The sequence below is a fragment of the Tetrao urogallus genome, assembly GCF_951394365.1.
Source record: "Tetrao urogallus genome assembly, chromosome: 1".
NCBI lineage: Eukaryota > Metazoa > Chordata > Aves > Galliformes > Phasianidae > Tetrao > Tetrao urogallus.
This window is the reverse complement of record NC_136813.1, coordinates 192,509,757-192,639,598: the sequence shown is the minus strand read 5'-3', so window position 1 is coordinate 192,639,598 and position 129,842 is coordinate 192,509,757. Positions and strand designations below refer to the sequence as shown.

Below are 129,842 nucleotides of genomic sequence, written 5' to 3'. Positions count from 1 at the left end.
TCCCAGCCTGGCACAAGTTCAAAGGAAGATAGAACTTTTCATGAGAAAGACAATTGGCCCCAAGGGTTTTTCTCCTCTCCTGGATATGGGAAAGAAGCGTGGCTACGTGTCAGTGGGGAGGAACTGATATGTTGCCCCCAGTACCTGCAGCCAAGCTATAGGCACCATGTTGAGTAATCACCAACAGCATGAAGTTCAATGCCAGGTGCTGCGGCTGGCATAGAGCAATGCCAGACATGGAGAGGAGTGGGTGGAGAGCAGTTCAGAAGGAAGGAACCTGAATTTGGGATGCATGGCTATCTGGCCAAAAGTGGGGAGATTTCTTTACCATGAGGGTGACCAAACACTGAAACAGCCTCCTAGTGAGGTGATTGATGCCTCATGCCCATCAGCGTTCAAGAGACATTTGGCTAATGCCCTCAGTGGTATGCTTTAGATTTTGATCAGTTCTGAAATGGTCAGGCAGTTGAACTCAGTGATCTTTGTAGATCTTTTCTAACTGAACTACTCTACTCCTATGCCTATTCTGTTCCGTTCCGTTCCATTCCGTTCCATTCCATTCCATTCCATTCCATTCCATTCCATTCCATTCCATTCTATTTCTATTCCCATTCCTATTCCTATTCCCATTCCCATTCCACTCCCATTCCATTCCATTCCATTCCATTTCTATTCCCATTCCCATTCCCATTCCCATTCCCATTCCCATTCCATTCCTATTCCATTCCCATTCCGTTCCATTGCATTGCATTGCATTGCATTGCATTGCATTGCATTGCATTCCATTCCATTCCATTCCATTCCATTCCATTTCTATCCCCATTCTATTCCATTCATATTCCATTCCATTTCTATTCCCATTCCCATTCCACTCCATTCCATTCCATTTCTATTCCCATTCTATTCTATTCCATTCCATTTCTATTCCCATTCCCATTCCTATTCCTATTCCCATTCCCATTCCACTCCCATTCCATTCCATTCCATTTCTATTCCCATTCCCATTCCGTTCCTATTCCACTCCCATTCCGTTCCATTGCATTCCATTCCGTTCCATTCCATTCCATTCCATTTCTATCCCCATTCCATTCCATTCCATTCCTATTCCATTCCATTTCTATTCCCATTCCCATTCCTATTCCTATTCCCATTCCCATTCCACTCCCATTCCATTCCATTCCATTTCTATTCCCATTCCCATTCCCATTCCGTTCCTATTCCACTCCCATTCCGTTCCATTGCATTCCATTCCGTTCCATTCCATTCCATTCCATTTCTATCCCCATTCCATTCCATTCCTATTCCATTCCATTTCTATTCCCATTCCCATTCCATTCCCATTCCCATTCCCATTCCCATTCCCATTCCCATTCCGTTCCTATTCCACTCCCATTCCGTTCCATTGCATTCCATTCCGTTCCATTCCATTCCATTTCTATCCCCATTCCATTCCATTCCTATTCCATTCCATTTCTATTCCCATTCCCATTCCATTCCATTCCCATTCCGTTCCATTCCCATTCTATTCCATTCCATTCCTTTTCCACTCCCGTTCCATTCCATTCCATTCCATTCCATTCCATTCCATTCCATTCCATTCCTATCCCACTCCCATTCCATTTCATTCCATTCCTATTCCACTCCCATTCTGTTCCGTTCCATTCCTATTCCATTCCATTCCATTTCTATTCCCATTCCTATTCCATTCCGTTCCTATTCCCATTCCATTCCTGTTCCATTCCATTCCTATTCCTATTCCTACTCCCATTCTATTCCATTGCATTCCTATTCCATTCCTATTCAATTCCCATTCCAATCCTATTCCATCCCTACTTCATTTCATCCCTATTCCATCCCTGTTTTTATTCCCATTCCATTCCTATTCATATTTCTTTTTCATTCCTATTCCACTCCTTTTCATATTCCATTCCTGTTCCTACTTTATTCCTATTTCCATTCCATTCCTATCCCATTCCTTTTCTGTTCCACCACCACTGCCACTACAGAGGCTATGTCCAGGGCCGTGCAGTAACCACAGAGCAAACAACGTCTCTGTGTCACCTGTCACAGCTCCAGTGCTGGGGCTTCTGCCCACAGCATTAATTAAGGTGGGTAAATATGGAGCATTATCAATAACGTGCCATCATTTGGCATCTATAGCAAATGCAGATGAGGCCTGTGGGTGGCTGCTGATTGCAGGGCAGAATTAATCTTCCTGAACGTTGGGTGCCTTACAATAAGGCATCTTGTCTGAGCTTCATTTATAGTGGAAAGGAGAATATAGCTTCATGGGGCAATTGATGTATGCGTGACAAATAAATGGTTGTAATCGTTGTGCCAGACCTCATGTTGAATGACACGCATCTACAGCACACATGAGGAGCACTCCCATTTCTCAGCTCATACTTAAAAGAAATTCACATTCGGAAGATGTTCAGATGAAAACAGTCCTTTATTCATTTATTTTCATTTTTCCAAGGCTGCGATTCAGCAATTGTTAACTCAGAGCTAGGCACTGCTCCATTAACAGCACTACTTCCTAACTACTTCCAACCTTCTCCCCTTTCTTTTGCCATCACTACCACCAGCAGCTTCTCTGCCGTGAAAAGAAATGAATTTTCACCCAACTTTACCACTTCTGTGTTCAGATTTTTCTTCTTCTTGCCTTTCTCCATAGCCACCATCACTCCTTTTCTTGAGTTGACTGCCCATGGTGGGGGGGATGGAATTAGATGATCTTTAAGGACCCTTCCAACCCAACCATTCTATTGTTCTATGATCTTTAAGGACCCTTCCAACCCAACCATTCTATTGTTCTATGACCTTTAAGGACCCTTCCAACCCAACCATTCTATTGTTCTATAATCTTTAAGGACCCTTCCAACCCAACCATTCTATTGTTCTATGATCTTTAAGGACCCTTCCAACCCAACCATTCTATTGTTCTATGATCTTTAAGGACCCTTCCAACCCAACCATTCTACTGTTCTATGATCTTTAAGGACCCTCCCAACCCAACCATTCTATGACTATGAAATCTTCCCAACCCCATGACTAAACTCTCTTTTAGACCTTTCCACTGTTCTCCTTTGACCACTGCACCATCTCAGCCCCCCAGGAGCAGATCTCCTGTCCTCCAATGTGCTGCAGTTCCCTTCCACCACCTTAATGATCTTTCTATACGCTCTTACATCAAAAACACTTTTCTCATTGTTTGTGGCTCCCTGTATTTCTTTTTTTTTAGAGTGCTGCTCTAAAGAGCAAGCAGAAACAGGGGGAAGAAAATGGTTTCTGAACTTCTCCATCAGAGGTGTTCCTTCCAACACAGTGTCATAGTGACATGTGGAGTCAACTGGGACGCAGCCAGAAGAGCTAAGCATAATGCACTACAGCTGCCCTAATTAGCACAGCGGGACCACAGAGCTTAATTTCGTAATCCTATGACCCAATTAACCAGCTGGAGGGAGAACATCTGTGAATCTGTTTGAAAAGGACCAGCTTGAGCTGTTAGCCTTCAGCTGGGGCTGTTGGAGCTGTGTCACGTATGTGTTTATCTGGATGGATATCCCAGAAAATGCCATGTATCAATTCTGAAGTGCTGTGTTGCTTCTGATTCCTTGGGATGAGGTCCCTTCCAACCCAAGCCATTCTATGAGTCTATGATCCACAAGAAACACGATGACCTGATTTTTGGAAACATGTCTGCCTGTCTGGATTATTTTCTCAGTTTTTCCTTCTGTCTGAGCATTCAGAGTTGCTAACCTCTCATTCCCTTGAGTCTGCATCATCCGGATAATATGATGATGGGTTAGGGTTAGGGTTATGTGCCATCACATTTTGCTTTTCAGTCACGTAATGAATGCAGAGAGAATACACTTAGAATACTTCTGATTCTACTTTTGCACACAGCCCAGCAAAGGCAAATCAAGAACCAGATGCGTTCCTTCAGCAGAAAGTTTGAATTGTTGCTTCCATATGATATACTTATACAAAACCCTGGAGCTGCAGTTATTTTCATGTGGCTGTATATCTGTTGGGGGAAATCAAATGGTGGTTGCACAGACCAAATGTGTCACAATAGTACTTCTCAGCAGCGTGAACAGGCAGAACAAGAAGGAATCTTTGTTCTTTGGGGCCACTTCAGCCTTCTGCTTTTTCTTTGTGAATGAGCTGTAAAGGAAGTTGGACTTGATTCTTCCAACTTGGGACATTCCATAAAGCAATTTTTGCTGGGTATGGCTAAATTCGAAGAAGGAATGTTGAAGCATTCAATGTTGTGCATGGAATTAATCCCAAAAGAAATGATAGAAACACAGAATCACTGAGGATGGAAAAGACCGCTAAGATCACCAAGTCCATCCCCGACCCATCCCAATAAACTGTGTCCCTCAGTGCCACATCTCCAAGTGCAGGTCCACAAAAAAAATGAGTCTAGACTGGGACTTATCTGCTATCTTCAGGAATTGTCATTTGTTTTCTGAAACCCTGAACTTCAAATCTGAACTTAATTAATACGATTTTGCTGTCTCAAGGCAAAGTCCATCCTCCAAATACTTTGTTCCTGTGGAGCAGGAGGGTGATTTCAGTTCATCTTCTTCAGTTAAATCTTGGGACAGCATTCCTCTGTTAAAGGTACTAAAAAAGACACGGTCAGTGCAATCTGTCTTCTTATTAAATCCCTTTTTACCCTTAGTTCTGCACTAGCTCACATAGCAATACTTGTATATCACTGAAGTGTTACACACAGAACACAACCCATGAGGTTGTGGCTGCTCACTAGTTTTGAGGAGCGCTGACATTTGCTTAATCCTGGATGGCATGGTGCAGAAAGACTAAAAATACACCCGAGAAATGAAATGTAATAGTTGGATTAAAGTCTGAGCTCCAAAAATAGGGTGCTGAGTAACCATGTCTAAATAGCAAAATCGGAGTGTTTCACAAGCTCCAGCTCTGTAAGGAGCTCTTTCTTTTGACAGCTTATGGAGCTTGTGCAAGCCTCCAGCTGAAGTGTTACAGCCTTATCTTTCACCATAGAGTCATAAAAGCTGGAAAGACCAATCAGGTCATCCAGACTCAGACAATTCAGTGGGATTGTGGTTGGTTGTTCCATTGTAAATCGTGAATTCCTCCCAGGATTGTGGTGTGGCAGCACAAACTCAACTCTTGTGACCAAAATGTGTTTTCTTTGAGAAGAGGTTGTGACACTTATAATAACCTCAGAAACAGAGAATTCCAGGAATCCCAGAGGATAAAACCCAAAGCACTCTGAGATACGAACACCGTTTGTGGTCTCACTGGTACTTTCCCAGTCTAAGTTGGGAAATTGGAAACAAAAGTGAATTTCCAAAAAATCACAGCGGAGATCCCCACTGAGCCATGCAGCCCCAGGTCTTCCTCACCTCCTGGATTCCTCGATGGTAAAGTCATGCTGAACTCCAACACAGAGCAATTCCTCTCATCCAGCTCAGGAGCAGCCTTGGGAAAGGTAGGATGCTTTCCTGCAATGTAACAGGTTCACACCCTTCTGCTTGGCTCTGTTGGGGTATTCCTCTGGGCAGTGAAAGCCTTTTATGCGAATTCTGCCAACATTCAGCCAGAAATGTCAAGTTGTTAAGAGGAATCAACATAAATGCATAAATCCTGTAACAAATGACTGTGGGTTTCATGCGGTGTATTTTAGTTCCTAGCAGAAAACGGTCTTTCTCTGGTGCTAAACACTGTGTTGTCATCATTGTTGGCTTCTTCTTTCTCCTTTTCCTCCTTTCTCCTCCTCCTCAACGTGCTTCTATGATTCCACCATTCTCCTCTTCCTCCTCATCTCTGTCACCATCATCACCATCCTTCAGCTCCTCCTCATCAGCTCCATTTTTCTTTTGCTCTTTCTGCTCCTCTTACTCCCCCACATCACCATCATAACCATCACCTTCCTCTTCCTCCTCCTCATCACCACCACAGTCCTCCTCCTCTTCCTCTCTATCCTCCTTTATCATCACAGTCACAACCACTCTCCTCCTTCTCTTCCCTTCCTTCATACTCATCATCTTCATCATCACTACCATCACCATCCTCTTTTTTTTCTCCATCATCTTCATCACCATTAACGCCACCCCCCCTTCTCCTCTTCATCGTCATCATCTTCATCATCACCCTCTTCCTCCTTTTCTTCTTTTTTTCTTCGTCTTCTTCATCATCATCATCAGCAGCAGCAGCAGCACAACCACCCTCCTTCCCTTCTTCTCCATCATCATCAAATTTAGCTCATTAACTCACTTGTAGCACCCATAGCATAAGGTATTTTGCATTTATACACACCTGGGTGGAAGGGCCGTCAGGTCAACTCCATTTAGCACCATCTCACAGCTGTGGGTCACACTGACTTCTGCCCCTCCAAACCCCACACTTGCATTAAACATTTGCAGCCTTAATTGGGTGTAACCACAGCGTGACTAATTGTCATCGTGGCACCAGAAAATCAGCTCCTTCTTCCATTAGAAGAGAGGCTCAGTAGTACTGTCGTGCCATATGGCAAAATTATAAACGTTGTAATTACTTCCTTGATAAGGAAATAATTTAATATATATATTTGAAATGGCTTACTGTAATTTCTTTCCAGGTGTCACTGCTTTGGGAGAGAGAGGCCATATGCTGCAATGAGACAAGATAAAATTTAATCAGTTTGATGGGAAATGAGCCCGGTGTGCCAATCTGATCTGTACAAATGGTTTCTAGAAATCTTTGGTACTTAGTACTACTGGATAAGCCATCCTCCCAGCTATTGCCCATTAATGACCTCAAATATTCCTCAGAGGTAGTAATGCTTAAAGATGATCTCACATCCCCACTGGTGATATGCACTTAGTGCAGGAACACGCAGTTCAGAATTCTTAGGAAATGAAATAGTTCCTGGATGAACACCCCAAAAACAGCAAAAACAGATTTGTTGTCCCTTCGTAAACAACAATTTGGGTTGATTTTAGCTGGGAAATACACCAATGGAATATTTTTACCCAAACAAAAGTCTGCTGCTCTGCATGTTGGAACAAACATTGTGCTTCCAAAGACATGGAATCATGGATGCAACACAAGTCCTGTTCTGAATCCAGCTTTTCTTACTCCAAAATCTTCAGCGTAAGAGTCGTAGTCAACAGTACAATCTTCCTCCATCCAAGGAGGAACAAACAAACATCAGCTGCAAAATACAATAGAGTCATTGGACGAGGCAAAAGCTATTTATATCCATCCTCCCCCAAAGGCAAGAAAGCCTGAAAATTATTTTTCAGATACTACGAAAGACAGCCCTTATGTTTGTAGGGGTGGTGAAAGCCTTTGAAAATACAAAATTCGAGCTCAGCCCCTGGTTATCTCCATATGCCATGGTTAGGGATGCTCTAGATCACATTATTGTCCTGGTGGGTAGGGCAAAATGAGAAGGATCCTTTGATGCCATGCATTGAACTCAGCACACAAAGAGCTTCCTTATGGAAGGTTTTAATGGGTTGATGCCCAAAATTGTGGCCTACTGATAGCTCTGATTTTTGTAGAAAATCCTCCTATGGGAAATAAGGCATTCCCAAGAAACACATTTTTCCAGCTTTGCTAACATAAACTTACGTGTTGTTTACATTATCCAATAAAATTTTCGTAGCTACAAGGTTTATTTTTACAGGGATTGCCAAAAAATCCCTTTGGGATCAGTAGTGAAAAAACATTGTGTTTTTGAGGGTTTTTTTTTGAATGAGTGCTTTAAGAAGAAGAGTGGAAACTTCTCAAACCCCAGGGACCTCCCATACCAAATCCTGGTGTTGTTGCCCTCAACTGTTTATTGCTGGTGAACTCTAACCCACTGATTGTTCCTTGTAACACTCATGAAAAATCCTCACCTGTCCAGAGTTCACAGACCGAAGACTGTGTTCAATCCACAGTGGAGTGCCTTTAAATATGGAGCTTTAGGAATGTGAGATCTCAATTTGCATGCAATTGGTGCAGCGCTTTGATCTGCAGGATCCTGAATATTTCTGCTAACAAATCTTGGCTACATACAAACAATTCTCAACGTTTCCAGTCTTGCTCTTTGTGAAATATGTTTGGAAGGGTTTAATGACTGATCAAACGGTTACCAACGCAGTACTGTTCCACCATAGAGGTCGTCGAATGGTAATAATTTAACTGCTTCCCATGAAGGATTTCTGGTTGGATATGGAAAGCTATATCCTTCAAATTGCCCTTCCCTTTGGCTGTAGTAAAGCTATTCACCAGTATTCACCCATCAAGACAGAATGAGTTGTGGTCAATGGAAAAGGACCTGGAGGCACACAGAGCATGGAGCCACGAGGTTGTCTGGGGAGGATTTATTGGACAGGCATCTTCCAGGGCCTTGGATCATGGCTTCATTTCCAGTTTGGCATCAGCAAACTCCAGCACTGAAGGCCTCTGATATCTGCATCCATGAGGTCTTCCACCCAACCCAACCCAACCCAACCCAACCCAATCCAGCCCAGCCCAATGCAACCCAATGAAATCCACCCCCCTGACCCAACACAACCCAACAAAAGAGAGTTTTTTGTTGAGAGTTTGGTGTGAAAGTTACACAACCAGAGCACAAAGAAGCTTTTAGCATTGGATCCAACCAGGGGCACCTGGGGGGGAGGGGTGCCTGCATTGCCCCATAGTACCACATTTCCATTGGGCAGCCCGTCCCCAGGCTAAAGACTTCATTGTTCCCTACTAAGAACTGCATCCCCTCCAGATGCTGCATCACAGTGATACTGCATCCTACTCCAAGTTCTGCGTCCCACCCCAGGTACTGCATTCCACCCCAACCACCACATTCCATCCTGGGTACCACATCTTCTCCTCCTTGGGTATCCCATCCATCCCAGTATTACATTTCCTCTGAGGTAATGCATCTCCTGATGCCTCGATCCACTTGCCTGGTCTAGATTTTAGATTTAGGCAAGACATTCACTTTTTGTGCTAGAGGTCTTCATGTTGTCGTTTGTCCCAGGTGAATGTGAAACTCTTCCCTCTTCCAAACGACATTCCTGATGACTTGGGTTATAATGAATTTCCCATCAGAATGACATCCCTTCTCTCACTTTTTCTATTATATCCCCGCTTAGGATATCACATCCTCCTCACGTAACACACTATTGCATCCTCTGGGAGTAATGCATCTCCCTCCAGTGTTGCATCCCTCTTTGGATACTGTATCTTTCTCCACTTTGGGTACTGTGTCCCTCCTCGAGTACTGCATCCCCCTTCTGGGTATCACATCCTCTTTTTGGGTACTGCATCCTTTGAGTTTGGCATCCTCCCCACTTTGGATACAGCATCTCCACTTTGAGTATTGCATTCCCTCTTTGGGTATTGCATTGCCTGAGTTTTACATCCTCCCCCTTTTGGGACCCTCTTTGGGTCCTTCTTTGGGTACTTGGCTACCGCACCTCTTTCGAGTCCCGCATCCCGTTCGCATCCCTCACACCCCCACCATCCTCCTCCTTCCCCTCCTCCCCCAGCCCCATCCCTCTCCATTCCCTATTGGACGACGTGTCCCCACCGATCACCCCGTGCTGAAACCGAAAGCGAAAGAGGGAAGAAAGAGCGAGGCCATGGCCGGCGGCGGCGGCGGCGGCGGATCGCGGAGGGGCGTCGGCGTGGAACCGCTCGGGGAGCGCTGAGCCCCCCGTCCGGCCCGAGACCTCCGCCCATGGATCGGCTGCTGCTGCTCTGCGCTGCTCTCGCCCTGTTTCTGCCCTATAGCGCCTCGGACAGCGGTAAGCAGAGCGGTGCGAGGGCTCTCGGCTTGCTGCTGGGAGTGCGCGCGTCTCACTCGTGCTCCCACGGGTGTCCGCGATTTACTCGTGCGTATTGGAGTGGGAACACACGTTGCGCGCTGGGGTGGATCACAGGGCTCTCCGCGTGGCTGTGCTGCACATAGATACTCCAGGTTTCCCTCTTGGTGCCCACGCAGCACCCACTCATGACCAGGATCCCCTCGTGGTGTCCATGGGGTGCCCACAGCGTACCTCAATTGTCCACCCACTGGGTGCCTGTAACACTCCCCCAGCAGCATCCGTGGAAGCTGGGGGTGATTTTAGGATCTCAGTGCTGCACCACGGACCCATAAGAACACATAGGATCTGAGTGCTGCACACACAAAGCCATAAGGACCCATAGGGTCTGGATGCTGCACACACAGACCCATAAGGACCCATAGGATCTGGATGCTGCACACACAGACCCATAAGGACCCATAGGATCTGGATGCTGCACACACAAAGCCATAAGGACCCATAGGGTCTGGATGCTGCACACACAAAGCCATAAGGACCCATAGGGTCTGGATGCTGCACCATGAATCCATAAGGACACACAGGATCCAGGTGCTGCACCACGATCCCATAAGGACCCATAGGATCTGGATGCTGCACTGTTGACCCACATGATGGACCCATAAGGACCCTCAGGAGATGCATCTCAATGGGATTTCCCCATAGAGACATCCAGGAAAGACATCTGAATGGGATTTTGTGCTGCATGTTTATCATATGGACTGCCAGGAGATTCATCTCAGTGGTATTTCCTCATATGGATCCCCAGGACATGTATCTCAATGGGATTTTGCACTGTGTGTTTCCTACACAGACGCCCCGGATATTTCAATGAGGCTTGGTAAACTTTCGTGGAAGTGCAGGAAATAGAGCTGCCCGCCAAAAAATCTCTGTGATAGCTTAATGCTCCTTCTTTTTTGCTGCCAAATCTGCAATGTGACAGAAGATGAGCATTTTTTGTAGTGAATCAAGCACAGAAGAGCATTCCCTGAAGGCACTGTGCTCCTGCCCTGCCCTTTAAACAACATTCCCAGCAGTGGTGATTCAATCAGGATCATGATTTGGGGCAGAAAGCACCTTTGTGGGCTAATTGTGGCTATGCATCCCCAGAGAGGGGATTCTTCAGTGTCTAATGGTTGTGAGTTTCCACTGATGGGATTCTCCAATGTTTAACAGCCATTGTGCATTCCCACATCTGGGATTCTCTGGTGTCTAGTGGTGGTTGTGCATCAGTTCCCAGAGAGGGGATTCTGCATTGTCTAACTGTGGTTTTATCTCATGCATTCTGGGATTTCCTGCCTTTGGGAAGGGTGTGGGATACTCATATGGCAGCAGCTGGCCTTATCCTTTGGTTTCTCCCATCTCCTGGCTCAATGTCTGCTCCTTGGCACCATTGCCAGCCCATGTCATAGCTTTGTGGTGCTGCTGTCGGTGGGATGCTGTATACTGGTGGGTTGGAGAATGTCTGGGAGCAGGTGGGAATGCCCAAAAGTGTCTCCAGCCCCCGCCATGCTTCCATCCCTGTCCCTATTGCTATCATGTTCCTTTCCTCATTGCCATCATGCTTTCATCCCTACTGAGCTTCTATCCCCATTGCCAGCATGCTCCTCCCCCTATCATTCCCCTCTCCATGGGATGGCCACAACTGCAGCCTCAACTCCTGCTCCTCGAGAGCCCACACATCATAGAACCAAAGAATCATAGAACCAGTAGGGACCCACGAGGAGTCCAACTCCTGGCTCCACGTAGGACCACTCAAAATCCAGGCAGCTCTGACATTCCCGTTGTCATCTCCCTTTCCATTTGCCCCATCCGCAGCGGTGCGATGCGGCCGTCCCAAGGAAGTGGCCAATGCGATCATCGACGCGGGCGACACGGAGCTGCTCCACACCAGCCTGCGTTACACCTGCAAGCTGGGCTACAAACGCAAAGCTGGCACCTCCACCCTCATCCAGTGCGTCCTCCATCATGGCAAGCCTGTCTGGACGTCCACTGAGCTGCAGTGCATTCGTAAGTGGTCGTGCCTCTGGAGATGGGATGCATTGGGATGGGGTGAAGGAGGACTAAGGGTGGTATTGCTGCTGCTGATGGTGTCTTTGTTGTGTTTACCCAAAGGGGATCCAGCTCTACCTCTGCAAACCCCAAGCCCTGAGCTCCCAACAGTGAGGACAAGCCAAAGAGGTGAGGAAGAGATGAATGTGGCAAAAACTCAACTACTGTGGTATGGGAAGCAAAATAGAATCAGAGAGTCATAGAACTGTAGAATCACTAAGGTTGGAAAACACCTCTAAAATCATCCAGACCATCAACCCATCACCACCATGCCCATTAAGCCATGCCCCTGAATAGAATCACAGTCATTAAGGTTAGAAAAGACCTGCAGTATCATCGAGTCCAATCACCAACCCAACCCCACCATGACCACTAAGCTGTCCCTAAATAGAATCACAGAATCATTGCGCTTGGAAAAGAGCTCCAACATCATCAGGCCCAACAACCAACCCAACCCCACCGTGCCCACTAAACCATGTCCCTAACTGCCACATCTGCCCTCTTCTGGACTACAGGGAATTATCCCATTTCAAAGTGATTGAGATGTACCAACCCTTGCCACGTCCAAATTAAAACACTGCATAGCGACCAGAGCGCGCTGCCCTAAATTAAATGGTTTTACAACATTTCCCCCTGCAGGAACCAACACCACTTCAGCAGCACTGCCTGTGCCATCACCAGAGACATCTGTGCCACCAGCAGTGCCCGAACCACCAGAGATGCCTACACCAGGAGAGGGGACAGCACTGGGGACAACCCCAATGCCCACCATCCCCATAGACCATGCTACAGGTGAGGAGATAACCCACTGTGTTTCCATAGCCAAGGGCCCTTTCTCTTTTTCAATACAATTTTTCCCTTCTCATCAATCTTTTAAATAAGATCCTCCCTGATAGTTCTCCTCATTTCCCAGGCTTCTCTAGCTCTGCAGCTAAAATCTCTACTTTTTCTTTTTTTTTTTTTTTTTGCCAGTTTCCACCCAGACTGTGGCCTCTTCCATTGGTAAGCATTGCTGGGTTGATGGTAAGAATGAGCTGCTTTGGCTTTTTTTTACCCTAAAAAAAAACAAGGGCTGTGTGAGGTTTATGCCATAATTGAGGGCAATGTTTCCAAGAGGGGCAGCATGCAGCACCCTGATTTCTTCCCTTGGCAAAGAGGATACCTTGAAAATGCACTATAAGAGTTGTGTGTAGTGTAGTTTTGACTGTTTGTGGAGCTGTTCCCTTGGCCAACCATTGGAAGATGCTCATCATCTGCTTTGTTTCTCCTTTAGGGGTCTCAATTCTGCTTGTTGTTGGTGTTGTGGGATTCTGCTACTGGAGGACGAAAATGTAGGTTTGTTGAGCACTGTGTGGCCCGTCCACAAGACCCATTGCTTTCCTGAAAGCTATGAAAGACCCTGTGGGCACTGCTGACACTTCTCTCCCATCCCTAGGCACGCGCAGCAGAGCTACGTGGTGGCGGTGACGGCCATCCCCATGGTGGCTCCCAATACCACAGCAGAGAACGATGAGATGTTGCCACCTGGTGACATCCCCATGGGCTGAGCACCCAGCACAGAGCACGTTGGTGTACCTACCAGCCCGGCTAGCCAGGAGGATGCTCGAAGCTCGGTGCTCCCCCAAGTGGCAGTGGCATGAGGCATGTCCCCACGTCCCCAGCTGGCCTTCGAACGGAGCATCTTCACTCCAGGGACATGTAGCTGCTCTTCTCAGCCTGAACAAGTGGATGGGATCACTCCAGTGCCAAGAGGTGAGTGGTTATCCTATCGTTTGGCTCAACGAGCAACTCACGTTGGCGTGAACTCAATGGAAATCCTAAATGGGAGCCAAAATTAGGCTAAGCACCCAAGCAGGGCTGGAAAAGTTACCAGTATGGGATGCAAGGGACAGAGCAAGGCCATTAATACGGCACCCATGGGTGGCCTGAGCCCATAGATGGTGCCCATCCTCTTGCAGACTGGGAGGCCATGATCAACGTGGTCCAGGCTGCTTGCCCTAGTAAAGGACATTTGTGGGACGGAGGATGGAGTTTGGGTGCTGGGGCTGAAGGCAGGCTGTGTAAGTAAAACCATTCCCTGGCTAGGAGCAAGGCCTGCTGGACACCAGCCCCATCCTTAGAGGTGCTTTAACCCCAAATTGCCCCCCAGACACAGAAAGCAGCACTGCTTAGGGTCAACAGAGACCCGGGTGAGTATCCCCTCATTGTACCTTGACTCCCTCCCTGCTCTCTTCCAGCCATTCGGTCATGAACCGACAACCACTGCAAAGGGCTTCAGCTCTATCACCACTTCAGAGGTCATCCCCTCGTCCACACTCAGGGATCTTCGGGGGCAATTTCAGCACCGATGCCAGCTGCTCGCAGGGGACTGCATGTGGGAGTGATTTGCTACAAACACTACCAAAGCCTGAAGACAAGGACATGGCAATGATACCTGTTGTTATCCACTAATTTCCCTCCCCCCTTGCTACAAACTGGAGGTTTTGTACTGATGTTTTATACATAAAGGGTATATATTATAATGTAAAAATACGCACAGAGTGGCTGATTCTTTAGTTGGGTGTCTTGCCAGCCACAATGATGGGGAGGATAGTGGGAATGCTGGGACAGACAGGAGCTGGTTTGGAGTGAAATGCATCCCTGTAACAGCCAGGGCTTGCTGGTGGTCTTCCAGGTAGGACTGAACCAGAGGAAAGGAGACATTCCATGACTGCAGCTCCTCACTGATGGGTATAGTGAACACCAAAACTCTGCATGGGTAGAAGTTGGCTTTGAACAACGAGGATGGGTGGCTCATGGTTGAATACAGAGCTGCAGCTGCAGCAACCCACTGCAAACTCTAAATGAGCACTGCCATCCTCTACAGGCAAAGGGTGAAGGCAAAGTGGGGGATCATCACCCATCTGGCTCAGGTGGAAGGCAAAAAGGGCTTCATCAGCCAGCTGGAAAGCCAACCCAATGTGCTCTTTCCTCACTTGTCCTCGTGTTTGTTTCACTGCTTTGGACTGTCACTTTTCTGTGAAGACACATGATAAACCAAGGTTTCCTACAAGCCCCAAATGCCACGGGATGGTTGGACAAGAGATGGAAGGGAATGCTGGAGGTCTATGGTCCTGTATCTGCAAGAGCTTTGCAGTTGTATTCAAACTTTCAAGTTTTGAGCAAAGTTACCTGCAGTTTTGATAAGCAGAAAGTCTTCCCGGAGTCACTGCTTCAAAAGCAAAAGGAGAGCCAACAAAATAGCTGCCATGCCACAAATAACAGTGGAAGTCAACAGGATGTGGGAGTCTTCAACAAACATTGCTTATGGCTCCAGGCTGAAGGCCAAGATCACGCCTCTACCTAAACTGGTTTCAGTTTTGATCTGTGTATGATGTGGCCTCCGGGACAACAAGCCAAGATGTTATCTTCAGGCAGGCAGCATAAGCCACCCTCTGATTGACAGGGTCACCATCCTGCTGGTACCATTGCTATTGTGATGGCTGAAAAACAAATATAACCCAGGAAGACTTCTTAATGGGTGAGGAAAAAACAAATCATTAAAGCAGTTGGGTTTTTTTTGCCACAAACTTTATCTCTGTATTAAAAATGTTCTCTGTCTTCTTTCTGATCAGCTGTGTTAGACTGGAATTAAATTGAAGCAGTTCTTCAAATGCTGCCTCTCTTCCCTCAGTGCTTTGCTACAAAGAGAAATTAAGCCTGAAGAAACTTCTTGGCTGCAAGTAAGGCAAATGACTTAAATTCAGCTGGGAGAGATTATGACTTCCTTCTTCCCCAGTGATCCAGAACTGACAGTGAAAATGTCCCAGTTGAAACAGGCTCTGGGAAAAAGTTCATTTTCTGGGAACAAGTTTTTCTGGGTACTTCCCAGCATCAAGCTCCTCTTTTGTTGGATGAGGATTTCCCTGAGGCACAAAGTGGTAGAAAAGGCAGGGAAACCCCAGCAGCTTTGTCACTGAAAGTATTTTCCTGGAGATGGAGAGGATGGATGAGTAGTGCTCAAAAAAAATAAAATAAAAGTCCAATAGACTGTGCTGTGCATATTCTCCTGTGCAGTGATGCAGGTCATGCTGACCAGCTCCTGCAGGGCTTGAGAAAAGGTCTCACCACTCCGTATAGACAACCTGGATGGTTCCTCTCGGAGCTGGTCCCAAGAATCCAACCTGATTTTGGAGCATGGATGTGACAGCAGTTGTCATCCTGCACTCAGTACAGCTCTGGGATGAGGCAATGGCTCTGGGACTTGCAAGGCTTCGTTAGAGCATGATGGGCTCTTCATAAAGTGCTGGGAGGAAGGCCAGGGGTGTCATAGTGCCAAAAAGCTTCTGCACACAGGAATAGCAAAGGTAGCCACCCATATTCCTGCTGCCGTTGCTCTGTGGGGGAAAAAGATTTGAGAAAAAAGTGAGGCTGGAGGAATGCAGCCTCCTGCTCCCAGCCCTGGGCTCAACCTACTGGATCAGATAAGAGTGCAATGTTGTGCCCAAAGTATCTCCTACCACCTCCCATGCAAAGGAATCCACTGTGGGACAGTTTGCTTAATAGCTGCAAGCAAATGTCTCCACGCAGGTTTTCTCTGGGGAGGAAGAGGATGCATGGCCAGGCAGTTGATATTTCCTCTCATACATCTGCATGGCCCTTTGCAATGATAGGGAGTGAATCCTGCTCTTATCGCTGCCTATATTCCCTGCTGATGGATCAGAGCCATCTCTTATCTCCTGTCCCAGACATGGAGACCCACTGGATTTACCATGTGCTACGTGACTGCACTTTCTGGGTGAAGATCAACCCCAAAGCCATAAGGTGGAACTCAAGCCAAAACTGGACCCAAAAATCAGATTGTCAGCCTCTTGCTAGTTCACACACAGCTCCTGGCAGGGACAAAGCACGCTCTGTTCATCCCTAGGTGGATGTTTGATGGCCTCTGCAGAGTGAGGCAGATGCCCCAAGACAAACTGGGGTATGACACAAGAAAAAACCCCAAAATGCCTCCACTTGAGACCACAGTCTCATGAGAGAGGTCAAGACCAGAGTGACTCTGTAGGAACTGCACCACTATCCCAAAATCATGTATTCAAGAGGTCAGAAATTAAGGGCTGAGCCACAGGACACTCCTTGCTCACTTCCACAGAAACTTAGCACTGAAGTTGTCCCTTCCCCAAGAGATAGCTCAGAATGATGCCAGCCATCCCATGGCTAGAGCACCCTGTGAAGTCTCGTGATTGAAAACCATGATCTTATAGGTCTTGGTGGCTTGCTTGCTCAAGAAAAAGAAGCAGTGTTTGGAGGGGACATACATGAATCAGAGGCAGCTTCTTCACAACCAGCCTGGTGCCAGATTGCAACGTCTGCGTACACTGTTGTGCAGAACAAGCAACCCCGGTCTTCACAGCCTCACCCATCAGCTCCACTCGAAGGAAGTGCTCCTAGAAGACAAGAAAAGCAGAACAACAATAAAATAACACTCACAGGGAGCTGAGAAATGGGAACAGTTGATTTTTTGGAGTTAATTTCGTTGGGGTTTTTTTTTGAGTGCCCTGGGAAATGACTTGCAACAGGGCGTGCTTATAAAAATACTGCCAAAAAGTGCCTAGTGACCAAGCAGAACTCAGTGGCAGCTGGTAAGGAAGGAAGCAAAGTAAGGGCACTGCAACAGAAAAGGGAACCTTGCTCTGAGATAAGGAGGGAGGCTATGAAGGCAATGTCCAAAAAGGATTGGGGAAAAACACTGCACCACTTGGACTGTTTGTCTTGCTACTGAAAGCACAGTGCAGAGCAGTGGGAATTGTGCACAGTGTTCTCAGCTGTTGAGGAGGTCGTAGTCCACCCTCAGCACGAATCTTAGGGTAATTTCACTATAATCTTATTTTAAGTTCCTCCATCACAAAAAAGACCCTCCAAATGTCCTTGGAGACACTCAAGGTCAAGTTGGAGCAGGCTCTGAGCAACCTGATTGAGGAGCCCCTGTTTTCTGCAGGGAGGATGGATGAGATGCCTGCTCTGTTACACATCAGGCAGTGCTGCTCAGCCAAATGGATGGGTTTGCTTTGGAGCAACGTGCCACAAAGTGCAGCTATCAGAACCCCACGTTGCCCTGCTCCAGGTTTCGTACACTTTGGAAGAATTTCACTTACCCCTGCCAATGCCAAAAGGTGCTCCAAGGACTGTGACATTAACAAGCATTTCTTTGCACGTGTCACTGCAACATAAAGCAGGTTCCATTCATCCTCAGGATGCATGCCTAGATAGAAGGAAAGATCATAAATGCACAGCTCTGTCATGCTGTAACTTCAGCTGGCGTACCTGAAATGACACCAGGAGCTTTTTTAGGAAGCTTGCTCTTGCAAACAGAGCTGCCAACAAGCCCTCCATTTTCCTGCTGACTGGAAAGCTTGAAAAACTGTAAACATGTTTTGGATTTCTGGATAAAAAACTAAGGAATGACTCAGAAGTTGATTAAGAAGGAGAGAAGATGCGAAACGAAAGTTTTTTAGCTGGAAAGTGTGATGTATTATCTGGCTCTTTGCAAATAGCAAAACAACTAATTAGATAACTCATCACCAGAGCTTGAAGATGCCACTGGAATAAATAAGAATACTTTTCTAAATAACTTCTGTTCTCAAATTCTGATCAAAATGTGGCATCGTTGAGATTCCAACATCGTTGGGTTGAGATTTAGTCCAACGCACTGAGACACTGGGAAAGGCTTAATAACTGATTCAAAAACTCTGCCCCCTATAGAATTTTTTTTTCTAATGAAGGATTTGAAAGAGGCACGTTAGAATGACGTTTGACAGGTCTTTTCCAGTACAACATCATTATTTTTATGCAGATCCTGAGGCAGAGAAAGATTCAATGACATTCTCAAGGCCAGACAATGAGTCAGAGGCAGAAATGGTGAAAGAATGGCAGTCTTGATTCAGGGACTGGCTTACACAAGTGGCTTTCACTCCTCTTGTCACCAAAGGTCCCAGCATATCCTAATCCAATTGCTTCTGCATAAAGGGTGCAACCGTGGGAGAAGAAGATGGGCTCCCAACCACATCTGGTTGACCTTTGGGCTTAGCATGACCTGCATGAAGCTACTGATGAATACATTGTCCTTGATGGGCCAGCTCCGTGGGGACAGTTTTGACAAAAGCTTCTAATTGGCTATGTTGCCATTCATTATCCTGGAAGAAAGTTGTGGGCAGGGTCAGGGGAAGGCTTTCCTGCATGATTTTCCACTGATACAGACTGATGTTTAATTTCAAATGCCATTTCAAATGCCATTGGCTTCATGGGGTGACAATGGATATCTTGGAGATTAGAAGTCCTGCAGCACAGTGGTAATGCATTGGAATAGGCTGCCCAAGGAGGTGGTGGAGTCGCTGTCCCTGGAGGTGTTCAAGAAATGTGGAGAATTAGCACTGAGGAACATTGGTTAGTGGGCATGGTGGAGATAAGTTGGTGTTGGACTTAAGCTTGGTGTTCTCCTACTGTCAGAGAACAACGTGATTCTGTGACTTGTTAGAACAGCACAGCAAGACCAGGAAGGTGTTACACGGCTCACAGCAGTGTCTTTCCCAAGCATGGCCTCTCTGTGTTGCCAGAGAACTACAAGATCAAATGATTTCTAGAACACCACAAGCTTGCAAGATAAGCACCAGCATCATGCTTTGTTTCTCCATTTTCAGGTCAGGATGGGTGCCACACACAGGTATTCCCTTACCAATAATGAATTGAGGTCTTCCCTGGTTATTGTCTCTGGGACACGGTACATCCACAAAGTCATCTGCAACCAGCACTGTGTCAAACTCCAGGCCCTTGGCTTGGTGGACGGTGCCTAGTAGGTAATCTGTAACCAGAGCACATAATAAAAAAAAAGAAAAAAAAAAAAAAGAAAAAAAAAAAGTTATCCATGTTGCTGCAGTGATTTATATTTTTAATTTCACAATGATTCCACATGCATTTCGCCTCTCCCCAAACACAAACTGGGAGCACAGCACTGCTAATAGGATTGTAGATTGCTACAGGCAACTTCCCAGCCAAGGGTGATGTCTGGCTATCAGCAGCCTGAGCCCCAGTCCCAACTCCCAAGCAGGAACACACTTCATTTGGTGAATTATCATTGCTTTGTTGCCCATCTCAAAAATCCAGAAAGCTGAAGGGAAAATGCAACAGCAAGCACAAAAAAGCAGAACAAAGTCCTAGAGCTTTCCATCTGTATTGCACCCAGAGCTTTATTTGCCACTAGCAAAGCCACATTAAGCAGCCTTTTGATGGCAGGCTCATCGTCCTGAACACCTGGAAACTCAGATACACCTTACTGTCTTACTTTCTTTCTCCCAAAAAAGACCAGCTTCCTCCAACCTTTTTGCAGAACAAGGTGGATTCAGCACTGAAGCTGTGCTGAGAAAAGCCCTGAACTTGTTTCTTTGTGACACAGCTTGGCTTCACCTGCCATAGCTTCTTGCAACACATGGCTGCTCTCGATCTTCCGCACCAACTCGGGGACCCGCTCTTTGAACTTCTCCACTATCCTAATCTTCATTTCCAGCTCTTTGTCATCAACGCGCGTTGCATAATTCTTCAAACCAATGAAGCCCTCGTTTTCTTCCCATCTCTTGATAAAGGAGTCGTTTATCACAAGGTTTGCTGAAGGAAAAGTAACAGATACGTGTCTATTTAACAGGCACAGATTGGGGTGGTTTTTGTGGGTTTTTTTTTGTTTCTCATCAAATCTCAGAGTAAATATTAGAGAAGGTGAGTGTGCACCAGTGCATGGACTGCTGCTGTGGGATGCAAGGGCTTGGGATACACTCCTTGCTCTGTCACTGCTGTGATCATACAATGGCTTCAGTTGGAAAGGACCTCAATGATCACAGAATCGTAGAAGAGGTTGGGTTGGAAGGGACCATAAAGAGCATAGAATGGGTTAGAAGGGATCTTAAAGATCACAGAATTCTAGAGTGGCTTAGGTTGGAAGAGACCTTAAGGACCACAGAACCATAGAAGAGGTTGGGTTAGAAGACCATAGGATCATAGAAGAGGTTGGGTTGAAAGGGCCAGTAAAGATTATAGAAGCTGAAGGATTTGAGGAAGGAGCAACAGGAAAACATTCACGAGCTCACTCATTTCTGTTGCTCAGGAGTTTCCTAAAAAGGCTGCAAACCTTTCATCCCTGGGGTAATTTGTAAATCAAGGGGAAAAGGTTCTGAGCAATCTGAAAACGTTCTAATGGAACTTCAGAGCCTGGAGTAGGAACTCAGGGACAGCCCCAGGGCCCTTCCAACCTGCATTATTCCCTCCTTGTACCCACACAGCAAGGAGTTTTCCCAGTAACTCATGTTCCAATGATCGGTAATAACATGCCTACAATCATTTGCAGCAGTAATCGTTTGCTTCTCTATGCTGTATAACAATGCATACAAATTTCTGCCAATTCTGCACATGAATTTCTGCCAACAATGCATGTGAAATTCTGCAGATTTGAAAGAAATGACTCATTTCCTACACGACGCCAACAGAGAAAAAGAATTGTGATAGAGGATACAACAAATGAGAATTTAAAACAACAACAGCAAAACCCAACAACAACAAAAACGAATGGGCTCAATGATCCTTATGGGTCCTTTCCAACTTAGGATATTCCACTGTTCTATGAATCCCAAAATAGGACTGAAAAACAGAATCAAATCAAAGGGAAAACATCCTAAAGTACTTGCTTATATCAGTTAATTGGTCTCTTGGAGTCCAGACAAGGCATTGCAGAAGGCATTGCTGTGGAGGGCTCCCTAACAGACCCCACAGATTCTGTAGGAAGTCAGTTTGCCACAGACCACTGCACGAGGAAATATAAAATAAAACACCTAGAAGCCTTCCATCACCCCAGCAAATAGAGAAACACCAGTGCTGTTGTAGGGAAGCTGACAGACAGAAGGGTGAGGATACACTGTCTGTGATTCTATGTACTCACCTTTCGCCCGTTCGTCTGCAGGTTGACTGAGCTTCCAAATATCATAAATTTTGCTCAGGCCAAAACGCACAAGTCCCTACAATGAAAAAAAAAAACAAACCAAAAAACTACAACTATTTGGCTTAATAAATACAAGTAAAGGTGCTGCCCAGAGTTTATTTTGCATCTCTAGGTGCAGAAGAACATCTCAAATTAAATCACAGCTCCCTGTGTTTCGGAGCGTGAAGATGAACGACTCTTCTGAGGCTTCTGAAATGTGCAGCACTCAAATGTCCCTGCAGTTCACACATGAATTTCTGCAGACATGCACACACAGGAGCTGCTTACACTCAGAAGATCAACCACAGCTATTTCAAGGTGTTGCTGTTGCTACAGGTGCTGACAGGCTTGGGGATGTGCAAGATGTGTTGGCAATTTTCCCTTACCCCAATGATGTGTATTTTAATCTGCCTCTCTCTTCCAGCAAGCTTTGCAGCGTCCTCAAACACAGTGAAATTGCTTCGTGACAGCATTGTTATCTTCCCTTCCATGTTGCCTCTGATATCACCTGCACAAAGACACTGCCAGTTAGTGGGTATCTGAAAAACAAAGATCCTCATAAATCAGGATTAATCCAGAGATGTTTTGTTTATTATCACAGAATCATAGAATGGCCTGGGTTGAAAAGGACCACAGTGATCATCCAGTTTCAACCCCCCTGCTGTGTGCAGGGTTGCCAACCACCAGACCAGGCTGTCCAGAGCCACATCCAGCCTGGCCTTGAATGCCTCCAGGGATGCAGGTCTGCTACTCCTGGGCACTGAACAGAACTGTGTGGTGCAAGGACACAACTTACCCTTTTGGTTTCCACCCACTAATGTCCTATTCCTGATGCCCTTGCAGACATCCAGAATGGTTGCTCCAACATAAGCTATTTCAGGACCAAATCTGAAACTCTATATGGAAAAGTGAAGGAAATAGCATGAAAAGATGTTGTAATAACCTACAACAGCATTACTATACATGGAGCATACAGCTCTCACCAAACTTCTGGACAACATTTCTCTTAGAAAAAGCACCCAAATCCCCTCAAATTATTCCAAGAAATCACTTTTCCAGCTAAGGTAATAGGAACTGTGCTGTGAGATAAGACTATCATATAGGGGCAAAAGATGGTTTTCAGCCTCTCAACTTCAATAAGACTCTTTCCCAGTAGGGATATGTCATAGCTGTCCTGTGGGCAGGGACAAGAGCCTCTGCTCCTATGTAATTGTCCCTGCTTGCTGCCCCTTGGCAAGGTGCAAGAAAGAAAAGGCAGCTTGCATGGACAGGCTTTTTTATGGCAGTTCTGGCTTAGGAACTGGCTGCAGTAGAACCTGTCTTGTTGGTTTAAGCTGATTTATTCTGCAAAGAGTCCTAAAGGTGCCTCCTTTACATTAGCTGTGAAAACTATGTAGCCACATGGCTAAAGAGGCCAAAAAATGAAACAGGGAGAGCTTTCTGTTAGAACAGCAACAGATTAGATAACCCAGCCTGGAAATGCAAACATCATGTGTACAGAATGAAAGAGGGAGATCTCTTTGGGGGTAAACTCAGATTGGCTGATGCTGCTTATGAAACTCAAGCCCTTGGTAGGTGAACAGGGCAGGAGATATCATGGACAAATAGTACAAGCAAGGAGGGTATCTACCCCTGCACACTCAAAAGGAGCTGAGAACTCAAACAAAAAGAGAAGATGTCCTCAAAATGGGCCATTCACTAAGGTCTACACTCCACTGCCAATTTTTCAAGCCACAAGATCACTCCAGTAAGAGGCACGATGGGTGTGGAGTTTGAAGATCACACCACTAATCCAGGCAAGGCAAATACTCCATGACCATGAACTTGAGAGGCCTGCTAGACACCTTCTGAAGGACATTTTCCACCCTATTTGTGATCCACCCAAAGCAGACCCTCGTCATGGCTTTGTGAGCACAGTAGTGATGGGTTGTTAGTGATTCCATGAACATAGGCTCTTACCTGGGTCAAATAGTAGATATGGGTATGAGGCACTGTATAGAGGGTATTGACAGCACCTCGGAAGGAATAAATCTGCTGATGGGGGTCTCCTACGAGGATGACACCACATGTCTGTGACAGCACAATATCCACAATGGCTGCAGAAAAAACAAGAGCATTAGAAGAGGGCCTGCTAACAAAGTCAAAGTGAAATTTGTGTTATTTTGTGCCTGTAGATCTCTTTCCTGACAACTTATGGTACTTAAGAAAGGGTTAACACAGCTACAGAAGAAAGCAAGTCATGGAAGAGCAACGAGAAGAGTGCAGCTCACTGAGAACTCTATAAGCAACCTCCCACTATTTTAGCCTGAGAGTTTTTTCCTGGACTGGGACTGCACATTGTCTGAATCCCACATGTGTGAGCCCAGCACAAATCCACCACCCAGCCTCGTTGACCTGGATAGGGATTGGAAGGGACCTCTGGAAATAGTCCAGTCCTGTGACAGCAGGTTCTCTACACTGCCAGGTTAGTTGAGCATTGATTTCCCCTTGGTGAATCCATGTTAACTACTCCTGATAACCTTCCCTTCCACTTGCTTGGAGATGACATCCAGAATAAGCTGTTCCATCACAAAGATTTAATTCCAAGTGGGTCTCAGCCTTCCTTGCTACGTTCCTGCATGCTCTGACAGTGTTCCTATATTGCTCACAAGTGGCCAGACCGATTTTCCACATCCTGTAGACTTTCTTCTTCAGCTGAGTTCTTCCATGATCTCCTTGCACGTCCAGGCATTTCTCCTGACACCTTTTCCCTATTTCTTACTCTCAGGGATGAACTGGTCTTGAGCTTGGAAAAAGTGGTGCCTGAATGTCAGCCAACACTTTTGTGTCCCCTTAACTTCCAGTTCTGTAGCCCATGGGATACCTCCAAGCAGATCCTTGAAGAGGTCAAAGTTGGCTCTTCTGAAGTCAAGGGTTGTAATCCTACTTACTTGTTTCTTCCATCTAAGAACCTGAACTCCACTATCTCATAGTTGCTGCATTTAAGGCTGCCCCCAGCCTTCTCATCTCCAATCAGCTCTTCCCAGTTGGTAAGAACAAGTTCCAGCAGCACATCTTCTTGTTGGTTCCTCCACCACTTGCATTAGAACGCTGTCTTCCACGCATTGCTGGAACCTCCTGGACTGCGCGTGCCTGGCAGTTTTGCTCATCCAACAAATACCAGGATGATTGGAGCCCCCCAGAAGAACCAGTGCCTGGGATCATGAAGCTACTTCCAGCTGTCTGCAGAAGGCCTCACCAACTTCCACCTCCTCATCGTGTAGCCTGTAGTATACACCCACAACAGTAGCACCCATATTAGTCTGTTGCTTAATTCTCATCCTTAAGCTCTCCACGCATTCATTATTCACTCCTAGGCAAAGCTAAAACCTCCAGGTTCAGGTCTCCAAAGAATACAAGTGGGAGGTGGTCTGATGAAGCCTTTGAGCTGATTTAACAGCTGCTGAAAAGACAAAGCCATCTTCTGCCCCTCTTCCTGTGTTCTTCAGCACACAATTCAGTCTGCTTTGATCTCCTTAGAGAACCTACTCAACATGCTTTGCAGCAGGGAGCTACTCCTCATATACCCTGGCAAAGAAAGCCAACAGGAAGGTTAACCTAGGAAGGCTGCAGACATTTTCCCACTTACCTGGCGTGCAGTCCTGTGCTTCATCAACAAAAATGGCATCATATCCCGAAAGCTGAGGCTTACTGAGCTGCCAGAGTTTCAAATACCCTGAGGAAAAGAGAGAGGGTCATTTGCTTGTCTTGATATCTTAAGAATAGCAGCTTCTAGCCCTACCATTTGCTTGGTAGTTGCATGACTGCTCACTACCTGAAGGCTATTTGACATCTATATGCTCTTACCATCACAAGTGATCTTGTATTTCCTCTCTACATCTCCATCCAGCTTCTTCATGTTGTACCATATCTCTTTTGCTTCTTCCACATTGATCTAAAAAAAGAAAACAGAAGGGTGTGGAGAGGTTGTTTTGAGCAGAAAAAAAGTCCAGGCACAGCAAAACTGGAAATAGTAGAGTGGCTGGTAAAAGCCAATCACGAGCTTGCAGTATTTCCTTCTAAATTCCTTTCCTCTTCCCAGAAAACTTCTGAACTGAACTGCAGATTGGAATTCTGCCATCTGGGCTGGACCTGATCACAAACGATCAATGCACAGCAGAAAGCTTTATCTTCACAACTCCAGCCCATTGTCTGCAATGTCAGACCTTTAAGAGTTGTTGACATACGTTCATAGTCCAGATTAGAATGTTTGGGTTTGGTTTTACTTATCAAAATGACAAATGAAACATTTCTTGTGTTCACACATAATATCACACCACTGCTCAGGCACTGATACAAATGCATGCCAATCTTTTTTCATTCTGCCTTGTAGGGAAGAGACATTTGCAGTGAGCAGCAAGAGATGTCAATCTACTCTCTAGATACCAGCTGTGCAAGCGATCAGAATCCAGTTCCCTTGGATTTGGCACCAGAGGAAAAACATTTTTTGACAGTCAGTTCTGAAGCATGAAAGCTTGTGAACAATGAAATATGGGATGACTACAGCCCACAGTCTACAGCTCTTGCAGAAATATGCAAGGGGGAATGGTTTTAAACTAAAACCTAACTAAAATCTAACTTTAGGTTAGATAGTAGGAAGAAGTTTTTCACACAGGGAGTGGTGACACACTGGATCAGGCTGCCCAAGGAGGCTGTGGATGCCCCATCCCTGGAGGCATTCAAGGCCAGGCTGGATGTGGCTCTGGGCAGCCTGGTCTGGTGGTTGGCGACCCTGCACACAGCAGGGGGGTTGAAACTGGATGATCATTGTGGTCGTTTTCAACACAGGTCATTCTATGATTCTAAACCTTGCAGCCCAACTCTTCTTTCGACGCAGGTACTCACTCTCTTTTCTTCTGGGCTGACAAGTTTTCTCTCTCCATGGGTGTTTTTGAACCAAATAGGTGTGTGCTCTTCACATATCTCTTCATCTGAAGAGGCAAAAAAGTTTTCAAGGGTCTGTGAGACTGTTTTCCCTCTGATGAACATAGATTGTCCCTCACGGTTCTGGATGAGAAAACTCACAGAGTACGCCGAGAGCTTCGAGAAGTTCAGTTTGCCTTTCTCTTTATATCTGTGCCATAAAAATTAAGAGATGTTGAAACACACACCAAAATCTCACTGCAGAAGCTAGCCCATGATGCACACTAACGCTCACAGAAGCTGTTTAATGTACCCTATTTTGACCTGGTAGCAGAACACCTTAAAAACCTGTGCCTACTTGTCCTCACTATACTCCTGATGGAGCCACAGACTCATTCATTTTACATATTTTTATAGATAGAATCATAAGGCAGAGAGGTATTCCCATCATTTACTCTTGCAACTACAGAGCATTCTCAGAACAACAAAGAGGATTCCCCTCCTTTTCTGTGTCATGGCTCATTTTCCCTTCTGTCTGCAGTGTAGATGTGCCAACATAATCGCTGGTAATGGTGGAAACTGAACTATTAGTACAACTCAGGCTATGAAAAACCCTCCTCTGCTAAAGGAAAGCAAAGTTTAGAGCCACTGAAGTGCAAAGTGAGCAAATTAAGCCAGAAAGAGGGAAAATCCATTCTCAGTAGCTTTCTATCTCCCTGTGAAGTGCTCCTTGGCTACAAACATAAACAGGATGAACAACCTTGAAACAGCTAAAGGACTGACAGGCACACATGGGTGCTAATGCCACTGACCCACCCAACCTGAAAGACTATGGACACAGTAAATCACAGTTTATTTTCACTCAGAGGGGTGGTGACACATTGGATCAGGCTGCCCAATGAGTTTGTGGATGCCCCATCCCTGGAGGCATTCAAGGCCAGGCTGGATGTGGCTCTGGGCAGCCTGGTCTGGTGGTTGGCAACCCTGCATAAAGCAGGGGGTTGAAACTGGATGATCATTGTGGTCCTTTTCAACACAGGTCATTCCATGATTCTATGAATCAGACTGACTTGAAGCAGATGAAAGAAATCAACTGTCTCTATAATTTTAGCCTTTTTGAGTTCAGATCTTCCTTTCCTGCCTCCTCTTCCCTTCTCCCATAGGGAATCAAAAAGTCCCACTCACTGTTTGCCAACGCTTCCAAATGCTAAAGAGTGAAAAGTCTTGCATGTAACATTCCTGGGGAAGACCAGCCTGCCCCTCTCTGCAACAGCTTTATTAAACGTCACATACAGGAAACTGAGGTCAGCAAACTTCTCTGCGTACTTCACCAACGTTGAGGTCTTTCCTGTACCTGAAGAACAGAGTCACCCAAAAATTATCTATTGTCAAGAATGAATGAACCTGCACACCTTCTGTTAGCATTACAGAGTAGATAGTATAGGGTAGATAATAACAGGACAAGGGGAACTGGCTTTAAGTTGATGGAGGGAAGATTGAGGTTGGATGTCAGGGGGAAGTTCTTTACAGAGAGAGTAGTGAGGTGCTGGAACAGCTGCCCAGAGTGGATGTGGATGCCCCAACCATCCCTGGAGGTGGTCAAGGCCAGGTTGGATGGGGCCCTGGGCAGCCTGGGCTGCTATGAAATGGGGAGGTTGGTGGCTCTGCCTGTGGCGGGGTGGTTCGAGCTTCACGATCCTTGAGGTCCCTTCCAACCCAGGCCATTTTATGGCTCCATGATTACCATCCTTTACTAACCACACAGTAGGACTATTTGCAGCTAATGGGGATTTATACACTGACTTGAGTGAAATCAGAAGCCACAGAGCGGAGTAGCTTTGAAAAATTACACTCTGCAGCCCAAAAGCTCTGAAATATAATCACTTTGGCTTTCCAATGTTCTTGAAGCCAGATCACACATGGAGGTACTGGCTCCCTTGAGAGGCAGCTTGGCAAATGAAACATCAGAATTGCTCTTCTGAATGATTCATGAGTTCCTATAAGTGATGCAGCCCAGAACATGAAAGGAACGGTACCAAAGCATATTTCATCCATGTTTTGCATGTGAATGTGACACTGATACTCTGCTGAATGCCCTAGAGAAAAGTCTGAGGCTTCCAAGACCTTCTACATGCAACACAGATGCAGAAAGATGAAGCTTTTCTACCACAGCATCATTACATTAATTTAACAAATGCTTTGGCAACGATTCTCATCCACACATTTGGAGAAGGGTAACAAGTTAGGCTCTTTTTCCACTCTGTTTGTGGTTACATGTAACCTGTTAAGAGTTTGTGAACATCCCCATTCTTGTCATCTGGACACAGTGATTTTGTAGAGACACAGGAAACCACCACCAGACTGCTCAGCACAGCATCCATTGCCTCTGAGCCTCCATAAAGGAAAATCCTCTGCAGGTGAAAGGAGATAATTTACTTTTCCCTCACCTCTTAAATATGCTTTCTTGGTTTTATACAATGTTCCTTTGCAGTACAGAGAGCGAGAGCACAAAATCTCTTGGTTTGTGTTGCTGCTCTTACCTGCAAATGCCATAATTTTCACTATTTGGCCACGCTCAATTTTGTGATTCAAAATCCTTTGCTGCTCATGGGTCAGTTTCACTTCAGACAAACTACTAAAAAAAGAAAAAAAAAAAACCCTAAATAAGTAAAAGGAATTAAGAATAAACATTCTCCCACATAAATAAATCTAATAGCAGAAGGAAACCTACAAATGATTTATCTCATCCCATAAGCAGGAGGTTGGCACTGGGAGAAGCTAATTGTGCAAAAAAGGCAGTACCTTCCAGAGAATAATAAGACTGGAAAGAGGAAAAACAAAAAGTAAACTTTGCAAAAGGTTGTATAGGAAAAGATCCTCTCAAAGGCACTCAGCCATGCTTTCTTGGCTTAGGCTCATTGAAAGCAAACAGCATCTTAGAGTTCGAGGTGTTTTCTTGCTTCTGAGAGCACGTATCTTAAATTGCTCTCAGATTCCTCAGTGCAGGACATCAAGGATCTCTGCCTCACGTGGAAGCTGAGAGCTGTGATTAATGTTCAGAAAGGCATTCAGCACTTCCTGCTGGAGTGCAGTAGTTTTATTCATAAAGGTCTGAAATTTGTCATCAGCCCACAGCATGAACCAGCTCTGCTCCCCCACAGGATGTGGAAAGGTATAAAGGCTTCTCCAGATATCCTTGACATTTCAGCACCTGGCTGCTTTCAGGATTTATTTTCTATTAAAGAAGCAAATTTCTGCTTAGAAAAAAAAATAAGCTTGAAAAGGAAGGAATAGAACAAAAGGTCTGGCAAACCATGAAGCAATTAAACCCATCACTTGTTTGCCTTCAATTTTGTTTCCATTATGGTCTCCATCACTGTCATACAACAGATCACGAATGATTTTATTGGATTTACCTTTTCTAGACCTCTGTGAAGGATGAAAGCATTACTGTGGATGAGGACAAGGAGGCTAAGTGACTCAGTCCAACAGAAGGGGAATCAAGCCTAGCTCTCTAAAGGCCACAAAAGTATTTCACCCTTAAATGCCCTTCCTTTCTAGGAAGCAAGCTACCATCTAGTGACAATTCACAGCAACTGTATGTATAACAGTTAATATGTAACAGTCACCAAACAGGATTCAGAAAAGAGGAGCTGAATCAATGCCCTGCAGTTGTATTTATAGGTGAACCTCCATGTCACTTGCACTACAGTATAATTACCAGCATGCCAGCCCTCATTTTGGATGGCTGCAACTTGCATTTCTAGTGGAACTGACTGTTAAAATTAAAGCAGCACTCTTCCCTCTTTCCAAAGCATCTTATCCACAGGGAGAGCACTGATTTGGAAGTATATTTAGCAGTGATTTAGGCTCTGCAGTATTTCAGTAGCCATCACTGTGTTCTGCCAACACGCAGAACAAAGACCTCTAAATTCAGTTAATCTTCACAGATTTAAGGCTTTCCCCTAAGAATTCAGGCAGAAGGTGGCAAGAAGCAGAACAAGGTCCCGTGGTAATCCTTATGAATCTTGCAGTCTTGTCAACCAGGCTTTGCTATGAGATGTTTGTTCTGCATCCAGGGCTCACTGCACACTGCCTGGATCACCTGTAGTGTCGTTACCTGGACCAGAAATCCTGCCTGCATTGTGAAGACGGCGTCCCCTCTTCTACCATCTGTGGTGCAGTCACAGAAGCATTTTCCATCAGATACAGGCAGTAGAAAATATTGTAATGGATCCTGGCAGGAAGGAAAAGAGGGAATCTATCATTAAGGAATCATCAGTTACAGATGAAACTTCTGCAGCCACCTGGAAGACAGCAACATCTTGAATGCTTTGCGAGTTGTAGGGGCAATATTGGTATTTCAAAGTGCAGCTCATTATACCTTGAAAAGTGACCACAAAGGCACCACAGGGGCAGCTCTGTTTGTGGCCTCTGCTCTATTTCTGCTTTGGGTTTGCACATTTTGTGCCTGCCATGCAAACATGACCTGGGATCAGAGTCCACAGGATCCTTGTGTTCTCCCAAACCGCTACCAGTAACAGAGTGTGGGGCAGATTGAGACAGAATCTGGGGTTAGGTTGGGTGAAGTCAATCAGTTCCAGAAACTGCCTTAAAGTCATGTCACACAAGTGTGTTAGCCCTCACAGTGCCTCACAATGCTTTGTTAGTGCAAAGGGAGGAGCAAAGCAACTCCATGGCTTTAAATTAACTGAATTCTCAGACTCACTGGCTGTTCTAGGAGCTTCAAATAGGTCAAGATATCAAAACAAGACAGTTCCTAGGAGGCTATTTAAATCCCTCTGAGCTAAATCATAAACCTTGTGTGGTTTGAAGAGACAGTGGCAGAAGAGAGGTGGTCATTCATATTTCTGCTCATGTGCTCCAAGGAGATGGGACAAGGGTGACTCTGACCACATGTGAATGACACCCTCTGCCTGCCACATCTTCAGCAGACTTTTACTCAAGTTAATTATCTTAGCCAGCAATTAGCTGTCACTGACAGGCCAAATGAGCACCTTGACTTTCCTGGTTGGTAGCATGAGCATATGGCCCACGGTTGAATTAAAAAAAAAAAAAAAAAAAAAAAGGATGAAATCTTCTGTGTTCAGCCTTGCAGATAGCAGCTTACAAAACTGTCCTCTTTTCTGGCTACTGATTTGTTTTCCAGTGCAGCTCCTTGCCAGTCTTCCTATATGAACGTGTGTTCTTAATCCTTACTTCATCCTCAGTGTTCCTGAGAAACTGCACGCACCAAGGAACTGCAGAGCCCCAGCCAACAGAACAGAACTGCCCACGAGCACTGATCTGTACATCACATATTGCCTCATCTTGAAAGAGGCATTTCTCCGTCCCTTACCTGTTAGTGATGGCGATGTTCTTCTCCCTCATGGCATACAGCAGTGTGGCAATGCAGTAAAGTGTCTCAGTCACATCCACAAAGGAGAGGGAAGAGCAGGGTCTCTGCAGGCATGCCATCAGTTTTTGGATGTCATGGACACCATCAGAGAAAAGCACCATTGCTGTGATGATGGCCCACATTTTCTCAGGCTGGGAACAAGAAGGAAGACTGAGCAAAAAGCTTTGAGTTTTTAGTCAGAGTGAAACAACCCTAATGCCACAACGAACAGCTAAATTCTATTCCATCCCCCTGAACAGTACAGAGTAAAGCTTCAAAAGGAAAACTTCTAGATGTGGGAGGGCAGATCTAACCTTAAAGCACCAACAACCGTGGGGTGAAGGAGAGGAATGACCATTGAACCTACCCCTGTCTTGCTTTGTAAGTCTGGCAGTTTGCTTGTGATGCAGACTTCAGCCCTTGAGAAGAGGTGGTGACACTTCAAACACCGGAGGACTGCCCTGGGATCTACGTGCCTGCTGGTGGGAATGGCAGAGACACACCTGCATGGAAGGGGAACAGAAGCATTTGTAAATAAGTCCTATCAAGTAAGCACATCAAGAAGCACCCACGTCCCTTGGTGAATCCATGCAGACTACTCCTGAAGACCTTCTTGTTCATCATGCCTGAAAATCATAGAATCATAGAATGGCTTGGGTTGGAAGGGACCTCAAGGATCATCAAGCTCCTCATCACCAGCTTCCCCATCTCATTCAGCAGTGAGCTTGTGTTTTCCCCACTCTTTATTCTGCCACCAACATACTCACAGAAATCCTTGTTGTCTTTGACATCTCTGACCAGCTTCAATTACAGCTGGGCTTTGGCTTTCCTAATCTCACTCTGGAAGCTTGGATAACATCTCTCTGTTCCTCCCACGCTACTCAGCCCTGCTTCCATGTTCTGTGCATTTCTTCTTCTTATGTTTGTATGTGGCCAGGAGCTACTTGTTAATCCATGTATGCTTCCTGGCATTTGTGCATGTCTTCCTATCCATTGGAATGGACAACTATGGAGCTTGGAGGAGGCTGTCCTTGAATATTAACCAGCTTTCCTGGGACCTTCCTCCTTCTAGGGCCTTATCTTATGGGCTCTTTCAAGCAGATCTTTGAAGAGTCCAAAGTCTGCAGTCCAGGAGCTTCATTTTCACTTTCCTTCAATGCCAGGGTTAAGCCCAACTCCCTAAACAAAGCTGCTGAGTGCCATTTAGCATCTTGTGCTGTCTCACAGACCAAGATGATATGCTATAGGTCCTGAGGAATAACTGCTATCACTTTGGATACCCCTGGGCATCAAATGACGCAGGATTTGAATGAATCATAGAATCATAGAACTGGTTGAGTTGGAAGGGACCTTTAAAGGTCACCTAGTCCAACTCCTCTGCAACGAACAGAGACGCCTACAGCTAAGAAACTTGTATTTGCAGCCTGTTTTTGTGCCTAAAGTCATGTAGCCAAGCACTTAACAGTTCTGTTACATGGATGTGTATGTAAATACCTCACTGCAGCCAGCTGCTAGTCTGCAAGTTCCTTCTCACTGTCTCAAACTCTCCTTCCAGAAGACAGATTCATGCTGCTCTTAATCCAATTTGACTCTTCTTGTACCGTTTAACTGCCATACAAAATTGTTCTCTAGTCTACAGATATCTGAACAGAACACTTGTTTGTATCAAGGACTCAAGTTGGGCTTACTGCTGAGCCCTGGCAGACAGTCTGTAGTGCTCCAAGAAAAAAAACACAACTCTCAGTAGATGGGAGGGACCAGGAAAAGGAGCACAAATCTCACAGTCTCCATGAAATACTTGCATTTTAGCTGAAGCAAAGATATGCTGAGCCTCGTTGAGACCTTGGCTGATCAGGAGATGAAAAAGAAGTGATGAAATGACAGATCACAAAATGTAAGTGGAAAGGATGCTGAAAGGGATGATTATAATTAGAGTCTCACTCATTCCAGCGTGGTCACCCTGCAGGAAGCAGCACCATTTATCTCCTGGCAGTTCACCAGGATAAAATGGGAGAAGACCCAAAGCAATGCAGGCCTGAGGATATACAGCTACAAAATGCTGAAGCAGACTCACCTGATGAGCCCCAAGATACATTCTTTACGTTGATCTGTTATGGCAAAATCCTGCAAGATCTGTTCAACCCTGCGCAGAGCCATGTCTTCCTTCACCAAGTACTGATGGTACAGCTTTTTCCACGGGATGAACTGGAATGTGAAACATACACCACCAGCTTTCATCTCAAAGGGCAGGACAATAGGCTTTTACTGGCAATAAGCTAATCAACATGACTTCCAAAGAAGACATGGAGTTCAAACAGTCCCTGGAGCTTGATGGAAACAGGTATCTAGCACGAGACAGAGAAAAAAAAAAAAAAGGGGAGAAAGAAAGACTTGTTCCTCATAGCCTGCCAACAAAAGGCTGTTTTTTCTAGAGTGATGGGAACAGGGAGACATTGGTGTGGCTTCAAGTGTCCAAGTGTTAAAGGAATGAGTATGTTTTCAGCTCTATTGTACAGATCTGCTCAGAGAGGGATCCGAGTGCTTTAAATCTGTGTGCTTATGAAGCCCTGCCCTCCCACATCTTGCTCCTTAGACTGGGCAAAAGTTGATCAACACCAGGTTTACAACTGTTTGCAATGCGAGGGCCTTGACCATAGGTGAATGAAGCTCTGTAAAAACAGAATTAAAGGTCCTTCTCTTAAAACTGACCTACAGCAGACACCACATGCAGGCAGACGTGCACACAGTGATGCACACTGGCTGTAAAAGAATAAGGCCCAGTCCAGCACCTGGATTTCCTGCATGATCACAGCTGGGGGGAAAAAAAGACACAGTGCAAGGAAAGGAGTGAAAGGAAATTTGGTGGAGTGTTACAGGATGTTCTTTCCATGTATGGGAAGAATGCTCAAGTAAAGTGACCCTGGTATTGAAGCTGTCATCTGAGGAGGTATCCACTATGGTCATGAATGCCAAAAATATCTAGTAAGAAAGGACTAGGGAATAATCAAGGGATTTAAAGGTACAAAGAAAGACAGGGATACAGCAACCACAAGACTGAGAAAGAGCAGGGCAGTAAGAGAAAGGCCAGGCTCGAATCGATGTCACAGCAGTCCTTACCCTTGGGTCACTAACAATAATCCTCCAGCGGTGGCACACCAGGCTCAGGCTTTGATACAGATCAGTCACTGGTAGGAAAGCAAAGATGATCCTCAAGACTTCATCAGGCAAATCTTCAATGCTTCCCTGAGGTATTTCCCAGTTGCGAGTCCCCAGGAGCCCATAGTGTGCATCAGGGACTGGTTCGATCTCTATTTCATCATCAAGTTCTTGCTTGATTTGACTGAGCTCAGGATGAACCACCACTGCCTTCTTCTCAGGCTCACCCCACAAATCATTCTCTATCTGAAGTCTGCTTGGAGCTGTGGAAGACAGAGGCCGTTTTCTTGAGTTTTCCATGCACTCATCCTCCAGAAATGAGGAGGAGTCACCACTTGTCTCCATCACATTGGAGATGTTACTTTCATCATCTTCAGCAAAGAAAGGATCCAGCAATTCTTCCTTGATGCTTATGTTTTTTGTCCTACCAGCAACTGCCTGCTGTGTCTGAGAGATCTTAAAGTAATCCATGATGTTCTTCTGCTGCCCTTGGGCTAAGGAAAAAGGAAAAGTATCAGTGAAGTCAAGAGGAACAGCACAAAGTACACTGCTACTGTCTGAGCTAACAAGGAGTTCGGCAGTAACTTCAAGGTTTGATTCCAGCACTGCACCATGAGAAGATCACCAAGCCTGTATCAGGCTGCCCCAACTGCAGGCTAAATGAGATGGACTCTTTTTAAGACCATAAACAGTCATTTCCTGCCAAACGCTTCCTGGCTGCAATGTCAGAAAGCACTGGAGACTATAAACAAAACTGAAGCTTGGCAAAAGACTGCTCCCAGCTTCTCCCTTTTCTGATCTGTGAAGCCCATTGATTCAACTTGTCAGCACCAAGAGTGCACTAGGACCACTCTGTCCTGCTCCTGGTCTGCAACACATCCTGATGCTTAACTAAGAGGAAATGTTGGAAAAAAAATAAATCACAAGCTGATTTTAACACATTTAATTCCCGGATGCTCATGAAAGTGAAGCTTAAAGATATCTCATTCACAAGGCACTGTCTAAGAAAAGGGAAAGAAAAAAGCCATCCTACTAAGTCTTACTGATGCCTGAGTCCCATTTGAACTCACCTTGCCTGACATTTCATTCCCCTCCAAGAGCACAAGCTCAAGGATAGATGACCCAAATCCATTTTGTTCTACTGTAGTTTTACTCCCCCAAAACCCTCAGGCTCCGAAGCAAACTGTGTACCTCTTGGTTGCCTCCTTGTTCTATGAGAGGGTTGGAGGCCCCTGTTGACATCTCCTCTGCTTCGCCTTTGATTCAGTGGCTGTGTCAGGGAGGATAAACCTTCAGCGCTCTGCCTGAGAGCTTCACAGTCATCAGCTGTAAGGTGCATTTTCTTAAATCGCTTCACTGCTTTGCCAACATGCAAAAACAAACAACAAAGCAAAAGGCAAACTTAGCAAACAGTCATCTGGTGCACGGAGATACAGAAATTTCTTTTCAGAAGCGTTACAACGCAGCCCCAGTGTTCTGGTCAGGAGTTTCTCTGAATAGCTCCCAGGAGGAGCTTTTACAACTCAGAATCACAGAACTGCAGCAGTTGGAAGGGATTTCTGAAGACCACCCAGTCCAATCCCCATGCTAAAACTCCTTGATGCAATGCAACATCTGGACGATGCCTCTGCAACAGTGACCTGGCTCTAAGTCTTCATCCTGCGGTGCCTGACAGTTAGAACAAAACAGGGCAATGTAAAACCAGAACCTGTGTACATTCTGTGTACGTTGAGGAATCAAATACAGGCAGCTGCATAAAGGCAAAGCGTCATTAGGAGAATTTGCAATGCAAATGCCCGAGACAGAAAGCAGTGACTAAGAAGGACAGGTAGGAAGCCAAACAAAATCATCCAAAGAGTGTTTTGTTTTTGTTTTTTATGAAAAATCTTACTGGAAATCTGCAGGAAGTCCTCTCCTCTTCAAGCAGAGCAGTCAGCAGAAGTCATACAAACAAAGCAACTCGCACCGACGTCGGACACACGCAAAGAAACCGAAGCCACCCCAGAGGCATACCAGGGCTTCCTCCTGGTATGAGAATTACCAGTAAAAGACACTCTTATCACTACTCCGTGCTGCAGAAGATATGCTTCTCTGGCATATCAGTGGCAGCCAGGAGGGTAACAGGCTGCAGGATCCAGGGCTCAGCTCATTTTGCTTGCAGCGTTTCCTCTTTTTCATCCATGTCAGCTCTGTGGGGCAGCACTCGGAGGGCCTGTGGAGCTCCTTGTTCTTCAGAACGGGGCAGGCAGGCAGAAAAACAGCAAAGCAAGGCAGACTGTGAGCAAAGGAGGTGGACGTTAAAAAAAAAAAAGTTGCCCTTTCTCACTTGTTATTGAAAACGTTAAATGGCTCCAATTGTTGGAGTACCTCAGTTCTCTTAAGCATGAGGTCGTGGTGAATGGCAGAGCTGGGGAACCAGCTTCATCCAGGGACAGCAAAAGGTCTCATGAGAGATGGGATGCGGGATGGGGGCCCCCCTATTGTCAAGGGCCTCATTACCAATCCTTCACCCCACTATCAATGAACCCATTGCCAAGGACCCCCCCTCAGTTGCCAAGAGATTCATTGCCAAAGGCTCCCCTGTTGCCAGGGGATCCATTCCCAAGCATCCTCACCACTGCTAAGGGCCCCTTACTACTAAGGGCCCCCCTTCCTTGTCTCTCATTGCCAAAGGATCCATCATCAAGGGCCTCCCTACTCTAAGGGACACCCCCTTACCAAGGGACCCTCTTACGGCCATGGGACCCATTGCCAATAGCACTCCTATATCCAAGGACTCCTTTCTGTTGCCAAGAAACCCCCTGCCAAGGGATCCCCCATTACCAAGTGTCCTACCTACAGCTAATACCCCCCCCCCCCCCCCATTGCCTAGGGACCCCCTTATTTCCAAGGGGGTTTCAATGACCAAGGTCACTGCCTACGGCAAAAGGATCCATTGCCTATTACTCAACCCTTACCTAAACTGTCAAGGGAGTTCCTAATTGCTAACTCCCCCTGCCAACATTGTCAAGGGACCCCTCTTCTGCCCAATAACCCCTACTACTAAGGGCCATCCTCCAATGCCAAGGGACCTTCCCCATCTCCAAAGAACCCATTACCAAGGGATCCCTTTACTACCACAGAACCCCCCCCCCCCATAGTCATGGGACCCATTGCCAAGCCCTCCCCCCTCCTATATCCAAGGCACCCATTAACAAGTCCCTCCCCCTACTCCTAAACGACCCCTCCATCGCCCAGATACCCCCTTATTTCCAAGGACTACCCCACTGCCTAGGGACCAACCGCCCTCCTATTGCAAAAAAAAAACACCCATTGCTGAGGGTCCCCTTCGTGGCTCAGCCCCCACCCCCATTGCTAAAGAACCTATCACCAACAGCCCCCCCCATTGCCAAACTCCCAATACCCACGCTCTGCCAATTACCACCAACTCCCCTACTCGCCCCCCTTCTAACATTTGTCACAGCAGCCCCCCTTCTTTACCCCCCTCCATGACCAGGACCTCCGCTCCGCTCCTCCTACGGCTGCAGCCCGCCTTGTTGCTAAGGGGAAGTGCACTCACTCCATTTCCGGCACGCTCGGCCCCGCCTCCGCTCTCCTCCGACCAATCACACCCCGCTTCCTCACGCTGACCAATCAGAGAGCTCTCAGCATCGCGGTGCTGGCCAATAGCAAGGCACTTCCGGATTGGGCCGGATAAGGGCGGGAGAAGCCATTGAGGAGCTGAGGAAGAGAACGTTCCCGGAGTTTGTTTATCACCGCCCGTTCCGGGTGGGGGGTGGGGCACGGTTAGTGTGACGTCACGGAGCCGCTGATTGCGTCACGGTGACGTCATACCGCAGGAGGAGCGCGGGTGGGTCCTAAGGGAGGGGCTGGCCCTGTCCCGGTGTGGTAATGCGAGGGGGGTAGGGGGGGAGAGATAGGATAGGAACTGAAGCATGGGGGGCGGGGTCTGAGGTAATGTGGAGGTTCTGATTTCTGAGGAACGATGAAATGTGGTGAAATGTGATAAAATATGATAAAGCGTGATAAAACGTACGATTCTTTCGTTTTCTTTCGTTTTCCACGAGGGAAAAAGCCAATTTCTGTTTGCTTGTTTGCTTTTAATTACTTCTTTTTTATTTGGAAAAGGAAATTTGGGGTTTGTTTTATTTTGTTTTGGTTTTTTTTTGAGGGAAAAAAGAAATTTCACTTTTTTTTTTCTGAGAGGAAACTTCACATTATTTTCTAAAGGAAAAATATATTTGCTATCCCTCCTTCCTCCCCCCTGCTTCCCCTCCTCCTTCTCCCCCTTTTTTCCCCCCTCCTTCCCTCTGTTCTATCCCTTCCTCCTTTTCCCCTTCTTTTCCCCCCCCCTTCTACTTTCCCCCCCCCCACCTACTTCTGCCCCCTCCTACTCCTTCCCCCCCTCTTATTTCCACCCCCCTTTTCCCTTCACCTCCTTTCCTTTTTCCCCCTCCTTTCTTCCCCTCCCCTTCCTGAAAGGAAATTTCTGCTGCTCCTGTGCATTTTTCTGAGGGAACAACATTCTTCCTATTTTTGCTTTTTTGAGAGAAAAGTGATTTTCCTGGGTGTTTTTCCAAGGGAAAAGGAGATTTCACTTCTATTTTTTTTTTCTGAGGGAACGAGGAATTCTGATTGTATCTTTTAAACGAGGGAAAACACAAGTCCATGTTTTTTGTGTGTATTTTTTTTCCCTGAAAAAAGGAAATTTCACCTTTTTCATATTTTTTTTTCCCCTATGGAAGGGGAAAGAAAACTTTTTATTATCTATCTATTTATCTATTTTGCTTTTCTTGAGGAAGAAAGAAGTTTATGGTGTTCCTAGAGAAGGGCCAATCTCTGCTGTTTTCTGTTTCCCCCTTCAAGGAAGAAGGAAGTTTCTTTGTTGTTTTTGTGATGAAAAAATGAAAATTTTACTTTTTTCCTCCGTAAGGAACAAGAATGTTTCTCTTTATTCTGAGGCAAAGCCTGCAGAACCCTCCAATGTCGCTGAGGAAGAGGGAAGTGTTATTCAGAGTCAACTCTTTGAAAGGGTAGATAATAGCAAGACAAGGGGAAATGGTTTTAAGTTGAGGGAGGGAAGGTTTAGGTTGGATGTCAGGGAGAAGTTCTTTGCTCTGAGAGTGGTGAGGTGCTGGAACAGCAGCACAGAGAGGCTGTGATGCTCCATCCGTCCCTGGAGGTGTTCAAGGCCAGGTTGGATGGGGCCCTGGGCAGCCTGGGCTGCTGTGAAATGTGGAGGTTGGTGGCCCTGCCTGCAGTGGAGGGGTTAGAGCTTCATGATCCTTGAGGTCCCTTCCAACCCAGGCCGTTCTATGATTCTCCTGAGGGGAGAGAAACGTCCACTTCAGAACAGCCGTAACTTTGCCTTTCCCCTCTTCTTTTTCCAGGCACAGAACATGGCAGAGTGGCCAAGGCTGCTGACCTTGGCCCGCCAAGGAAAGTTGAATCTTTTGGAGGCTGCACTGAGGGATGGAGCTGCCACCAATCTACGCTGTGACCGCTCTGGGGACACACTGCTGCACGTGGCTGCTCGCCACGGCCACCTCCACCTTCTGGTCCTGCTGCTGGAGACACTGGGCATGGATGTGGAGGTTGCCAATGGGGACTACAAGAGACCCCTTCACGAAGCAGCCTCCATGGGGCACAGGGAGTGTGTCTCCTACCTCCTGGCCAAGGGAGCCAGTGTGGATTGTCTGAAAAGGGCTGATTGGTAGGTGGCCTTTATCCAAACCCTTCTGAGAGCAAAAAAAGCGGAGATGGGGAAGGTTTTGGAGGACAAAATGTGTGAGGAGCACCTGACGATAATTCAGCAAGACCAAGTGCTGCGTCCTGCACTTTGGCCACAACAACCCCAGGCAATGCTACGGGCTTGGGGCAGAGTAGCTGGAAGACTGTGTAGAGGAAATGGACTGGGGGTATTGGTCAAGACTTGGCTGAACATGAGTCAGTAGTGTGCCCAGGTGGCCAAGAAGGCCAGTGGCATCCTGGCTTGTATCAGAAATAATGTTACCAGCAGTAGCAGGGAAGTGATCATCCCCCTGTACTCAACACTGGTGGAACTGTACCTTGAGTACTGTGTTCAGTTTTGGGCCCCTTAATACAAGAAGGATATTGAGGCCTTGAAACGTGTCCAGAAAAGGGCAACAAACCTGTGAGGGATCTGGAGCACAAGTCTTATGGGGAGCAGCTGAGGGAGCTGGGATTGTTTAATCTAGAGAAGAGGAAGCTCAGGGGTGACCTTATTACTTTGTGCATCTCCCTGAAGGGAGGTTGTGGCAAGATGGGGGTTGGCCTCTTCTCCCATGGAACTAGCGATAGGATGAGATGGAATGGCCTCAGGTTGTGCCAGGGGAGATTCAGCTTGGACATTAGGAAATAATAATTCTCCAAAAGAGTGGTCAGGCACTGGAACACGCTGCCCAGAGAGGTGGTGAAGCCCTAAACCTGGAGGTGTTCAAGAAATGTTTAGATGTTGTACTGAGGGACATTGTTTAATGGGGAAATATTGGTGGTTGGACTGGATGATCTTGGAGGTCTTTTCCAACCTTGGTGATTCTATGGTTTGTTCAACCCAAAGAGGAGACTAGGGGGAGAACTCATGACAGCCCACATAGAATTATTAAGGTTGGAAAAGACCTCACCAAGTCCAAGCCATCCTCACCATGCCCACTAATCATGTCCCTCAGTGTTGCAGCTTCACATTCCTTGAACACATGAGGGATTTTGACTCCATCACCTCCCTGGGCAGCCACTTCTAACACCACTCTTTTTGTGAAGAATTTTTTTCCTAATATCCAACACAAATTCTGTTCCTGGGAAGCATTTGGACAACGCTCTCAGTCGTAGGGTTTGAATTTTGGGTGGTGCCGTGTGGAGCCAGCAGTTGGATCCACAATGATCATAGAATGGCCTGGGTTGAAAAGGACCATAATGATCATCTAGTTTCAACCACCCTGCTATGTGCAGGGTTGTCAACCAGTCCTTATGGGTCCCTTCCAGCTTGGGATATTCTGTGATTCTACAAATCTGAGGGTAGGAGCCAAATTTAATTCCAGCTCTCTCACTGTTCTCCCCCTGTTCATCATGGAGGTTATAAGTTAGTACTTTGTTAGCAGATCCAATTTAAAAGCTTTGATCTCCTTCAGGTGGTTTCACTCCGTTGTGTGATAGGACTCAGTGTATCTCTTTCCTCTGGAACTGAAATAAGAAGCCAGAAACATTTAAAAAAAAAAAAAAAAAAAAAAAAAAGAGAGAGAGAACAACTTTGCTCCTGTTTCCTTCTAGCAAACAAAGACTTTTGAGTAATATTTGCTACTGATAAAATAACAGCATCATGACCCAAGAAAGAGCTAGTTTCTTCAGGGCTTTTATTTTTTTGCCTGCTTCGTAGGAAGCATATCATCAAATGGTGAGTGAATGAGCACTGGGGGTAGAAAACAAGGTCTGTTCCACATGAGTGTAGCAGGCCTGGTTCAAATAGAGTGCTGCATACCTGTCAAGCTCTGCTCTTGGGGAAGGAATTCCTTCTAGCACCTTGCAGGAGAAAGCAGAGATTCCCCCTGGCACGAATGAAAGGTGAGCGATGCCTTTTTGAAGCTGCAGTAACACAAAAGCAAAGGCAGCTTCCCAGTCCTCCTAATTAGAGGCTGTGCCAGCATCAAGCTGACATCAGGGGGAGCAGAGGAAGGCAGAGATCTCAGAACTGTGTGCAAGCCTGGTTTTCTGTGATAGGTTCACAGCACCACGGATTAAATATGGGACACTGCATACATCCTGGCACTTGTCCTAGCCCTCAAAGTCTCATCTGCATTAAAAATATGTGCTGGTCTGAAGAGCTGTGTGGAAGTAGAGCTGCAGGAAGCAATGAGCTTCAGGCTCAGCTCTACCCATGCCAGGCATTTATCTCTTCTTAAAAATCTCCATCAGTGGAGATTTTTCTCTCTCCTCTCAGCACATCCTTAAAACTGGAAGCATTTGTCCTCGTGTCAAAGCCAAATCTTTCACTGTGGGTTAGATGCTTTGTCCAACAGGGAGAGTTTTTTATGCTGTTCTTGTGAATGGGGAAATGTATTTCTGTTTGTCCTCAGCTGACACGTCAGTTGGTGCTGGTGAGCTGGTCATCATTTCTGGGACAGCTCAAGATTTCTATCCAGTCTGTGCAAGCACCCAGAGTTTGATGATGGGGTGAAGTTTTTGGATCAATAAAATGGTGAATATGGCTCCCATTTGCAACAGTTAAACCTTTATTATTCCCAATGCCTGTTGGTTAGATAACGTGGTAATTAAAGAAAACAAATCGCTGCTGCTGAGATCAGTAAAATGAGTCATCAACATAGAGCCAAATGCTGGAGATGAAAGTTCACTGCCTTAAGTAACCCATGCCTTGCCTCGAGGGTAAGCCCTCAGCTGACACCCATCTCTGTGCTCTCTCAGGGTCGGCTATAAAACTTACAACCTCTCTGGTCCTTGCAAGGGAGAATGGAGAAGGAGATGAGGAATTTATCCTATCCAAAAAGGAAAAATTAGAGGCTGAACCTTTCCAGGCAGGAGTTGTTAATCTGTAATGCATGGGTTCCAGCTGTGAGTAGGTGTGGGATTGGAAGCAGGGCAAGGTGGGCTGTTGTCTGTGTGCAGGTTGTACCTGCTGACCTTGCTGGCCAGGAACCCCACACGATCTGTGCAAAGGACAGCCCTAAAACTATGGCATGGAGAAAATGCTGTTCTGCTGGGGAGCTTGTAGAAATGATCCTCCGTACCAAAGGTTGTTCCCAGGCACGTGAAACAGGACAAAGCTCTGAAAGTCTTCCTTCTGAAACAATTCCTTGGCATCAGAAGTTTTTGAGTGGCATTTGTTGGCACTCATGCTAGGAGAAGTGGTGTTGTCCATGGTTTGCTACCTACAACCACAGCTGACCCTCTGGATGACAGGGGTAGGATGACCAGGATAGGAAGCACTGCTTTTAATCATCTCTTTTCTTTCAGGACTCCCCTAATGATGGCTTGCACCAGGCAGAACCTGGAGGTGATCAAAGAGCTCGTGGAGCACGGAGCCAACCCGCTGCTGAAGAACAAGGATGGGTGGAACTGCTTCCATATTGCAAGCAGGGAGGGCCATCTCCAGGTCCTCCAGTACCTGTTGGCTGTGTCCCCGAGCAGCTGGGACACAGAGAGCACCATCAGGAGAACACCACTGCACACAGCAGGTCAGGAGAGTCCAGTCCCCAGTGCTAATGAGGTTGGAGGGTCCTCAGTTCCCATTGCACTGAATTTTATCTGTGTGCTTATCCCAATTTGGTTCGTAGTCTCACCAGTTTTTGTAAGGGATGCATCTCTCAAACCAATCCATCCTTGTCCAGATGCTCAGTGGATCAAGCCTTTGTGGTAAACCTGAAGAGCAGTAGGGTTGGTAGGCTCAGCACCCAGTAGAATTGCATTGCAGGTTTTGTTATTTTTGTGCTCTTCTTAAGAAGGGAGGTAGCATTGAGTGGGCAGAAGTACAGACTGCTTTCTGCATAGGTACTCTGTGCTGGGAGAACACTGAGGCTGAGTCTGCTGTGCCCAATTCCCTCTTTAAACCCTTTTCTGTGGCTTAAAAGGGAGATATATGGGACCTATAAAGGGGGTGACCTGATCTAAAGAACTTCAGACATTATCTGTAGGCGTGGTAGGAGGCAGAAAGGCACAGTTATCTGAATGGCAACCCAGAGGCAGTTTGTGTTTGGTTTCTGGCTTTTGAACTTTCCTTCCATCGTTGTTAAGAACTGGATGCCTAACTGATGAATGCCACACAGTGTACCTCAGTTAAGTCCTTCATGGTTAATAAGTTGGATGGCCTCAAAATCTGTTAATTCAGAATTAAGTTTGTCCTTCCACATCTTGTTTTGCTTGCAGAGTAGCAGGTCTGCTTACCCACAGACATGTGCAAGGTCAGAGATACAGATAACACTTGTGTTTCCAGGGCAGAAATCCCATTAACTCTGCCCTCCAGAGATGCAGTGGGATGATGAAGGGGGTCAGGGAAGGGAAAGATGTGTGACAGCACTTTGGAATGATGGTGTGGGGCAGCCTTGGGGCTGCAGGATGACAGCTTACCTGAAACTGAAATGTGCTGTGTTCCTGAGTGGGGATTTGGCTTTGTTTCCTGGGGCTCATCCATGCCACCGTGGGAGATCTGAGCATGGGGAGCCACTGCTTAAAGCCACAGCTGCCTAAATTCATTTCCCAAAGACTATAATAGGGATTGACTCTCCGGAAAGACCCGAGGTATAGGGAGGAGTCCTCTGCTGTGCTGTAATTAATCTGTTGGGTATATCACCCTTTTGGCTGTCATTCTTATCACTTCTTCAGCCCTCAGCAGTTGCCTGTCCACCACGCTGTGCTCATCAGCAGTGACAGTCCCAGCCTACAGGCACTGACTGCTCCGTAGTCCTTGGGCTCGACCTAAGAGTGAAAAATAGCTGATGTGCTGTTTGATGCTTCATGCTGAGTGGTGAGGAGCAGCTTGCGTGAGTGAGAAATGGGTAATCCTTGCTTATCTGTGTGTTCTACTCTCCCTGTGTAATCCCAAGTCTTCTGTCCTCGTGCCTGCATCAGTTGGCTGGGCTCACAGCCCCTCTCAGCCTTTAGATGGATGTCCAGAATATGGGGATGGAGCAATGGATATAATATAGGTGAGGAATTTCCTGCAGAACACCTTGAACTTGAAGTATCTTTTCCTGCCTCCTAACACTTGGGATATGGGGCTACAAGCAGCAGCAGTGTGCTCTACCTCGAGTTATCTCTACCCCACCATGTTTGACTTTCCCCATGGCAAAGCCTTCAACACGTTTTTTGTTGATTTCCAGTCATTACAACTGATATATCCACTTCAGACTGAGCCACAGTGGAGCAGCAGCTGCTGCAAAAGCAATGGGGCAGCAGGAAAGCCTGGAGCTGTTAAACCACCTTTGCCCCCAGCATCACATTGACTCAGGAGCACGCTGGAGGCTGCTGCTCATTGCATGCACTGCTCAGTGCTGGTGCCAGCATGCAGACGCAGCTCCCAAGGCACAGGCGAGGGGCCAGAGGCGATGCTGGAGCTGCTGGGGGAAATCATGTCAGATGAGCTGCCTTCTCCATGAGTTTACATCCTTGGGTGTGGATATGAGCTCGTTAACCCGTGACCAGGCCAGCTGCCTTCCTGGCACCATTATCCCTGGGTAGATGGTGGGTAATATTCTCCCCTTGCCATTTATTTATTTTTTTTTTTTAGGCTGATTCTTCATGCGTTGCTTCTTCATATATCCATAGCCTGAGGCAAGAGAGGGGGGGAGATGTAATTAGAGGAAGTGGAGTGCTACAGCAGATCCAAGCACAGCAGCTTTCTCGTGTCTCTGTTGCTGTTCAAGGATATAACTGTGTTGCTTGGGTGGCTTTTTCTTTTTTCAGACAGCTTGGTGTGTTTCAAAAAATCTTTTTCACAGCTTGATTCTGCCTGAATTTACATCAGCCCAGGTGAAGGGCTGCTGTGTGGGAAGGGAGCAGGAAAACACAGCCAACGTCAGGGAGGGTGGGAGTGCTGGTTGGGCTTTCAAAGAGCAGCTATTGTGCAGCCACATCTGAAGGTTATTGCTGTTAACACATTCACTGGGGGCTGCTCTTCTATGGCGTGGATAAACAGCCTGATGTCGCAGCCCTGAGCTTGGCTTGACCATTTATTCTTTATTTCATTTGTTTTGCACAACGACCTGCCAGAATACAAAAACCCACACATACACCCAGACGAAAAAAATAAAGCCTGATTAAGGCTGTCTGTACATTGCTGTAATATGAAGTTTATTTAAAAAAAAAAAAAAAAAAAAAAAAAAAGAGGCTATTTCAGTGTGTGATGTTTGCATCCTCCCCCACTGCTGCTCTGTTTTGCCTCGGAGATGCTGTCTAGGCGAGGATGCTTCATTAAGATGATGAAATGGGAGGGATGGTCGGTCTGAGTGGCTGAGGAAGGGTGCAAATGCCATCCAGCTCTTCACCATCTCTTTGTGTTGGTTTTGCATCTCATAGATTTCACTTCAGGGATTAAGGAATACCGGGCAGGAAAAGATCTTTGTGTCAGCTTAATTGTGTGTACTCTCTCACGCGTGCAGTCTGCAAGTAGAAGCAAACGGGGCTGATATGCATACTTTTCCTCTGTTTTACTATAGGATCAGGAGAAGAGAAGGTTTGAGACCCAGAGGCAATGTTTTAATTACAAAAATAAAAGCAGAAGCTTTGAATAAGAAGCCTCTCAGACCTCCTCCCTGCCTCATGAATAAGCCAAAAGGGTCCGAAACCTGATTATGTTTCACCGTAGGCGGACGACGACATGGAAACATAAATTACCCTTTGCTTCCTCTCTCTCTTGCAGCAATGCACGGCTGTTTTGATGCTGTGGAGCTGCTCCTGGAGCGGTAAGCAAGCTTCCTCCCAGTGCTACATCTCCTGTCTCCCCCTCCTCCATCCAGCCACCAGCACACAAAGGGCGTTTATTCCATCCGGGAAGCTCAGCTGCACAGCTGCTCTGCATGCGATCCCGAGGCTGTCTCCGTTTCTTCCTGGCTTTTCACGGCTGGTGTTGGGCCTTGCAGGCAAACAGCAGCTTTGGATGGGCTCAGATGGCCTCAGACCTCGCTGTGACATAAGCCCTGGTTATATAACTCGGCTCTTCCTCTGTGCTGATTCATTCCTGTTGCCTCCAGTGTGGCCATATGATAACAAGGAAAGAGTTTTCTGCCCAGCTTGGTCTTTGTGCATCTTCTCCAGGCTTTATTTCCAGGCTTCAGCTCCTGGGAGACTGCTGTGAAGTGGCTTTAAACCAGCCTGTGCCCAGTCATCCTGATACTGTTGCCTTCCTAAATAGTACTGCCTGCTGCAAGAGCTGGAGCAGCTTTCCCCAGGCATTGCAGCCACTGCAACCGTTAGCCTTACTCATCCCAGCCTTGTTAATTCATGTTCATGCTTTGCCCAGCATAAATGCAGCCCTGTGATTTGAGCCAGGCTTTCAATTTTAATTGACTCTTCTCTCATTTCAACGGAGCTTTAGCCTCGTTGAGACCTGTGGGCACTGATTTTGTACGTGACATTGTTGTGTGAAGCTAAGATTTCCTCCTCTGCAAGGTCTGGGTGCACCTTAGTCCTTCCAGCTTCATCTCTTTGAGGAGCAGGGGAAGTGAAAATATCTGTAGAGCCTGAATGAGCTGCACTGGCTGAGTACCACATCTCTGACCCTAAAATCCCTAGCTGGCCTGCATCTCAGATTGTAGTTTGCATGGTGTGCAGATAGGCTCTGTATATCTTCCCATTTATCCACTGATGATCTGCTGCCCCACCAGTGCAAAGCAACTGAGATGGTGATAATTTTGCACCTGCCACCAACTCTGTCCTGGCTTTTGCCTTCTCTCTCAGGTGCCAGTACAAACCTGACAGCAGGGACAATTGTGGAGTCACACCCTTTATGGATGCTATCCAGAATGGGCATGTCAACATTGCTCGACTGCTCCTGGAAAAACACCAGGTAAGTGCCAAGAACTTCTGCTCCCTTGTCCAGTGACCTGAGCTAAAGCTGTCAGGACAGGTGATCAGTTTGTAACAGAATTGTAACAAGGCAATTCAGGCAAACTTCCCATGGAAATGAATGAGATTTTGCCAGCAGGAGTGGGCTCGTGTAGGAAACCTCATCCTGGGACTGGGAAATGTCCCCTGGCTGATGAAGGGGGATGGAGGGACAGTGGCAGGGAAGGACAGGACTTGCCCTCTGCTGCAGGGACAGCGTTGTTAAAGCTAGAACTGACTCTTGGGAGTGCCAGGGCTCAGTATGAGGGCTCTTCTGGCCACACTGAGGGTGAATAAACCAAAGGCACATTGCTGAACCAGCAGCAGCTCGGCTCTGACCTCCCTCTCTTGAGACAGCTGCTGCTCCCATCTTTGTCTCCCAGTAATCTCCTATTTCCTCTGGCACACAAGGCATAATAGGGATGTCATTAGAGCCAATTGTGCATGGTAGGAACCAGACCACTGCATTATTTATTGAGTGCTGAGATAATGTGAGATGGTTGGAGACCACCTAATGGCTGATTCTCACGGAGGTGGAGCTGTTCCTCTCTTCTCACCCCTTCTGCTATTTCATGGTTTTTCTTCTGCACCAATTCCAAGGCTTGGACTCTTTGCAAATTGCTGGCCTGGCAGAAAGCTGGCATGGTACAAACAGTGAACCTGCCTGTGCCACACTGAATTGGCCAGCTGAGCTGCCAACATGGCATAGGATGGGCCAGAAGCACATAAAGGGAATGTGGGACCCCAATTCTCTAGCTGCATGCAGCAGGACAGGCCTGCAGAGACAGTTTGGTACTCTAAATATGTTCAAGTGCTTGTTAACTTCAGGAGATGTTCCTGCTCTTGTGTTTGTGTATCAAACAGTATGAAATGTTTGCTAATATTTTTTTTCAGTCTCACACTTCAGACGATGAGGATGGAATTGTTGATTTCATTTCCTCGCTCTGGTGCCCTGGCTTACAGCCATGAAACCAGCACTGGACAGATTAATGGCAGTACTAAATGGTAGTAAGACTTCCTAGGTCAGACCATGAGACTGCAAGAGGATGTGTTATATCCTTTTAGACAAGTATGCTGTGGACTCTCCCTATTACCCATCTTGTTTTTGTGTCTTTGTGGTTGCATTCAGAGACTCACAGAAGAGATTTCTTGAGGTCCTCCATCCATCTCTCTCCCTCGAACCTACATCCAAATTCTTCTCCTCTGCTGCTGAGTCTGGAGATGGGTTGTTTCTTGCTGCTTTGGCTTGGTTCTTCTATTTTGATACTACTCTTGCTTGTCTCTTAAGCTCAGCAGAGAGCTGGCTCTGGTCTGCAAAAGTGCTACCAAACCTGGTGCCACTTGGTGGCATCTCTTGTGATCACTGTTGCTGCTGTGGCTGTGGCAGGCAGACTCTGCTTGTCCTTCAAAGTTTGGCCAAGCTGTTCATTGCTTTCCTTTTCCCCCCTTCCCTTTGTTTCAGGCTTGTCCCACAGCTGTGGATGCTCTGGGTGCTCAGCCTCTGCATCGGGCAGCAGTCACAGCACAGGATGGAGCCATCCAATTCCTTGTCTCTGAGCTGGGTGTCGATGTCAACGGGAGAGCAACAGCTCTACAGCTGACAGCACTGCACTACGCAGCCAAGGTTTGTCCTTATCCCTCTGTTTCCTCTGCAAAGCCTTTGACAGTTGGTGCACTACCATCAGGCATCTAAAAGCTTAGGAGTTTGCCACTGATGAAGGATTTACATCCCTAGCTCATCCTCTGTCGTTGTCTGTTTGTTCCTGGCCAACCCTGTACCCTACTCAGTGTTTTTCAGACCCTTATCAAGTGTGACCAGCTGTCTGTACGGTGGTGGACGTCTGACTTGCTTTGTTCACCACAAATCCTGACAGTATCTGACTGTGCTGAGGGTGGGTGAACCCCCCTGCATGGAACGTGGCTGAGTGGCACTGAGTGAGAGCAGAGGTGGGTGGCAATAGGGCAGTTGCCTTTACCACTCATACAGTTGGTCGTGCTGTGGGTAAGACTCAACTCACATCTCTGGAGGGAATCATTCTTCCAGTCTATCACCTTTGGACCAAAATGTAGTGCCTGGAGGGAGTCCACTCTGCTGGTTAATGGGAGCTGTGGATGTGAACAGTTCATGAGAGGTGATGGTTCTTCACCAGCTTCATCTCTCACCTGACAGGATAGGATTGGTGGACACTGCTCAGATTTCTTTCTCTTCTTTCTTCAGTCTTGCTGGTTTGGACCCTGGTGGATCAGAAGCTGGTTTCCACGCCAGCAGCTTGCTGAACAGAAAAAGCCTCATGTGCTGTGGGACACTGTTTGACCCAGGAGGTCGGATTCTGGCCTTCCTGTAGCCAGACATGGGAAAAGAGATGTAGAAAGGTGGAGGGAGCTCCCAGTGCTTATCAGTGTCCTTCATACAACAGTTGTTTGGAATTCCAGTCGGAGTTGTTTGAGCTTTCTCCTCCTCTTGTCTCATGCCTGTGAAGAGTAAGGCTGTGTGTCCTGCAACGCTCCCTGGGCATGCAGAGCAGATCCCCAAAGCCTCCCTGCTGACCAGGATTCCCTTTGAGGGCCTGCTGTCTCACTTCTGCTTTATGCTGCTGGCTGCCTGTGCTCCAAAGGAAACATCCCTGCTCAGAGCCCAGTGTGTCAAACTTCATGAGCTCAGAGTCTTGTAATGGGAATGGAGCAGCATCCCCATGCAAAAGCATCAATGACACTCACTGAGAGTGCTGGCAACAGCATTCTCCTCCAGCAGGACCCAGCCGTGGCATTTGCTGGCTCCCACAAAGGAAGCTTTTCTCCCATGCTCTAAGAAACCATGTTGAAAGCCCTTTTGGTTGCCAAGGGTACGTTGAACAGCAAAGCCATTGGGGAAAATAATGTGCCTTGGAGAAGATCCCAGCTCTGTCTTGGCGAGTGGCTGATTGGGGAGCAATTTGATGGGCTTCTCATCCTTCCCGAGGCTCAGTGTCACTTTATATTTACAGCATCATTTGTTTTGGTGTTTGGGATTTTTTTTGTTGTTTTTTTTTTTTTTTTCTTTATTACTTTGCATTTATAAATACATGAAAATCAAATTATGCTTTCAACTCAATTTGCTGCCGAGGCTGTGGCAGCAAAAGCAGTTCCTGGCTTTGCTGTTCTTTGCCACTGAGGGGGCCTGTGCATGCAGCAGGGCAGTGGGAATGTGACGCTACTGAGTTGTATGATAATGGGGGAAAGAGTGGGTGGTAGGGATAAAAATAAGGGCCTTCCACTCTCATGCCACATTACAAAGGCTAATTCATTGCAGGGAAGAAGGAAATACAATTATTTAGGGAGAGAGGATTTATTTCAGGCCAAGCTTGTGCAGCCAGGAGGGGTGTGAGGGCTGCATTGCATTTCCCCCTGCAGCATTTACATTTGGCTGCTGGCAGAGGCATTGTAGAGAGCACCATGGGTTGTGCTGGTGTTTGAGTGTGGTGTTGTCCATCTCCCAAGGCATTACAAATGCTGGAGCAATCCTTTAGGAAGTGTGGATGTCTGAAGGTACTGCAGATAGAAGCACAGCAGGGCACGTCAGCAGCAGGTTCTTCTCTCTGAGCTGAGATGCACCTCAAGAAGAGCAGCTGTAGATCTCCATAATACTTGCAGTAAATTTACAGCATGGGACAACAGCAGTTCTGTGGTGACATTGTCCTTCTAATAAGCAGCCAGCTGTCCTTTATTAAAGGTAAGTCAGGGATCCTAGGGCTCTGTGGCTAGCAGAAGTTAAAAGCATTTTAATTGAGTTACTCGATGGGAGGAGAGGAAAAGGCAGGATCTGTTGACAAATCAGTGCACTAATTTGCTATTAAGAAACATCTTTAGGTCTTTGTCACCCAGTGCTAAGTCAGAGGTCATTTGTGCATTAACTCCTTTGTAGCCATCAGCAAAAGCAAAACTGCTCTGGGAGATGGTCCTCCTCTGAGTCTTTAGCTGTAACACCACCACCAGAGGCATCCCTGCACGGTAGCATCAACTTAAGTACTTGCATTGCTTTTAATTTGAAATTGTGAAGAAAAAATTGCAGATTATGCTCCTGGGATGCCTCTTGCTTGCTTCTTCTGGCCTCTGGGTCAAAATTGCTGGCAAGGGCTTCGCAGGAAGGCTGAGCAAAGGCTGAGCTGAGAGTCCTGTAGCAGCAATGTGGCCATGTGTGTGGGCAGTCCCTGGCTAATGGAATGGATCTGCACAGCTACAAGCGTACAACAAAGATTTCCAGCTGCTCTAAGATCCTCTGGATCTTGTACCAGCTCCTGGTGGTGCCAGATTTGACTGTGGCACATTCACTTTGCCTCTGTGCCTTTCGCAGGTACCTGGAGATTGCCTGTGTGGCCTTCTTTCTTTTCAGGCCTGTGTCGTTTCTTCTAAATGCAAAGGAACTGTGCTGGTTTTGCTGAACAAATAACCCACGTGCCTGTGCTCACCACTGCAGGAAGGACACACGAGCACCATCCAGACGCTGCTGTCCCTGGGTGCCAACATCCATGCAAAGGATGGGAAGAACCGTTCTGGTAGGCATGCTGAGCTATGTGTTCACACACTGTGTCAGGAGCCTCTAAAGCAGCCCGTGCTGCATCTGCTCCTGCAAGGAGCTGCCAGGTGCATGGATGCAAAAGGCTCTTGGAGCAGCACAGCGTATGAACCCTGTTCTTTAAAAAAAAAAAAAAAGATTTGGCAGCTTTCATTTAGTAGCTCTCTTCTTGCTGGACTTTCTGATGTCTACTGGTGTTTTGGAGCCTGTGCTGGGGCTTTTCCCCTCTGTGGATGCACTCGTTTGGCTTTCTTTTTACGCAGCTGCTTTATTTTGCATGAAGCTTTCAGGAGTTTTGGTACCCTTCATCAAGCATGGTTGAAATTAGGCAGCTCAAAACTCTTAAGGTGGGCAGACAGACATGATTGCACGATCTCTAAAGCCTTATCAAACTGCCTAGGAATGGCTTATGAGCAAATAGTAACAGAGAGCTTGAAAGTAAACAGAGTTGCTATAGTAGTACCAGTGAGAGTATGAGGCATCTCTTGCATCAGCATCTCTCTCAAAAAAGAGTATATAGAAATGGTTTCAACCAGTGCTAAAATTGGCAACTTCCCCAGCCTTCAGGTTTGCTTAATGACACGCTTCAGTGGTGAGGTTGAACAGTCTTGCAACTCTCAGTCTCTCCCCTCACCCCCTCAAGTGAGTAAATTTGGGTTTTGCTGAGCTTGTCCAGCCCTGGGACCCTTGTGATTTTCTCCTCATATTCTGTTCTGCTTTGCTGCATTTGTGTCAGTGTATGCTGGTGTGTTTCCCACCCTAATCTGCTCCTGCAAAGTGTTCTACATGAATTATCCTGCTCCACAACAGCAGGAGCTAATGACCCTCAGCATCAAAGATACTCACCCTATGCAGGTTTAGATCAGGAGAATAAGGCTGGCCCACCCTATAACAGGGCTACAGGGCTGCCTAACTGTGCTGGAGCTGAACTGACTCAGCCTGGAAGGCTCATTGGGATAAGCAGACTGCGAGCAGTGCTGTTCCAGCCTCCTCCTATGGGATGCTCTTTGCTGTATGCAGTACAGGGAAACCTTTCTGATTTACTCCTCAGCCCTGGAGTGAACTGGCAGGATGCCCGAGCCCATAACGGACCCAGGTCACATCCAGCATCTTTTCAAGCCACTTTCTCATGCATCATTGTTAAATCCACCCCAAATACAGAGCAGTAAGATGCCCACAGCTAACATGAGCCCATGGGCCTTCTGCTCTGCTGCACAGCCTTTCCCTCCTGACATCGGCACCCTTTTCCCGTGACTCAAAATGATCCAAGTTGGCTTAAATCCTCCCAATCTGTTTGCAAACCTGTTTTGCTTTGGCTCAGCCAGCTTAGTATCACTTGATGGGTTGGAGAGACAGCCTGAAAGGAGGAGGTGGGCAGGTCATAGCATTTCTGCCAGCATGGCTGGGCTTGAAAATAGAAGTATCCCATGCATTTGTGGGTTCAACCATCCCACTGGGAAGGCTGTGGCAGCTGAGCCATTGTACAGCTGCTTGGTTGAAGTTATCTTTCAGTGCATTTTCTCTGATAATTCGGTTTCCTTCACTGAGGATCCAACATCTGCTTCTGAAGTGGGCTGAAGCCGAAGCCAGCATGCAGTCTCAGTTCCTTTTTGACATCCTGTCTCTCCCACAGCCCTGCACGCAGCGTGTTCTGGGCAGCATGCAGCTGCTGCACAGATCCTGCTCAGCACAGGGCTGCAGGACAACGAGGACAGCACGGGCACCCTGGCACAGCAGCTTGCAAGGAAACCAGATGTCATCCAGGTTTTCCAAAAAACGAGTGTCAACTCATGAGGCCAGCTGGGAAAAAGAGAAACCCACTTCGTTTCGGCTTGGTATGTTTGTAATTGTTTAATGAGTGTTTGTATTCATGTTTAACACAGTGGATTTTTGCTCAGAGACTCAGCAGAGGAATCAAACTTAGCACTTGGAAAATGAATTAAGGGGAAAGCATGTTGTGAATACAGTTATTTCAATGAGAGGATGAATATGTTGGGTGTGGGCTGTTGTGCTCCTCTTCTGACCCCATCTTTGTAAGTTCACAGATGCTCTTCTTTCACTTCCAAATTTCAGGGATGAGCTACACCTCTTCCTATGCAGCAGCAAACGCATCCCAACAGCTGCAGCTTCCCAAAGGAAAACCATCAGAGGAAGGTGCCTCGTGGGCTGCTGCAAGATGATCTCTGGGCACCTGCAGGGCTTGAACCCATTGGAGCCTGCCCAGTTCTCAATGCAGCCTGACATCCTGAAGGAGAAGAAACCTGCATCATTTTTACAGCCCTTCATGTAGCTGCTCTCCACAAATCTGTTAAGCTGCCGTGTTTAAAAGCCCCTGAGAAAACATGGTGCAGCAAAGCTGAGCTCTGAGTGCCTCCTTTCGTCAGGGCTAAGCTGCTGTGTGGATGAGTGCAGGGAGACGTCAAGCTGCATCAGCCTTGTACGTGGCCCAAGCTTGATCCCAAAGCCTGCTGACATCAACAGAAAGACCTAAGCCTTGTGGGGATCAGAGTGAAAAAGAATTATTAGTTATTCCAGATGTGCCAAGCAAGGCTTTCTCACCAGCAGTGAAAAAAACTGCTCCTTGAAGTGAGAGAGACAGTAGTTTGATATGTAATGTAGCCATTAAGTCTGGAATGTACATAAAGGTAAGAGGGACTAAAGTTGTTCAGTTTCTTTGTATCTATATGGAACAAAAAGCTTTGCCAACCACAGTCCTACCTGTAATGTCAAGTTGTAGCAAACAATGCTATTCCCCAGTTTAGGTGACAGCAGATGGTGAAAAGGAGAGGCCTATAAGCAGGCTGGGTTTTGCTCTGCCCCAAGCCCTGGTGCTCACATTGTGGCTTGACGCTCAGCTCCTGTTTTCCCAGGAGGATTTAAGATGATGCTGAGCTCTGTTTGAGCGAGAAAATCCCCACTCTGCATTCCCTGGAACAGAATTTGCTGTGATGATACTGAGCTGGGTAACAGCACTGTGCTCCTCGGGGACCTTTTAAATTGGAGCACAAGTTGGGGTGCTTTTAAGGACCAGAATGGACCTTCTGTTAGCAGAGGTTTTAACCACAACCTTTCTTTCTCCATCTGTGACATGAAGGAGATTCTTTGTCACCAAGGAGGATAAGAAGTGAGTGCTGGAAGGTTCTAACAGTGCAGTGGAAGCTGTGCCAGCCCCTTACCAAGTGGGTTTGTTCCTCTAAAGATCCTCAGTGCTTCTAGAAATCTGCCCTTCATAAAATAGTAATTCTGCAGCCTGTAACTGCTTCATTCCCATTTTCTGTGATGTTAGCAAGCCACGAAATAGCTGTTTTCCCCTGATGTTCCTCCTAACGAGCTCAGCTTGCTCGTGAATCTGAGCTTTTATGAGAAAGCAAATGAGAATATTTTCATCTGCCTTTCATGGCTCTCAGGGCAGTGGCAAACACCTGGAAATTAGAAAAGGGAGCTTGCATTATTTGTGAGGTGCTTTACACTTCTGGAAGTGCACCTGTGCACCATTGCATGGCTGTGTGTGTGCCTATTGCACTGATGCACACTGGGTGCCTGCCTGTTGCAGTGTGCATCAGTGCAATGCACCCATGCATGCATGCGTGCAGGCAACCACTGCATTAAAGCACACGTGCACATTGGGTGCCTGCCTTTGTGCACTGCACTCATGCACATAGGCAGGCTTCCATTGCACTAATGGACACGTGGGCATTGCACTTATGCAAGCACCTCTTGCACCGATGCCTATTTTCACGTTGCACCTGAGCAGGAACCCATTGCACCGCTGCACACGTGCAGCACCCATTGGCACACATCGCCGTGCACACAGCCATGCGTTGCATGCAGCCGTGCACCAGCAGCACGCGCGTGCACGCACCCCTCGCACCAAACCCCGCAGCGATGCGCGCGCCGCCCACGTGACCCCTCCTCCCGCGCTGCGACGAGCGGGAGGGAAAGCGGAGGTTGGGGTTGAAAGCGGGGGGGAGGGAAAGGATGCAGCGCGCATGCGCGCCGCGCCCCCACCACGGTGGCACGGCCGTCGTCGTCACGGCGCAGCACCCGCCCCTTAGCGATGGCGCGCTCAGCCAATGGCGTGGCGGCGCGGCGATGAGTGACAGCCGAGGGGGTGGGGCGGGGCGCGCGAAGCCACGCCCCCCTCCCCCCCCCCTCGGCGCGCTCTCCTCACGGCGGCGGCTCCATTTTCTCCGCTCCCGCGGCCCCTCAACGTCCGGTTCGCCTCAACCTTCGGCCGGCGGAGAGACCCCGTGAGAAACCTTTCCCTTTTTCCTTTCCTCCTCCTCCGCCGTCGCCATGAATGAGGAGTACGACGTGATCGTGCTGGGCACCGGCTTGACGGTGAGGAGGAACCGCCCCGCTCGGGCCTGGGCCCTGAGCCGCCGCCCTGCCGGCCCCGCTCCCTCATAGCCCCCTCCCTCACACAGCCGCGCTCATTCCTCCCTTGTCCCCCCGTTATCGCCTTGGCTGCTTCACCATTCCTTTCCTCAGGCTCCTGTTGTCCACCTTCCCCCCCCCCCCTCCACACACACCCATTTCACCTCATTCTCTCCCCCATCCCCACTGCATATTGTGTTCTTCATCCTCATTCTGTGAGAATTCCTTATCCCTCCTCCCTCTAAATTGGGTCTGCCCACCCTGTCCCTATAGCACTGCTGTGTCCCCCCATAGACCCCTATAATCCCAACCCCTTCCCCATAGCATTGCTGTGTACCCCTGTAACCCTTCCCCATAACACTGTTCTGTATGCCCATAGCCCCCCCCATAATCCCAACTCCTTCCCTCATAGCCCCCCATAATCCCAACCCTTTCCCCATAGCACTGCTGTGTACACTCTTAGGTCCCCTGCTATAATCTCAACCCCTTCCCTATAACACTGCTCTGTATTCCTTAATCCCACCTCTTTCCCCATAGTATTGCTGCTTTCTCCCTATAGCCCCCTTAATCCCACTCCCTTCCCCATAGCACTGCTGTCTTCCCCATAGCCCCCCCATAATACCATCCCCTTCCCCATAGCACTGCTGCATTTCTTCATAGCCCCCTTCCATAATCCCAGCCCCTTCCCCATTGTACGACTGCCTTCCCCCATAGCCCCCCTATAATCCCACCCCCCTTCCCCACAGCACTGCTCTGTACCCCCATAGCCCTTCATACCCTTTTTGGTAGGGGGGGGTCGTTCCCTATTCTCTGCCCCCCAGAAAATGCGGTTACTTAAGGAGAGGTGGGGACAACAAAGCGCTAAGGGGATGAATTGCATTCTTGTATTATTATTATTATTATTATTGTGAACCATCCAGAGCTCTGAGCCCATCTTAGGGTGGAGGCAGCCCCGCGCGCTGCTCCGCCTTTGCAGCCTTCAGCTCTCCATCCTGACTGCAGCAGGAGGGGGAGGGGGGGGGGATGGGGATGCGGGTGAGCCCTGCACGCCTGTCAAATCCCTCTGCTTTCGTTATTTCTTTAATTTTTTCCCCCTGCTCCGAATCTGTCCCACCTTTTGCTGCTGTTCACCCTTCCTGACAGCACTCGGGGTGAGGTGGGGGGAAGGGGAGGGGGTGGGGGGGGGGGAGGGTGGAGAGCAGCGCTGTGGCTTTGTCCTATTGTGGAGGATGCGGCCCCACACTGCTGCAGGCGGCTGAGAAGGAGAGAAAAGAACAGGGGAAGAAAAAAAAAATGGCAGCGCTGCTGCTGGTGGGGTTTGCTTCAGTTTTCTGCCTGCCTTCGAAGCAGGGAGATGTGCTGAGCTGCTGCTTGGTTTATCTGCTGTGCTTTTATTCAGGGCTTGGTGCTGGATTGCAGGTTGCAAATCAGAGGCATTGTCTGAAGAAGGGGGGGGGGGGGGGGGGGAGGAGGAGGAGAAAATCCAATATGGTGGAGAGGTTTTCCTCTCGTTCAAGCTTTTCCTGCTTTTGTTTCTTCCTGTTCATTGGTGGATGGGCAGAGAAAGGTCTTTGGGGCTGGCTGTGATATTTCCCCCACCCCGTTTCCCCTTTTGGTGGTCCCTGTAAATACAAATATGTGCGCTGTGATTGAGGGGAGGCAGGGTGTCTGCTGACACGCGGCTGAGGACAAAGCTGCTTTCCTATCTGGTTTCTCTGGGAAGGATTGTCACAAAACCACGATGTGGCACAAAGGAAATGTGCAGAGTGTGGGAGAGTTGTGGGGTGAAGCCAACTGTGGTGGTTGCTCTCGTTCCTCTCTCTGCAGGCTCTTCCTTTGAGCTGTCAGGAATGACCTACAAGGCAACAAAAAAACCCAAAACCAAACCCTTCTTCCCTCTGATAGGGAAAGCTGTCCCCAAACGCTGCATCTGCCTTCACCAAAGCGGGACTTTTGGGGGAGATGAAATCTAATGAGCTTCTTTGGGCCTCCAATAGATGCGAGCGCCATTAAAATGTTAATTTATGCTTTAGAGGGAAGCTTGGTATCGAGTTGGTGAGCGCCGTGCTTAACTTCAAACTGACAAATGCCAGCGTAGATTTGACAAAAGGCCTCTTGTGGAATCACTCGTGAGACGAGCTTGTGCTAATGATCAGCGATTGGGTTAGAAGGAATAAATGACATCTGGGTTCTGAGGTGAGCTGAGAGATTGCAGGACAGCAGCGTGTGGCCTTTACCTCTGAAATGCCAGTTAGAGCACGGTGGGCTTCACCTGGACATGGTGCAGCTGGTGAGTTGGGATGTGCCTCGTCCTATCTAACGGTCTGTGGTGTCAGGGCAGAGCCTGGTGCAGGCAGAGCGCTGCCTAAAGAGGGTGAGATGAATTGGAGATCCTGTTTGCTCACTGCTGCCTGCTGCGCTGCGCCCATCTTTTGTGCTGGGTCTTCACACCTACAATTCCTAGGGACTGATGTGGGGACAAAACCCGTAGAACAGCCAACCCAGCCCACGTGGGAGATGCAGTGAACGTCTGATCTCTCCTGGAGGGATTTTCTTTCTCCTTCCAAGGTGAAAATCGGCTGCTGGTTGTAAAGAAAAGCCATTTATAAAAAAAAAAAAAAAAAGGTGCAGATAAGTTTGTTGCAGTGGTCAGTTCTGACCGCATCCACAGGGCTGTGTGAGTACACCAGGGCACGTGTGTGAATGCCATTTCTGATTGACCTGAGAGCATTCCGGGAATGGCTTCTCTCAATATCAATCTCTTCACCCAGTAACGAAGGCAGGGTGCAGGCTGGGACTCCTGGCTCTCAATGCATCCCATCTCTCCTCTGATGCATTCTAATGGCAGTGCCAAGCTGTGTCTTGGGAGCACGGAGGGGGAAAAAATAATCACAGCCCATCTTTAATCCTGAATGACTGCTGGTACTCCAGGCTTGCACATCAGGTACAATTAACCTCACGGTGCTCAGATCAGGGCGCCGTGCTCCTGCCGAGCTCCCTGCACGTGGTGCAGTGCTGGCTGTGGGCAGATGTTTGTGTCTGGCTGCCCAGCATGGAGCTCCTCTTTCTCCCACACTGCAGATGCTGCTGGGAATGGCTTCTCAAACGTAATCCTAACAGCTCTGAGGTGGTTATCTGTGCTCAGATGCTGGATGTGAACGCTGAGCATAAAAGCAAAGCGCCCTGTTCAGCCCCAACAGATGAACCCTGCGTTCCTGTGGGGTTTTCACTCGTTGCAGGCACTGCTGTGCTGAGCTAAGCTTCTTACCTGCCAACTGCCTCACCATGTGAAAGCAATGTAAATCCATCACAGAGGTACAGATTCACTTTCTGTAGGAGCAGAGAGGCCTGGCTCTTTGTTTTCACTCGTACAGGCACAGACCTTGCTGCGTAAGGACCTAGAAAGAGCATCAGAGTGGCAGTGAGGACTGAGCAGAGCATCCCTGTCCCTTGCATCATCCCCCAGTCGCTGAGGGCATTGCTTAAATGCTCGCTGCTTTTGCAGCTTGTAGGGCCAAGCAGATCTTCCCCTCGGAGCTGTTGGATGAAACAGCGCTGGCTCAGGTTTCCATCGGTCTGTCTGAGCCTTTCTGAACTGCTGCCCTACTTGGAGAAAGTCCATAGAAACACTTTCTTCCCACACTTTTTGGAGGTGTCTGCGTGCAGAAAGTTGTCTTGTGACCAGTTTGTGGCAGTGAGGGGAGCCACTGCTGAGTTTCCCCTCACTCCTGTGGTGTTTTTTTTTGCCATGGGTTTGTATTCTGGGTGCAGTGTCTCTACATTTTCACCCCCTGTTACGCCACAGAGCAGTGCTGCACATGAGATCGATTGCTGCAACGTTAAGCCATTGCTGGGAGCTGAGTGTCATAACCTGCACTGCCTGGAGCCGTGGAGTGTAGCAGCACAGCGTGACCAGCACTTGCACAGAGACTTTGTTCCAGCTGGACACCTGGACCACCCTCTGCTGTCTCTTGCTGCCATTTTGCTGCCAGCAGCTGCTCAGTTTTACCAATCTGAGCAGGGTTGATGTCTAGAATACAATCAGAAAGCCACAGATTTGAACTCAGAAGCTTCCCCTTTTTTCTTTTTTTCCTTTTTTTCCCCCCCAGTCTAAACACTCTCCAGCCCTTCCCTGATTGACGCAGCCTATTTGTTTTCCTCCTTCCCCAACCCAAATGACACATCTGATGTTTCTGAGTGTGAGAACAGCTACAGCTGAACGCTCAGCCAGCAGAGCTGCCCAAAGGAATTGCTGAGCTGGGAGGATAAAGCCATTGTGCATCCTGTGTGTTTGATGAACGGGCCGTCGGCTCAGCGCCTGCGATGGGAAACGGCTGCAAAGGCCTGGGTGGGATTCCAGCACTGAGGACTGTGGTGATAGGGTGAACCTGATAAGCTGGCCTTAATCCCCGTATCGGCGTTTAATGGGGATGAAATAAGGTTGGAAAGGTAATCAAGATCTCTTACTGGTACCCAGATTTGCTGAGTGATGCTGGCAGCATGGCTTGCTGAAGGGATGCTCTCATAGGAAGCAGTGGGCGTGTTGTTCTGGGGTGACAGGGCAACAACAAACGCTTTGAAGTTTCCTTAAATGGAGGAGGAAGGAAATCAGCTGACATCTGGGCAGAAGAAAAGTAGCTGCTGCTGCCTTTACTGTATCTTCATCCTTCCAATGGATACTTTGAAATCTCGGGCTGGGCCTGGAGGCTGGCAGCGCTTTGGAAGACGTTCCAGGGAATCAAATCATTTCAGCAAATGGCACCAGTGATGCCAGCACTCTTGATTTCTGGTTTCACAGAGGAGATCACAGTGGCTAACGGTGATGCAACAGCCCTGCATTGCTTTGGTAGATCATTAACACTTTGACAACCATAAAAGCCAACTGTACTTTCGCTTGTGTAGTGCTTCCTCGCTGTGAGGTTTGTGGCTCTCTCTGCTGGCGTTGTGAGACTGGATGTGTCTGTTGGGAGGGTCTCTGCTTGCTGCAAAGCAGGGGGGCCTTGCAGGATGGGATCTGGAGCCCACAGAGAGTCTTGTGGTGGCTGAAGGAGCAGTGGATCGTGGAGAGGTTCTGCAGGAAGAAGTGTCCCATTCTGAGAGCAAACTGTTGGAAGTTACCTGGATTAAATGTGAAACTTGCTCTGCTCTTTGGGGCCTGAATTACTGTGGCATCCCATTGGTGATGAACTGGCAGGGCCTCGTTCCACCAGAACGAGCCCATAATTGGGTTTGAAAGAAATCTCCTACACTCTGCAGCAGGAAGAAGTGATGGAGGAGGAGAGGTTTCTGTGCTCTGCAAATGCGTGTGGGGCGCTGAGGAAGAGCCAAAATGTGGATCTGTGCTGCAGGAGCCAGCTGCTGGTGCTGGATGCGTGACTTCCAGCCCAACCTTCCTGCAGTGGAATGGCCTGGGGGGGTCGTTGAGATGTGGTTCATATCTACGAATTAGAATGACAGAATATCCCAGTGGGAAACCTCCAGGGATCATTGAGTCTGACTCCTGCCCTCCTCTCCATCTCCTCTTGGGGCTGGACAACCCAAATGATTGGCAGAGGTTGGTGGAGGATGAACTCATTTCTCCTTTTGCAGGGAGCTGAGGCAGAACAGGCAAGATCAGTAAGTCTGTGATGAGCCATTCCAGGCATGCAAGTAGGCAACTTCTTGGTGAGCTTTTTGGTTTGTGAAAGCCAGAGTTGGTGACCAGGTCAGTTGTGTTTTAATGGACATTCAACTTTGCTAGTACTGCAAGCTGTGTCCCTCCAAGATTACTCCCAGCTTTCTGGTGTTGTGTTGGGTGCAGCAGCTGATCAGCTGCTCAAAGTGATCTGGGTGCACACACAGCAAGGAGAGCAAAGTGTCACCAAGGTGGTAAGGCTCCCAAATGGCTTTATTTCTTCTTTGTGCTGCCTGTACCTTCTGAAAGTCACTGCTGACTGTCCTGTGTGACCCAACGTGGCAAATAATTAAGGACTGAGTTTATGAGGAAGCTACCTGGATTCCTTCAAGGCAAGGTTTCATATTCTTGCTGTCCCCTTGAGCTGGTGGTGCTGCCTGTCTGCAAGGATGAGCATCTTTTGCATCTTTGTTCCCTCTCTAGGAATGCATCCTCTCTGGGATCATGTCAGTGAACGGGAAGAAAGTCCTTCACATGGATCGGAACTCTTACTATGGAGGGGAAAGTGCATCCATTACACCTCTGGAGGATGTAAGTACAGAAGCTGACACCCAGCCCTTGTGTCCTCCCCGGGCATGTAAAGGGGCTTTATTTCTGGCTGTCCTAAGGGTGGATTTCAAATAATTACTCTTTAAGGGTTTCCTTTGACACAGACTGTTTTAAGGTACCTCCACACCAGCTCATGGTGGGGAGGAAAGCAGGGCTTGTGTTTCTGCTTTGTAGATAGCGCTTGTTTCCTGCAATTGTCAGCACGCCGTGTTTGAGTGATTGCTTGGCAGTGCAGCACCCAGCAGCTGGACATTAAAACCCCTCAGCTCAATCTTTTCTGCAGTGCTTGGTGGTGGATGTTGGTCTAAAAAATGCTGGGTGTTCTCTGTGCCCTGCTGTGGTGCAGGCTGAGCACATCTGGCCACGAGGGCACTTCCTCACTTGGTTGCAGGCTTCTGCTGTGACATCGTGTATCCCTAAAGAGAAAGCACTGCTCTCTTTGCTGCTTAAAGTTAGAGACTTCAATCTGTTCCCCAGTATCAACACCTGGAGGAATCTGTCCTCTTCTGAAGGATTTGGATCAAGTTACCTTTAGTAAAAAGGTACTTTGGTTCAGCAGGTTGTAAATTGCCAAGCTTTTTAAGCCTTGCAGGAAGAGAGGATGGGTGAGCAAACTAACGCTGCCTGATCCTTATTGTGAGAGTTCACTGGATGTGCTTTGTGTGCTGCATCAAAAGTCAGATTCAAAATGAAACCCTGGCCAAAAGCTTGCTGTGAAGAGCTTATGTTCTGCTGGGGAGATGTGAGGGTGGAAAGCGTGTGCCTGTGTGGGAGAAAGTATACACATAGATATTTCCTCTGCTACAATAAGTTTTATATTCTTTCCAAAGCTCTATAAAAGGTTTAATCTACCAGGAACTCCACCAGAATCTATGGGACGAGGAAGAGACTGGAACGTGGACCTAATTCCAAAATTCCTTATGGCTAATGGTAAGCAACGCTGAGCTTTCCAATCTCACCTCATAAGCTTAGCCTGGAACCTTCAGCTTGGAAAGAAATCAGCAGCCCTTCAGCTGTCTGTGATTCTGTGATCTCCTGGGGAACTTGCTGAAGCATTGCAGAGCTGCTGGAAGCTTGCTGCCCTTGATTTGCACACAGCCAGGTGTTCATGCAGCAGCTCCTGCTCTGTGATTGCTTTGCCTGTGCATTTCTCCAATTGAAAGATGTCTCTGGCTCAAAGTGGGTGCAGCAGAGGCACGTTTTAAAGGCTTGAATGGTTGTTTTCCAAAGTCCTCTCAGTGTTTGCATTTCAAGCCAGAGCAGACTTTGCTAATCTGAATGGTGAGGGTGAGAAACTGCTGCAGCCCAAAGATGTGACCTTGTTTGCCACGCTGAGTGCAGATAAACTACAGAGAGCAGAGCAGCAGCGGATGAACGTGCTGCAGGATGGCTTTTACTCAGAGGGCTGATGGAAGCTGGAGTAACGATGAGGAGGCTGTGAACTGCCTGTAAGAAAGCATTACAGCTGCCTAATAATAAACCTCTGCCACTCCCTGTCTGTTACCCAAAGGTGTAAGAGCTGTGTGGGTGCGATGTGGAGCTGAAAGCAAAGTGGTTGTGACTGCAGTGGATGAGCTGAAGGCTGATTCCGGTGACTTGTGCCAAACCTCTCTTACAGGTCAGCTGGTAAAGATGTTGCTCTACACAGAAGTCACTCGCTATTTAGACTTCAAGGTGATCGAGGGAAGCTTTGTCTACAAGGGAGGCAAGATCTACAAAGTTCCTTCCACTGAGGCAGAAGCCTTGGCATCCAGTGAGTAGCTGTGTTTTACTTTTTCCTCTACTGAGGCTGTCGTTGCTAAATAAAGGCAAGACAGGTCTGTGTAGAAGGATAAGTGATCTGTGCTGGTGTCAGAAAGACATTTTTGGCTCTTCATGTGGTGGTGTGTGCAACTCCATCACTGTCACAGGTTATGCTTAATACGTAGCCCTTCTGCATCCACTCTGACTTGCATTGTGGCTCTTGGGCTTTCCTGAGCCTCGAGTTACTGTTTTCTTGGAGCTTTCAGAGCAGGAGAATTTGGCAGTGTTTTAATTCATCCAAAGGTTACGTTTGAGGCTTGTGCTTCCTGTAAATATGTAATGTTGGTTCCTCAGTGGATGGGATGATGAGAAAAACGTCGCATTTGTCAGCAGGCAAACCAGCATGACCGAGTCCACGTGGCACCAAGCTCAGTCTTCACTGTTCTCAGCTGCTCACACTTCCCTCTTCACTGTAAAACTGCATAATAACTCGGTGGTGTGCATTAGGAGCTAGCAGAGGGCAGCCCGTTAGCTTCAGCTGCATGATGTATGTAGAACCATTGTGTGCTCCAGTGACTCCTGCAGATACAGCTCCCTCTATGCAGCTTGGTTGCACGTGGGAGCCTTCCTCGCACCAGGTTATTTCTGTGGCTGCTGTGAAGCAATCGGTTGTTCCTTCAGGTTGGCCCCACTACTGCCTTGTCAGTAGTTTCTGAAGAGACTCAAACTGACAGAGCACGGAGCTGCATCTGGTGCTGTGTTTCAGCAAGCCCTGTCTTGCTTCTCCAATTTGCAGAGGATTAAAACACATTAATGGTGCCTTGTGCAATCTTGCGTTGGGATTTTGATGCCAGCAGTGCTTGCTAGCTCCTTGAGTCTGTGAGAGAGCCTGGCACCATTTGCTTTGGTGGCAGATGCCAAACACAGGTCTCTTTTTGGAAGCCCATGTCAGGCGTTTCAGCAGGTCTGGTGGAAGCTGCTCTCCAAGCTTTCCTGCAGTTGGAAGGAGCTGCGTGGAGCTCTCCTGCTGGAACAGAGAGCCTTGCTTAGCAGCTGGGGCCGATCTCTGCCTCACTGAGCGACGGCTGAAGAACTCAGCAGTTCCAGAAACCATTTGTGTGAGTTCTGACAGAACGTCTGTGTCTGTAGGCTTAATGGGTTTGTTCGAGAAGCGCCGGTTCCGGAAGTTCTTAGTGTACGTGGCCAACTTCGATGAGAACGACCCCCGCACCTTCGAAGGCGTCGATCCCAAGAAGACCACCATGCGTGATGTGTATAAGAAATTTGACCTGGGGCAAGATGTCATAGACTTCACAGGCCATGCCCTCGCCTTGTACAGGACTGACGAGTAAGTGTGGCTTCAGTGAGCGCTCCGAGCTCAGAACAGAGCCTGTGGGTTGGGTGTCTCACACAGCACAGCGTGCGTGGGGTGGGTCCTCTGCTGATGTTTAAATCCTGTCCTATTCCCAAACTGATGCAGTATCACCTTCCTGAGCAACACTTGGTGATGCGGAGTGCTTTTCAGAAAGGGAAACGCTCCCCGGTCGGGTGGGCAAGGCAACGTGTTGGAAAGGAAAGTTTCCACTTTTCTGGGTGTATTTTTTGCCTCAAGTCTTGGTTTATGAAACGGTGCAAATCTTCTGACTTCCCTCTCCAGTTACCTCGATCAACCATGCCAAGAAACAATCAACAGGATTAAGCTCTACAGCGAGTCTCTGGCTCGGTACGGGAAAAGCCCATACCTTTACCCCCTCTATGGCCTCGGAGAGCTGCCACAGGGATTTGCAAGGTGAGAACCTGATTTTGGCTTCCAATGTTTTCTCAGCTCTCCTGTGGCACCTGCTGGGGGGATGAGATCCAGCACAGCCTGCGGCGTTCATGCTGCAGGACTCTGTTATGCCAAGTGGATTCCTTCTAGCTGAATGCAGTGGCACCTGTAATTCACTCCCAACACTGATGCATTGCAGGGAGAATTGTAGGATCATAGAACCATAGAATGGCTTGGGTTGCAAAGGACCACAATGATCATCCTGTTTCAACCCCCCTGCTGTGTGCAGGGTCGCCAACCACCACACCAGGCTGCCAGAGCCACATCCAGCCTGGCCTTGAATGCCTCCAGGAATCCAGGGGCATCCACAACCTCCTGTTCCAGTGCCTCACGACCCTCTGGGGGAAAAGCTTCCTGCTAACATCTAACCTAAACCTCTCCTGTCTCAGTTTAAAACCATTTCCCTTTGTCCTCTCACTATCCACCTTCATAAACAGCCATTCCCCCTCCTGTTTATGTGCTCCTTTCAAGTACTGGAAGGTCACAATGAGATCTCCCCACAGCCATCTCCACAGCTAAAGAAGCCCAGTTCCCTCAAGCTTTCTTCACAGTAGAAGTGCTCCAGCCCTCTGAACAGCTGCCTCTGAATGGCAGACAAATCTGCTGTGTGGATATTTAGGCAGCATAGTTTGAAGAGGTTTAAGCATAATGCATGGTTTGTCCAAGCAGAATGGAAGCAAGGGGCTGGAAGGGTTGTTGGAAAGAAAGAAAAACCTGTGGGATGTGCTGAAGTGGCTTTACTCTTGCAGGCTAAGTGCTATATATGGAGGCACCTACATGCTGAACAAGCCCATTGAAGAGATTGTGATAGAAAATGGCAAAGTTGTTGGTGTGAAGTCTGAAGGGGAGGTATGGTACCCTCTGGTTCTTCCCTTATTCCCATTATCGCTGTCTTGCCTTTAGGCTGAGGCTGTCAGTCATCGATCTGAACAAATGTAGCAGAAAACCCCTCAGTTGAAGCTAAATTGTTTGGCTGGTGCCAGTTTATTCACGTCGTGAGCTTAAGAAGTGCTGATAATCTTAATGTGAGGAGAACAATACAGTAATCCCACTCCAGGAGCCGGAATGATTCTCCAGGGAGCAGCAATGTTGTCTTCTAAATAAACCAGGCTGGTAAAACTGGAAAGAAGCTGCTCGCTGCTGTCTAACCTGGGTATGAAACCAGCTCTGCCCTTGACATTAAGGATTAGCTGCTCAGCCTGCTGGCACACGGCCTTTCCACAGCTTCTTAACTCAGCAATATAAAACTAGCAAGAGTGCTGCGAGTTGCTTGGAAGCTATAAATGTGTTTGCAAATGGAGTGGGAGCTTCACAGGACAGTTTAGCACTCCCTGGCAGGGTAACGTGTCCCTTCTGGGCACGGGTGATGTATCCCAGCTAGCAGCAGAGGTGATAATCTGTGCTGTAAGACTGATGTGCCCAAGTGCAGGCTGCTTGCAGGCTTCAAAATTGGTCAAAATGTGAAACTATTACCGTGGTAATGAGGTATAATGTGAAATAGTGAGTTCTTATCAGTTTGATTCAGCCTTGACCACAGCACGTTACGGTCCCAGACTGGAAGGACCGGGCTCTCTAATGGTAAGAGCTTAATTACGCGCTGAGTAACGAGGGGGAGATGTGATCGGTCACACAGCTCTGTGTAGTAGGGGCTGTGATTTGTGCTGAGCTGGAGCAGACAGCCAAATACAATCCTCGTGCAGCTGGGGGCAGGACAGCCACCTCAGATTACTGCCATTCCTCCCCCAAAGTCTGCACGCCGTCCAGCCGTGCGCCTCCACGCGTCGCTGCCCTTTCTCTGCAGGTTGCTCGCTGCAAACAGCTCATCTGCGACCCCAGCTACGTCTCGGACCGTGTCACAAAGGTTGGCCAAGTGATCCGGGTAATCTGCATCCTGAGCCACCCCATCAAGAACACCAACGATGCCAACTCGTGCCAGATCATCATTCCACAGAATCAGGTCAATCGGAAATCAGGTGTGTGTGGAGAGCAGCGGCGCTCAGGGTTTGTGCACATCCCCGGAAGGAAGAAGTACTTCGTGCAGATCTTGTGGCAGGTTTCGTGCTCTTTTTCTGGAGAGGTGCCTTCAGTGTGCATTCCCTCCAGGGGAAGCTTCCTGGCTTCCTTCTGGGCCGTGCAGTGCTCACGTGAAGCTTTTTAATCCCCACATGGCTCTGCTTTTCTGCTCCCTGGCTTTGTTCAGTGTCACTGCTTCTGGGCACCCCTCAGTTCCTTAACTCCTGGTGGCAGCTCTGTGCCACTCCAGGAAGCTGCTGCAGCCTTGCAGTGGCACCTTTGTATGCTGGAATATTAATTACACTTTTCCTGATGTGTTTAAGCACGCAAACCAATGTCTGGAAGTCCTTTGGGCTCCAGCAAGGCTGCACTTCAGCTGTGTGTGAGAGAGAGAGGTCTGTGTGCCTGTGGTCACAGTGCCACGTGGGAACCTCCAGGAGAAGTGGGTGGAAAGTGTGTGGGGGCTGAGGGCTGCGTGCAGGATGGGGGGAAATGCAGCATTAGGGGAACAGGAAGGAGTGTGGGTGAAGCAGAGGGGGTTTGGGATGGGGCAGGCCTGATCACCTGGCGTGTCCTGATCTGCTGCTGTGTGCTTCCTGCCCCAGATATCTACGTCTGCATGATCTCCTCTGCACACAACGTGGCAGCGCAGGGGAAGTACATCGCCATCGCCAGCACTACTGTGGAAACCGCGGACCCAGAGAAAGAGATCAAGCCGGCCTTGGACCTCCTGGAGCCCATTGAGCAGAAGTAAGCACACAGCTCACCCCTCCTCACCTCCCACACTGCAGCAAGTGCAGAGCTGAGGACAAAGGCAGAGAATCACAGAATGGATTGGGTTGGAAGGAACTTCAAGGATCACATGCAGGGCCAGCAACCTCTCCATTTAATACCAGACCAGGCTGCCCAGGGCCCCATCCAACCTGGCCTTGAACACCTCCAGGGATGGACGGGGCATCACAGCCTCTCTGGGCAGCTGTTCCAGCACCTCACCACTCCCATAGTAAAGAACCTCCCACCCCAACATCCAGCCTAAATTCTCCCTCCTTCAACTTCAAACCATTTCCCCTTGTCCTGTTGTTGTCTTGTAAAGAGTTGACTCCCCTCCTGTCTCCCTTCAGGTCCTGGAAGGCTGCAGTGAGGTCACCCCACAGCCTTCTTTTATCCAAGCTGAACAAGCCCAGCTCCCTCAACTTGACTTTGTAGTGGAGGTGCTGCAGCCCTCTGCTCATCTCTGTGGCTCCTCTGGCCGCTCTGCAACAGCTCCCTGTCTTTCTTGTGCTGGAGGCCCCACACTTGGACTCAGTGCTGCAGATGGGGCCTCACGAGGGCAGAGCAGAGAGGGACAATGCCCTCCTGTCCCTGCTGCCACCCTTTTTCTAAAGGAGCCCAGGACACCATTTGGGCTTTGGGACCTGAATGCCTTTCAGCCTCACAGAGATGCTGAAATCCTGAATTCCCTCTAAGCGACCTCTAATTCAGCTCTTCTTACTTGAAACCCACGCTGAAGCAGCTTTCTTTTCCTCCTTCCAGGTTTGTCAGCATCAGCGACCTGTTTGCACCGACCGACCTGGGAACTGAGAGCCAGGTTTGTAAGGGCTGTGCCCAGGGGTGGCTTCTGAAGGAGGAGAGCTTTGGTGCTGTAACTGCTGCCTCTTTTCCTTCTCCTTCCAGATCTTCATTTCTCGCACCTATGACGCCACCACTCACTTCGAGACAACGTGCGACGACATCAAAGATATTTATAAGAGGATGATGGGATCAGAGTTTGACTTTGAAGAGATGAAACGCAAGAAGAACGATATCTACGGGGAGGAGGAGCAGCAGTAATGAGAGTCTCTAATTAGAGAAATTAAATCGGCTAATATGAATATATAAGGAACTTAATGAACACTGTATGAAATTCAATATTGTAAGGCCTGCTTTTGTAATCCCATCTCTGAGAGATTGAAGAGTACTGCACTGGTAATGTTCCCCTTTTGGATATCATGTGTTAATTATTTCATTCTAGTAGGGCTGCTGTCCAGAATCTGGCAAATTACTGATTTAATGACTAACCTTGAAGTGAAAGGCAGACTGAACTATATATATTTTTTTTGCAGACGTAGATGTTGGTGCGGATTGAAATAACTCATTGACAGCTGTGTCTTACCTTGTATTTTTAATCATTTGTAAACATCCTTCACAATTATGTGCTTCTGGTGAGCTAGTAGACGTGACGGTTGTCACTCAAACCTGATATCAAGGAAAATAGAAACTGAGCACTCCATTATTGTGGACAGCATCCCTCGAGTCTCTCTCCCATCAATCTAACTCTGTGGCAAAGTTGTATTATGGACAAAGACCACATCTATTGTAGCAGCAAATGTTGGCTTAGTTCTGGGCACGGAACTTAACCTCCACTTAAGCTTCTAAAACTGTTTACATCGGTTGGGACACAGCTGTGCCTAAGGCTCCTTTGTGTTTTAATCTTAATAAAATTGAGAGAACAAATTACAGAGCAGGCAAGATGTGGGAGTATTTTCTGAACCCCGGTGGCTTCTGGGACGGACCAAACGGCACTGCGGTATTGATATGACAGAGCCTGTGCTTCTTGTGTCTCCTGAAGGCTCCAAATGATTTCTGTACTGCGAAGTAAAGCCAAATTCTGGAAAACCAGTCCTGTGCTCTGGTCTGATTCACTTCAGTTGCACGAGCAGCATCGCCTCTTTGAGATCCCTCGCATTTCTGCTCGCTAGGGTGAAACGTGAGTGTGGGGCAGAGCATTTCCTACTCAGAAAAGGGGCTCGGCTGTCCTCAGTTTGGCTTTTGACGGGAGGAGATGCAGCAGCAGCAAAGCGTGGAGCTGGAGGCAGGCCCGGCGCGCTCTCTCCTTGCAGCCGCCCCCTGGCGCCTACAAGCAGTATTGGTAATTCCTGCTGCTGCGATTCCTTTGCAGGGCGCTGCTGTGGCTTTGGATATTGCTTACTTTAGGAGCACGTAAAAAAAGTCAGTGGAACAGCCTTGCCCTGCTCTGAGCTGCTGAGTGAGCACAGGTAAGGGAGAAGGTCCATAGGAAAGCTTCAGGCTTTTATTAGTCAAACTATGTACAAAGTCATCCTGTACAGTTTATGTCATTTCATTAAAAAAAACAAACAACAAAGGACAAAAAATGTTCTCCACGTGAAGACAGAGGGTATCTGACAAAGGTCCTTAGTGCTGTTTTCTTCACGGTGCACATGGGTCTGAGTTACTATAAATAAGAGGTTCTTTTCCAGCACTTACAGGGTTTTCCATTTGCTGGAGGAGACTCACATCCCCACAATGAAATGGAGGCAACGTGGGTGACTTGAAATGTAGTGTAGAGTGGATTTCTGCTTCCCCAGAGTCTGACAATGGTCCCCAAATGGCATTTGAAATACACCCCGTCCCCTTACCCCCCCCCCCCAGCATCCAACACATGCACTTGTGTACAGTAACAGTCATGTGGAAAGCCAGAGCTCATAGTATTGCTTCTACCCCTCAAGTAAACCGCATTTGGTTTTCCTATTCCTTTCCTTGTCAGCTGCACTAATTGCTTAAAAACCACCACAATAACTTAAAAACTGCAACGTTAACAAAACCTCTGTCCTACGCCCAACTCGATGGCAGGAAGCAAATCTGCAAGAGAATTTGCACTGAGCCATCTTTAAATAATTCCTATATACAGAACTGAAGTCACCCTTCCCCTGGCCACTGTGTGCTTTTGGGGCTGTCCTTTGGAAGGTTGGAAGACCCCAAGCAGAACTGTAGGGCTCAGAGAGGAGCTGCCCCAATATGCAGCTTTGTCACAGCAGGACAGAGATGCTGGCACGGGTTCTTGCTGCGTGTCAACTCCCTGCCAGCCCCCAGGAGCTGCTCCTGGTGCTCTTCATCCCATCCCTATGCCTCAATCTGCAGCCTGGGGGGGGGGGTTGATCTCAAGCTCCCTCTTACCAGCAGCTTCTCCTAAACGGGGCAGCCACTTTCTGTGCCATCCCCAGGAAGGTGCTGATGTCGGCCACGAGGATCCCTTTGTTTTCCAAGACGTCTCTGCTGACGCTGGGCTTTTCTGCAAAAAGAGTGGCACTGTAAGGCAGACGTGCAAATGAGATTCTTCTGAAAACTGCAGAAAATACCCCCAGATCCCACCGCAGTTATTCTGTATTTGCAGGTTAATGGGAGAGCTTCCCAGCCTCAGCCAGGAGCGTGTGACACAGAGCCACCCCCGGGCTCAGAACAACTGCCAAAATTAAGGAGACCTCCCCCAAAAATCTGTTTGTTTTGCCTGTTAGCACACTGACTCACGATGCAGAGCTGCTTTTCCACACCTCAAATCAGCCATTGCAGCAGCAACGAGAGCTGAACGAGGCAGTATTTGTCAGGGGGTGCCCGGAGCCTGCCCTCACCTGTGAGATACACCGCAAACCTGGCGCTGACGTGCTGGACCTGCAGGTTCAACAAGCACTTCATGTACTCCGATCTGGGGGACGAGCTGGAATCGCACGCGTGGTAATGCAGCACCTCAATGAGGTCTTGGCATGACTTCAGGATCAAGTTCTTCCTATGGGCGTTGGCATCCACCCTGCAGGGAGAGGGGCACAAGCTCGAGTCCTCGCCAAAACGTGCTGCCCAAAGCTTTGAGGCACCTCCCTGTCGTAACTCAGCTGGCTGAGAAACCGGGTCTTAAAAACTACCGTGTGCTACTGCTGTGTGCTCAGGGGGGAGAGGATCAGAGTTCTCCCCGTTTGTTGCAGTATTTTCTGCTCGTTGCAGTATTTTCTGCTCGCTGAGAACAAACCAGCTCATGTGCCAAAGAGAGGGGGAGCTGCCTTATGGAGATGCGGCAGGGTGCACAGGGCGACTGCCAGAGCTCTACCTCATCTGGGATCGTGTGCGAGGCGCAGCATTTTGGGCCAGCTTCTCTCCGGGTCCCAGTCCTGCTGCTCCCTCATAGAGATTAAAAAATAAATCCTTGTGTTTTACCTGTGACTGTGCAAATACCGACTTCTGGCAATGCCACGCTCACTGATAAGGGGAGCTGTCATGTAAAAACCTTCGTGTTCATCTTGTGAGATGCCAAAGCCCAGCTGGAGGCACCCAACACCCCCTGCGTGCCCACGCTCTGCTGTGGTGCCTACATCCCTGCCCTATTGCCAAGGACACTGAGGACAAAGGATCTGCTGCTCTGCAGCCATTACCTGACGTTTTCTCGGAGCTTTTTGCTCTCCTTGTAGTGGAGGAACCACTTCCACCTCCCGCTTCTGTTCAGCTTCTCCAGGACCTTCACCACCTCTTTCAGTTGCCCTGGGGAGACAGCAAGAGTGAGCAAGGGTCCTGTTGGAAGCCGGGCACAGTGGGGCCCTCAGGGCTTTGCCATGGTGAGCTGAGGGCTCACAGCCTCTTTGGGATACCATCCCAGCATTTGAAAACACACTGCTGCAGATTTATCCCCCTGATTCTGAACAGGGTGAAGTGTGAGACTTGTTCTACCACTGCACATCTCCAGGAGGAATATGGATCTGTTTTTCCATCCCATTGAAAAGTTGAAGAGAAACAGGTCTCCCTGTTGCCCTCCCTGTCCAGGCTGGACGTCACTACACATCCCCTGCTTCACCCCAATGGTTTTGGTGGCCAGTACTTAGATATTTCTGGGAGCCATGATATGGACCCATTTATGCAGATGGGGTCTCAAGCACCGATCAGAGGGCAAAAATTGCTCCCTTTTAGGAGAGGATGCCCGTGGTAAGTTTTTGGAAGCAAATAGTTGGTAAATCTGCAGATGGAGCCAGGAGCTGAACCTGCTCATCATCTGCACCCAAACGAGGGACTCACCCAACGTCACCATTTCCAACACCTCACTATCCGACACCACGAAGCCACCGGTATGGAACAGCTCCTGGTACGTCTGATCTGCGATGTCTTCAGGGCTGTCCACTCCAGCAAACACCACGTTGGGACAGTGCTTCAGCCTCAGCAAACACGGGACCTGCTCAAGGCAGAATTATTCTGTGAAAACAGCATGTGGTCCAAGAGAACATGGAGAGCCCACCTCATCCTCTGTCTGCACCACCCTGATGCACCCGTCTCCATAGCCCCAGCTCTACAACCGTGGGTGCTACAGGCAGATCAATCTGCTGCACATTCCCTGCAGCCCATGAGCCAAAGCTCACCTGAAGGGCTCTGTTCCCATAAATAAATCCATTTTGGGTCCTTTGTGCTGGGCAGCTCCATGCCTGAGCCTCAGCCCTCACCTTGTGGATGTGTGAGGAGATGTCCTCGTTCCTGATGATGACGAGCAGCCAGTTGGTGTCCCGGTGTTTTGTTTTGCAGAAGCTCAGAGGTTCAATCTCTACGTGGCCATCTTTCTTCAGCAACGTCTGAAAGAGAAATTGTTACGTGCTTGTAGAAGAAACATCTTCACAACTATGCAAGAGCCAGCTGTGATGGTTCCTGATTGTAGAGCATGAGAGCTTCTCAGGCTCAATATTAGGGAAAAATCCTTAGAGTGGTGAGGCACTGGAACAGGCTGCCCCAGGGAGGAGTCACTGTCTCTGGAAGCGTCAAAGGAATGTGGAGATGTGGCACTTGGGGACATGATCAGTGGGCACAGTGGGGATGGGGTTGGACTTGGTGATCTTAGAGGTCTTTTCCAACCTTACTGATTGTGATTCTCTTTAGGGACATGCTTTAATGGGCACGGTGACGAGGGGCTGATGTTGGACTTGATTCAACCTCAGTAATTCTCCCTCTGCCCTTGGCTTGGACCCCAAAGCCTCCCATCCCCATCCAACCATTACCTTCACTCTTGCAAAGAAGGGTTCCTCTCCTGTCTCCACCAGGTAGAACATCCCAGGCTGCCTGCACGCCTCCTCTGCCACGCTGCGCAGGCGGAACTGCAGCGTGCTGCACAGCTCTGTGATCACATCCTCAAAGGCAGCAGTCCTCCTGGGGAGGGATGTGCAGCGCCGAGCGCTGACGGTCTCCCCGTGTGCCAAACCCTTCCCTCTGCTCTCACCCTCTGTGTCAACCTTACTCAGCATCACCCTGTTGAACTCTGCGTACTCATCGAGGATAACCGAGATGTCCCCACGGGAGTCCTTCAGTTTATTCTCATATTTCAGCTTGCTGAGATGGAAAGGAGCTGCACAGCCCCGGTTCGGGGAGCTGGCTCTGCTCTTCTGCCACCAGCAGGTGTCCCACGATGGAGTGCAATGGGAGGAGTCCCTGTGGTGGCTGTATTGCTGGTGGGACTTGAGGCCACGTGGCCGTGTGTCTGAGGGCAGGATTGTCACCTGCAAAGGGCTCCTGCTTCGCAGGGAGTGAGGGGAAGGAGCTCCTCGCACAGACGATGGCTGGGGAGAGCAGTCTCTAGGAAAAATGGAGGTAGAAATGGGTGGTGTCCCACTCCTTAGGATCTGTTTTAGCTTATAATGGAAACGGAGATGCTCCATGTCCATAGTGTGCTGGGTGATTTCTTCAAAACCCCTCCACGTCCCCATCAGTGACTCCAGCAAATGAGTCTGCCCCTGTGAGCTTCCCATCCTGCCTGGGCATTTTGTGGTGACCGTGAAGTTCAGGTAATCCCTGGAGATCCCCCAGCTGTCCGTGATATTGACATAGGGTGGCATGTGCCTGCTGCTGGTATTCCATTGGCTGGTGGGCCACCAGCAGCCCTCCTCAGTGCTCAGCGATCCCCACTCCTCACTGCATCCCTCCGAGCAGCCCAAGCTCATGGAGGATGAGGAATCGCAGTCAGTCCTCGTGGCACCCATGGACCTTGAGCAGTGGCAACCCCTGGGTGTAAGAAGGGGGTGAGCAGTGCGTCCCAAGTGCTTCTCCCAGTCCGAGTCACTGGAGGAGGACCGGTAAGATGGATCTTCCCAGCTCAAACCCACACATTTTTCTGTGCTGGGGAAGCGTTTTGCCTTCAGAAGAGCATCCAAAATGTCCCCAGTGTCACTAACCTCTAAGCTCTCTCCAGTGTCTGCACGTAGCAGCGATGTTGGCATTGACTGAACAGGGATTTCTCCCTCTTCCAACTCTTCATCAGCACAATTTGGATCAGCCAACATGGCAGAGTCATCCTGGCTGCACAAAGACGCAGGCTTTCCTATGGGCATGAACTCCCCTGCTCCAAATGATGCAGGGGTGGTAGGAGGGATGCTACTTCCTCCCTCGCACTCCTCAGGGCTCCCGGGGCAGGCACACCTGCTGTCAGCATCTGATGGTAGCTGTCCCATGCAGCTGGAGCTTGGGGCAGCATCTGGAGCACAAGTTGGACTCATTTTGGGGCCTGTGCCAAAGACTGGGTCTGGCTCAGCCTTATGCCCACGCAGAGGAGAACAAGGCCTTGATCCTGGCTCTCCAGGTGTCAGCATATCCAGAGGAGAGCTCTCTGCAGGCTCTGCGTGGCACAGCCCCAAGTCCTTCTTCACTCCTTCTGCACATTCAGGCTTCAAGGAGCCATCCAGTGCTGGGTTCTCAGCAGCCACACTCTCCTTTACAGCAGCCACTGTCTTGCAGGGCTTTCCACGTGGGCACAGGTCTGGTTCCTGCTCAATTTGCTCTAATAAGCAGCAATGGGGGTCTGCAGCAGTACCGTGAGAAGGGTCCCGATGGGGAGAAGGCGGGGATGGGCTGTTTGGAGAACTTTGCTGGTGCTGGGCCACAGTGAGAGGTGATACATCACCAACAGGCTCCTCCTCTCTCATTGAGAAGGAAGAACCTGATTCTAACAGGTCACAAAGAGAGGTCTTCAGCTCCTGTGGTGCATCAACTACGCTCATTTCATTGCTACTAAGGGGCTTCTCTGCACCAAGGCACACGTCAGTGATTGCCTCAGTGTCAGAGCCACCTGCCCAGGCTGCACAGCTGAAGGCAAAGCCCTGACCATCACATGCTCCCGAGGGCTCATCCAGCACATCTGTGTGGTTGGCAGAAGGACTGCCATGCTGCCCTTGCTCCAAAACCTCGTTCTGGTCTGGGTGCGACTCACCAGCGTTCAGCAAAGTGAGTTCAGTGCTAACATCACCTGCACACCTTTGGGAAAGGCTCCCTCCTGGGCCACTCCTTGGTGGAGTCTGGAGGAATGCCTGGAGGAGAACTGTGGCCACCTGGTCCCCCGGAGCAGCCCCCACATCAGCTCCTCCATCGAAGCAGATAGAGCTGGCGTCAGGGGACTGGGTTAGGAAGGGTTCCTGGCCTCGTGGTGACTCAGGGTCAGTTGTGCAGGCAGTTTTGCTCCCAGCAAGCCCCCGTGTTTCTGCAGAGGGCGCACGATCCTCATCTTTCTGTTCCAACCCATCCCTCAGCATCTCGCTGGCAGATCTGCAGCTGCTCATGACGGTAACCCCACGGACAAGGCTCAGAACGGGGGACAATGGCAGCACTGACACGGGTCCGTCTGCGTGTGCCAAACCCACACCATTTGTCTCTACCCTTGGGGTGGCCAAAGTCCCCCAGGGCTCTTGCAGAGCACTCAGGCTGAGGGCTGCATCACCAGAAAGTCCTTGAGGTCCAGCCCCAGTCCCACCCGACGGTGCTGGCACTGGTCCATTCTCACAGGGTAACACAGAGGCAGTGGGGATGGACATAGGGCCATCTCCAGGAATGCCAAAGTCCTTTGGAGGTGCTGAATTCACCAGCTCTACATCACCTCTTTCTGAAAACGCTAAATCGACAGGTCTTGCGAACGTGCCTTCATTTTCCAACTCTTCTTTCTCTCTTTTTCCCTCCTCTACCTTTTCCTCCTCTTTTTCCGTATGTCCTATGGGGTCTTGTGATTCCCTCTCTTCTTCACCAAATCCAATGGGGTTTGAGTGAGTTTTGAGACTTGCTTCTGAGGGCATCGAATCACAGCAACGTTGGGGTCCATTGCTGGTGGCCCAGCTGCTGTCCATACCATGTCCAGCATCTTCCATGCTCCCCTTTTCTTCAGGACTGGGGCCACCTGCCCATCTGTTCTCAGGCTGCTCTCCACCTCCATGCTGAGCACACAGGGCATCACTCTGGGGAGCTGGGCTGAAACTCAGAGTTTGGCCGTGTGGGTTTTCCCTGCCCAGCACAGTCTGGGGCTCACCAGCATCACCAAGCTCATTGGAAGGGCTGGGGATCATCCCAGCATCCATCAGTTCCTCCTTGAGTGGCTCAACCTGAAACAACATAATTCAGAGGTTAACCTTCAAGGCAGGAACTGAGAAATCCCATACATGAGGACATAAGACATCTTAAAAACCCAGACTTTGTCAGTACAACCACCCCAATGGTATCTGTGGAGATAAGTTTGCTTCCCAAATTAGTCCAGGTTGAACCTTTACCCCAAAGGAGTCACTGCCATGCCCACAGACAGCCAGAGAAAGGATTTGAAGCTTTTTATCTACTTTATACAGTAGGAGACTTAAGAACAGACCAAACGGTACTGAAATCCCAATAAGTATCATTCACAAGCTGGAAAATGCCCAGAGGAGACAGGCAGGCTTTTGAAACTCCATCCTGGGATAGTTGTGTTTTTCCTTCTCCCTCATTTAAGAGTAGAGACCTTTAGACTGATTAAAAAAACTGAGCCATGCTGGATCTCCAGTGACTGAGGGTTTCACAGTCTTCTCTCCAGGGTCTGGAGAAGTCCAGTGGTTGAGGGTTTGCTCAGACCCTGGAGAGAAGATGCTTGTGTTTATGTGGCCTTGAGAAAATTGATATTTACTAGCTCCAATTCTTTGGGATTCCCACACTTTGTGCTCCTGTTCTCTAAGTCGGTGATGGACACAGCTTTTCTCTGAGCCCAGAGATACAGCTCAGGCTATGAACTGGAATTGAGGCCTGAAAATTTCTGGGTTTTTTTTTTTTTTTGAGAACCCTGTGCATGTGTGCATTGGGCAGCAAACTGTTGAGTGACTTTCATGTATCATGCTTCAGGGAGCTGTACTCCCTCGCTCCAAGAGAGCTCATGGGCACACCTGCTCCATTCCTCCCACAAGAACCTACTTGCACAAAATGTATCGTGTGCCCTGCAGGCTCATAGCACCCACACCCCAAGCTCTTACTGCAGTGACAGTTGAGATGTCATGTACACACTCCTCAGCTCTGTATTTTCCAGCCAGGTTGCTCTGATCTGCGTGTTCAGTGAGGGAAGGGCTCTCTGAGCTTGTGGAGGAAGGCTCCTCCTCCCCTGAAAAGGATGATACCGTACTATCTACAACACCAGGAGTCCCATCAGCATCAGTTTGAGAGTCTGCAGGGCTCTCCTCTGGGTGGAAACAGCCTTGGCAGCGTGTGCTGGGATCCAGAGAGCTGCTAGGAGTCTGGTCAGGGTCTGATCGTGAATCCGCAGGGCACGTCTCCAACTCAAAGCAATCATCACTGTCTTCACTCAGCTCAAAAAAGTCTCCAGTGCTGTTTAGTGAGACGTATTTCTTGGGGTTGCTGTGCTCCACCACCTTCCTCGTGCTGCTCAGGAGTTTGCTGGGCTTGCTGTAGAACAGAGCTACCCACATGTGAAGTATCAGCTTCATCTCTTCCACGTCATCGGGTAGATCAGAGTCCCAAGGCCTGGAAGAGAAAGCAAACACAGCCTGAAGTCATGGAATCATCCGAATTGGAAGGGATCCTTAAATGTCATCTAATCCAACTCCCCTGCAATGAGCACAGACATCTATATGCCCTTCTCTTCCCTCTGCTTGACAAAGGTAACTCATCTCCAGTGCTAAACCTCAGTGCATGGGGGCTCTAAGTGCTCAGCTGCATTACTTGATGTGGTTTCCAACTTGAAAATAAGAGACACTCACAGCTGCAAACAGGCAATTCCGTGCACAGCTCCAGGCACCCATTCTACCTCCAGAGGCACAGAGCCTCTGACACAACAAAATGGGGCATCTCAGCATAGTGAAAAGGGCAATCATCATACAAAGCAAAGGGAAAAAAAAGCATAGAAATCCCATTCCCAAAGTGCTCCAGCAGGAGATGTCCCCTGCAGATGGCCTTCCAGGCTTGACTTACCCATGCAAGGCACGGATGACTGTTTTCTCCAGGGCATCATTGGTGTACCTGCTGTCCAAATGGAAGAGATACTCCTCCTCCCACTGGCACGTCACCTTCATGGACTCACCGCAGTGGCTGACCGTGTGGGATTTGGCAAAGTCCTCTTTTAGCCTCGGAGGCCGCAGGCTGCTCCTGCGCCTTGCCATCGTGGCCTCAAAGGGGCTCTGAGGGCAGGTGTTGTTCTGGTGGCGGAAGGGCAGGACCTTCCCAACCAGGGGTGCTGCTCGGGAGCTCCTGGTCCCATTTCTGGAGGGCACTGACCCAGGGTAGGGGACACCTCTGTGTTTCTTTGAGTGCTCAGGCATCAGCGAGGCGTAGGAGTGCTCGGAGGAGATGAAGGAGTGTTTGTTCACCTCGGTGGCCTCCTGTGTTGGAGGCAGCACAGACGTTTGTTGGCTGTTCTTGCTGTTAAGCCCAAGGCTTTTCTCTCCAGGAATAGGGGTTGAGTCTTTTAATTCTGTTTTTCCAATAGGGGGAAGCTTCTGGTTTGGAGATGCTTTAGTAGACGAGACAGCTGCCTTTGCAAGCTTGTCTACCCTGTGGTATTCGTGGTCGGAAGCACTGCGTGAGGACTTGGGCTTACGATGACTCTGCTGCTCCTTGGCAGAGTCACTGGATGAGCTGCAGGACAAAGAGATCATCCTGCTGTCCACGAGGTTAAAGGGAGGAATACAGGAACCCAGAGCCAGGTCTGCCAGCAAGTTCAAGGCATGGGACTCGTAGTCACTGCCCTTCGTATCGAAAGCATGGCCAGAGATGCTGCTGGAATAAATCTCACCCATCTGGCTGTCTGCTGCTTGGCTTTGGGAAGAAACTTCGCTTGGGAGGATGGAGAATGGATCCTTCCACTCTGCATTAAAAAAAAAATAGAGTAAGTGAAGGTCAGAGAGAGGGGGCTCAAAATGAACAGCATTTAGACAGATGCTGTGGCATCCAGCACCTCTCCAATATCTCCACATTAAGGACCTGTTTGTCAGGAAAAGGATGCTTCTCCAACGCGAGCTTTGCACGTTCATAAAAACCCCAAAACCTCCGTGGTATGAAGGTGATGGGTGCTGCAGAAGGACCCAGAGTTTGGATCCTGACTTCAGGAAGTGGGTAATTCTCAGAAATCCATGGCATGGGATGCAAAGATAAGAACTGTGCTGGAGTTTTGTGTGTTATGTTTAATATCCTTGGGAAATGCACCGTGGGACACATCAATTGAGTGTTTGTCACTGCTAAACACTCTTATTTTGCATTTTTGGCAGATTCTGGTGTTCAGCTTTTATGAGTTACAAACAGCAGTGTGGGCAGACTCCTCTGAATGAACCAAACTCAACAGCAGGACCCACCCTACACACTGCCCACGCCAGAGAACTGGCTAGAACTGCTCCAGAAACCTCCACGTGACAGCAGAGCTAATAAAAACTGCCACGTATCGGGAAGTCTGACAGCATGTGGCAATAACAGACTGAGAAAATTGGATAAACTGAGCCAAAGTGGTAAAACCAGTCTTGAAAGCCTCCACGAAGAGGGAAAATAAAGACCAGAGACAAATCTGAAAAGACATCAAAGTGTGAGTGTGAGAAAACATGACAAATTAGCAGAAAGTGTCTCTCCTGTTCCATCATTTGTTTTGGCAGTCCAATACTGGTGCTCAGTTGAAAAGCAGACTCCCAGCCAGCACCTGCAGACGTTGCACTTTGGGACTATCCTAGCTGCCTCCTAAATCCACTGCAGTCTGTCTGCAAAGGGTTTAACAGCCCCACTCTGGTTTTGCAGTGTAACAGACCTGACCCTAATCCAGACCCTAAGTATCAAAAGGCCCTTTTGACAGCTGCTGAATGTGCTGTTACCACTACCTGGTCATGACCTGACAGTGATGTTGGATGGCTCTGTTTTTAAGCTAAATATTTCCATAAGGAGCAGCATTCTTACCGCTTTCTGCTGGCTTTTTGGTGTGAGGTTTTGATGGCCTGTTAGCCACGCTTTTTATCACCTGACTCTTCACTGGCTTTGCAGTGCTTTCAGTAACAGAAGCCTTTTTCACATCCGAATTCTTCAGCATCTTTGGTCTCTTTGTTTCTGAGCCAGAACTGCTGGGAGCTGAGGTTCTCTTCTGGACAGGTTCAGACTGTGTTTTGTGCACAAATTCTGCAGACAGCACCTCTGCACCTGGGACAAGGAAAAGGGAGGGCATGCAAGGACTTATTCCACATCCATCAGCTCTGAGCACCCGGGAGGAACACGAGGAGACGTGGCTCCTAATAAAGCCATCTATCCAAGCTGGATACCCCGGAGAAGCAGGAGGAAGTCAGCCCCAATTATTTAGCACTTACCTCTTTTCCTTCTGTGAGGAAACTGTAAATGGGCTAATTTAAGCATGGGCTCGTTGGAGTTGGCTGTAAGCCCTGTTTTTTTAGGAAAAGAGAACGTGATGTTGACTGTCTTGGTCGCTTTCCTTTTCCTACTGCTATCCCCCACAGGATGTATTTGCATCTTGAGGGGTGACCATTTCTTCCTGGTGCTTGTCACAGCAGTTCCGCTGGATTTCCTCTTGTTCTGCTTCACCCACAGCTTGCTAGATGCACTGACATCTTTTGTGAGCCCTTTGCTCTGGTCCAGCCCCAGAACAGCCTTTGGGTTTCCACCTGTTACATCAGGAGGGATTGGGTCTGGTGGTACAGCTAAAGAGAAGTCAGTCTCTGAGTTGCTGCAAAGAGACTGAGCAGCACCAGCCAAGCATCCTAAGGCAGCAGACATTTCCAGAGTGTAGCTGCTGGGATTGGAGAAGTAATGCTGCAGCTGGGAGAAAGACTGCTCGGAGTGTCCTCTGCAGGATTTAATACCTTCATCCTTGGCTGGTGACAGGCAAGAAGAACAGGAAGCTTCGGTGATTTGGCTGGAGGCTTGCTGTGTATTTTCTTCAAGCTTTGCATACTCCTGGAAGTGCTGTTTGATGCACACGTTGGTACCGAGCGCGTCCCCCCACGAAGAATTGGTGGCTTTCTGCAAGGCATAGCGAAGTCCAGGCAAAACAGAGGCTATTTTCAAAGAGATGTCACTAGCTTTCCTTTCACATTTTAGATTATGTCCTTCAACTGAAAAAAGAAAAGAATTTTACTTATATCAATAAAGGATTACGTTCCCCAAATCATTTTACTATTACATGATAAGAGAACATGAAAGGCATGAGCAAATCCCCAGAGCCAACCCACAAAAAGCTTATCAGGTTTGTTTGTCTTTTTTTTTTGCAAGGTACAAAAGAATGGCATACAGGAATCAAAAGTGGATAAACCGAGGATGAAAGACCCCTGGTGTATCCACGAGCTCCCTTCTGCAGTCTTGTCCCCTTATTCCAGCAATTTTTGGGAAGTCTTAACATTTAGGACTGAGACCTCTGAAAATAATGAAATGAAAACTCTCCTTGCCTGCTTCAACCCCCCCAGGTGCCTCTGTGTAAGGTCTGGGATGCGGGTGATAACAGGCTACTCAATCTAGACATGCTAACAAAACCAAACCAAACCTTCCTCCAACACCAAGACTACTTCATTGAATGAGGTGAATATTGGTTGTAGATGATTCCTCCCTAAAGGGAATTGAATTCTCTTCATAGAGAAGTCTGCTGTCTTCATGGGGCTCGGGTGAGGGATGTCACTAGGAAACTATCCAGCCTGGAGCAGCTGCCAGATCACAACTCCTTACTGCTTTCCAATATAGGGAGAGATCACCTACACGTGGGTCAAGGGCCATCAAAAGGGACTTCAAGGCCTAAGGATGGTGGCTAAAGGAATCAAACGCACAGGTCATCTATTCTTCTCTGCCTGCTGTAGTGGATAGGGACACAGAAACAAACCAAAGGATCTTAGCTTTAAGCAGTGACTTTAGCTTTAAGTGTGACTGCAGCTGTTGCCAGAATTTTGGATTTTTAGCCTACGTGGTACTGGGTTTGTGGGCATCAGATGGGGTTTGCTTTTCTCAAAGGGGGAAAAGGGTCCTTGGGGAAAAGCTAATGGGGCTCATTGTGAGGGCTTTAAACTTGGTCTGAAGGGAGACTGGGGGGACAGAGAGCCTTCCTGTGGTCAGGTGTTTCTCTGGGAAACAGTCCTCACGGGCAAGGGTGAGGAGCAGAGCTGTCACATCTTTAAGGAGGCTTTCCATCCCCAGGTGTAGCAAGTCAGGAAAGGAAGGCAAGAGACCAGCGTGGCTGAACTGGGACCTGCTGGTCAAACTGAAGAGCAAGAAGAAAATGCACAGGCAGTGGGAACAGGGACAGGTATTGTGGGAATGCTGTAAGAAAAACTGCGAGGCTGTGAAGGGATGGGGTCAGAAAATCCAAGGCCCAACTTGAACTGAACTTGGCAAGAGATGCTAAGAACAAGAAAGGCTTCTACAGGTACCTCAAACAAAAAAAGGAAAGTCCAGGAGGGCCCACAGTGAAGGATACAGGCAGGCTGGTAACAACAGACAAGGAGAAGGCTGAGGTGCTCAACAACTTTTTTGCCTTGGTCTTCTCTGAGAACTGCTCTCCACACAGCCCTCAAACATTTGGTTTGGTAGGAAGGGATGAGGGAAGCAACGTCCCTCTCACTATGAGTGAAAGTCAGGTTTGTGACCACCTGAGGAACCTGAACATCCACAGGTCTGTGGATCCTGATGAGATGCATCCCAGAGTCCTGAGGGAATTGGCTGATGTGGTCATCAAGCCACTCTAAATGATATTTGGAAAGTTGTGGCAATCAGGTGAAGAAGTCCCTGGTGACTGGAAAAAAGGCAACATCACACCCATTTTTAAAAAGGGTAAAAAGGATGACCCTGGGAGCTACCAACCAGTCAGCCTCACCTCTGTGCTGGGGAATATTATGGAGCAGATCCTCCTGGAAGCTATGCTAAGGCACATGGAAGGCAGGGACAGACTCTTTAGGAAGGTCTGCAGTGACAGAACAAGGGGAAATGCTTTCAAGCTCAAAAAGGGTAGATTTGGGTTAGATACAAGGAAAAAATTGTTTACAGTGAGGGTGGTGAGGCACTGGCATAGCTTGCCCAGAGATGTAGTGGATGCCCCATCCCTGGAGACTTCCAAGGCCAGGCTGGATCAGGCCCTGGGCAATCTGATCTAGCTGTGGTGTCCCTGTGCATTGCAGGAAGTTGGACTGGACGGCCTTCAGAGATCCTTTCCAACTCTAAGGATTCTATGATTCATCCAGTGCAAGACTGCAGCCAGTCCGATGCTTTGCAGGCTTGGCCCATCTGCATATTAAAATCCAACTCATGTTTCTTTTGGCTGCAGGGCCAAGCTGACAGCCCCAGCATCCTTCCCCATCATTTCCCCTCGCAGCAAGACTAAATCCAGGCACGCCTGGGGCAGGCAGGAACTTCTCTCACTCTCTGAGATGCATGGTTTTCTTCACCTATTGGCCTTGTGCTGCCTTGCACTGGCAATGCTGCTCCTTGTTATCAGCAAGCCCAGGCATCCCTATGAGCCTGGCTGGGGAACACGGCAGCACGTCTGCACAGTGAGTATTATGCTGCCCTACATTCCTCCTGTCAGCTGTCTGGACAGGAAGAACACAGCTTCAGAGGCTGCTGGCTTTGAAATGGAAAACATTATTCATGCTTCAAGTTAGAGCTGAGCGATTTTAAACATGTGCGTGCGCTTCGCTCCCTTTTCTCTTTGTCCCTGTCCCTTTCAGTTGCCATTATTTTCTGTCTCCCAAATCTTCTTGTAAGTTATCATCACAGAGAGGAGAAGCCATGAAGTAAAATCTCAGTCCCAGAGGACAGGCACAGCTGGCTGGAATTATGCAGCTCACAGGAAGAAATGGGACAGCACGTGCAGGAGCCTTACTGGCACCGGAGGGAAAATATCTGGAAGCCATCAGCGTTCAGACCGTGTCACACAACAACATGGAGCGTTTGCTCAACATTATTCCCTCCTGCTGCCTTTTCATTTCACTGTTCTCTGGCTGCCCATGCTTCCGTCATCAGCCCTAAACGTCTGCAGCAACCCTCCTACTAACATCCTGTGCCATCTCTGCTTCAAGATGCTTCGTATGTCTGGTCCAGTCCCACCTCCTTCCACAAGAACCTTCTTCAAGACAAACACCTCCAGGCCTCGTTCTTCCTTCTCTCAGCATGAAGTTCTTGCCAAAAAAGAAAACCCTTTGCTCCAGAGGGTATTTTCTCCCTTTTATGGGGTTCAATATGAGTGGTCAGTTCTCTCCTCCAGCCTGATCTCCACATTTTCCCCCTATCACCTCACCCAGCTTGATGCCCTTGCTTTGTGGTACTAATGGGAATGGGAGGGTGGTTGGACTAGATGATCTTGCAGGTCGTTTCCAACCTTGTGATTCTGTGATTCAAGCTTTGCAGCAAAAACCTCCTGACCCTACAGCTGCCCTGGTCTGAAAATCCAAACTACCACCTCCGAGTGTGTGCATCTCTCTCTTACAGCCAGAAAAGTTGCCAAATTAACACAGTCACCAGCAACATGCTTAAAATCACAGTCACCAGCAACTAACAACCATAACTAACAACCAGCAATTAACACAATCACCAGCAACATGCTTAAAATCTGCACTCCTCATTGCCAAGTTACCATCATGCCTTCATCAGACCTGCAAGCCCGTTTCATAGGCAGATCTTAAAAGTTGATAGCTGGAGGCTAAACAACTTTCTGGTGCCCATGCTCAAATGGGCAGGAAGGTCCTGGTGATTTTTCTGCTGATTTCATCTTCAGGGGTGACAGCAATGTCCTGGCAATGCCAGTTGTCACACACACACATAAATTGCAATAGCAGTGTGTGCTGGCATGAAAGGTCTCTTGGCTCATCCCTAGAGTGACTCAACAAAAAGCCAGCCAGGATTTATGCAGAGTAAAAGGCCCCTGTTAACATCCTGCTTGGGGATCTGCATTTCCACGTAGTGCAGTAGAAAGCCCTTAGATAGTGAGAGAACTTGAGATTGCCCCTGCCCAGCAGAACCCATTTCACTTGATATATCATCAGAAAATGATACACTCCTTTTTCAGGGCAGGCTTTCTTCCTGCTGCTTATCAAACCACATTAGCTCTGTGCAGGGTCCAGCAAATGCCATATTTTGTTATACTCCCTGAGCAGAGCTCCAGAGCACCTTCATGGATGTAAGTCAGACTCCCATCCATCATGTAAGTCAGTGTAGAGAGCAGATGCTGCTGAAAACTGGCTGAGAGAAAGAAAAGCAATTCTTTTTCACACACATCAACTTGCTGTAAAGGGACAAGGATGTGTGGTGAAGGATTGAAACGCGGGGACCTGGTTCAGACAGCAGCATAGCTAAGCAGATGGGATTCAGCTCTCCTCTTTTAACACCCTTTACCCTAAAGCTGTAGGTGGTGCTGAACAGAGAAATCAGCTCTTCAAGAGGAATGTGCCTGTGAGGACCCCCTGGGAAGGATCCTGCACCCAAAATGCAGCATCTGAAACCAGCAATGAGAACCTCCTACCTCTCAGACACACTGATCGGGATGAGGAGAACAGAAACAGGGCCAGGAGGCTGACAGGCTCCTTGGGGTCGAATCCTGTGAAATGAAGTGACAGGTTTTGGTTAGACTGAGGGTGTTCATTCTCTGTCTCCAAACCAGGGCAGGACATTCAAGCCCAAGCATTGGTTTCTTTGTCTCCATGCATTACCATCATCTTGTGCCAATGCAGAGGACGTCAGGAGGATTAGAACTCCATGATCTTGTAAATATTTGATGATTGCCTGTAACAGACAAATACAGAGTTAGAGCAATCTCCCCCTTTCCCTCCAAGCGTACTTTAACTCACAACATGATTGTCAGCAAGCCCTGATTGCTGGTGAACATGTGCCAACACCACCAGCTCGTTTCCTGCTGAGAACACTGCCATGCCACTTGAGTCACAGGGACCTGGAACCCAAAGTCTTCCATTTAAGGTTGTTATTCTTCTCAAAGTCCTTCCATCTGTTACTTAAAATGAGATATATGCTTAGCCAAGCTGATTGCAATTAATAAACAAGGTCAATGGTTTTAGTCCCTTCGGTTCAAAAGTTTCTGGGCCTCTCAGCAGCACAATGGGAGGTTTTTCCCAGAAGGGAAAGTAAAGTTGGACATGAGCATCAGACAGCAGAACCCACAGCTCCAGCTAAAAGCTGAAGCTCTGTCCAAGCAGCTTGCTTGTTAGCAGCATCAGTATGAAAAAAAAGCAAAAAAAAAAAAGCAAAAAAAAAGCAAAGAAACAAACAAAATCACATCTGCTGAGCCCAGGAGACTGCTGTGACTGTCTCAGAAGCGGATGATTGTATGTCTGAAAAATACACATGTGCTTATGAAGGCTTTCCTTGTAGCTGGGTGTTGCCTCATGCCTCATTGCAGAGCTTGGTTTGGGCCGCCCTTTCTTCCACAAGGACACCCGTTAGGATATCTCTTTTTTTCTGTGCAGACACATCTTTAAAGGGAACTTACAGGAAATGAGTAACTCTAGGGTTTCTAACGCTCTGCGAAACCTCACTGATCCCATTCAGTGCACTCAGACATAACAGAGGATTGGAACGATGCCCAACCCTCACTCCTCCCCATAACAACGGAGCAACTTTGGAAATGCTGAACAATTTCAGTGTATTATTCACTATTCAGAACAGTAGCTCCTTGCTTCCATCGTCTCCAGCCAGCAGAGCAGAACAGATAAAAAAGCCAAAACGTCGGCTGGTTCAACAAAACAGCTGTTGTTTCTCACCAATGGGGTGATTTGTACTTCATCTGCCACCTGACACGAAGCTGGGAGGTCACTCTGCACCTACAGGGGTAGGGCTGTCCTCAGGCAACCCCACTTCTTCCCAGCCACTCTTTCATTTTCACTTGCAAGCCAGGTATCGTGAACCATAGAAAGGGAAAAGAAGCAGAGGGCATTTTTCACCTGGGCTTCCAGGAGCTGCTGCCAAAGCAGATTCACCCACGGCCTTCAACTGTATGTTGGGAAGGAAGAAGCAGACAAGAGTGGACTGTGAACGTTTCCTCACTGAAATATGGGAGGTGGTTTAATCCAGTTTGACAGGGATGTGAAGGTGGGGAAGCTTTAGGGAAAAGTTCCTGTTGGCTTTCAATGCCAAAGACCTTATGGCCACAACTGAACCATCTCATCTCCCTGTCTCCTCTAAAGCTCAGCTCTGTGAGGTTTGGCAGGATGCACTTTTTAACCCTAAGTGATTGGAGACATAATGAATCAGAGCAAATGGTCATTATAGAACTCAGTAAGAAAGGCACTTAGGTCTCCATGCAGATTAAAATCTCTCTCGTTGGTGAAAATATGAGAAGAAAACAGGAACAGCATAAATAAACATCAGATGAACTTCAGTGCAAATGGGTCCGTGCCACAACTAGAACTTCTTCTGATAGAATCATAGAATATGGTAAGTTGGAGAGACCCACAAGGATCAGAGGATCCAACTGGGGCCAACCAAAGATCAGATCATAAAGGAATCATAGCTGTTGCACAGTTCAGGGCTCCCAACATGTGAAGGGACATTAACGTTGTCTATTCCATCCCCTCTTTTTTCTTCTCATGTTGTCACCAATAAGAGGCACAATTTGCCTCTTACCAATATCTTATGGAGTTTAAGCACTTGCACAACTGGAGCACAGCCAGCTGTGTGTTTGTAGCTGTGAATTTACAACCCTGAATCTACAGGAAGTGTCAGAAGTGACAAAGCAACCAGAAGCAGCAAAGCCAACCCTACCCCATAGTCCAGCAGATGTAACTGCTGTGCACCTCAGGGATTTGACTCTTGAAGTCAAAAGGAGATGCAGCTCGAAAGGCAAATGGGATCCTGGGCTCCATCAGGAGAGGGGTGGTCAGCAGGGACAGGGAGGTGATTGTCCCTCTCTACTCGGCTCTTGTGAGGCCCCATCTGGAGTCCTGTGTCCAGGTGTGGAGCCCTCAGTACAAGAAAGACATGGAGATTTTGGAAAGGTCCAGAGGAGGGCGACTAAGATGATCAGGGGGCTGGAGCACCTCCCCTATGAGGACAGGTTGAGGGAGTTGGGCTTGTTCAGCCTGGAGAAGAGAAGGCTGCGGGGCGACCTCATTGCAGCCTATCAATACCTGAAGGGAACCTACACCCAGGAGGGGAGTAAACTCTTCAAAAGGGCTGAAAATAGCAGGACTAGGGGAAATGGATCCAAGTTGAAGGAGGGAAGATTTAGGTTGGACGTTAGGGGGAAATTCTTTACAAGGAGAGTGGTTAGGCCCTGGAACAGGCTGCCCAGGGAGGTTGTGGATGCCCCGTCCTTGGACGTGTTCAAGGCCAGGTTGGACGGGGTCCTGGGCAACCTGATCTAAATGTGTATGTTTGGTGGCCCTGCTAGGCAGGGGTGTTGGAACTACATGATCCTTGAGGTCCCTTCCAACCCGGGTGATTCTGTGTGATTCTGTGTGTGTATGTGAAGATCACACTGGAAACAGAAAGACCTCAGTGTGCTGGAAAACACTTCACTTAGCAATGATGGAGGGGAAATTGTCTGTTAAAGCAAAGATGAACCTCAATATATTCAGGAGCCCAAGAAGCAGTGTATCTGTATTGAAGTTGGACAGGGACTGTTTTTTCTGCCATGGGGGATAAAGGCAGGCACATGACAGCTCGTGTCTTTTGTTTTGTGATTATCATTCCAGCAGTGTGGGAGTTAGCTTCTGCTTTCCAATAAGATTCCTTTGCAGTAATGGTACTTGCAATGCACAGACAATTCAATCAAATAATCTCATCTGACACAGTCACAGCCAAAGAAGAGGTCAGCTGGTGTATATAAGCTTTCCTCCCCAAACATTTTACAATACTTACCAAGTCCCTTTTCCTTAGATTTTCTAACAGCTGATCCATTTTATCTTGATCCTTATTGGATATTTCCACTTCATACAGACTGAAGTAAACGCCCTGAAAGCAAACTGTAGATAAAAGAGAGAGAACTTGATACAAGAGCAAAACAAAACAGTGCTCCCATAGCAGGAGGATGGATGTGAAACTGATGGCAATACTGATTTGGGGGGTTTGTTTTTCTTCAAATGCTGTGATCAAGATTTCCTAAGCTGGTCTATACAGTTATGTTATAGTGAGTTTCCTCTTCAGCTCATGCTTCAGAGGAGATGTTTCCTGTCTTATCTGTGTAGCTAACAAAAACAGTTTAACTGGTGCTGCTGTGTGCTTCAATATACACAGGAAGCCTTTTGGAGGTAAAGATCTCATTCTAAAGTGCTGCTGCAGTTCATCCTTATTCTGTCTGCACTCTCATCCCAAGGGGAGTTTAACAAAAGCAAGTTCTCAGTCTCACCCCACTCCTTTATGAATCTCACAGCAAAATTCTTCAGTTCAAATGAGCGTTTCCTCTCTTTCATCAACCAATTGTAAGAATGTAGCTCCAAGGCACCTTAATCAAGCACTGCTGTGGCCTCCCCTACTTCTGCTTCCTCCCATGTCCTGGCACTGCCCCCTGTGTAGATCTGCACTGTAAGCTGAATGCTAGACCTCAAAGGAGCCTCATCAGTTCCATGATCAGGCTCACACAGGTGATACACTCACTGGAGGAAGCACTGCAGCAGCCTACTTTTATTTTGGTGCAAGATACCAGGAAAATTCACATGGATATTCTGCAAATCATATCAGAGCTCTCAGTGTGCAACCTGCAGTATCTGTGTCAGTAACTGTGTGCCTGCTGCAGTCACAGCCAATCAGCCAATCAGGAACTCAACTCTCAAGAGCTGAGAGTTGCCAGGATCATCGAAACCTCAACCCAAAAAGCAAACAGCACATGAATCATAAAGATGCAGGTACAGCCAACCTCCTTTTGTGCCCTCTGCCAAGCAGAGCAAAGTGCTTGACTACAGACATCACACCACAGTGGCAGGTTTTTACACTCACCTTCATTCTCAATGTAATTCCTTTTCCCAAATGCAGCTTCTGGAAGCTTTTTCTTCAAGTCAGACAAACCCATGACATGGTTAATGTCCAGGTTGTGAGGGCTATGGGGAGAAAGGAGCAGAGGGTCAGAACACATGCACAAAGGGCTCTCAGGATTAGCCACAGCAAAAATCCCAGGTGGCCCCATCACTAAGAACCAGAGAAAGCAGCTCTGGAGAAGCTGGAGATGCAGCTTGCTTAGCATTTAGCTGGTTGGAAGATCTTGCCTGAAAACTCCTCCAAACACTGATGATTCTGTTACTGGCTGTTTCAAGTTGCTGACTGCTGGTTAACCTCTGACTACTGAAGATTTTTAGTATTTCATTTTTTTTTGAACGTTAGTTGCCTCAATACTTGGTTTATTTTCCAATCTGTAAACATAAGTGGCTGACTGTATCTGCACTGTCAGAAAGCCCATTTCTCACAGGGCAAGTCCCACACAGGGATTATTCTTTTAGAATAAACATCCCCAAATGGTCTACATAGCAAAGCACTGACAAAATATAACTGTTTCCAGCTGTAGTACAGGGCCTGGTCTTGTGTCCTCCTCCAGCTGCTACTGTGACACTGCTGGCTGCCCAACACCCCTTCCTGACACTGAGAATTCCCTCTACATATATGTGTGTGGGTTCAAGGAGTTGCTGATCAACAAAGGGATAAAGCAGGAGACACAAAATTGGCTTTTGCTGCCACATGGATGCTGGAAGTCAACCAACCTGTCTGCTAAGAACCCAAAGGTGATCCCAAAATCATCACCAAAAGTGGCTGCAATGCTCTGCAGAAAGAAAAGGAAATGGCAACTTACAGCTGTGCTGGAATCGTGGAGCTGTATGGGGTCCTTAGGGCAATGTTGCACAAGAGCTGGCCCTGGATGGAGAGCTGCCCCCTCCATGGGCAGTACAGTCCTAAAGGCAGAAGGGAGAATGTCTTAGGGAAAGGAAGAGAGGAGAGCAAACAGAATGGTTCATTTATGAAAATAAAACAACAGCAATCAGATGCTCTTACCTTCGTGGTTAGGTTCAGGTCTAGAGAAAAGGGAGAAAAAGAGGAATATTCAGCAACAAGGAAGGGAAAACAGCCCACAAAAGCAATGCAGTACTTCAGAATAACAGCAAGCTGCTTACAGGCTCTCTCTAGCCAAGATGGGCATTTCCTTTGGCTCCCTGTACTGGCAGGCAATGACTATGTATGGGCAGATCTGCCTGGGGCGCTCCGCAGTGCTGCCCTCGGACACTTCATACACGTAGTACTGGGGTGAGAAGGGAGAGAGAGAAGAAAATAAACGTTAAGGAATGAGCAAGGCACCTCAGCCAGCACTGCTTTTCCCTGCTGCCCCAAACCCCATACCTGGTTCTGTTCAAAGGCTTGGCAGGGGCTGCTCTTTGATGACATGATGCTCGTGCTCATGGCAACGTGACAATCATAGCCAGGAGATGGGCAGGTGTAGCTGGTTGTGTAATTCTCAGATACCACCTTGACCTTTCCCTGTGTGAAAAAAGTAAACAAGCCACTGACATATAAAAACCCACATAAGTGTTTGCAGAAATATGTTTTAAAAGATGCCGGATCGCTTTTTTCCCCAAAGAAAACTGCTAATGGCAGCCAGATTCTCCCTACTGTGAGGGGTTTGAAAGCATTTGAATCTTCACAAATAGGAGGACTCCTCTGAGCTTGTCATGGCAGACAAACAAGTGCTAAGGAGAGACAATAGGAGTAATGTGTTGTCATTGCAGGAGCTCAAGGGAAAAGGAGAGAGGGGCCATACCCCAGTCCCATGGAAGAAGAGAATGGAGCTATGATCTGAACCACCCTAAGAGGTGTTCAAGGCCAGATTGGATGGGGGCCTGGGCAGCCTGGTCTGGTATTAAATGGGGAGCTTGGCGGCCCTGCATATGGCAGGGGAGTTGGAGATTTGTGATCCTTGAGGTCCTTTCCAACCCTGGCCATACTCTGATCCTAAGGCTTCTGCCTTGAACCCCTTGAAAAATACATAACAGTCCAGGGAAAGAAGTGAAAAAACACTATTGGGAATTTGGAAGGTCCTCTGCATCCCTGCAAACCATCAGCCAAAAGCAGTCTGATACCTTGCTTTCTAATGTGACACATCCCATGGTCAAAAATCCCCAACAGCTCTCAACAGAGCTGATTTTACACCCTGCCTCGTCACACTTACAAGCATCAATGCATCCTTAAAAACTGCCTGCATTGTACAGTGATTTCCAAAAACTATTCCCTGCATTTTACCTTGATTAGCTTACAAATGACAATAAAGCCTGATTTTCCATGATACCAAGGTCTCGGATGAAGGCAGTCTGCATACTTGGAAATATACACCCCTGCAAAGACAAAGCAATGCAAGATTACAAGAATGGTCTGTTTTTCCTGCAACACACGACAGCGCATGAAAATGGATTAAGCAAGGACTTGTCTCTTCCAGGAGAGTGTGACAAAATCTCTACAAAGAGACATACTGTCATATCTCAGTCAATCAGGACTAAGATATATGCACAGGTAAATAACCACTTCCAGTCTTGCTTGGTTTGGCACTTACTGCTATGGACAATTCCAAAATTTGGTGCCTTGGCCTACAAAGATTTCCAGGACAAGCACTGGGAGACATTCTGCTCCTGGCAGAAGGATTTCTTTGAATAATGTGGTCTGCACTGTGTGCCTTGAGACCTCAGGCCTTTGGGCAAGGAACAGACACAGGCTGTGAAGGGCTTTGGCACAACACAATCTGCTCTAGTTATTAACAGAACTGCTGGCAAAAAAACTCAGCAAGTGGACTTTTTAGAGCAGATGGAGGCTTGCCAAAAAGTCATGTTGGGTGGATATGAGTGTTTATTAGCAAAGGAGAAAAAATCTGAATTGCAGAGGAGAGATAATACATGTTCTGGAGTATATCCCATCCTCATCTTGTTGAAGGAGTAAAAGGAAGACCCTGCTGCTTCTTTGATCCAAACAAGTGTCATTTACCTGGTAAGTAACAAGCAGTTCCCACTGAGTAAATAGAAAGGCAACACCGAGGGTTTATCTGGGCTTGTGCTTTTAAATGAGGCAGTGCTCCCAGAGCAGTGAGCTAAATGGAAATCTTACCTTTTGCTGGGTCACCAAGCATGGAAATGGAACTGCTGTTCACACGGAGGCCAGTCTGACACACCTCTTTTGCCTTCAAAAGAAGAAACAGCCTGTTTTGCTGTCTGTTTTCAAAGGTAAAGGACACAGCAACCAAATCTATAGTGCAACAGCCAGCAGAATGCTAGCAGTAGGCAAACATTTATGTGCTGAACTTCAATTAGAGATCACTACAGACCCAAAACTCCCGCAGCATGAACACGACTAAACCAGCTGAAATCAACAAGAAGAAAACGTGTTGCTTTGGGTGCTAAACAATGAGTTGTACTTCTCAAGGATTGCTGCTCTATGGAAACAGAAGGATTTTCTACATTTGCAGGGTAGAGAAAATTCTTTAGAAAGCGTGGAAGAATTTCAACTCCTCCAGGAACCAACGCAAGCATTTCAAAGTCCAGCCTTATCTGCACAGGAAATTTGTTGAAAGATAACTGCAACGGGCCGGCATGAATGCAAACAACACCTTTCACTCCACGCTCACACCTGCTGGGGCACAATAACTTCCTTGGGAGTGTCTCAACAGAACTGATTTCATTCACTTTCAAAGTGGATTCACCAAAGCATGCGAAGAGCAAACGCACGCCGACCAAAGAGGAACAGTCTATTTGAACTCTTTGTGGGTGAGAAATTAAAACAAACCTTAAACTGTACATGCATATGGCACTTGGGGACATGCTTCAGAGGGCAGGTTGGTGATGTGGTGATGGTTAGATTAGATGGTCTTAATGGTCTTTCCCAACCATAATGATTCTAGGATTCTCTATGGGACAATGCTTACTCCCAAACTTAGACTGAACGTGGTTCATTTTGATGCAGTTTGATCCAAATCAAACTAAACTGCATTCAGGCTACTCTCATTCTGAACAGAACTATCATTACAGGGATTTACCATGGTGCCATTGAAGCGTGTGACAAATGAATTCTCCCTAGATTCCCTGAGTATCCTTGTGCAGGCAAACTCTTCACACAAAAATCAAACACATCCTCTTGAGAAAACAGGCAGGAAAAATATTTCCCAGAAAGGGTCAGGCTTTCTCTCTACGCAGATGGCAAAACCAAGGGAATTTGCTCAAAACCAGCTTTTAAATCCTGTCTTCAGTCTTCCTGTCTCTTCTAATTGTATGTGAAGGGTTTTATTTGCCTGTACTTGACTAAATCCACTGGAACAAAGGCAGATTACAGTTCTCTACAGAGGGCAAGGGAGACCTCAGACTGGAGCCAACTGGAGAGACCCAAATTAGGATCCATCTCTAGAACATCCCAGGAGCTACTTTCAGAATCTGCTTTGCACCATTTATGTAGCAGTACATAAGTGGGGTACAAAGAGCCAGGACCTTCTGTTAACAGAGCTGCTGGGCTTTGCTGGGAAGGAGCACACGTGTCAGCACTTGGCATCGACTTCCTAAGCTGAATAAACATTTGAGGTTACCTCTTCTTCGTTGTCAAACAGGAGAAATGCAAAGGTCTCCTCAAGCTCCTCTTGGCTGTATCCAGCTGCTTCCTTTGCTTGGACAAAAGCTTTGAGCTGCAGAAGACACAAGGACACTTTGTTCTACTCCATTTGCATCAGAACCAACAACTGAGCAGTGCAGGGAACGTGAGCACAGCGTGTCCCACATACCTCCCTCCAGCTGTGGTCACATCAGCTGCTTGTCCAGCTCATGTACCCACTCCCACCATAAGTGCCCCAAACCACATAGCTGGGAATATCCAGCATTATTCCACTGTGCTCCTTTCACCACATTTTGTCAGGCTACTGGAGAGCTTTTTCCCTGAGCAACATGTGGGCTTGTCAAGCACCACATTTAGTGACCAGCTGTGGCCATCAGATGACAAACCGTCTCAGCTATGGAACAGATACCAAGAGGGGGTGCTTGGAGAAAACTTTCTCCACTGACCAAGGAAGCCAAAACTGTTTGATTTGAGGGCAGATGTATCATGCAATTACAGCTCAGAGCGTTTGGCTCCAGCCAGATTATGTCACCTCTATTTCTTTTGTCTAACAAAGCAGCATGTGTTCCCAGTGCTGACAGCAGAGAAGTGCAACCATGCTGCCTTTGCACTGTAATAAAAGAAGACGTGGAAGGATAAGATATTTGTAATGGTGTTCTAAGATAAGAAAATAATGGTCTCATCAGTGCTTTGGTTTATTTTGACTTTAGAACTCACAAGAAAACCATCAGATGACTTAATTCCTCCCCTCCTTGTATTTTATCCAGCTCTGTAGTGACTTTCCTAGATGGTCCTGCATGGAGCTAGGAGTTTGAGTCCCTTCCAACTCAGGATATTCTAAGGCCTCCAAGCTCTATTTAATTCATGACAACAAGCAGGCCAGCCAGCTCCACAAGGATAGGCTTTCAGAAGGGAAAGCCTATTCCATGCCAAGAAAACTATAGGAAGGCATTTAAAAGTGGTTTCGTAAATGCTGGAAAAAGGGAAACTTGGGGTTAAATCTAGTGCTTGCTTAGGCATGATGGCAGAAATATCACTGTGGGCATCTGCCTTGCTGTGAATCAGCAGAACTATGCATGATATGCAAAGCCATTAAAGCTCTCCTTCCAAGCATCAAACCAGCATTTCAGCCTGTGCCTGAAGGCCTGCTCCAGGAGTCCTGCTGAATACTTGGCAATGCTGGATGAATTGACCTTTTGTTCCTAATCAGAATGGGAAGGAAGAAGAAGAAAGCAAAAGCTCTCCAGTTGCGAGCTGCAAATGGGGCACTACAATGCATGCAGGTGAGAAACACTGCCCTTTTCTGAGCTTCCAGCAACTCCCTGCTCTCCCAGCAGCCTTACCTCATTCAGAAAAACGTCATTTTCCACCAGAATTGCTTGGCTGTACCAAAAACCATCCTGAGATGTAGAGTCCAAGTAGGAATTCTGCAGCACCGAAACCGCTGTCTGCAAAAGGGAACTTGACTCTCTGAACTCCGGATACAAACCTGGTGAAAGAATCGTAGGATTATTACACTGGGAAAAGACCTCTAAGATGATCATAAGAAATGAAGCCAAAAGCAGGTGCCAAATATTAATTCTGGACGTTCTCAGATATCAGCACATGGCTCATTTAACAACATCTCCACAGGGCTGATCCATCAGCTCTGCAGCACCCAAGGGAACTTTTTTAGCAGTTTCCCTCCAGGCACACAGCGCTTTGTCTGAAAGCTAACTGCCCTCAGCCAGGAGGAACAGGAGCTCCCAGTTTGCCATCAAACCCTTCAAACTCTTCTTTTGCAACAGAAAAAAAAAAAAAAAAAAGTAAAATTTTTCACAACTGCCAGAAGCAAAACCTGATGGTAAATTAACTTTATGATCTCTGAGCAAGTCAGAGTTTTCTCTTCTGCTAAGAAGTTACTGAGGTTTCCTGGTCTGTGATCAGATCCGCTTCTTAGGGCTACCAGTTTAACCCTAAAAGCTTTCAGGTCTTAAAGAACATGGTTCTCTCACTTCAGAGCCTCAATTGGCTGCTCTCCCAAAGCCCACATTCTCTCCACAAATCTCCCAAGGAAAGAAAAACTCCAGTAAAACACTTCCCAAGAGCCTCCCACCAACAGGAGATCCACATCCCAATCAACAAATCAAATACAGACGCGTAGACAAACGAAAGCACCGCAGTTTTTATGCTCCTGAAGCTGTTCAAATCCAAATATTAAATAAAACAGCCATGCAGAAATACAGGAAATCCTGGGTTTGGTCTTTATTGCACATTTAGAAAGCTTTATCACTGGTGATGATTCATGATCTACGGGATTTCAAACCTCAAGCTGATTTTGCAACACAGACGCATCAAAAAGGTTTATTTCTTACAAGCCCATGAACTTTAAACATAAAAAGCAATCACCTATGAAGAAAGAAACGTGGAAACTCCAAACCTGATGTAAAGAGCAAGTTTTGCATGCTGGTTCCCCTTTAAGAAGAACTTCACAGCCATTTTTGAAGATAAGTTCTCATTTTAGCTTCTGCAACGGAAAGGCCCCTGTTGCTTTGGCAATAAGATGGCATCAGCTGTTGCCCTGAAATCTCCTTGGGGTTTGACTCCTATTTTTAAAGGGTACATTTTGATCTGTTTCTTCATTTCCTCCTAACTCAAGGGGAAAAAAGAAGACAGAAACACTGCCTATGTGATAAATCTTGCTATTTCTCTCAGCCTTTGCTCACTTTTTCCTCACTTGCCTTTTGCTTTGCTCTGTCACCTTCTTGCATCTTCAAGGCAGCAGTCAGGGCAGCCCGGCTCCTCCACGTGATGCAGATCAGGGAGTTATGTCCCAGCTCTGCTCAAAAACTTGAACAGAACACAATGTCCCCTTCTGCTTCCTGCCCTGAGCACCACAATAACACTCATGTCCACAGCCACGCAATGTTCTGCTCCTCCTACTTTGCAGCTCTACATCACTGACAAGTTTGGGAGGTTCTAACTCAAACAATTGCTCTTTCTGTTCCTTTCCAGTTCAGCTGCAGCGTAAAAATGAAAGTCCCCCCAAAAGTTGCCTCAGTCATACATAAACAGGCGAAATGGAACAGGCAGAGCGTGGCACTGAATCCCACAGCTCACCTCGACCTCCGTGTCCCCTTTCAGATGTAAAGAGGCTCCTTCAGCTCTGCGCTTACAGAAAGACCAGCAAAACCCTGGCTGCATTGAGTGCAGCCCTCATGCTGAGGTTGGCAGGCACTGAGCAGGCTCTGAGCAGGGGAAAGTGAAAGTGCCTACCAGAAGCAAAAGTGAAAGTGCTAGCTTTCCCTCCGAGCAGCTTGGATGTGCCACCATCATCCCTTGGCATCTTAAGGGGAGAGGGGGATGATTTCTCACAGACGGTCAGTGGGATGGATGGAGAATGGCTGGATAGACAAAGGATAGATGATGGAGATGATGGATAGATGTATAGATGGAGAAGCCCAGCATGGCTTGACACCAACAGAGCCCAAATGAACCTACACTGGATGTTATCCATGCCCAAAAAAGTCCTCTCGATAAAATTTCACAGTCCTGGTGATTTCCAGCTCCGAGAGAGCAGTCACCTTTGCAGTTCATAATGCACCCAGGAGTCCCACGCTGCTGTTCCTCTTCCAGATTCTGTGCTGGATGTCAGTCAGCAGGGCCAGCTGAGGCCAAGCAGCTCAGGCTCTGCAATAGCAGGATCCTCTTTCTGCTCATGCAAATGACCTCTGGATGGCCTCACCACGTGGAGACTTCCAAAGCCAGCCCAGGAGGAAAACCCACGCTTTTTGAACCACTTACCAGTACAGGCTTGTACTAGAAAACAAGGTTTTCTTTTCTCTTTTCTTTAACCTTAATGTTTTAGTAGTGTTTGCTGCATGTATTTGAATGCTGTCAGATCTCCAAAATCCACGTGGTCAATGCAGGCTGAACACGGTCACACTGCTCGCCCATGGGTGTGCATCCTGCTCCGCACAGCCCTTCCCCATCTCATCTCTTCCATTTTTGGGTTGCAGAGCCACCATTAGTGTGAGCTGTAACAGCAGGCCTTGCTCCCAGCATGGGTTGGGGCATCACATGCCACTTCACACCACTGGGAAGTCCACGTACTGCAAGGTGAAACTCCTTAAGACCACCCTCCTCCCACTGACATCCACTTGCTCTCTTCTTTTTTCATCTCCCACTCTGATTTTGCTGCTCACCTCCAGCACGTGGTAACTATTATGACAATTACATGAACTGTCCCTTTAAATCCTGCTCTAATTATAAAACACACATTATTACCTGCTTGATCAGCTCTTCACCTGCGAGCTTCTTTTAGCTACAGCCCGTGCAGCCCAACTTTCATAATGAGCCTTGGTTCATCAGTGTTGCAGCACCACTACACAGGAGCCTCTTTACTCATTCAGTGTAAGCCCAAATTAAGGCAGACTATTTGCAAACTGATCAACCAAAGCAGACCCCAGAGACTGCAGTGTGGTCCTGCTATGGAGGAGGTGTCCCGTGCCCACGAGGACCAGGTCCAGGCAGCGTGGGATGGTTAGCATGGCACTGAAGCAGGAAGTGATTTGGTTTATTTGAGCCTTTCAGGCTTTTCTTGTGTTGTAATGTGTGCTCTTCAAAGCTTTTCAATCTCAGAACACAATCTACTACACCGGACAAGCGCCCCGTTCCCACGGCTCCTGCTGCATCAGCCACATTTGCAGCTTTGCTGCTTCTTTTTCTTTCACTTTCTTGCTTTCTTCCTTCCTATTCCTCACACCCAAAGACAGCTACAACCTCACATTTCTAGGGTGGAAAGGTGGGGTTCCAATAACGTTCAGCATTTTCCAAAGGTAGCACCCACAGGATGCTACAAATGGGTTCTACAATCCCCTCAGATTTGTGGGGAAAAAAAATGAATCTATTAAACACCGAGATACCAGCTCTTCATCAGGAAGTCCTCAAGCCACAAACCTTCACAGGCAGCACAAGCATTCAGGAGAAAGAAGAGAAAGAAACCACCTCTCTGCATTGTATGTTGTATTCTCAGAAGAAGAGTGGCTGGCATGCAAAGAGCCTTCCAACTGTAGAGCTCTGCTATCTTTTGCAGGTTCCTGGTTTGATGTACCTAAAACACTCACAATGGTTGCTGATAAGCTGGAAAAAAATAAAGAAAAAAACCCAAACAGGCACTGGGCTGTATTTAAAATTCCCTCTAGATACACAGGGAAATGCAATTATCCAGGTAGGCAATATTTACTTTTATCACCTTTGAGGAGTAAGATGATGCAGGGCACCCACTCAGAAGAGACACCACTCTGCCCAGAGGACCAACAACCTTTCTGGAACTTGAATTTTTTTTTACCCTGGAGGGTGACAAGGCCTTCGGACAGGTCACAGAGACATGGGAGTGCCCACTCTTGGATGGGCAAAGCCAGAGCTGCCCCATTCTGATGTTGGTGACAATCTTCTCAGAGCAGGAATCCTGCTCTGGAGAAACCTTCCAAGTACAATTTCTTTGATTTTTGAACCTCCTTCCTGTTACCTTCAGCTGCTCACATAATTGAAGATGTGGTTATTGCAGGCTTGCCCTCCTTCATTCATCACACAGTTGTTGCTGTCTTTCATCTTCACAGATTCTCCTCAAAGCCTCCTCTTTCTCCAGCTCTCCTCTTCTGTTGGGTTGCCACTTTGTGGAGCCACTCATTTGCAGGTGTCTGCGTTGACTCTTCCCAAATCCAGCACCATCATCACCACTTTAGCATTCAGACAACTAAGAAGTCCCTTTCTTTACAAAACCAGTTGCCACGAGACAATCAGACCCAGTGCTGAGGGAGAGCTGTAAAAGTGTGCACAGCAACTTAAGACCCAAATGATGGCAAAGTAATGGCCTTTGCTACATGATGTTTCATCATGTGCTTTCCATTTGGGAAAAGGGAAAAAAAAAAGGATTGTGGCTGGACAAATTGGGCAGATCGTTGGGCAGACCTGCCTGAAAAGCTGTAGCTATACTCCTCCAATCAGTCCTTTTGTGCTTGAGAAAGCCTGAAACAGGGTTGAATCTGTTCTTCAGTTTGTTTGATGGCATTCCTTTTGCTCTCACTATAGAAGCTCTTCTTTCAGCGCTGACTTTCTTCCATTTTCTTGCTCTCCTTGACGCAGAGACAGAGCTCTACCACACATTCTCTGTGAACCCGTTGGCTTTGGAAATTACAAAGACACACTTACAGTTTCCAGCAGAAACAGAAATGAAGCCAAACAATCAGATCTACCCACACACATGCCAATTTTAGATAACCACAAGAACTATCAAATCGTTATCATCAGAAAGAAAAAAAGCCAAACAATGCCAAAACAGCATTTACCAAAAATGATAACTATTTCACTTTTCTGTCTCAAAGTGATTTTAACCAATATCCATGCTTCAGTCTGGTACAGCTGTACAAGTCCTTGTTCATCGCAGGAAAGTTGGACTAAATGGCTTTTAAGGGTCCCTTCCAACTCAAATGATCCTATGATTTGTTCCAGTGCTCCTTCCCTTCACCTGCAGTTAAGCTATGAAGCAAATCACCAAATAACAGCAGAAGAGAAAATAAAAGAAACTATTTTTAATATAGACAGGTTCAACATTCTGGATTACCACACAACTCCTCAAAGATCTGTGCCAATGAAGCTTGAAATCTGGCACGATGGTGCTCCACCCCTTGGACTATTTTTGTTGTCCTCCTCTGGGTGTGCTCCACCAGATCCATGTATTTTTCTACTGAGGACTCCACATGAGGACATGGTACTCCAGGTGAGGCCTCACCCTGCTGACCACACTTCTTTTGATGCAGGCCAGGATATGGTTAGCAATGTGTAAAGCCAGTGTCAGAGCAAAGTAACACAATCCAGGGAATTCTGTCCATCCAGATTTCCCCCTATTGAGGAGTGCATACAAGTCTGGGGATGATGGGGAGGCAGAACTGTGCAAAACCAGTGCAGAAACACCCCTCTAATGTCAATTTTTCCATCGTAATGCTGATTGATTCCCATCCCAACAAGGGTCCAAAATGGGAACAAAGGCCTCCCAGCCTCCATCCTGCACATAAACTGATGTTTGCATTTTCACATCCTGCTTTCCTGAAGGGCATCTGCATGGCTTCACCCAGCTCCCAAGGAGAGACCACGAAGCAACAACAACAAAATAAAGACGACACCCTTCCCAATTTTATCTTTACCAGAACACACAGTAACTGGGAAGCCTGGAATGGCCAATGCATTCCCAAGGAGAAATTAAAACAGTTTTGCTACAGTTTGGAAGACCTTGAGATAGGGCTGAGGGGGTCCAAAGGCATCAGAGTAGGGTTGAGGGGGTCTGAAGGAACTGGGGTGGCTGTCTGCGGGGGTGAGAGGGTCTGAAGGCCTTGGGATGATTGTCTATAGGACTGAGGGGGTCTGAAGGGCATGGGGTAGCTGTCTGAAAGGGTGAGGGGGTTTGAAGGGCTTGAGATGCCTGTCTGTAGAGGTGAGGGGGTCTGAAGGCCTTGGGATGGCTGTCTGGAGGGGTGAAGGGGTCTGAAGGGCTTATGTAGGGCTCAGTGGGTCTGAAGGACATGGCGTGGCTGTCTGTAAAGCTGAGGGAGTCTGAAGGGCACGAGGTGGCTGTCTGTAGGGGTGAAGGTATCTGAAAGCCTTGGGGTCGAGCTGAGGGGATCTGAAGGGCTTGGGGTGGCTGTCTGTAGGGGTGAGGGGGTCTGAAGAGTTTGGGGTCGGGCTGAGGGAATCTGAAGGGCTTGGGGTGGCTGCCTGTAGAGTAGAGGGGGTCTGAAGGCCTTGAGATGGTCTCTGAAGGGGCGAGAGGGTCAGAAGGCCTCGGGGTGGCTACCTACAGGGCTAAGGGGGTCAGGAGGCCTTGGGGTAAGGCTGAGGGGGTCAGAAAGACTTGGGGTGGCTGTCTGTAGAGCTGAGGGGGTCTAAAAGCCTTGCATGGCTGCCTGTAGGGGTGATGGGTCTGAAGGCCTTGGGGTGGCTATGGTAGGGGTGAGAGGATCTGGAGGCTTTGGAGTAGGGTTGATGGGGTCTTGAGGTGGTTTTCTGTAGAGAGGAGGGGATCTGAAGGGCTTGGCTTAGGGCTGAGGGAGTCTGAAGGGCATGGGGGTGGTTGTCCGTAGATCCAAGGGAGTCTGAAGGCCTTGGGGTAGGGCTGAGGGATCTGAAGGGCTTGGGGTGGCTGTCTATAGGGGTGAGGGGGTCTGAAAGGCTTGGGGTAGGGCTGAGGGGGGTCTGAAGGGTTTAGGGTGACTGTCTGTAGGGGTGAGGGGGTCTGAACAGTTTGGGGTAGGGCTGCGGGGATCTGAAGACTTGAGATGGCTGCCTATAGAGTAGAGGGGGTCTGAAGGCCTTGAGATGGCTCTCTGAAGGGATGAGAGGGTCTGAAGGCCTCGGGGTGGCTACCTACAGGGCTAAGGAGGTCAGGAGGCTTTGGGGTAAGGCTGAGGGGGTCAGAAAGACTTGGGGTGGCTGTCTGTAGAGCTAAGGGAGTCTAAAAGCCTTGCATGGCTGCCTGTAGGGGTGATGGGTCTGAAGGCCTTGGGGTGGCTATGGTAGGGGTGAGAGGATCTGGAGGCTTTGGAGTAGGGTTGATGGGGTCTTGAGGTGGTTTTCTGTAGAGAGGAGGGGATCTGAAGGGCTTGGCTTAGGGCTGAGGGAGCCTGAAGGGCATGGGGGTGGTTGTCCGTAGATCCAAGGGAGTCTGAAGGCCTTGGGGTAGGGCTGAGGGATCTGAAGGGCTTGGGGTGGCTGTCTATAGGGGTGAGGGGGTCTGAAAGGCTTGGGGTAGGGCTGAGGGGGGTCTGAAGGGTTTAGGGTGACTGTCTGTAGGGGTGAGGGGGTCTGAACAGTTTGGGGTAGGGCTGTGGGGGTCTGAAGACTTGAGATGGCTGCCTATAGAGTAGAGGGGGTCTGAAGGCCTTGAGATGGCTCTCTGAAGAGATGAGAGGGTCTGAAGGCCTCGGGGTGGCTACCTACAGGGCTAAGGGGGTCAGGAGGCCTTGGGGTAAGGCTGAGGGGGTCAGAAAGGCTTGGGGTGGCTGTCTGTAGAGCTGAGGGGGTCTAAAAGCCTTGCATGGCTGCCTGTAGGGGTGGATGGGTCTGAAGGCCTTGGGGTGGCTATGGTAGGGGTGAGAGGATCTGGAGGCCTTGGAGTAGGGTTGATGGGGTCTTGAGGTGGTTTTCTGTAGAGAGGAGGGGATCTGAAGGGCTTGGCTTAGGGCTGAGGGAGTCTGAAGGGCATGCGGGTGGTTGTCCGTAGATCCAAGGGAGTCTGAAGGCCTTGGAGCAGCTGCCTGTAGAGCTGAGGGGGCCTGAAGGCCTTGGGGTGGCTGCCTGTAGGGCCGAGGGCTGCTCCCATCCCTCATCCTAAGGGAAAAGGGAAATCTCTGAGAAACCCCGCTTCATAAGGGAGCACAGGGAGGCAAATCCACGCCCAACCCCCCCCCCCCCCCCCCTCCGCCAAATCCCCAGCAGGAAAAGACAGAGCCGGCGTCCCCCCGGTCCCCTCACCGCGTTGCTCACCCGCTCCCGGCCTTCGGGCCGCCTCGTCCCGCCGCTCTCCCATGCTCGGGGCTCTCTCCGTTCCGTTCCGCTCCGTCCCCTCACGCCATAACGCCCGCCCGGCCCTTCCCCGCGCGGCACCGCGGTCTCCGGGGCCGGGCGGGCCGAAAAGGGGGAATCAGGAGAAACGGGGAGGCATTGCGGGACCGCAGCACAACGCCGGCCCCCAGGAAGGGGAAGGCAACCCCGGGGAGGGAAGGAGAGGGCGGGCCGAGGGCGGGCGGCGGAGGGGTGAAAAAAACAGAAAGTGAAAACTGAACCGGAAAGACAGCGCGGCCGCGCCCGCGGCTTTCCTCTTCCCGCGGGTCAGCGCGGCGCGGCGGCGTTCGTCTGCCGTCCCTCAGCCCCTTCTTCCCTCACAGATCTCAGCCCGCATTGCCGTCCTTCGGCCCTTCCCTCACAGATCTCAGCTCTCATTGCTGTCGCTCAGCCCCTTCTCTCACAGATCTCAGCCCTCAATCCCTTCCCTCAGCCCCTTCCCTCACGGATCTCAGCTCTCATTGCTGTCCCTCAGCCCTATTCCCTCACAGACCTCAGCCCTGTTCTGCACCGCCCCTTCCCTCAGTCTCTTCCCTCAGCCCCCATGGCTTTTCCTCAGCGACTTCCCTCACAGATCTAAGCCCTCAAACCCTTCCTTCAGCCCCTTCCCTCACAGATCTCAGCCCGCATTGCCATCCCTCAGCCCCTTCCTTCACAGATCTCGGCCCTCATTGCCGTCCCTCAGCCCCTTCCCTCACAGATCTCAGCCCTCAATCCCTTCCCTCAGCCCCTTCCCTCACAGATCTCAGCCCTCAATCCCTTCCCTCAGCCCCTTCCCTCACAGATCTCAGCCTGCATTGCCATCCCTCAGCCCCTTCCCTCACAGATCTCGGCCCTTGTTGCCATCCCTCAGCCCTTTCCTTCATAGATCTCAGCCTCCATTGCCATCCCTCTGCCCCTTCTCTCACAGATTTTGGCTCTCATTGCCATCCTTCAGCCCCTTCCCTCACAGATCTCAGCCATGTTTTCCACAGCCCCTTCCCTCAGATTTCAGCCTTCAATCCCTTCCATCACCCCTTCCCTCACAGATCTCAGCCCTACTCTCCACAGCCCCTTCCCTCTGTCCCCATTGCCTTCCCTCAGTCTCTTCCTTCAGCCCTCATTGCCATTCCTCAGCCCCTTCCCTCACAGATCTCAGCCCCCATTGCCATCCCTCAGCCCCTTCCCTCACAGATCTCAGCTCTCATTGCCGTCCCTCAGCCCCTTCCCTCATGAAGTTCAGCCCCTATTGCGTTCCATCATCCCTTCCCTCACAGACCTCAGCTCTGTTCTCCACAGCCCCTTTCCTCACAGATTTTTCTCTCACAGATTTTTCCTTCATAGTCTCCAGTCCCTTCCTTCAGCTTCTTCCCTCAGTCCCCCGATTTCTTCCCTCAGCTCTTGGCCCTTTCCCTCACCTCCGTCCCTGATCCCCTCAGAGCAATTTTGTGGCTCTCCCTTCATCCCCATCCTTCAGCCCCCATTGCTTTCACTCACAGCTAAATCTACCTTCTAAATCTACCCTCTTCCAGTTTAAAACCATTTCCCTTTGTCATATCACTACCTGCCCTTATAAAAAGTCCCTCCCCAGCTTTCCTGGGGAAAAGCTATCTATCTTCACCTCCATGGTGTTCTTAGGGAAGTGTCCCTGTACAGTGAGGAACATAAAGAATGACTTGGTTGCCCTCTTTAAATAGGATTTTTTTTTCCAATACATTTTCAAGCATCTGGTCCCACGGGTTGTTAAACCCCCAGGAATGTTGTTCCTCTTGACAACACTGAAATGCAGAGCCTGGGGATGATTCTGCCCCAAGGATGGGAGGAGCAAATGAGCACTTAAGGAGAAAAAGTAGATAAATAATTCAGATAAATAAGGAACAGGGTGATCTGGGCTCATCCAAAACACTTCCATCATCTGTCAGCGCTCCTTGTTGACTGGTGAGGTCCCAGATGACTGGAGGCTTGCCAATGTGACTCCCATTTATAAGAAAGGTCGTAAGGAGGATCCGGGGAACTACAGGCCTGTCAGCCTGACCTCGGTGCCAGGGAAGGTTATGGAGCAGATCGTCTTGAGGGAGATCATGCGGCATGTGCAGGGTGACTGGGGGATCAGGCCTAGCCAGCATGGGTTCATGAAGGGCAGGTCCTGTTTGACCAACCTGATCTCCTTCTATGATCTAGTGACCCATCTGGTGGATGAAGGAAAGGCTGTTGATGTGGTCTACCTAGACTTCAGCAAAGCCTTTGACACTGTCTCCCACAGCATTCTCCTGCAGAAGCTGGCAGTCAGAGGCTTGGATGGGTACACTCTTGTATGGGTAAGGAGCTGGCTGGAGGGCCGGGCGCAGAGAGTGGTGGTGAATGGAGTCAAATCCAGCTGGCGACCGGTCGTGAGTGGTGTTCCGCAGGGGTCGGTGCTGGGGCCTGTCCTCTTCAATATCTTTATAGATGACCTCGATGAGGGCATCGAGTGCACCCTCAGTAAATTCGCAGATGACACCAAATTGGCTGGAAGCGTGGATCTGCCTGGGGGTAGCGACGCCCTACAGAGGGATCTGGACAGGCTGGAGAGCTGGGCTGGAGCCAATGGGATGAGTTTCAACAAGGCCAAATGCCGGGTCCTGCACTTCGGCCACAACAACCCCAGGCGACGCTACAGGCTTGGGGCGGTGTGGCTGGAGGACTGCGTAGAGGAAACGGACCTGGGGGTATTGATTGATGCTCGGCTGAACATGAGCCGACAGTGTGCCCAGGTGGCCAAGAAGGCCAATGGCATCCTGGCTTGCATCAGAAACAGTGTTGCAAGCAGGAGCAGAGAGGTGATTGTTCCCCTATATTCAGCACTAGTGAGGCCGCACCTTGAGTACTGTGTCCAGTTTTGGGCCCCTCACTGCAAGAAAGATATTGAGGCCCTGGAACGTGTTCAAAGAAGGGCAACGAAGCTGGTGAGGGATCTGGAACACAGGCCATATGAGGAGAGGCTGAAGGAGCTGGGAATGTTCAGCCTGGAGAAGAGGAGGCTCAGGGGAGACCTTATTGCTCTCTATAACTTCCTGAAGGGAGGTTGTAGTGAGCTGGGGGTCGGCCTCTTCTCTCGTGTCATTAGTGATAGGACCAGGGGGAATGGTTTCAAGCTACGCCAGGGGAAATTCAGGCTGGACATTAGGAAGTATTACTTTTCAGAAAGGGTGGTCAGGCACTGGAATGGACTGCCCAGGGAGGTGGTGGAATCACCGACCCTGGGGGTGTTCAAGGAAAGACTGGATGTTGCGTTGAGGGACATGGTTTAGTAGGAGCTATTGGGAATAGGTGAACGGTTGGACTGGGTGATCTTTTAGGTCTTTTCCAACCTTAGTGATTCTATGATTCTATGATTCTATGACTTTGTGCAAAGCATATGTTGCTGAAGTGTCCAGGCTTTGATTTAGCTCTGGTTGGGTGTATTTTTCTATGCTGGGGGGCTGTGATTCTCAGTAGGTATGGTGGTGACGTCCTGGCAATTGGACTTGAATATTTGAAGGTCTTTTCTAACCTTAATGATTCCATGAGGGGCCCTGGTAGTGATGGGTTGATGGTTGGACTTGATGATTGTGCAGATCTTTTCCAACCTTCAAGTTTCTATGATTCTATGAAAAAAAAATAAAGGAGAAAGACCAATGGGATGACAGCGTGACAGCTCATTTGTAAGCCACTTCTTCCTCAAGGCCTTGCCAGAGGTCGGTGTCACGCTGTTGAAGATCTCAACATCTCACAACCACAGCAGCAGTGTGCAAAGGGCTGCTAAGCAGTGAAGAACCCAAGACATGGGGAAGAATAAGGGATGTTTTTCCATTATTGTGCAGTCAGCGATGGCAATCTCATGCTCTGACCATGTAGTTGTGATCACTGATTTGCCAGAGTCCTCCTAGATCCTACCGACTGGAATTCTTGTTAGCATTGCTAGCCAAGCAGTAACAAAAAAAAAAAGGTTTTCCAAGTTCCCATGACATAATATTTCATAGAATCAGAGACTCTGAATGGTTTGAGTTGGAAGGGACTCTTAAAGGCCATCTGGTCCAACTCTCCTGCAGTGAACAGGGACACCTGCAGCTCCATCAAGGTTCCCAGATCCTGACCCTCAACGCCTCTGAGGATGAGGCATCCACCACCTGTTCCACTGCTTCACCACCCTCACTGTAAAACACTTTTTTCTGATATCCATCCTTGGGTGAGATGGAACCTTTGCAGCAGTCGTAAGGAAACGCGGATCTGTAGTACGGGGAATTATTTCTGAGCAGGAAAAGTCAGGTTTCTGGTGAGAGCTCCTTTCTCGGTGATCTATTCCCATTTCGTGTTATGAGAGCATAAGGAATTGGAGGGAATTTTTGTCATTTTTTGGTGGGCGAGAGTAGGAACTGGAGCCTGTGGAGCTCAGGCACCATTTCTAGCTGGAGTTTCTCTGTGGTTCTTGGTGCCTTCTTGGGCAGGTCGACACCTGCAAGTCTTTGTAGGAGAAAAGCCCATGGTCTAACTTTGGTGTAAGCCCAGTTCCTGGCAACTCGCTATTTCAGCTTCTTTGAAAGAATGACTCATATTGTTCTGGTATATTTAAAAGTCTAAAATAAAGAAGTGGTCATCGGAGCACCCGGTTCTGCTTTTATTCAGACAAAAAGAAAAAGGAAAGAAAAGAAAAAAAAAAAACGAATGATGCACGCGGTCGCCGTCGGTCATTTCCTCCTCAGAAGAGACAGAAAATCATTGCAATGAAATGAGTCAACTGGGAGATGGAAGCAGGGGTTCCTGGAAATGGTAGTGGCCCCCTGTGTAAAGATAACAAGGCAGAGATAAAGCAAATAATTTGCTTTGTGATCCTTATTGACTGTGTGGGGCAGTGTTAGGATTCCCAGCTGTGGCATGAAGTGTATGAACCCAGCCTGCAAGCGTGGGATGATCCCTGCTTCCTGCTGCATGTAAACTGGAGGACAGCAGAGGGCATTGAAATGTATGGAAACGTTGGGTTGTTCTTTTTAAAATTAATGTATTTTTTATGTGTGGCATCAAAGTTAGGCTTGGCTTTTTCTTGGTTTCTGAAGCCCTAGGCTGGTTTCAACCCAATGTGGCAATGATATCACAGTTTCATAGACTCCTTTTATCCATTTTCTAGAAAACTGATGGCTTGCTGAAGCACCTTCTTCCTCCCCTGCTTGTGGGAGCATCTGAAGTGTGAACTGTCCTTTGTCTGCAGTGGAAGGAACACAGATGGGAGGAGGCTGTTTGTGGCTGAAGGTAATTCGGAGTAAGTCTTGCTGTTTGGGTGGACCTCAGGGCCAAATCCATTGGGGTTGTGCACTCCACGGCTGGCTGGTGGCACTGATGCCCAGGTGTGAAAAGCCTTTCATTGGCTGTGAGAACAAATTAAAGCCACGTCTTCATTTTTACTGATTTCTTATGAGTAAAACACAAACAGATGGAAATCTTGCAGGTGCCTTTTGGGACCGTGCTGATCTCCCTGGTGGTTCTCTTCTACTTGGGAACTGTTGGCTCAAGACCTTCATTGAAAGAGAAGAGTGGGGCTAGAGAACTTTAGTTGCCTATTTTGATGTGTTTGGCCATTTCTGTTGGCATGCCCAGAAAAAAACCAACAACAAAAACCTGCAGTTCTCTTTTTAAAGGTAGCACAGAAGATTGGTGTGAAGACTTCTGAGCATTGTAAGCAGGATGCTAACAGAGCCAGGCTGCTGAAGGTTCAGCCCTCCTGGTTTAATCCAGGGGGGATGGAAAGAGCTTTATTTCCATTCCATTTCTGCTCTGCTTTCTATAAACGAGCGTTGAACCAAACAGCAAAGAAAAAGTTGAAACACGAAGTTGTGTTTCCCAGCCTCCCAGTCGTTAATTTCTCAGCAAATCCCAACTAATTCTCCACCTCCTGACGTGCCCATTAATGACATATTGCTTCTTGTGTTTGTTGGAAAATGCCTCATATTTTATTGCAGTCAAACTCCAGTATTTGCTCACAGTGCACAGTAAAACACGGTTAAGAGCTTCAGTTTCTGCTTTGATTTATTCTTATATTTGCTTTTGGGCTATTTTGGCATCTTGCAGCTTCCGAGGGGAACCAAATTTTGTTCAAGTTGTGATGACAAACACTCGAGTGTTTCTAACAGCGCTGAGGGAACAGGGCCAAAACTATTAAAACTAACAAACTACAAAAGCCTCTAATCAAACTTCAATTGTTTTATTGTGTTTTTATGATGGCAAAAACACACGCTACAAAGCCTACAAGGTCCAGCCAGGAAATGAGTCAAAAATAATGAGTGTCAGTAGCACTTTTCAATGATGAACAAAGCAATATTTATTTTTTTTTATCAATTCCTTTCACCATTGATTTTTCCAATCTTTATTGAGGAAGTTTCCTAAAAAAAAAAAAACAACATAATAATAATCATAACTGTGCTGCTTACTCACAATGTAAACTGCAGAATAAATAAGAAGCAATAGATTACATTCTAAGAAATGATTTAAATGTCTTCTTTTTTTTCTCCTTTCTTTTTTTAAATTTATTTCTGGTTTCAGACTTGATGCAGCTGTGGTTGGAAAAAGGAAACAGGTGCTCCTCAGCTCACAGCTCCTGATGGACACCCACAAAACTGCAAAATGAACGGGCAACAAAAGCACGAGCAGCAACTGCAGGAGCCTGGATGGAAGGAAGGAATCCTGCAGGATCTGCTCTCAGAGGGAGGAGTTCTCCTTGCAGATCTGCTCCTGCAGATTGTTTGGGGTGAGGGGTCTTTGTTTTTAATCCATTCCTTGTATCTCTTTGTTAATTTGCCTCCAGCGCTTTGGGAAGAATATCAGAGGAAGACTGAGAGAATGCAAGGGGGAAGGAGGACACACGTGACAACAGACACACACACTCCCTCCTTCCAGACCTGGATGTAAATGAGAAAAGGTTAACGATGCTATCAACGTGGCACAGGTCCAAGCTGCAGACAAAGCCAGCAAAATGAAGGTGCCAGTATTCTGAGCCTGCAGCACAGGAAGCACGGAGTCAAGTTGCATTTCTCAAACCAGCATGCAAATTTAACTCCTTGCCCGTGCAGAAGCAGGTCTGGTTTCTCTTTTGGGCCAGGGCAAAAAGAAACATACAGTCATCAAGTCTTCTTACTCAGCTACCTAAATAATTGGGAATTAGGACAACAAATGCTTTGTATTTCTGGCCATGAGTACACGAGGGGGAACTTCACTCTCAGGGGAAGAAAAAAATGGAGATGAATAGTAGACAACAGCACAGCCTGGGTTCTTTTTCCTACATCTCTAATGCAAAAAGCTGTAATTAAGGGACAGAGCAGGAGGGGAAGGTATGAGATGTGTATTACACGACACTGTGGTTTTAACCCTGGCTGCCAAGATGAGTGAAGCAGAGAAAAGCGTGCAAGAATTTAGGGCAGTGCTGCTTATATGCATGACCCCAGTGTGACACGCTCCTACCTCCTGCAGCATGGTTGCTGTGGCTTGTCCTGTGAAACTGATCAGCAATTTGCTCCTGAACTGAAGGAAGGGATGTGCTTGGAGCTGTGTGCCTGCAGCACCTGAGCTGATACTGCATTTGCCTCCTGTGGCACTGAGACACCAGCAATTTATCAGTGGTTTCATCAGCTGGGTACGTGGCTGCAGGTTCTGCTGCTGCCTCTGAGCACAGTTATTTAGGAAGCTTTACATAAAGATTTCCAAGATGGGGGGCTGTTGCACTCTGCTGTGTACATCAAGTGGGACTGAAGGGATTCAGGGTTCGTTTTCAGCTTTTCACTGATTTCTTACTGAAATCTGTGACAAATCACCTTCCTGTGCTTTTGTTTCTGCTGTTTTTAATCTGTGTGTGCCTTTTGCAGAACAGCCATTGGCTCTAACACTGCATACGCAGGACCAGAAAAAAAAACAGTGAGCTCATACCTTTATACAAGCCATTAAATCTGCCAACGGAGAGGCCAGAAGCCCAGCTCTACACTCCATGTGTGACGTGCCGTTTCCAGGAGGTAATACAATCAATTACTTAATTAATGAGGAACTTGCTTTGGTCCTGGTGACGAAGAGCAGCTCGCTCCATGCCAGAACCTCCACGTTTGTGGTACACGCCACATCCCAGCTGCCCCACTTCTACCCATTATCAATGCTCTTCCTACCCCCCCCCCCCCCAACACCCCCAAAACTTCTTTTTGCTGCAAGAACTCCCCCAAACATACACATACAAACATGTACCTCATACATACCAGTACACACAGGACCCCCAGTAACCTCTCCCACTTACACCACTTCCCCCAACAAGCCCCCTCACACCAGTGCCTTCAAGTACCCCCTCTCCCCATACACCAGTCCCCCTAGAAACCACTCTGTCCACACCCCAGTACCTTCCATACACCAGTACCCCTACTCCCCTGCACCAGAGCCCCCAGTATCCCCTCTCCCCATATACCAGTCCACCTAGAAACCCTCTCCTCGCACATCAGTTCCCCCAGCACCTCCCTCTCCCCACCAGTTCCCCCAGTTGCCCTTCTCCACACACCAGTCTCCGCTGTTCCCTCTCCCCACACACACCAGTCCTCCCACTGCCCCTTTCCCCACACACTGGTGACCCCAGTCCTTGTCTCCCCACATCAATCCCTTCAGTCCCCCCCTCCCTACACACTCATCCCCCCAGATCATCTCTCTCCATACACCAGTGACCCCACTCCTCCAACTCCCCACACACAGCAGTGATCCCAGATTCCTCTCCCCACATCAACCCCTTCAGTGCCCCCTTCCCCACAGACTAGTCCTCCCAGTCCCCTTCTCTCCCCACACTCACACCAGTTACTCCAGTCCCCCTCTCCCCACACAAACCAGCCCCTTTAGCATCCCTTTTCCCCACACCAGTTTGTCCAGTACCCCTCTCACCCCACACCCCTCACTCCCCACATCAATCCCTTCAGTGCCCCCTTCCCCACATATCAGTGACCCCAGTCCCCCCCTCCACACACCAGCCTCTCCAGTACCCCCGTACTCCCTCTCACCCCACACCACTGATCCTAATCCCCTCTCTCCCCACACCACTGACCCCCCATACACTACTCCTCCCTTTTCCCATACCAGTACCTCCAGTACCCCCTTCTCCCCACACATCAGTCCCCTTACCCCTCCCCTCCCCACATCACTACCATTTATGCACCAGTGACTCTTCTCCCCACACACCAGTCTGTCCAGTACCCCTCTCACCCCACACCAGTGACCCCAGACCCCTCACTCCCCACATTAATCCTTCAGTGCCCCCTTCCCTACATATCAGTGACCCCAGTCCCCCTTTCTCCACACACCAGTCTCTCCAGTACCCCCTCTCACCCCACACCACTGACCCCAATCCCCTCTCTCCCCACACCACTGACCCCCCATACACCACTCCTCCCTTTTCCCATACCAGTACCTCCAGTACCCCCTTCTCCCCACACATCAGTCCCCTTACCCCTCCTCTCCCCACATCACTACCATTTATGCACCAGTGATTCTTCTCCCCACACACCAGTCTGTCCAGTACCCCTCTCACCCCACACCAGTGACCCCAGACCTCTCTCTCCCTACATCAATCCCTTCAGTGCCCCCTTCCCCACATATCAGTGACCCCAGTCCCCCTTTCTCCACACACCAGTCTCTCCAGTACCCCCTCTCACCCCACACCACTGACCCCAATCCTCTCTCACCCCACACCACTGACCCCAATCCCCTCTCTCCCCACACCACTGACCCCCCATACACACCACTCCTCCCTTTTCCCATACCAGTACCTCCAGTACCCCCTTCTCCCCACACATCAGTACCCCTTACCCCTCCTCTCCCCACATCACTACCATTTATACACCAGTGACCCCAGTACTCCCTCTCACCCCGCACCACTGACCCCAGTCCCCTCTCCCTGACCCCACACACAACAGTCCCCGCAGTAACAACTCTCCCCCCACATCAGTCCCCCCCCTATACACCAGCCCTCCCTCTCCCCACTCCAGTACCCCATACACACCAGTGCCCCCTTTTCTCCTCCCCCCGCACTACGTCTCCCAGCGTCCCCCGGTGCGTTGCGGGGCGGAGCGTGGGGCGGTTCCTGGGCGGAGCGCTGAACACCGGATCGTCCCCGGCGCTTTTGGGGCTATGGCGATCCCCGGGGGCAGCGGCTCGCTGCGGGGTGACATCAGTGCGTGGGGCCGGGGGAGCAGGGATGGGCTGTGTGGAGGAGAGGAAAGAGGGCGGTTGTTTTGTGTTTTGGGGAGGATTTGGGGTCAGGGAAGGGAGGGGAGCGATGGGGCCCTGATTAACCGTCCTATGGGAGATACTGTACTGCTGGTGGGGCGAGAGGTGACGGCCTTAAGATGTGCCAGGGAGGCACAGGTTGGGTATTAAAGGCAGTTTATTCTCTGAAAGAGGGATCAGGGGTTGGAACAGGCTGCCCAGGGAGGCGGGGGATGAGGTGGGGTGGAGGGGGGGTGTCACCATCCCTGGAGGTGTTGAAAGATCGTGGAGATGTGGCACTGGAGGCATGGGTTGATGGTTGGATTGGGTGATCTTAGTGGTCCTTCCAACCCTAACGATTATATGAGCCTTTAACTCCACGTGGGAAAGATTTGGATTTGATGGGTGGACCCTTTGATGGTGATGGGGTTGTGCTCAGAGAGTGGTGGTCAACGCTGCGGTGTCCAGATGGAGATCAGTGTCGTGTGTTGTCCTACAGGGGTCAGTGCTGGGACTGGGGCTCCTTAATATCTTCGTCAAGGACATCAGTGGTGCCATCAGGTGCACCCTCAGCAAGATTGCAGATGACACCAAGCTGTGTTGTGCAGTCAACATGCCTGAGGGATGGGATGGCATCCAGAGAGACCCAGACAGCTCAAGGAGTGCACTCAGGAGAACCTCGTGAGGTTCAATAAATCCAAGTGCAAGGTCTTCCTAAATCTCCCCAAGAAACAGGCTGAATATGCCAAGAGGGAGAGATTTAGATGAGAGATAAGGGAAAAAAAAAAAGTATTTTACAGGAATGGTAGTAAAGCACTGGAACAGGTTGCCCAGAGAGTAGGTGGATGCTCCATCCATCCATCAAGGTCAGGGTGGATGGGGCTCTGAGCACCTGATGGAGCTGCAGGTGTCCATGGTCATTGCAGAGCAGTTGGACTGGATGGCCTTGAAGGGTCGTTTCCCACTCAAACATTTCTATGAAATCATCCTCAAAATTGTGTAAACCGAGGCTTCTGCTCATCTCTGCCCTTTCTCTCCCATTCCACAGCTGTGAGTGCTTGCCTTGAAACAGGTTCTACAGAAAGGTAGTTTGGGAGGAGCTGTAGTTTTAAGGTGTCATTTGCCAATTGTTGTTGTCATTGACCTGAAAGCAAGCAGCACCAGACTGCTCTTATAAACCCTGCTTTGGCAGAACACTGAGGCATGTGCCTTTGTAGAGAGGACAAGCTTACCTTACTGAAGGAAGTGTGAAAATAGGTGAGACTGTGCTTTTCCCATCGTTGACATCCCATTTCCAGCGATTTTAGCTGGAGACAGGAAGGACATTGCTCCTAGTGCTGGTTAGGTGTGAACACAATGGGGTGAATCTAAACCTGCTGGAGGGTTTGTTTGAGGAGGAAAGCTTCAAGCAAATACTGGAAGGGAATGCAGCATTATGAGCAGACCAATGGAGAGCCTCCAGTGCAAAGCATTGCATGCTGGATTGGGGATACAGTAAGAAATAAGTTTTTTATTCCCATCTCTTTCTTCTTAGGGGTGTGAAACTATATAATCTTTAAAGTCTTTTCCAACCCAAGCCAATCTGTGTTTGTGAATCTACGAGCCTGTTTTCCCATTCCAGCAGAGCTGCTTTTCTCCAGCGCAGAATCTCCCCTGCACGTGGATTTAAAAATAATAATAATAATAATAAATCACTGATCTTTTTTTTCCTCTGTAGGCTTCTGGGTTGATCGAACCCCGGTTCACGAAGCAGCCAGGCAGGGAGAAATCCTTCAGCTGCAGCAGCTGATAGAGAACGGAGCCTGCGTCAACGCCGTCACCTACGACTCCATCACCCCCCTGCACGAGGCGAGCCTGCGAGGGCAGACGCAGTGTGTCAAACTCCTCTTGGCTGCAGGGGCCCAAGTGAGTGCTCAGTTGTGATCCACGTGGAAACCAAGCCGCCATGCTGTAGATGGGTACTTGCTGTACTTGATGATCTTTATAGATCTCTTCCAGCTTGGGTTGTTCTGTGATTCCGTGGTCTGTGCTGTAGCTATAGTGCTGTTGCTATGCTCTCATCCTCATGAGGTCAAGAGGAGCCCCAAGTACTGTTGTAAGATGATGTCCACAGAATTGTAGAATCATTTGAGTTTGAAAGGACCCTTAAAGATTATCCAGTCCAACTTTCCTGCAGTAAGCAAGGCCACCTACAGCTCAATCAGGCTGCCCAGAGCCAGGTTTTGTCCTAACCTAGAACAGTGCCTTAAAGTCCACTTCATTTTGATGTCTGATTTTATTTCTGGGGTCTGGATTCACTCCATCTGGCTCTGAACATTTTGTTGGTATATTAAGAATTGTGAATGCTCTCTCCCTGGTAGCATTCAAAGCCAGGCTGGGTGGAACTTTAAGCAACCTGGTCGAAGAGAGACTTTGAGCAACCTGATCTAAGAGGGAGGTGTCCCTGCCTATAGCAGGGGGGCTGAAACTTGGTCTTAAAGGACCCTTCCAAATGAAAACATCCTGTGATTTTTGTGAAGAGGCAGCCTGAGTCATCCTGGGCTTTCCTGATAGTCAGCAAAGGGAGGCACACCTCTTCAGAGGGTATTGGAACTTGTGGGAGATTTAAACAACCTCCTGGAAATTGTTCTCTCCCCCACTCTCCACGCTGACTATTGGCAGAGCCTGGGGTAATCTAATTGAGATGACTCAAGTACCTAAAGCCAGCTGGGATGAGTCAGGGTTCAGAGAGCTGGTGGATGGCCCATCATTGGAGATGCTGAAGGTCAGGCTGGATGGAGTTCTGAGCACCTCATCGAGCTGTAGGTGTCCCTGTTCATTGCAGGGAAGTTGAACTAGGTGACCTTTCAGAGTTCCTTCCAACTCAAACGATTCTGTGGTCATAAGGCTAAGAGTGGAGCGGGGAACATGATTGGATTTAGGCTTATTCTTAAGTTTCTTCTCTTCTTACTTTAGTTTTATTACACAGAAAAGAATCTGCTGAAACAGTCTTCAGTGGATTGTGACATCTCACACGCTGAGGTTGGCTGTCCTCAGAGTGAACCTGGTGAAACTGATCACGTGTGTGTGTGCTGTGCTCCTCATTGCATATTCAGCCCATCACAAAGCAGGACTTTGCACTGGCACAGACAAGGAGTACTTGTACATCGTGCTGTGCTGGCTCAGCTGCAGCACTGGTAATGTTCAACAGGAGAGCAACAGGGAAGCATTAGGAGAGAGGGAGCATCCTAAACTGTGGTAGCTATTTTTTACATCCCTGGAAGTGTTCAGGATGTCCCTGGGCTGCCTGATCTATTGGCTAGGAACCCTGTGCATGGCAGGAGGTTGGAGCTTCAACTCTTTGGAAGGGTAGATAACAGCAGGACAAGGGGAAATGGTTTGAAGTTGAAGGAGGGGAGATTTAGGTTGGATGTCAGGGGGAAATTCTTCACGAAGAGAGTGGTGAGGTGCTGAAACAGCTGCCCAGAGAGGCTGTGGATGCCCTGTCCATCCGTGGAGGTGTTGGAGGCCAGGTTGGATGGGGCCTTGGGCAGCCTGGTCTGGTATTAAATGTAGAGGTTGGTGGCCCTGCATGTGGCAGTGGGGTTGGAGATTCATGATCCTTGAGGTCCCTTCCAGCCCTGGCCATTCTGTGATGATTCTATGATATGATGACTCTTCCAACCTAAGCCATTCTATGATTCTGTGATGTTAACGCACTCTGGGAGCGATAGAAACAGCACCAGCCAGGATGCTGAGAGTGCCAACAACTATTTCCTGAGCTCAGGACAGTGCTAGGGGTAATAACATTAAAAATGTAGTCAAGAGGATGCTCCTCCACAGCAGCTCACGTAAGGTGAGCATGTAACATTTGCCCAGGGAGGCTGTGGATGCCCCATCCCTGGAAGCATTCAAGGCCAGGCTGGATGTGGCTCTGAGCAGTCTGGTCTGGTGGTTGGTGACCCTGCACACAGCAGGGGGGTTGAAACTGGATGATGATTGCAGTCCTTTTCAACCCAGGCCATTCTATGATTCTATGATTTCTTCTTCCTTGGAGGTGGATGCCAGGAATATTGATGGCAGCACTCCACTCTGTGACGCCTGTGCCTCAGGGAGCATTGAGTGTGTGAAAGTGCTGCTGTCCCATGGTGCCAAAGTGAACCCTCCCCTGTACACAGCATCCCCTCTTCATGAAGCCTGCATGAACGGTAAGCTGGCATGGTCTTATCTTTGCACAGTTATTTGCAGCTTGGAAAATGAACTCAGAATGCAAAGCACAGTGGTGCTGGGGGAATAAAGCAGCCCCTTGTGTTGGGTGCTTTCATCCCACGTGATGGGCAGGGGATCAGATCTTAGGCAGATAAAACCCATCTTCTCAAGAGAGGAAAACTGCAGCAGCCATTGTAAATTGTCAGCTCCTGCTTAATTTTCTCCTGTTGAGCCTTTTTCCTAAGACTGTGCTGCTGAGTGCCTTAAGTCACATGGAAAAATGAAGGCTGCTGTGGTCTCGAAGGTGATCTCATCCACCCTGGGCTAATTCAGCCATGCAACCAATTCTGCAAACCACAGGCTGCTTAGTGCCAGCCCTCGGAATCACGTTGGTTTGATCATTAGCTCTAGGTTAATGCTGTGCAGATGTAGCTGTTTCTTGTGCCCTGTTCTCAGCCTCTGTCCTATGGTATAGCATCTGGCTCACAAGTGTTTCTATTTTGCACCCATCGCCTCAAATATTAAACAAGCTGCTCCTGCCTCAAGCTGATCTCATCTATTTGAGCTGGATTCTTCCTTTTGACTCAGATCTTCTATTTCTAAAGGCAGCTCAGATTGTGTGCAACTCCTCATAGACGTCGGTGCCAACTTGGAGGCTCACGACTGCCATTTTGGGACACCCCTACACGTGGCCTGTGCCCGGGAGCATCTGGACTGTGTGAAGTTGCTGCTTAAGGCAGGTAGGGCAGCTGTGGCGTTTGTTTTGGGCTGACTGTGTGCAGCATTTCCCTTTTGGTTCTCCACTATGACGCTCTTGCCCAAGAGCTTATTCATTCCCAGCATGGCAAAGATGGTAAAGGAGGAAAGTTTGGCATTCAATCAGGCAAAGCTTCATTCCATTCTCCTTTTTTCAATGAAAATCAGCACCCCTGTAGCCCCCTGGAACAACATTTCAGTGATAGCAGCTAGAATACACACTTTCAGTTTTGTTGACACAGTCATATGGCCTTGCATAAATCTTAGAGAGAGATGTCAGGGTTTGATGTTGTGCAAGAAAGCAGAGATGAGGTCACCTCATGCCTCTGGGAGATCTGCTTAGTGTTATTCCTAGGTGAGTTTGCTGGATTTCAAGTCAGCATTACACAACTCCAGATTTCATCTTCCACTTTTCATGCTGCTCACTTGGAACTGGGCTTCTCGTATTTGCCCGTGCTTACCATGAAGTGATTTGACCCTGGGAGGATTTGGCTTTTTCAGTGTTAGTTGTCTAGAACTTCTGTAGCTAAGCCAATCTGTTTTCTATCCCTCCAGCTCCTTGTTTTGGGCACCTACCTTCAGATTGGACTGACTGATTCCCCAGAAAAGACTTGATCCTGCAGTAGTGTCTGATGGCAAGCTTCTACATCCAGTGCTTAACAAGGACATCACTGTTTGTGTGTGAGCACTCCACTGGGGTGACTGGGAATGGCTTCAGGCAGCATAGGTTCAGGAAGCACTTTTGAACTTCACACTTAGCAGCTTATTTACTCAGTAACATTGACTAAAATCCTTTCTCTACAAAGAAAACGAAGCCAGAGAAGAAAACTCACGCACTGGCAGCACTGAGAACTTGTTCAGCAGTATGGTTTCCTGTTTGTAGTGTTTGGTTTGGATCTCTTTCTAGCCACTCATACTTGTGTTAATAAGATTTTGTTCCCTACTTAAAACCACTCCTTAACATTTGGGTCAAATGAGGCTTTCATAAACAGGTTTGTTTTCCTTTCTGGTCTCAGGGGCGAATGTGAATGCTGCTAAACTCCACGAGACAGCCCTCCACCATGCAGCAAAAGTGAAGAACGTGGATCTGGTGGAGATGCTGATTGAGTTTGGAGGAAATATCTACGCAAGAGACAACAGAGGAAAGAAGCCATCAGATTACACCCTGAGAAGCAGTCCCACAGCAAAATGCTTTGAGTACTATGAAAGTGAGTGAAATGTGATCCCTTGCCCTGGGAATTCAGTGGCTGCCAGTGCTATTGCACTAAAAGTACAAGGTTCTGCACTTGGGCTGGAGGAATCCCAGGCATCCCTACAGATTGGGAGGAGCAGTCCTTGAGAGCAGCCCTGCAGAGAAGGACCTGGGGGTCCTGGTGGGTGGAAAACTGAACGTGAGCCAGCAGTGTGCTCTTACAGCTTGGAAAGCAAAAATGGTGTCCTGGGCTCCATCAGCAGAGGGGTGGCAGCAGGGACAGGGAGGGGATTGTCCCTCTCTGCTCTGCCCTCCTGAGGCCCCATGTGCAGCACTGCGTCCAGGTGTGGGGCCTCCAGTGCAAGAAAGACAGGGAGCTGTTGGAGAGGGGCCAGAGGAGCCACAGAGATGAGCAGAGGGCTGCAGCACCTCCTGCAAAGACAGGCTGAGGGAGCTGGGCTTGTTCAGCATGGAGAAGAAGAGGCTGTGGGGTGACCTCAGTGCAGCCTTCAGGACCTAAAGGGAGCCTACAAACAGGAGGGGAGTCAACTCTTTACGAGATAACAACAGGACAAGAGGAAATGGTTTGAAGTTGAAGGAGGGAAGATTTAGGTTGGATATCAGGGGCAAGTTCTTCACAGAAAGTGGTGAGGAGCTTTGGAACATGCTGCCCAGAGAGGCTGTGGATGCAATCCTTTTTGTAGTGAGCACCTTAAGACTGATGATTCTCTTATAGGAGTCTCTCTCAATTGCTCTCAGGTTGCAGCAAAGCGTGCTGTTCTGGCTGCAGCTGATCTGGGTAAAGAGGCTGAGCTCTACAGTGCCATAAATAATTGTTATACCTTGTTAGAGTTTACTGCCCTGACAACTCAGCTGGCAGAACTGCCTGTCTAGCTGCTTTTTAACACACATTGTTGTAACAGTACTGTGACAACTCTAATAGTATTCTTTTTTTGCAGCTTGCATCATTAAATTCAGGACAGATGGTGATCTTGGATGCTGCTGGTTATTGAGGATGTGATTGTAGGGACAGCAGCTGCTTAGCTCCATCCAGAGCAAAGTGCCTGATCATAACCATGCACGTGCATGCAGGCATCGATGTCTGGGGTGGAGGCTGCAGGTTGGGGCTGTCTGGAAGGGGATCAAACACTTTACTGGAGCTCTGAGCAGAGCAAGCAGTCGATGTAGCCCTCAGGTGGAGAAGCAAAGCAGTAAAGCAGTGCTGGAAGTAGGTTTTATTCCTACATGTGCCATTGCTGAGGCTCAGTGCAATCTGAGGGCAATCTGAGTCTTGAATGGCACCTGTGGACCACAGCAGATGATTCAGTGCATGCACAGATGGACACTCAGCCATGTGCTGAGCTGCAGCATTCACTTTGTGTCCTCTTTTCTCCGTTTAGAAACACCTCTGAGTCTGTCACAGCTCTGCAGAGTAACGGTGAGGAGGGCTGCTGGGCAGCGAGCACTGGAGAAGATTGCCAAACTCAACATCCCTCAGAGGTTAATCCAGTACCTGTCCTACAACTGACAGGCACCAAGGTGGCTGGGAAGGACACTGACTGCACAACATGAAGTATCCATCTCTTTCTCTTCTACCTCCCCACAAGAAATGAGTTTTAATTTAAGCAAACTGGTGTAAATAGTATTTATGAGGCAGCGCTTCCCATCCCTTCCTCTTCTCTGTGAGGAATTGTTTGAGCACAGACAACCTTAGGCAAGGTGTAGTGCTGCTCTGGAGCTGCAGCCTCTCCCAGGGTGTTCTGTTTGACTGTCGCTGCATTTCAGGCTGTAGTGCTTGCTCTGTGCATGGGATTTATCTTGCCTAATTTTAGCTGTCTCCAACCTCAACACATCTCTGTACGATCCAGCCAGACTCCCTTTGCAGGCAGTGGAGAGAAATAGATACTTCCAGAGCATGATTCATCCCTCCTGTTTTAGATGCCTGTGTTTGGATGATACACAGCTTCTTTGGGACACCTGTCCCCACTGCCTGCAAAGGGATTTGGAGGTGATACTCTGCTTATGGATGTGCATGTCTCTGAATTGGGAACACTGGAGCCCACCTTTCTGTTAATAACTGGAGTGATAACTGTCAGTGCCAAGTAACAAGTCCTGAGTGACCTGTGTGCTCCAGCTGGAGGCAAATGAAGTCCCCAGTCCTTGCTGAAGGTGAGCCAGCTTGTACTGTTGTGTTCCTATAGGATGTCTTTATGTCTCCCCTTGAAGCCCAAGCAGGAGACAGGTCTGTCTGCATGTCCCAGGAAGAGCTTCCTTCCAGACAGCTGGTCCCAAAGAATATTTTCCACTTTCACTGAGCCACTGCGACCTATTTGTTGCTTTGAAGTGCAATAAGAGGCAGATGTGTTGCCCAGTGTTGCCCAAAGTACAGAGCTCTGTACGGCAAGGGCACATCCCTTAAGCAGTGGTACACCTAATCCCTGTGGCATTGACCCACATGTGAGAGGCAATAGTAGGGCCCTGCCCTGGGATTTGGGATTTTTTTCCCTTCTGAGTTTGTCTCTTGGTTCTGGAACCTCATGGAGGTTGGCAGCAGGAGTGCTGTGCTGCTGAGTGTTGTGCTCGAGTCTCTTGGCTCCAGCAGGTGCTTTGCAGCTTTATACTTGGGTGATTTAAACCTCCAGGGTGACATTTATATGAGCAGAGCCAAAATTGTCATCTTCCTTCCAGATGAGACGTTCCATACCACAGGGTGAAAGGGATGGAGCTCTCTGGCAGCAGGTCCTTAGCGCTGTGATGAGAGCAAATTCCTCTTCTAAATAACAGTAAAGGTCAAGAAATCCTCTGGCTGACGTGGGATCAAGAGAACTCAGGGCTCTCAACATCCTTCATGCTGTGCAGGATGAATGGTAGCTTGCCTTCTGTCTGCAGCTACCATGACAGGGCAAAACAGCACAAGCACGGAGTTCAAGAGCTGAAATGGAACTGAATGCACTTTAATGGTGACCAGCAAATTATTATTTTTAGATTTTTTTTGGCTATGCTCATTGCCCACACACCCATTTGTTGTTTTTTTTTTTTTTCTTCTTCTTTTTTTTGCAATGTGATACCGTGCAGAACTGGGACAGGAAACCTTCTGAGACTGTGCTTTTTATGGGATTATCTGTTTATTATTCTGTCCAGAGTTTTATGTTTGCCACAGAAGAAATGTGAAGTTGCCAAGAAGCTCAGGGAAGCTCTGGAGCGGAGTTCACCCCTGTGGTTGTTAAGATAAAGGTTTTGTATTATATCTTTCAACCCAAGCTTCCTCTGCCTCAAATGCTTGTCCTTACAGGTAAATCTGTATTAGGAAAGCACCCACCTTTCAGTATTCTGGGATGAAAACCCTTCCTCTTGATTCCATCTCAGATCCTCACTGCTTTTTTAACGTAGCCTAAGCTGGTAAAGTGGTGAGATGGTAAAATCCAAGCTTCCAGTGTACAAAAGGCTCCTGGAACAGACAAGAATAAAATGACCAGTTCCTTTTTCTGTCATCTTCATTTTTTTTCCTCCACAGTAAGTTTTTGTGAAGTTTGGTTTTAAGAGACCCTGATGATGGATGCAGACCTGAGACCACGGTGATGCTCTTAATCTTTTATCCATCCTATCCAGCCTTCAGTTCCTTAAATCCTGCAGGGATTTCTCAGCTGGCTGTGAGACATCTTCTGAGCCATTGCATTTTACAGCTCAAAGACAAAGTAAATGCAAGGTTAAACCAATGCAAAGTTTTGGCTTCTGTTAATATGTTGGACTGCAGTTTTTGGGAGCAGTTCCTGCAGGAGTAACAGAGTCACCCTGGCTGCAGGTATAGATTTCCTAGACAGCTGGAAATCTCTGCAGCAACCCCAAATTAAAATGAAAATCAGAAGCTTTGAAGGTAGTGTTGCCCTAAAATGGGCATCTAAGCTAGATGAGAGGGGTGACGTTTATATTGCAGTCTGTTCTGACCTACAAATTGCCATCCTCAGTGCTCTGCTTTTGCTGATCCATCCCCAGAGCATTGCTGCACAGCTCTGCTTGATGTGAGACACGTGGACGACTTGGAATCACCCACAAGACTTCATGGAGAGCATAGATGTGGCACACTGTCCCATCAAGTTGTCCTGCTGTCTCATGTAGCATCACACTGCAGGTAATGAATTGCCAGCTGCTCTGGGAGCTGTGATGATGCTTTTAACCCTCTTTGGCAGCAGCAGTGTAAGGGGCTTGGATGGGCTCCTCTGGTTATTTTTGCACTGTTTCTCTTACATGTCTAAGAAAGAAGGGCCCAAGGTGGCCTTATCTGCTGCAAGCTGTATGCATCTCATCTGTGTGACTTAGAATCATTAAAGTTGGAGAAGACAGCTAAGATAATCAAGTCCAACCATCAACCCATCCCCTCCATGCCACATGTCCCTCCGTGCCCCATCTGCTCTTCTCTTGCTCATCCCCTCTGGCAGGACCAACAGGGGCTGAAAAACTTGGAATGTCCCCAAACCTCAATTTACACTGAGTTTATAGGGACTGGCCAGTGCTGCTTTTGGTACCTATGGGTTGGCAAAGAGTTTGGGGAGTGCTGAAAAGGAAGGAGGTGGTCTGAATCTCAGTTCTGTGCAACTCCTCAGCTGGCTCTGCTGGGGCTACACCCTTTGCTTTTATTTTTATGTCAGTTCTGGCTGCAATTTGAGTTCTTTCACTCTTTAATCTGAATGTCAAATCAAGGCTTGAACCCAACGCAAACAAACCCAAACACTCCAGGTCTGTGCTGCTTTCAGCCATGCCCTTCCTGGGCTCCCAGAGCCAAGGAAGAACCCAAGCCCCAAACTGCACCTCCAGTTTACCATTTCAATCCTCTTCCTCTCTCCTGTGGGTTTCTCCTTCCTGCCTTCTACCTCTGTTACGCTTCCAGTGCTCCAAAATAACCTTGCTTCCGCCCAATATTTGGAGGAGTCCAGGTGCAAACAGCACACTGCTGTTCCTGATGCTTGCTGCTTGCTCTCCGGCGGGGAACTCGATCGTAGCAGCTTCCCACCAACTTTATGAAGTTAATCCAGAAAAAACAAGGTGTGACTCAAGCTGGTGCCTTGGAAGAAAACCTTATGGCTCCAAAGAATTAACTCCTTGTACTGCACACAACCATTGCTTTGCCTGGAAGAAGTGGGGGGGATTCTTCTTCCTCCCCCTGCATGAATGAAGGAATTGTGCTCAGAGTTGCAGGGAAAACATTGTAGATTCTCAGCTTAAAGAATCATAGAGTCATAGAATCACAGAATAGTTGAATGTGACTCTTGTAGATCATAGAGTCCATGGGTGGGGAGTGGAAGAGCACAAACACAGTTTCTTCATTTTTTATTTAATGTCTTCAGGGCGCTTCACGCATTCAAAGCCCAAATCTCAGCAGCAGCAAACAAAGCCCTCAGTGTCCTTTGGATGTGCATTGCACCATGCTCTAAGCAAGCACGGGCATGAAATATGCCTTCTACCTCTTCATTAAAAAAAAAATAAACATGACAGAATACTGAAGATCTCGAGCGTTTACCTGAGATTTCTCACACCCAATTCATCACCTACCTCTGTCGTGTAAAGGGAAAAAGTGATTTTGCAGCTGCCTGCAAGAAGATGGCGCCTGTCCATAGGCATAAGCTGAGGTTTCCTGCACAGCCATTAAAATGCCTTTTAACGATGTAGTGATGGTAATGTTGAGTCATAGAATAGCTGGGGTTGGAAGGAGGGTGCACA

At 48.2% G+C, this 129,842-nt stretch overlaps 5 protein-coding genes across 5 annotated transcripts; 3 read left to right on the top strand and 2 right to left on the bottom strand.

The window, feature by feature from the left end:
- Positions 1 to 16,138: 16,138 nt before the first annotated feature.
- Positions 16,139 to 38,075, bottom strand: FBH1 (F-box DNA helicase 1; the record flags this gene model as incomplete). The annotated part of the gene is made up of 21 exons (XM_079533838.1): positions 16,139 to 16,258; positions 17,180 to 17,308; positions 18,017 to 18,123; positions 19,594 to 19,719; positions 20,322 to 20,519; positions 21,841 to 21,916; positions 22,266 to 22,387; positions 22,676 to 22,775; positions 23,839 to 23,975; positions 25,508 to 25,594; positions 25,726 to 25,813; positions 26,764 to 26,992; positions 27,967 to 28,135; positions 29,322 to 29,416; positions 30,902 to 31,018; positions 32,141 to 32,331; positions 32,547 to 32,682; positions 34,254 to 34,384; positions 35,297 to 35,829; positions 36,527 to 36,694; positions 38,054 to 38,075. The coding sequence occupies 21 exons, from the start codon at positions 38,073 to 38,075 to the stop codon at positions 16,139 to 16,141; spliced, it is 3,081 nt and encodes a 1,026-aa protein (XP_079389964.1).
- A 2,659-nt stretch (positions 38,076 to 40,734) lies between these two features.
- Positions 40,735 to 55,250, top strand: ANKRD16 (ankyrin repeat domain 16; the record flags this gene model as incomplete). The annotated part of the gene is made up of 7 exons (XM_079549621.1): positions 40,735 to 41,048; positions 44,321 to 44,541; positions 47,721 to 47,763; positions 48,758 to 48,866; positions 50,367 to 50,528; positions 53,358 to 53,436; positions 55,090 to 55,250. The coding sequence occupies 7 exons, from the start codon at positions 40,735 to 40,737 to the stop codon at positions 55,248 to 55,250; spliced, it is 1,089 nt and encodes a 362-aa protein (XP_079405747.1).
- Positions 55,251 to 57,752: 2,502 nt separating this feature from the next.
- On the top strand, positions 57,753 to 71,470 carry GDI2 (GDP dissociation inhibitor 2; the record flags this gene model as incomplete). The annotated part of the gene is made up of 11 exons (XM_079548954.1): positions 57,753 to 57,797; positions 63,931 to 64,038; positions 64,887 to 64,986; positions 65,675 to 65,809; positions 66,949 to 67,147; positions 67,457 to 67,588; positions 68,377 to 68,476; positions 69,429 to 69,600; positions 70,246 to 70,390; positions 71,174 to 71,228; positions 71,315 to 71,470. 11 exons carry the CDS (start codon positions 57,753 to 57,755, stop codon positions 71,468 to 71,470), a joined length of 1,347 nt encoding a protein of 448 aa, XP_079405080.1.
- A 2,120-nt stretch (positions 71,471 to 73,590) lies between these two features.
- On the bottom strand, positions 73,591 to 107,747 carry TASOR2 (transcription activation suppressor family member 2; the record flags this gene model as incomplete). Its single annotated transcript, XM_079533827.1, has 24 exons — positions 73,591 to 73,709; positions 74,047 to 74,222; positions 74,839 to 74,944; positions 75,473 to 75,626; positions 75,892 to 76,017; positions 76,438 to 78,206; positions 79,719 to 79,791; positions 80,821 to 81,184; positions 81,632 to 82,523; positions 83,594 to 83,830; positions 83,995 to 84,756; positions 89,139 to 89,213; positions 89,326 to 89,398; positions 92,489 to 92,592; positions 93,563 to 93,663; positions 94,407 to 94,506; positions 94,607 to 94,626; positions 94,726 to 94,850; positions 94,949 to 95,086; positions 95,846 to 95,937; positions 96,698 to 96,770; positions 98,163 to 98,258; positions 99,529 to 99,674; positions 107,705 to 107,747. The coding sequence occupies 24 exons, from the start codon at positions 107,745 to 107,747 to the stop codon at positions 73,591 to 73,593; spliced, it is 5,964 nt and encodes a 1,987-aa protein (XP_079389953.1).
- Positions 107,748 to 117,913: 10,166 nt separating this feature from the next.
- ASB13 (ankyrin repeat and SOCS box containing 13) lies at positions 117,914 to 125,655 on the top strand (the record flags this gene model as incomplete). Its single annotated transcript, XM_079533320.1, has 6 exons — positions 117,914 to 117,956; positions 119,709 to 119,896; positions 122,028 to 122,178; positions 122,785 to 122,919; positions 123,952 to 124,143; positions 125,528 to 125,655. The coding sequence occupies 6 exons, from the start codon at positions 117,914 to 117,916 to the stop codon at positions 125,653 to 125,655; spliced, it is 837 nt and encodes a 278-aa protein (XP_079389446.1).
- Between the last annotated feature and the right edge of the window lie 4,187 nt (positions 125,656 to 129,842).